The sequence below is a fragment of the Phaseolus vulgaris genome, chromosome 3, assembly GCF_000499845.2.
Source record: "Phaseolus vulgaris cultivar G19833 chromosome 3, P. vulgaris v2.0, whole genome shotgun sequence".
NCBI lineage: Eukaryota > Viridiplantae > Streptophyta > Magnoliopsida > Fabales > Fabaceae > Phaseolus > Phaseolus vulgaris.
In genome coordinates this window covers 2,956,308-3,100,486 of record NC_023757.2, presented here as the reverse complement: position 1 = coordinate 3,100,486, position 144,179 = coordinate 2,956,308, and the positions used below count along the sequence as shown (strand labels likewise).

Sequence of the window (144,179 nt, the reverse complement as noted above, 5' to 3'; positions counted from 1 at the left end):
ATGGTCTGCCACTACTCCAAAAAGTTACATTGCGGCACAATACGATCCACCTTTTACGCTTTTCGATAGAGTCAATGAGATATGGTTCTTGTATGAATGATCATACTCAAGATCCTGTGGAATAATCTAGACTAGACTAGAAAATTTCTCCTTCTTATCTTTTCAAATTAGTAATGATGTCATAGATGAATCTTGCATTGGTATATATGAATGAAAATATGGGTTTTGATGATACTTTTATAACAATTTTATGGATGTATAAACTTTAATTTTGTCCTACAATTAAAGTATTTTCACCATAGGTCCAGATAGATCAAGTAGATGTTTCGCAAAAATACGATACTTTTATTATGTTGTTTTTTTTATTAATAATAAAAAATAAAATAATTAAGATTCAGAAACTGGTATGTTGAACTCCATGCAAACCTGAAAGAATTTTTATCAAATAATGATGATCTGAATGGAGTAGAGTCCTCCATGTCTCTGTAGCTACATGAGCTCCATAACTAGTAACTAAATTTCATTAGATTAGAATATTCCTAAAGTGTTTTTTTTAATTTATTTGTTATTTATTGATGAAAAAAATAAATTCTACTCTTTAAATGTGCAATGTTATACATTGAAGTTGTAATTAACACTAACATAATTATAAGAAGCATAATTAACAACTTTAATTGTGGTGAAAATACATAAGATTGTAAAAATTGTAAAAACCTAAATATATTATAGCCCGCAATTGCAATTTAAAGCCAGTGAAAAAGATAAAAATGTCCTTGATGTATTATTTTTTTTATTGCAGATTTCTAGAACAAAAAAGCTCTTGTGGATATAATTTTCCATAATGGATTATTTTAGGACTTTTATTTCTAGAATAAAGGGTATTTTTAGAATTTTAAAATTATGTTTAAAAATATTGGATGTAAGAAGAACTATTTGGGTATCTGGGTCATATATAATTTTATGGATATCTCGGTCATATATAATTTTAATTCATGTGAGAAAAACTCATACTTCAAATTTTAAGAGTATTGTCAACTCTAAATAACATTTGAGTTTGAGTTGATAGAATCATTTACTTTTTGGTTTTATTTTGATTGATTAAAATGCAATATGGTTGTTTAAATTGACTAAAATTATCAAAGATTCTTCTTTAAAATGATTTTAACCTATTAAAAATATACTTTTATCTGGTTGAAAGTATGGGTGCAATACAAGAAAATCATGAAATAGAAACTAATTTTAGAGATAAAATATAATTAGTTGTTATAGTGATTAAATTAGAAACCATTTTAGAGACTAAAAAAATTGTTTTTAAATTAGTTTCTATTATTGTTAAATGGTTTCTAAATTGGTATCTAATTAGCTATCAAAGTTTTAACTACCAATTATTTAGATTCTAAATTTAGTAGCAAAAATCTTAGTAGCTAATTAGATAGCAATTTAGAAATCATTTAACAATAATAGAAACTAATTTAGAAACTATTTTTTTTTTTAGTTTCTAAAATGGTTTCTAATTTAGTTACTATAACAACTAATTTGTTATTTCATGATTTTCTTATAGCGGTAGATTCTTGTGCAAAATAGTGCAAAATAGTCAATACGGATATAAGTTTTTTTAAGTAAGATTATATTTTTACTTATTTTTAATCTGGAATAATTTCTTAGGTCAAAAACTATTTAACAAAGTCAACGTAAATTGTCTCCTAATTAGATTGAAAAACTTGAAAGAATTACGGTAGTCTCTACTCAAAAAAAGGAGAACTAGGTCTAGATGATTCAAATACAGAAGAATTTAACTCATCCATGCTTAAGAATAAATAAATAAGAAATTTAGAAGAAAAAAAAAATTTATGGAACCCGAATGTATAGAAAAAAGAATATTTTATTTAAGTATCAAACCATGGATATTTCATTAATTCATAAAAATAAACTTAAGATTGATAAACAAATATACTTAGAAAAAAAATACGTTTAGAAAGATTTTAATAAATAAGTTACAAGAAGAAGAGATAAAAAAAAATAAAAGAAAAACAGACAGAGAATTTTAATTTAACATTTTATCCACTAAAGGTCATAAAGTTGAGAATTCTAATTTGTTTAGATGCAAATAATATAAATAGTATGCATGGAAACACTATTTTATGATGTAAATAATATTTTATAATGGAAATAAATTACAAAATTATTTTCAAGTTTTGATTAAAAAATAAATGAGAAAGATACACAAATCAATAAATTAAAAAAAATAGTCAAAACATTTATTAGAATAATTAGTTTATATAATTTGTTGTTGGTTTAATATCTATAATGAGTGAGGATATAACTCGTTATTGATTTAACACTAATGAAAGTTCTTTCACCATAATAAGGATACATATGTAATCACGAGTGAAAATTATGGAAAAAATTTGGTTAGAAAAGAGTTAGTACTTAAAGAAGAAATGCAAAGAGGAAATGAAAAATATAAATATAGATAAAACTCTAAAGAAACCATAACAAGAGTTGTTTAATGCTTCAAGTGTTTTGAAAGAAGGCACATTTCTTCAAAGTGTTATCAAAGAAGAACAACGGTTTTAAAAGATCAAGACATTGGAAACCAGAATGATTTTCTTTCTTCACCTAGTGAAGAAGAAGTTCTAGATTATGGAGAACAAATTCCTTATTGGGAAGGAGAATTATTATTTGTTAAAAGACCACCTGAAAATCAACATCTTGAGCTTGAGCAAACTCAAAGAGAGAACATATTCCACACAAGGTATAAAGTTTTTGAAAACAATTGTTCAATGATTATGGATAGTGGTTCTTGTTGTAACTGTTGTAGTTTTAGGTTGGTAGACAAGATAACTTTAATTACTATTAGACATCTTAAACCTTACAAACTTCAATGGATAAAAGAGGATGAAAGAATATTAGTTAAAGAACAAGTAAATATACATATCTCCATAGGTCATTATAAAGAACGAGTATAACTATCAGACGCGGATTGGACATGCATAAAAGCTAAAGATGCTAAATGACTATAAATGATCGTTTAACAACTACCTTCGTTAAGAGTCTATAAAAAGAATTTAATCCATAAGAAGAATATATAGAGGCAAGGATATATGTTTCCAGAATGTTGTTCAAAGAGCACTCCTTTAAGCCAAGAAAGCAGAGTTTACACAATACCAAAAATGTTAATTAAATAATAGAGCAAACCTCATAACTTCAAAGCTTAAAGAAGATTAAAATACTAAGATCCAGATAAATCTCATGGAAAACACTTATAGTGTTATATAGCTACCCTAGGAGAGTGAATCCAACACTTGTAAACATTGAAATTTGCTATCCTCCCTAAAGAAAAAGATAACTTGAGTTAAGAGAGTAACATTACAATAAGTTTCAATTTTATCCTTTATAATATTAAAATATAATAAATTTAAAAATTATTTATTTAAAAATGAAAATTCACATTTTAAATTTTTTAAAGAAATTGAAACTTAAAAAATCAAATTTCTTACAATTTTACCCTTTAAATAAGTACCTTTTCTAAATTCAAATAATTCTTCCTAATAAAAAACCACCAACACAATAAAAAAATTGCATACAAAAATATTAAAAACTATATTTATTTTATAATTAATTTTAATAAAACTATTTTTATAATTTAATAATATATTTTTATTTTAATAATTATCTATAACAATGTATAAAAATGATTTTCTTTTACATATTTTGTTTTCTAATTTTATCCTTTATAATATTAAAATATAATACATTTAAAAATTATTTATTTTAATCAAAAGATAAATTATGTTTTCTTGTTACATAATAGAAATTTACTCAATTGTTATTATAATTTCATAAATAAATTCATTAACAAAAATTGTACTTTTTTAAAAAATTATTTATAAATAATAATTTTTGTTGTAAATTAGTGTTTTTTTTATAGAACATGTAATAAAAATATATAGTAAAATTTGTAATAATATTTTTAAATTTACTTCATATATTAGTTCAATAAAATTACAATTATCATAAATTTATAATATAATATCTATATAAAAATAGAACACGACAAACTTTTAAAGATATTTAAAAAATGCAAACACATAGGCATGCGTCCCTCTATTTCCGCCATTTGATGATAATAGTAATACTAATAATTTATTTTATATTAATATATATTAAAATGGAAATGTTAATTTAATAATTTATAATAATAATAATTCTCATAATAAATATAATAATAACATTATTACTAATTTATGATAATAGTAATATAATAATTTTATTTTATATTAATATATATTAAAATGAAAATATTAATTTAATAATAGTAATAATAACAATGATAATAATAATAAACATGATAATAAATAATTTTGCTAATAAATATAATAATATCATTAATAATTTTCTTGTTGTTATTATTATTATTAATTTTTATAATAGCAATACTAATAATTTTATTTTATATTAATATATATTAAAATATAAATAGTAATTTAATAATAATGATAATAATAGTTATGACAATAATAAAAATAAGTAACAAATAGTAAATAAGAAATTAATAAATTATTAATATATAAGTAATAAATAGTAAATAGTAAATAATTAATAAATAATAAATTTTAAATGATTTTTTTACGTTGTCTACTAAATTATAAATATTTTAGTAATTTAAAATAAAAAATAAATATGAGAATTGAGACTAGTACCAAATGAGTATGAGGATGGGATCTCATTCCCATATTCTGGTATTACTATACTCTTCACAATTCAAAAATTTTCTAACAAAAACTTTCATCTAAATAATATATATTTAAATAATACTTCCAGAACAACTTTATTTCTCATCCTAATCTCAATGTTATAGAAAATACTCTTAATTAATTTATAATAAATTAATGAGATTTCAGTTCTTACACACATTTAATGCATTTAAATTTAAATGTGTTGACTTTTAACAATAGGGAATGTCTTTGATTTTTTACCCTGATTGAATTCATTTAAATATGTTAACTTCTTGTAGTTTCTATTAAATTAAATATTATTACTCGTCAGTTTCCTTTTTACTATATATAAAAATATTCGTAACTCGTTAATTTTCTTTAACTGTCCAAACTTTAAAATATTTTTTTGTTTATCTATATAATTTATTAAAAAAATCAAGACACTATTAATTACTTTTTATAAATATTATTTCACTTTTTTTAATTTACATATAAAAATGAAAATAAATTGAAGTAAAAAAATAGTAAATATTTTATCAAGATACAAAATAATAGCATTTCTTCATTTCTCTAAAAAATAATGTAATAAATAATTCTTTTATGTATAGAAAGCTTAAAAATATGTGAAATTGTAACACTTTTCTATTAAATAAGAATCTCTTTTCATTCATAATCACATTTAATTCATTTAAATATGCTAACTTTTATAAGTTAAACATTTAATTCATTATTTAAATATTTTGACTTTTTGTGATTTTTATATGTAATTGAATCAAACATATTGAGTGTATATGAAACTATGTATAAAAAATTGATTATGTAATAAATGTTTTTGTGTATATATAGTTGTGATAGTTGTGTGGATATTACATTGAAGTAGTTGGAGAAAAAGTAATAGTGATTTGTGACAATGAGTGCTACCACTTTTTTCCAATTCCTAGTTCTTTCGAGCTTCATCTTAGCATCGTTCTTTGGTGTTGAAGGAAAAATTCCCGACGCATGCAAGAAGTACGAGTGCCCTAGCTACGAGGTGACAGAAGTGGGAAAGGACTATGAAATTCGTCGCTATGATTCACCCGTTTGGATCTCTAACTCCCGTCAAGACAAATCCTTAGTTACAGCTACCATAAAGGGTTTTGCAAGGTACCCTTTTTTTTTCTTTTATTAAGTTCATTTTTTATTTAAGTATCAACTGTGTTTATGATGCTAATTATTGTCACATTTTAAGTCTTTTTGAGTTTTTAATGTATTTTTGGATTAAAAGCAAGTATTTGTTTTAAATCCAAATTGAAGTGGTATGTCGGATCACTAGATAACCTATTCAAACATTATCATTAATGAGATTTTTTATTTTCATTTTGTATTTTATGAAAATCTCACATCGACTAGAGATTATGATATTTTTCTTATAAGCCTCACCTCATAAGCTGGTTTTATAAGATTGAGTTAAGTTTAAAGTTTACTTAACCACTTTTCTATGATTTTTTTCATCTAGTATGTACAAGATAAAATTATCCTAAAACATGTTGAAATTTTTTTTTCTCTTTAATATGGTTTATATGAAAGTTTTTTTTGGATTAAAAAATTCTGTATTATAAATTTGAAAGTATTTTTTTTTATTTTAAATTTTAAATTTTAAACTCTAAATTCAAAAATAATTTTTGAATTTGAAAGTGTATTTTAAGTTTCACAATTCGATCATCAATTTTTGTTAAAAAGATAATAAAATTTAGACTGTGCAATCAATAGTAAACTTTTAGAATCGAAAATCACTTCTGAATTATATAATTTAAAAATTATTTTGGATTAGATAATTAAAAAAAAAATCAAAGTTGTCTTCCAATTGTGTTCTTTGATTTTGGACATTCGCAACCTTCACCCATAATTTTCAGTTAAGCCTTCTTATAATAAGAGCAAACTAAGAATTTTAATTTATATGGAATTTTAATATTTATGGAGATGCATAAGGAAAACATGCAAAACCTAGCAAAGAATGGGTGAAAAAGAGAGAGTCAAGAATAGTTCAGTAAAAATATTTAATAATATATTACTTTTTTTTTCTTAAAAAATAAAAGAATTTTTTTAAAGTATTTATTATTTTTCTTTTTATTCTAGAAATACTTTTTTTTTAACATATTAATGAGCATTATTGAAATTTTAATTTAAGTATAAAAATACCTGTTTTACTTTATATGTATTTTAAATGTTAATAATCTATAGATTTATTTAGAACGAAAAGAAAAAAGAAGATTGTATGAAGAAAAGAAAAGAAAAGTTAAAACATGGAATTTTGCAATTATTTTATTCAATTTAAAAAAAAATTCTTACAGAATAACAGAGTATTTGATATGATTACATGATACTAATCAAATAGCAAATTAGTTAACCACGAATTCATCAATAACACTGTGCTCTAATATTATTATGTAAAAGAAACATTTAAACGTATATTTGATTGAATTGAATACATTATAAATGGACAATAAAATAAAATAAAAACAGTACTTAGTTGAATAACAGTTTTTGGAATTTACCAGGCTAGTGAATTATGTTCAAGGTGACAACAAGGATAAGAAGGAGATTAAGATGACAGCACCAGTAACTAGTGAAATTTTAAGTGGAAACTCCTCCATTGTTGTGAGCTTCTTTGTGCCAAAAGAGAATCAAAAGAACCCTATTCCTGCAGATGATCTAACTGTTCAAAGATGGCCAGCTTCATCTGTTGCAGTGAGACAATTTTATGGATCTGTGAAAGATTCTGATGTTTTGCCAGAAGTTGCTGCCTTGAAGGCTAGTCTTGCTGGAACCAAATGGGCTAATACTCCTTATAAGAGTTTCCTTGTTGCACAATACAATGCCCCTTTTGAGTTGTTCAACCTAGTCAATGAGATTTGGTTGTTGTATGAATAATTAATGACATGCTAAGTGGAATAAGATAGAGGAGATGAATTCACCATGATATGTTCTTAAATTAGTAATCAATATCATTCTTCAGCAATTCTTACAATAATACATAACTGTTTATGTTGAATACAAGTATTGAGAGTGAAAAAAAATCCATTAAGGTTGTTTTATTTTGTCTTGTTTCTGGTACATAAAAATTGGGATAAGGTGGACTTGATCATAAGGATGCAAAATTTCTGATTCTTAATTGATTAATTAATGTTCTTAGTTAGATAAATTGAAAGAGTTGTTACGTCTACATATTAAATATATTTTTTTAGAAAATGTCAATATATCAACTAACAAACTGTTGTGCTAAGAAGAATGGGTTAGGACAACTTCAAAGTGCCAACCCAATCCAATAAGTTGATGACAAACTCATAAATTGACCAACTTTGCCACTCATGTATATGAACTTATTATTCATGGACAAGTTATGATAATTTTATAAGAAAGTTACGCATAAATCAATTTTATGTTGAAAAGAAATGTTAACTTAAGAAAGGACAAATATTCAATAGAGCTTGTGTATGTTTTTTTGAAAAGTTTTCACAATTAAGCTTATTAGATGTTTTAAGGGATCATCTAAGGTTCTATAAAACAATTCACAAATGAAACGAGTAACCTAGGTATGCCTAATATCCAATGCCAACAACAAAATGTTTCAGTGTGATCAAAACTTGATTATTGGTATTCTTAAGTACTAAGTTTTACTAATTATTTCTGACATACAATGAGTACATAAAGTTACTCTGACTATTTGTTAATCTCCCCTAGAGATTAAGCGTACATATAATAAGTTGTTTATAAAAGGTTCACACTCAAATGAGTAGATATGAAATATAAAGAGTCCTTGCAGCACAGTGATAACTTCATAGCAATAAAGAATTTACAAATAGGACACTTTCTTTCTATATCGCCTAACATATGATTTTTCGAAGAACTAAGAAGTTATTGAATGAAAGAATGCTTTGTAATACCATGTGTATGTTCATTGGTTTAAGATTTGAAAAGTTAGCAAGCTTATATGCACGTTGCAACTTCTATTGATATGAGTCACACAAAAAATTCGTTGTGACACAATGCTTCTGCTTTACCTATTTTTTCTGTTTTATTATAGATTGTTTGAATTTTATGGTGACACTTCCATTGTAGTGCACCTTTTGTACATGTGTAGGATAAAATGTATGAATACAACTATCTTGTTGTATTTATCACAACAAAATGATTACACAATGCTCATGAGTAGGTTATGTGAATGTCAAGATCTACTTTGAAAATTGTGAGACAATAATTTCTGGGATATACGATCTTCCATGCATCCAATGTTGCTTCTTTTTATAGGGTCTTCCAATTACATGGTCTTTTAGTCTTGATACGAGCTTCTAACACCTTTAGACTAGTCAAATCTTCATGATTTTGCAACTAGCGCTTTTTGAAAGACTTGTTTAGTCTTTGTGATCTTACATCTAAGGCTTATTTGAAAGACTCATTTGATCTTCATAAGCTTGTGTTTAACACTTTAGGCAAGTGTGTATCATTAGTTTGAGTTTCTATGCGTCAAGCGACATGTTAGAATACGTTTGTTGCAAGAATTTGTGATATGCATATGATCATACAAGTTTGAGAATATTATTTTTGTAATACACTAGCAAAATTGTTGGATATACTAGTGTAAATGATAGATGTCGTTTAACAATCAAATTAAAAATATTCCAGCATAAACTATTTAACAAGGTGATAAATTGTCTAACGACAAAGAGATGATAATGTAGATAAAGTCAAATGACCCCAAATTGTCTCATAACGAATCTAATAGTAAATCCAGTGAAATTAGTATTCAAGCTTATCTGAATCAGTGAAAGTTAGCAATAACAATAAAGGAAAGAGGGTTGTGATTGTGCAATAGGAAAATATAAAAAATGATTGAAAAGAGTAGAGAACGTAGGTTGACTCTCAAGTTTATTCACTACGAATTTTTCATTGATTTTCGTAAGATTATCATCCTTTAATTCTCACACAAATGTCAAACTTAATCAACCAAGGGTCAATCAAATTCAACAAAACCTTATCAGCAAAACAAGTGTCTACTGGTGTATGCAGTATCGCCTGCTCTGAGAAATATTATATCGTCTACTATAACTAAAACACAAGATTAGCAGAAATAACAGTCAAGGCCAAAATAAACCATGTCAATCTCACATAACTACTCTTTTAATCAGTTATTTCACAACATATAAGAAATAGTATAATATGAAGACCGAAAACAAGTTACAAAAATAGACTAACGTCGTCTAGTTAGAGTTGTTAATGAAAAACATGTACACAACACATTACAAATACAAAATGATGTTGACGTCCAACAAATTTTAATCAATGAAAATAAAAAGAATTAAGTTCCTACAAGTTACAAATAAAAAAAATAGTGAGAATTCATTTGGCCGAAAGTCAAATTCTCACCTGTTAACAATAAAGGATTTACTTTGAGAAATAAAATACACAAAGTCAACTTGGGGAATTTTTGTCAAAATTCAAACTATTCACATAAAAAATTTGACTTCCTTCTATATTATTCTTCACATTTATATTTTTTGAACTAATTATTTTGGTGATCACGTCAAATCATTTAGAAGTTTTGTAAGATTAAAAGAAAAAAAATAATGAAAAAATTGTGTTTATATATCTATTTACCACAATTTTATGTCAACTATTTAGTATCATCATGCGTTTTACATTTTCTTTTCTATTTTACCCATAGTGAAGTTCGTTTTACAATTTATCTTTTAAACATTTTTCTATTTTGATTTCATATATCTCCAAATCAACTCGAGTATTTAAAGTATTTCGGAGATTCTGTCCAAATTCTCTTCTTGAATTAAAACTTCAATTCATAATAAGTTGGAAAATCTAAAGGTAAATTACTTGGTTCTTAAATGTAAATAACTATTTGCTTTCATATAAATCTAAACACAAAGAATTCATAAAGATGTATGAATTATAATTTTATATGTTTAATCTGGATATTAAAATCCTTTTAGATATAAATATAAAAACATTTCCTTTTAGTTTGTATGAATTTCCGAATCTCTTTAACTACTACACTTTCATTTACTTAAAATCTAAATAAAAAGAATTGGCAATTGTAATTTGTTTTAAATTGACATAAAAATACAAAATTTATTTTGGGTATATATATGCACCACGAGAATCATTAAATAGTAATCAAATTTAGAGAAAAAAATAATTATTCACACTATATTAACTAAATTAGATACTAAAAATTTTATTCATATCTAAAGTGGTTTCTATTATTAATAAAAAATTATAAAATGATTTTTAATTTTGTATCTAAATTAGTTACTTAAGTTTTAGTGACTAATATTTTAGATTTTAAATTGGTCTTTAAAAAACTAATAGAAACTAATTTTGGAATATGAAGTAGTAAGTAGCTAAAACCTCAGTAACTAATGTTAGATACCAATTTAAAAATTATTTTATGAATTTTTATTAATATTAGAAACTACTTTAATACCAATAGTTTTTTAGTTTATAAAATATCTCTAATCTAATCAAATACACTACAAGAAAATCATAAAATATAACTAATTTTTAGATACCAAAATAATTAGTTGCAATAGTAACTAAATTAGAGACCATTTAAAAAAAAGTTTCTAAATTAGTTTCTTAAATAGTTTCTAAATTTGTATCTAATTAGCAACCAATGTTTTAACTACCAATTATTTAGTTTCTAAATTTGGTAGCAAAAACTTTGGTTGCTAATTAGAAACCAATTTAGAAACTATTTAATAATAATATAAACTAATTTAGAAACCAATATTTTATTTATTTTTAAAATGGTCTCTAATTTAATTACTATTACAACTAATTATTTTGGTCTCTAAAGTAATTAATTATTTTGCTCTCTAAAATTAATTTTTATTTAATAATTTTCTTGTTGATATATATATATATATATATATATATATATATAAAATCAATAACAACTTTGAAAGACCAAAACTAATTTAAAAAACTTTTTTACTTTATTAATATTAAAAACTAACTTAAAATTTTGACCTGAAGGGCGGAAACGCGGTATAGTAGTTGAAGTGTGTGTTCTTTTACCCTTATATTTCAGTCAACGATGTCTATGTTTGAACCCATAAAAAGCAAAGTCAACGGTCAGAAACGTTGGCTAAAACACTTGTCTATATATGTATTCTGAATCTCTCTCCCTTTTCAATTTCCCTGTAACAGCTTCAGCTTGAACTGAACTCAACTCCTGAAATGAGAACTTCAAGCACAAAGTTCCAAGCCCTTAACGGTTCACGTCCTTCTTCACTGACCATCAACAAATATTCGCGTTTGATTCGCAAAAAGCCTTCTTCATCATCTTCCACATCTCATCTTGCACTCACCCAAGACCAAAATCCCATCATCATCTACACGAAATCGCCCAAGATAATTCACACCAAGCCTCGAGATTTCATGGCTCTGGTTCAGAGACTAACAGGCATGGCAAACTCCAACGAACTTCTCTTCGACGACGCCACGTCTTCTCAGAATTCTGGGTCTCTTACGTCTGATGGGTCCAACAAGCTGCAAGGGAATGATGAACAGCAAGGGGAAGAAGATCTTGGGGATGGTCAAAGCTTTGTTAAGGAAGAACCTTTTGTTCATTCTAACATGGAGTTTTCGGATTTGCCTATTTTCACGCCGAATTATGTGTATAAATTTGCAGGTTCGCCATTTGGGTTTCTGGGTACTTTGTTATCACCTTCTGGAATGGAATTCATGAAAGAATTGCCTGAATATTAATGGAATCGATTAGTTGAATTTGGATGCCTTGTTTTTCTACATGTACATGAGATGAATCTTCTTTTGCCTAATTGTGATTTGCAAGATCAATGTTGGTTGGTGTTTTAGTTTTTTTTTGTTTTTGTTTTAAATTATGATATGTTAATATAACAAGATAAAACGCCAAGAAATTTTTGTGTGAAATTGATTTATTTAAGCATTTTTCTTTTGTAGCACTTGCAAGCACAGCTAGAATTTTGTGGCTAGGGTTTGTCTAAGTTGTGAAAGACATTGGATTCCCTGTTATATTATGTAGCCACTTGTTTCTAGTATCTTTCTTGCTTATTATATAAAGGCGGCTATCTTAGTCTTGTGCAATTATTTTGCACTATTGATTGATAAAACAAAGGTAAGCTTTGTATTAGTATTTCTTATTATTATGTGATAATGTGAGTTGTTTCGTCCTATTTTTATCAGTAAAATATGGTTTGTATTAATATGTTTCTCTTAAATAGTACAGATTGAATTTATTGACTTGAATTGAATAAGAGGTGATTCTTTGAGGATCTACGTGCATAAGAAAATTAAAATTTTATTAAAAATAAAAAAAATATTAATGCATTTGTTAAAGAGAACAAAAAATTATAGAAGATAATTTTTTTTATTTTTTATTAAAGTCTTTCTTTTTGTATCATCAAATTTATTCCTACACCTCATCAATTTTAGAATTTAATTTTCATGACATAAAAGTCAATTTTGAAAAAAAAAATTCAGAAGAGAAAAAAAAAATTTCATAATAACATTTCTCTAACAACTATTCTATACCTTTCAAAAATCTGAAACAATTATTTTAGCTTTCAAAATTTCAATTTTTGAAATTGATGGGATGCAGGAAAAAATTTAATTAGATACAAGAAAAAATACTCTTTTTATTATGCGGATTAGTAGGTTGACCCACTCCATCCTATTTCTGACCCAGTGCGAGTTGTAAATTATGTGAGACAAACTTAAACAGGTAATGTTAATGGACATCTCATAAATTTAGTCGGTTAATTAATATGGAAGGTGCTAAAAAAATATTAATAAAAAAAATAAATGATAGTTGTTTCTCAAATAAGCATATAGGTATATTTAGCCAAATAAATCAAATAATAGAGTTCTAATATTACACTTTATTTCAGTTAAACTTTTTGGGATAAAGTTTATTTGATATAATTTTTTATTATATTGTTATCAAATCAAATAAATATCCTGTTTCATCGTTTTTAAACTAAGTAAATATCCAATTTTACACTCGAGAGGACGTGATCAGGTAGGTTGATGATTCCACAATGTCCATAAAAGTAGTAAAAATAAAGTTTATGGTTATAATAAGTAAAAGTATATTACTTTTAACTCAATAAATTAAGTTTTTGGTTTGTGTCTATGTTACTAACATGTAATAGACAAATAATGTCCTCATTTTATTTACTTGATTATGATTTTAGCTTTTAGAATTTGGAATAAATCCATTTCTAGCTTTATAAATTTAAAAAATATTATTTTTATTTCTAAAATTTGAAAAGCATGGTTTTGATTTCTTAAATATATACTCTTTAATGATTAAAAGTCATTTTGAAATATCACTTTAATATTGTTAAGATTGTACAATTTAAAATGTTACTAAGTTAAAGTTTTATAATAAATATAACTAAATATTAAATTAATTATTTGACAATTTTTATTTTTTTTATTATCTTCTAATAATTTGATAATATCGTTTAGATAAACAATGTTTACACTTGCACTTTTATTATAATGTTCCCTGATAAGAAAAATCAATACCAAACTACATATGTATTAATCCATCTAAAGATAAAATGAATAATTCCAACATTCAGTTATTTTCTATTTATAAAACCAAATATATGTGGTAAGACGTAGTGCTAAACTAAACATAATTAAAAAATAGCACCTTAATAGTATTGTTTAGATAAACTATGTTTACACTTATACTCACTAGTGGAAAAATATTTAATTAAAACTTTTCACGTTCAACTCACTAAAGTAGAAAGTGTTTTTAATAATGGTTAAAAAGGGATGGATATGAAATCATCGTTATAACAAATGTCGTTCTAAGATACATTCATTAATGATGGTTAAACTTACTGTTATTTAAAATTATTTTAACAATGGTTTTTATGAAATTCATCGCTCTAAATGATTTTATTAACGAGGATTTTAGAAAATTCATTGTCATACTCGAAAATAAGTTCAGCAAGAGATATAACGATGATTGGTAATATAATAGTTGTTTTGTTAGAAGTAACAAAAATGAAGATGATCTTAACAAGAACCGTAGTTATTTATGAGTATTTTTTAAAATAATTTTTGTTTTCCTAACTTGTATATATAGAAAACTCTTAAACATTATCAGTGCCACATATTTGCGAATTGTGTTGTTATAATATATTTATTGAATACAAAACAACAAAAAGTTCAATAAAAACAAAATTTCATTATAATATGTCATCTACCATAAGTTGTAAGGTGTTATATATGTTCACAAAATATGTTAACCATGTCCTTTTGACATACTCCATTGTTTCTAAGTCTAACGTTTGTGGGTCATTGAAAAGTTACAACATTTGAAAATTGTTTCGATTAGTCTGTAACTAATAAAAACTGTTACATTTTATTAGTGTATTGATATATTACCTGATCCCCCAACCTCTATCAATTAGCTTGCACAATGGTTGTCATCCGGTGTATGAAATAACAATTATACTCATAACTTTTAGTTGTCTTACTAAACTACAGGTCAAAATAAACATTATTAGATCAATTAATGATAGACATTCAAGTGAGTGAACAAATTTACTTTATATATCTTGAGGTGCATCCAGGTGAGCTTCTATTGATGGAGGACCATACAAAATGACACATATTACGCCTTTAACAAGGATCATGGCTAAAAGGTTAGAAGAAGAAGAATGAGCTCAGTAAAATTTCCTTTGATGGAGAATTAATTTTTTATTGTTCTTCCAATTTTCTAATCTTGTAAATTGTAAAGAGTAGTGCAGGATTTTATTTTTGGACCAATTTTTATGGGTCATGTATTGGACCTAGTAAAGTAAGATGAAAATAAGATTAAAGAGTCTATCTAGAATTATAATTGGGTCTCCTTACACTACTACATAAACAACTTATAACGACGGTTAAAAAAGTATATGAAGACGGGGTGTTATTATAAATCAATGGCTTTTAACGACATTTATGTAATTGTTGTAATAAAAAAAAATTACGAAACTTAATTTAGAATTGTCTTTAATATAGGAAAAAAAATTCTAAAACCACTTTTAACGACGGTTCTACAAAGGAACTGTCGTTAAAAACCATTCTAATCTCCCAACCTCTATTAATTCCATCTTGCACAATGGTTGTCATCTAGTGCATGAAATAACGATTATACTCATAACTTTTAGTTGTCTTACTAAACTACAAGTCAAAATAAACATTATTAGATCAATGAATGACAGACACTCAAGGAGTGAACAATTTTACTTTATATACTTTAAGGAACATTCAAGTGATCTTTTGTTGATGAAAGACCATACAGAAGAAAACATATTAGACCTTTAACAAGGGTCATGGCTAGAAGGTTAGAAGAAGAAGAATGAGCTCAAAAGACTTTCCTTTTATGGAGAATTAATTTTTGATTGTTCTTCCAATTTTTTAGTCTTGTAAATTGTAAAGAGTATTGTAGAATTTTATTTTTGAGCCAAATTTTATGGGTCATGTATTGAACCTAGTTGAATAAAATAAAAATAAGATTAAAGAGTCTATGTAGGGTTATAATTGGGCTTCTTACACTACTGCAAAAAAACAACTTATAACGGTGGTTAAAAATAGTATTTGAAGACAGTTTTATAATTGTCGTTAATAAAGGTGTCCTTATAAATCAATGGCTTTTACCAACAATTATAAAACCATCGTAATAAAAAATATTTACGACACTTAATTCAGAATTTTCTTTAATATAGGAAAAAAGGAAAAAATAATAATAATTATGTAGCCACTATTAATGACCTTTTTACCAGAAACCGGTGTTAAAAGTCATTCTGAAGAAGTTTGAAAGACGACATGAACCGTTGTTAAAAACGTATGATGGAGGTTTTTTAAGACGATTTGGTCAAATAACTGTTGTTGACTTTTTTAAAAAAAAAAGATTTGAATATTGCTATATATGCTTTTGTCCTTCATAATGATCAAATTTTCAGAAAAATCATGCACTGTAACGAAATTTTGGATACATATGATGGCAGAGGCCCTAGTCACACAACCACATAATAAGGAGGATGAAGACCTAGAAGTTGTTTATGGATTTATTCGCAAATATGGATCTAATGGCTTTTGTTTATTTTTGTAGGCTCAATCAAGAGGACAACTCTAGGATGAAGGAATGTACAAACATATCCAAGAAGACCTCCAACTCATCAAAACATAAACTAGAGCTTTGGTCAAAAGAACATAAGAAGACTGAGTTTTGGCTAACTAGTCAAAATTATTTTTTGGTCAAGCTTTAACTTAAATAAATTGCATAAAGTTTTTAGGATTTCATGGGCCATGTATTGGGTCTAGTAGCATAAAATAATTGGACCAAATATTTGGGCCAAGTAGCATAGATTTTTGGGCTTGTATTTGGACCAATAGAAAATTAAGTCTAGTTAAGGTTAAAAGTGACTAGTTAGGGTAACAATTGGGACTTTTTGAGCCCAATGTAACCCTAAAACGTATAGGGTATATTAAAGGACGAAAATTACCTTGGCATGGAGAACATGGATGTCCACATGAAAACCTAGGAGTGGAAAGGATTTAGCATGGAAGGTGTGAGCTAAACATGGAAAGCATGAGTCTACATCACACCTTGTCATTGGAGAGTTTTATTTTGAATTTTCAATTTTTGGCTCCAAAATGTTCAACCCTCACTCCTATAAATTGAGGTGCTTGACTCATGAATTAATAAGATCAATGTTATGAGTGTTATGCTGCCAAGTTGCTAACTCCTGCACTCTCTTATCTAAACCTCTCTAGGTTAGACACCTTTGGTCTTCTTCTTCACCTCTCCAAGTGATATGGCCCAACCAATCACTCTCCTTACTCCTCATGCACCTTCAAGGAATCCATAACTTCATTAGAGCCATCCTTGTTCCCTCAAGCTTTCGCCCAATCCATCAACAATTCAAGAAATCAATTCGAAATGAAGGCACACACCCATCAACATATAACATCATAATTTTAATATAAGTACAACAAAATGTTCAACAAGTAATTATGTATGAAAAAGTTCAACAAAAAAGCTTATAAACTCCAATCCATAGAACTGGTAAATTAAGAAAATATAAATCAAAATTGTTGAAGGTCGTACACCCCCAGAATCAGAATCAACATGTTTTATACATATAAATACTATCTAATTTATTATAAAATGAAATCAAAATTGTCGGAAGTCAAACACCCTCGGACTCAGCATCAACGTGTTCAATATATATAAATACTATCTAATTCATTATAAAATTAAATCAAAATTGTCGAAGGTCGAACACCCCCGGACTCAGCATCAGCGTGTTCAATATATACACATAATATCTTTTTTATTATAAAACTAAATAAAAATTGTCAAAGATCAGACACCCTAAAACTCAGAATGAACATGTTCAACTTATATGTATGCGTATTTATAATAAAATTTTAAATACAATAACAAACTATACATTAATTAGAACACTAACTTATTTTTACACTTTCGTGGCAAGAATGTGGCAAGGAGGAAAGCAAGAGCAGTAGCTTGCCGGAAACAGACGACAAGGGAACAACGTGCGGAAACGAGCGGCAGAAACACATGGCTACGACACGCAGTGCTTCGCGCTTGGCTGAGGAGCGGAGTGAGTAGTGGAAACGCATGACAACGACGTGCAAAAACAACGCTTGGCAGAGGAGCGAAGTAGTGGTAAGAAGCGACGCGTGGAGGTGAAGTGAGCGGAGTTGAGGAGCGACACGACTTGCATAGAGGAACGAGGCGCGATGGTGGAGGAGCGGCAATATGAACAACAATGCTCAGTGATGGAGAAACAAGTGAAGATAGAAGAAGAGTGAAGAAAGAGCGCACAAAGTGAAGAGTGAGAGTGAGGAGTGAAAGGGCACGGTATTTTATTTTCAATGTCACTTTCAACGACGGTTCATAGTAAAATCGTCGTTATATGTGTCTTAGAGGTGCTTTTAACAACAATTTGTCATAAATTCTTCTTTATTTGTGTTTCATTCACTTTTAACTATGGTCTGGCCAGGAACCGTTGTTAAAAAGTTCAAAAATTACAAAATTGTCACTGTCTTTTCTTTTACGAAAGGTTTGCAATAAATGTTGTTATTTGTGGTTGTGGCTTTGCTATTTTGTACTAGTGTTAGGCCCAATGCAACCCTAGGCCGTATAGGGTTGGAGAAGCATAAAAAAGTGATAGGGAGTGTCACTTATATGACATGGAAGGCGAGAACAATCAGCTAGACAAAGGCATGGATGACGTGACTAAGCCCGCTAGTCCGTATAAGCTCGCCCCGCATAACTCGCGGCCTGCGCGAGTCAGCAGCGGGGCGGGCTGGCCCGCTAGCCCGCAAAAAAAAAACAATAATTGACTTGATAGCAATGATCTAGTGGAGGAGTGACAACTTCGAGTAAAAGAAAATTAAGTTTTCACTCAAAACACAACGCAGGAGTGACAACTTTGAGTGAAAGAAAATTAAGTTTTCACTCAAAACACGACGCAATTACGTTGTTCCAAAAAACCTACACAACACACGACGCACTCTCCTTTACAACACCGCCTCTCGCTTCGCCTACGAGTCCGTGCGGCTTCGCCTATAACTGTTGTGTTACTGCTGCTCGTGTCGCTCCATTGCTGCACACCACTACTGCCTCCACTCCTCCTCTACGTTCCACAAAAAAAGGGCCCGTCCGCAAGCCCGCGGGCCATGAAAACCAACCCGCATTTTGTATGCGGGGCAGCCCAACCCGACCTGCATTTTGCGGGCCTTTGTGGGACGGACCGCTCCACTTCGCCACCCCTAACGGAAATGCATGGAGACTAATTCGGTCTCCATAACTAGTAAACAAAGCACAAGGTTCATCCCTTCCGGCTAAGTGCATTTCGTTACTTAGTTTCAAACTCTAGGAACACTATTTCATTTTTGTGTTCTATACATCATCCTTTGCATGCCCTGAACATAATTCACCAATTATATTGCAAATTTTTCACTTTTATTCGGTTCAAATACATAAATTGTTCTTAAACCATATGAAACTCACATAGTTAGGTGTTTTTCTTCATTATCGTATGCTTTTCATATTTTTTAGTCTTATTTCAAAATATAATCTGTTAATTCACATTAGTAGAGTTTAGTTTTTCTTTTTTAATTTGTTCCAATCATGTTCTAAGTCATGTGCATCCTAAATTTTTCATAAACTTCCAAAGTATACTAGTTTACATGTTTGACAAAATACATTGTTGTTGTTTACTACATGTTTGATAAAATGCTTCACCTAAAATGTTGTACTACTTTGAGTGCTTTTAATTTCTGACTTTGAGTTCTATAGCTTATTAGTATATCATCAATAAGCTTCTTAGAGTTATGATTCTTTTGTGTTTTGAATTGTTTGTTCAATTTTCATGACCTTTATTAGGTTTATTTTCTCACTAGAAGTTTGAGTGCTTATAACACTAGATTGGAAAAAATTATTATGAGCAATTGACGCAATATTTTTAAGTGAAAATTTAGATTTAAGCACTTCAATATGTGTTAAACACTGCATTGAAAAAATAGATTCAATTGTTCTGGGCATAAACATGAAGACAAATAATGTATAGAATGAATTAGTGGACACATATTTCATTAATTAGATTATATTGATTTGGCTTACTTACGTTTGATCAATTTGATCTTATTCGGAAATTGAAAGAATACTATATATATATACACTTTATTATTATAATTGCTAATTTTTATTGGTTGCAAATGAATTTTGAATGTTGTCTGACTGGATTCACAACTGGATTTGTTGGAGAACAACTTAAGATCAACTGATATTATATATACTATCATCTTTGTGTGTTAGACGATCTACACTAAAACTATTTTAATTTGATTAACCAATGTTTTTAAAAAAACAATGAAATAATAAAAATCAAAGAAAGAGAGGACACTAAATATGTAATTCCCACTAAAACAATGGATTTGTTGGAGAACAACTTAAGATCAACTGATATTATATATACTATCATCTTTGTGTGTTAGACAATCTACACTAAAACTATTTTAATTTGGTTAACCAATATTTTTAAAAAAACAGTGAAAATAATAAAAATCAAAGAAAGAGAGTACACTAAATATGTAATTCCCAAGTTTTAAGTTGTACAAAGTATCATTTATTAAACATTAGAATGTAAAGAAAAATAATAAATTAAATAATAAAAGAAAATTATAGATTATAAATTATAAATTATAAATTATAAATTATAAATTATAAATTATAAATTATAAATTCAAAAAATCTAATTATAAATTCAAAAAATCTAATTATAAATTTAAAATATATAATTATAACTTTAAAAGAAATATTTAGAATCTAAAAGAAAAAACAAAATATTAATACTAATATTAATTGTTCTAATGTAAAAGTTGAGGATGCTCTAGAACATTTATAAACAACGTGAACTTAATATTTAGTGAGACACTCTTCGGTTGCTTTTAAATCCTACTTACGTTTATCTAGGAACACCATTCCTCATGTTTGAAAGTTTGAAAAGTTAGCTTGTTGGGAATCTTCTTAGGTCAATTTTCCATTACATTAAATCATCATTAATAACAAGTCAAAGTAATGATTTTATGTACATATTTTAGCATACTTACAACACTTATATAATTATTAAATTTATTCTTGAATTAAATTATAACTAAAGCTTTGAAAAGCCAGCTAAGAAACGTTCATCATAAGGAAGTCGTAATCAACAATTTCCTGGAAACAAGATCGCTTATTTCCAACCACACGCTTCAGGTAATGTATGTACACAACAAAGAACTAATTTATTAATTTACAATTATAAACTTCAAATTGAATAATACAAATAAACAATTTCTCTTAAGAAAAAAATGGTGGGGCCTTTGATTTTTTTTTTTCATTTTATTATTATTATTATTAAATTTCCAGCACCCAAAAAGGAAATTCAATTATTCAAGTTAGTTGCTGCAACATTGATTGCTGCTCGTCCGAAACAACAATTGCGTCCGCATCCCACCAAGTATCCGCGTCAGATTCCGTCATGTTGCCTAACGGCGTGCTGACGTTTCTCATGTCCCCGACCGTCACGCCGTGACGTCCGTCATCTCTCACATAAACCTTCTGCACGCCGCCAGATTCCACGCGCAGAGTCTTGCCCATGGAGGGTCCCCACTCCGCAACCACCGACGGCTTCCGCCGCCGCAGGCGCGTGTCCCAAACCTCCACCGCAAGGTTCCCGCACGCGCCCTCCCCGGCCGAGACCAGCACCGCGGGCGACGCCGTGGAGTTCGCCGGGTCGTAAGTGGAAACGACGCCGTCCTCGTAATCATCGAAATCTAAGCCCAGCCCGAAGCCTATGCTGTCCCAGAGCTTCACGACGCTCTTGCTGTTGGCGAGTTCCGAGAGCGAGAAAATATCGCCGATGCTGCGACATCGTTTGTGCGTGCCGTTTTGGGTCTGGAAGTCGTCGTTTTGGTTGTGGTCGTTATCGGGCGTTCCTCTGAGTCGGAAATAGTCTTCCAAACGAATGAAGCTGGAAGACGCGGAGGGTTCGTCTTCGAGGTCGGAGGACAAGTAGGTTAAATCGTCGTCGTTTTCGTAGTCGTCGTCGTTGTCAGTGGAGGAGTAAACGTCGTCGTATTCATCGTTTGAGGGAAGAGAAGGGGCTTTGGTGCGGAATCGAAGGATGAAAATGGTGACTCTGTTGATTATGCTGCCGAAAGTAGCGACTAGGGCGAGAATCACTGCGCCCCATTTGCAGAAATTGTATGCTATGGATACGGAAGCGAGGGAAGTTGTGATCTGAGAAGGAAAGGATGGGTTTTGCAGAGAGTTGAGACCCACTTGAAGATCGTTGATTCTGTCTATCAACGGAACTTGCATGATTGCGATTTTGCAACACAGAAACAAAACAAACACTGAGATTTCAGAATCCTAGAGTGAAACTGCGGAAGAGAAGAGGGAAACTTTTGAGAAGATAACCGAGCCATTTATAGGAAAAAACCAGAAAGAAACTACTTATGCTGCGATGGGTTTAAAATAAGTAATTTAGCTTAAACATGTTTATTTTATAATGTTAAATGAAAATATCAAATTGAAGTTATTTATTTATTATTTTAAAATAATGACTTGAAATTTAAAAGATAAAAAAAATTAACATTCACACAATTTTATTAAAAAAAATATCATTTCAAATTTTATAATATATTTTTCATATAAATGAAACAAAAAATAATTAATTTTGTTCAAGTTGGAATTAACTATGCATAACAACCACGTCGTTCAAACGTGTAACATCATTTTATTTGAGGGAAATCAACCTTTAACGAATTTCTATAACTAGAAAAAAAAATTCATCGTTGCTTGGATATTTACCCAACAACAAATTGTCCGAGAATACTTTAATTTTAATAAATACGAAGTGGCATAAATAATGCATAGTTTTATTCTTTAAGTGTGTATTTAGATTTAATACCTAAACTGTATTGAAAGAGATAGTTTATTTAAATAGATTTAAACATCTTAAATATACTTTTAACTAACTAATAATGTAAAGTAAAATTATTTTGTCTGTCAATGTAAAGTTATATAACTCATTTTGAACATGTTATTTTTATTCAATTTATTACCGAGAAAAGTATTAACATTATATTTTTTTTATTGCATTCAATTGAAATCGAAGACGTAAATTCATGAGTGGGTTTGACTAGGTAAGAAGTGAAGTATATATATAATTTTTAAATAATAATAATAATAATAATAATAATAATGAATTTTATAAAAATAATATTGTTAGTTGGTTTGGGGAGAATAATTATGCCACGTAAGAAAAGGGAGAATGCTTTTTGGTGGTAGAAAAGATTGGGACGGTTGAGTCAGCAAATGGCCGAAACCGCGAAAGGTGGGTCCCACTCGCAGGAACAGGTCATGTCTGAGCTTAAAATTTGTGGTGGTTAGGTTTCACTTATGACGTTCCAGTGCAGTTTTGACACGTGGCGATAGGTCATTGCTCTATCAGTATTTTGTTTTATTTTTAATTTAAAGTGTTTTCGAGGTGGTCGGTTTTTGAGGTTCGTCGTGTTGTGCAGTTGTTGAGTGCTTGTTTTGCTGTCTTTCTATCATTTGTATGTGGTTATTGGTAGTCTCTTCAACTGACTCGAACCTCTATTTAAAATTGTCTTTTTAGATTATTTTTTTTTTGCAATTTTTTTTTAAATTTTTTTTTTATAGTAACATGGAGAAAAAAATAACGAGAAATAAATTAGAAAGAAATGAAAATTGAAAGTTGCAAACTTTTGGATTATATGATATGAATAACAAATGATAAAGAGATATAAACGCAGAGTTTTTTATATGTTTAATTTGATTGGATAGAACCACGAGTAAAGAAGATAAAATGAAAAGGATGTCCTAGATAAAGTGAATGATTCATAAATTTGAGTATAATTACATTTTTTTTTCTCGGAGAGAAATCCATATATTTTGTATTTGGCTCAATATTTTTTTTTTGTCTCTATTTATAATCGGTCAGGAACTCAACCACTTGATTACCATGAGAAAGTTATGCGACGACACGTAGTTAACTCATGATGACGATTCATGAGTTGATTAAGTTAGTATGGTTAATCCATAACTAAGGTTAGTTTAATACAATCCTAAACATGAACCAACCTTCTAATCCGGTCCACCAACGAAGGTCCATTAAGGTAATATAAATAGCACAAATTCCAAGAACCAGGTACGTCATTATCTACAGTACTCTGACACCCTAACTGATTTGAGTGTTGGAGTGCCTTCTGCAGGTATCTTTCCAACCTATGAGACCAGACGACTAAGGGGAGGACAGTGAAGCAGGTAGTTAGCAGTGACAGTGACCGACCAAATGGAGTGGAAGAGCAATCATTTTCTAGACTCCAACACCCGTTCGAGAAGAAATATGATTTGTATTGACATGATATTTATATTTAAATGAACATCTAAAAACACATAAATATTGGTTCATGATAAAGAAATAAGTGGAGGGATAAAAAAAAAATATTTGAAGAATCAATAAAAAATCAAAATAAATAATAGAGATTAGAAGCGAATAAATATTTGTTAAGAATTTATGGAATAAAAAAGTAGAAAGAAATGGAAAAGGAAAATGGGTGGTGTTATCCTAGATGACTGTGTATGGTGTAGATGAGTGTGTAAGAGAAGATTGGTGATAATCCAAATGAAGTGGAAGTAACGAAGCTTATAATGCTTATCTAAAGTTTGATGGGTGGTCCTTAAGAATACTCAACATTTGTTTGGGTGCAGCGTATCGGTGCGGGAAAACAGTTATACGTGGCGATGAGTAGATGAGTTAAGCCATTGCAACAAGTAAAAGATGGTGGTGTATCTATTAAGGTTTATTCTCATCTGCAAGTTAAGGTTCGTATTTTCAGTATCTTGTAGCGTACCGGTTGGTACGTGGTTAAGGTCACCCAAATTATTTCTTAAATATAGGTTACCATTCTAAGAAAGAGTTTAACTACAATAAATGGTAATCGTATATGTGTTTTACACACTATAAATATAGATATGTTTTTGAAGAAAAATATCTCTAAAATATTTTTTTTTTAAAAATGCATTATTTTTTTTAATAAAAGTTAATTTTAAAAAAATTAAAATGTAAAAAATTTGTTTGAGAACTTATGTAACACATACACGGAGATACATATAATTTCTAAAATATAGGATATGAAAACACGGATTTATAAATTATATAAATTGACAATAAATATTTATGTGTACAAGTATGTTTCAGATTGTTTGGAAGCAGAAAAATATATTTTATGACTGGTTCAAAAGAATTTGTTCCTTATTTTTATAATCGTAATAAAAATTTATACAATAAATTTAAATTTTTAGAAAATTATTGTATTTATCCTTTTTAAAATTGTGTTAGAATTTTTAGAAATCCAATAAATATTTTTTGAATTGAGCATTTCACCGTCCTACGAGTGAACACCGATACGTGTGTCCGACACGAACACGTCATTTTAGAAAAGTGTTTGAATCTTATAATTGAGAACTTTTATATCTTAATTTGTTTACAGAAATTAATTTAACTTTTTTTGAAAGTTATTATGGAGGACTTTGTTCAAAAGTTACTAGTTTTTATAATAGTTATTTTAAAGTTACGTTTTGAATAATTTTAACTATTTGCTATTGTAAAAAAATTATGCTGATTATATATAAAGTTATTTTAGAGAAGCATCATTTAGGATGTGGCTGTTTATAGTAAAATAAGAATGAATAATATTTTTCAAACTAAAAGTATATGAGAAATCTTGGGACTTTAACTAGAAGATTCCGTAAGTTTTGAAATATTCCGTGAGGTTTAAATAGGCACATAAATGATCTTAGGAATTAGGGTGTGTACTAGGGCATCATCTATCTATGTCAACTCTATATTATCATTCAGATGTATTTAATTCTCAATTGATCTCACCAATTAAAAGTTATTAGAATTGAAGAAAAAAATTGAAAATGGAGAAAAAGGAAATTAAGACAAAATAAGAATAGACATATGAAGCATGACAAGGAAAGATAAAAAAAAAATTAAAACAAGATTTAGGAAAAATGCACAAGAGAACAAACATAAAGAAATTAAAAGAGTGAAAATTGTAAGTCTTTTAGATATTATAAAATATCCTAAGAGAATCAAAGAATATTTTCTATAACACTAAGAGACACATCTCCACATCCAAAAAGGAGATTAAGATATATATAAAGAGTTTGTACTTTTTATTATGTCATCTTCAAGACTATATATATGTTTGTGTAACTTTAAGCACTCATACACAAAACTTACCAAAATATTGGGTACACAACCCTTTGAATTGTTTTTGAATGAATTATAAGAAAATGATGTTTTTGGATTTTTTTACAATGTTTAAGAATATCTCAAAGTATATAAGTTTTGTAAAATATTTCTTATACAAAAATAATCTTGAAAATTGTTTATAAAAATGATTCAGTTTTGACTTAATAAATTAAAAGTTATTATGGTGTGATTAGAGTTGAAGAAAAACTTGTTGAAAATGAAGAAAACAAATTAACAAAAAATAAGAATAAATATAATAAGTATGATAAGAAAAAATAAAAATAAAATAAAAAGAATATTCACGAAAGATTCACAAGATAAAAACTTAAAAGAGATGGAAAAAGAAATAAAGAGTAAAAATGGTAACTCTTTTAGATATTATTAATATCTTTAAGAGAACAAAAATACAGTAAAAATGGTAACTCTTTTAGATATTATTAATATCTTTAAGAGAACAAAAATACTTATTTTTGTTATTGTTGTGATGTAATGCATCTTACATAAATTTAAAGTGCATTGGATATTTGTTATGAAAAATCATATTCAAAAGTTAATTGGAAATTTGTTATGAAAGATATATTTTGTTCCTGTTATGAAAGATCATATTTTGTTCCTGTTATGAAAGATCATATTTTGTTCTTGTTAGGAAGATAAAACCTAGAAAACTATTGAATAACTTCGTCTTATTCCTTCTTTCGAGCAGGTTGCTAGGGTTCGTTGTGATCTTTCTCGCCTCGATGCTACTCCTTTGGTTCTCGGTCTCTCAATCTCAGGTGAATGCCAAATGGGAAAGGTACCTACAGAAGACACTCTGACGCTCAAGTCAGCAAAAGGGGTATTCAACACTCGGGGGTGTACAGTGATAATGATGTACCTTTGTTCTTGGAGTGTGTGCTATTTATATTATTTTAATGAGTTTACCTTATTGGGCCGAATTAGTGGAGTGGGTTACACTTAAAAGCGTATTACCTAATTCTTAATGGTAGTTTAGCTTTACTGACCTTGGTTTGAGCGTTAATGGATTAGGTGTGTCGGCCGCCCTGCATGACCGTGCAGGTCTCGGTCAGCTCGATCAAGGAGATCGAATCATGGTAATGACCGACCGTTACATATCCAAATTTAGTTGGATATTTGTTATGAAAGATCATATGCTAAAATAAAAAGGTTGGTTGATTATAAGTTTTCATATATTGTTTTTGGTTCAAAGTTTTAACAATACTTTGAGGTTGATCTTGAAGAATTTCTAAATCCTGTGAATGATATCAATAATGTCACTCTTCATAAAGTGAGATTTGCTAAAGTCAATGACAAATGGATGAGTAGAGTTGACACAAATTCTTCATCATTTTCAAAGGACACTACCGAGGTTGGTCTAAGTAATGTTGGAGAAGCTAATAACACTATGGATGTCATGCATGCCTTGATTCCTTATGTACCACCTATTAATCATGGTGTACCTCTCTCCAAATTTGAAAGGTTGATGTTGGATAGGCTGGACACAATGGCAAAAGCTCGTGGGGGTAGTAGGTGCTCCTCTGATAAATGCAAATCTTGTTTTCCAACTTCATCTTTTTCCCATTAGACACTCAATAAGGAAACTTCATATATCAACTTCATACGCGTCTTTATGTTCCTTGAACAATTTTTGAAAACATTACAAGTATCAGTAAACATAATAATCATCATAATAAAACATGGGTATCACTGAAACATTATCTTTTAGTACCTTCAAATTATCAAAACCTTCTATTATGATATTTTTCACTATAAATGCATTTTCAAATTGTTTCCAAGTTAACATAAAGTTTAAATGTTTGAAGTATAATAAGGTTTTAACCTGGATATATTTTCACAAAACATATTTCAAACAACTCTTTAATATGATAAATGTGTGTGCTTTGCTTTTCGAAAACTTTTTAGTTAAAATATTGTTTAAAAACTTTCTAATACAGTCTTAAACTTAATCATTAGAGCATAGTTGTATTCAAAATAATTAATAATCATCAAGGGAAGTATTTTTAGTTCACAAAATATTAAAGCATATAATATTTAAATTTTTCAATGTGCTCTGTTTTAAGTTTCCAATTACGAAAACTTTCCAAGCTCACTCAATCAATAATCTTATTTGAAAAATATATTTTATATGAATTAATATCATTAATTAGGGTTTGAAAACATTCACACAATATCAAAAAGTATTATAAAAATGTAAAAGATTAGGATAGACACTCTCTGATATAATAAATCGTCTAACGAGTAGAAGACGAGATGATTGTGTATCACGGGCAAGCTTTAATTGTAATCTAATGTATCCATAAACATTGTATTGATGAGCTTTCTTATGCTTTGGAAGTGTCTGCTTTGATATAATTTTGGAAACTGTCTGGCGAGATCGTCTAAAATGTTTATTTGCAATTGAATTGATTAGCTGGTCAAGTTTTCCACTTTGATTGTTCTCTTTATAACATATAAGCACTCCTGGATTTTTCATTACTAAGAGGAAGACTAGGTCGTCTATTGTGACCTTACTAAACTATTTAATGTTCATTTTCACTATGAGATAATCTAGTGAGTCTTGCTCTTTTTTCTTATTTATATCATATAGACCTAGACTCTAATATCTGTACATAAGTGGACTTCATTATAAATCATAACACATCTTATATCATATAAAATTTTGAGAAATAATTACCAAAAAGGAAATATATGATAAATAAGTTAGACTACTAGTAATAAGAAAAACATATAACACTTAAGATTTCATTCTATATTCTTAATAAAAAAAATTTCCACACAAAAACATTTTAAAAATAAGAATACTTAGAATGTAAGAATTTGAAAAATAAGATTCAAATTCTTATACTCGAAACATTTATGCTCATGTACAATTTTATTTTTTTTGACAAGGAACCATAAAAACTTATATATCATAAACATTATGGTACAAAACTAATATGTATCTGTCAAGGGGATCAAGTGAGACTTACCTCTTTTTTAGAAATATGAAACATTACAAATGAGTATAAATAATGAGATTGTGTTTTATTTCTTTTTTTTCTTCATAAATGAAATAGAATGTGAACATGTGAGAAATGATGAGAAAGAATTGATTTGTGTTTCACTATCAATAAAAGAATGAACTCAACACATCAAATTAAAAAAAATAATTAAATATAAATTAATTTTAGAGAATAAAATAATTAATTATTATTTGATTAAACTAGAGACCATTTTATAAACTAAAAAATTATTGGTATCTAAATTAGTTTATATTATTAATAAAAAAATAAAATATTTTTAAATTGGTATCTAATCATTAACTACCAAGGTTTTAACTACTTACTATTTTATATTCTAAATTGTAGAGACTAATTTAGAATCTAAAATATTAGTAACTAAAATCTTGGTAGCTAATTTAGATACTAATTTAAAAATCATTTTATAAATTTTTATTAATAATAGAAATCATTTTAGATATAAATAATGATTCAGTCTCTAAAATAGTATCTAATTTAGTTAATATAGTGACTAATTATTTTTTGTCTCTAAATTTGATTGTTATTTTGATTTTTTTTTTGTAGTGTGAGAAGAGAGAATAAGAAATATTATAATTTTATTCTCCTAAACATTTCATTAGTTATCTTATTTTTTATTATATTTAATTTTTTATTATATTTAATTTTATATTTTAATATTATGACGTGTATTATAAAATAAATTAGAAAACATAAATTTATACAAGTTGAGCATGAAATGATATACGAGGATAATATAAATTTTTACTTTAAACTTAAACACAAGGGTAAATCTCACACTCTCTCCTACCCATTATCATCCTAAATTGAAGTCTCATGTAGTATAAAAATGAAGAAATTAAGAAATAAATAGATAACAATGATCCACCAATATATTATCTAATTAGTATCATACATATAGTTGTAAATTGGCTATGATTAATTAATATAGACATTCCTAGTATTTTTCTCCTTCAAAATTTCCAAAGTAATATAAGAACTAATAATTTATCATTAGTATTAGTAAAAATTCCTTTGGGATCTCTATTCTCAAATTTCTCAAAAAAAATTATATTACTAAAATATTTTAGTACAAATAAAAAATAACTACAGGCTTAATATGAGACAGGTACTTGTATAAAAAAAATTATGTTTAGTAAAATTAATACGAAAGCAAGGTTTTAAGTTGACTGTGTATAAAAACTAGTTTAACAAAAGTAAATAAAAAGTTTAGTTGTGTTTGATTTAGTCAAAAGTTATTTGGCATTAAATTCATTGAATTATATTGTCTAATCCATTGTGTTCACTTCAGCAACATCTATTAGATTGAGTTTATCTTCATATGTAGGCTTAAAATAATTCAAATAATCATTAAAGTTTTATAAAACGTGCACACTTAAAAGTAAACGATAGTATATTTTATACGTTAGCAACGATAATGTCTAAGACAATCACAAAGAAACTGCATCACGCAAGTTATTTTCTTACATGGATGCTAGATAGAATAACTTTGGGTAAAATAAATAATAATAATTTTTCAATATATTTATTTATTTAAAAGTAGATAAATTATTTTATGAAAAATAAAATTATTTATTTTTAAATTAAATAGATTCGACAAATACATAAAAAGCTGATATCTATTAACTTTTTCTTTAAAAAATCATATGTTAAAAAACAAGTACAAAAAAAAAAATTCTATAATGCACACTATACATATAAAAATTCTCCTTATTATAAAATAATTTAAATGATCACAATTTTTTTTATAACACGCTACCGCACATTACGGATCATGCCACAAGCCAAAGGAATATTCTACCATGAATTCCATTGGAAAAAAATAATACTAAAATCACTTCCTCGAATGTCTTGTTTACCTAACCTAGATCACGTTTCGGAAAAAAGGTTTAAAAGAATATTATTTATAAAAATGTTAGAAATTTATCATTGATTAAACCTTATTTAAAGTCTATTTTTTAATCTAAATTTATTTCAAGGAGATTTGTTAAACTATGGTACTATTAAATTTATACTAGTATTGATTGTTCTTCTATTTTTATGCTCCAAATGTAGAGAATGTTGAAGTAGATTGGATATCTTCATGTAATAATGTAAACTTGACCTATATGATGAGTTAAACGTAAAAGTTGGGTTTCTAATAAAAATTAAAAAAAACTATTATTTTAAAATGAAAAGTAATTATTTTTTATTTTATCTTAATTTATTCGTATATAGTTATATATAAGTATTGTTTTCCTCTCTTTATTTCTTTTTCAGAATTGTGTTCAATGTCAATATTAAGAAAAAAATATTATATCTACACACTTCAATCATTTCACATACTTAATAAAATACAAATACTTTTACTTGTAAACGTGATTCATTTTAAATTATTTTATATTTTAAAATAAAAATTGTTATTTCATTAGTGTTTGATGGGAGAGTTTAGTAAAAGAGAATAGGTATTTAGTACAAGAATGATGTGTTGATGAAGATACTTCCATTACTATATATATAAGTGTATTAGAGAAGCAGGCTAAGTTTGAAACTTTGCATAGTTTTGAAGAGTAGAGAAGAATGGGTTGTTATAGAGTAGTTCAGCTAGTGGCCATAGTCTCATTGGTGGTTTTGCTTCCAAAAACCCATGCCTGGGGAGAAGAAGGACATGCCATTGTTTGTAAGATTGCTCAGGTGCATGTCCTTGTCAAGCTTTTTCTCTTAATTAACCTCACAAGTTAGGTTTGTTGTCATATCTTATGAGTTTTATTCTGCATAGACAAATACCCAAATATGTGTGCTCAAATATATATCTACACATTTTCTGGTAGTTGATGTGGTTGAACTTGCAAGTGTGACTCCAATTCACGTTCCTTTCTTATTATCTTTGATTTTGATTTTGAGCAGGCTCGGCTGAGCACTGCAGCTGCAGCAGCTGTGAAGAAACTGTTGCCAAAATCTGCCAACAATGACTTGGCAAGCAAGTGTTCGTGGGCTGATAGTTTGAGGGTGGTCTTCCCTTGGTCATCTGCTTTGCACTTTGCAAATACTCCTGACAACGCTTGCAACTACAAGAACACAAGTAACTTCCTTATTCTTCACTCTACTCATGTTCACTCCTTCTATCTATTGGAGATCTAAATTAATTAAAGATTATGATATTTCATAGTATAGTATATAAGTGGGTGAAAACTTCATCTTATAGGTCAGTTTTATGAAGTTAAATTAGATTTAAAGTTCATCTCAACCCTTATAAAAAAAAAAAACAAGTTTCCTTGCACCAGCTAAGAATCCACCAAACCTTACATGACAATACCCAAAATCACATATAAAAAACAAGATAAAGAGTCCTCAAATACATCAACCCAACAATGAATCACACCCTCAAAACAAGTACGAAATCCAACAGTTAAAGAAGATATTTACCAGCAGTCTGACCTCTTAATATGATACCAGAGTAATTTAAAACTTATCTAGAGACAATTTATTGAGTTTATTAGGTGAGATTTTAAGTTTTGAATAGTAAAAACGAATAACACATTATTTAGTTAATAAGAAAAACTTCTAAAAGTGATCACTTATTTTTTTCAGTGGATATTAAATTATTATGAATTTGAGAAAGTAAATTTGATGTAGTACTTACCTGCTCCTGAACATTCAGGGGACTGTGTAGACCAGAAAAGTGGAATTAAAGGGCGATGTGTTGTATCAGCTATCAGCAATTACACAAACCAGCTTCTGGAGTATGGCAGTGAGACCAAATCTAAATGTAAGTGTGAAACTAATGTTGTATATATCCACATGATTTTCGACCACGCTAACAATTTTGTTTTGTATCAGATAATCTCACTCAGTCTCTTCTATTCATTTCACATTTTATGGGAGACGTCCATCAGGTACATGCATATATATATATATATATACCTATTTATTCAAGTAATTAGATCACCCATATTCTTTGGTGTCGAATCTGAAGTTTCAACTCATAACACAATAATGAAAAAGAGAGAAAAAATTAATCAAGTTTTGACATATCTTTAAATGTATCTCCAACAATGAAACTATTAGTATTTAATATCCTTTATGAACAGCCTCTACATTGTGGGTATGCATCAGACAGAGGTGGCAATGACATCAATGTTCACTGGTACAGAAGAAAGCATAATCTTCACCATGTAGGTCAAGTTCTAATTTTCTTCAACCATACAACAATATCATCTGTTTCTGCTATTATATACTATTTATATACCATATACAGGTTTGGGATGTTAGCATTATTGAGACAGAAGTTGAAAGATTCTATGACGATATTGACGATTTAGTTAATGCAATTCAAAAGAACATTACGGTATTGTGTTGTTCTTCTATTGTCTTCAACCTAAGGATTTGTCTGTTCAAGTTTGTTTTTTTTAGTTTTTTTTTTCTAATGAACAGAGAGCATGGGCTGATGAAGTAGAAGAATGGGAGAACTGCAGAAACGATGCCATATCATGCCCAGCTATGTATGTTACTTCTTAGAATCCATTACTACTATCATCTATCAAACATATATTAAAGAATATTGCTTCTATCTAAAATAAATTCTTATTAGAAATTAAATTTAAGTTTAATTTATTTTAACGAAATCGATGTGATAATATGATCTTTGTTTTAATTTATATATACAGTAAAATATCTTATTTTTTGAGATTCACCCAAATATTACAAGAAAATAATCACATAACAACTAAATTTAGAAAAAATAATAATTAGTCACTATATTAATTAAATTATATATTCTTTTAGAGACTAAAAAAATTATTAATATCTAAAATGGTTTATATTATTAATAAAAATTTATAAGATGATTTCTAGATTGGTATCTAAAAGACTAAAAGAGACTAACTTAAAATATAAGTAATTGGTAGTTGAAATCTTTGCGGGTTAATGCGAGAGTTTTAACACTTTATTTTATTTTTATTTCTTTTTCTTTCAAACCATATTTGGTATTTACATAATTTGTAGGAATCACTTATTTGCTTTTCTTTTTTCGTTAAAATTTTGATAGCAAATTGTTTTAAAACTTGAACGAATGCTTATATGTTGTTAATTAACATGGTTAATGTTTTAGATATGCATCTGAAAGTGCGGAAGATGTGTGTGCATGGGCTTATGAAGGTGCCTCTGAAGGTTCAGTACTAGATGGTAAGCCATGGGAATTTTGATAATCATGAAAAAATTTCTTTTACCTTATTTTGTTCTAACTATACCATGAAAATGCATTCTGCAGATGAATACTTCTTATCTCGTTATCCGATAGTGAATTTGCGCTTAGCTCAAGGAGGAGTTCGATTGGCTGCAACTCTTAATCGTATTTTTGACTCACAGTCTTCAATGTCAATGTAATTTACTGAAAGATAGAATATGTCAACAATTTCTGTTATAAGAGAATAAATTGTAGCTCCGTTTCAACTAGTCTGTGTTTAAGATTTGAGGTAAGTTGCTGATAAAGAAAAGAAAAGAAGATGAGCAATTTGATATCATATCATAGTTTTTAAGAACCCTTGTGTAGATCCAACTCATCAAGATGATCTTTCATGTATCTAAGAACATGTGATCTATGTGGAAAAAAGAACACGATAACAAAAGCAAAAAAAAAAGCTAGAAAACATCAAAAGATGAATATTATTGAGAGAAAACTAAAAACATGTTACACAAAACCTAAGAGAATATATAGCAAAAAATGTAAAACATAAATAATAGGAAACTTCGCTTAAGCACAAGCAAGGAAAGTTGGAGAGCGATGAGTAAAACAAAATAACGAACAATGCGCTAAGCTAACTAACAAGGAACTGAGCAAATCATGTAAAGAGGATTTTTCTGATTTTTTCTGCTGAATTTTGAGAATTTTTAGAGTCCCATGATAGTGTACATGTTAAGCATTCCTAGCTTAGAACAAAGATTATGAAAAGTAGAAGGAAAAAAACTTTGGTTTAGATGTGAACTTGTTGGAGAGTGGAACATGTGGGTAGAAACTTGATAAGGTCTTGATGAAGTTTATCTACTACAATGTGGCAATAATTTTTTTTATATGTTTTGTGCATTCATGAAATGCTTGATTTGAAATAATTTGGGTGGCGGACTTATTATCATAATACAAAAGATATGGTTGTGTGTGGTAAACTTGAAGATCTTGTATGGGATAAATGAGTCCTTGAACTTCATAAGTGGTGGAAGAAAGAGCTCTATACTCAACTTCTGAAGAACTTCTCGAGATAGTTGATTGTTTCTTTGACTTCCAAGATATATGAGAATGATTGAGATAAACTATGTACCCACTGGCAAAACGACAATCATAACTGAAGGCTTTGAACTAAATTTCACTGTTAGTGGCAAGAAAGATTCACACTACTATAAAAATGTCTTTAAACAATAATTTTTAAAGGTCTTAGACGACGATTTTAAAGTCTATGCACAGTTCGTCTATAGTTTTTAATTAAAGACAACGACCACACAACTATAGGTGACCCTAAAATGTTTTCTTTAATCTTGATCTTATTTTTTTTCTTTGTTATTGTTGAAAACCCAACAATTGGTATCGTCTGTGGGGACAAGAAAAGAAATTCAAGAAGATAAAGAAGTAACCACAAAGTTTAATGTCAAGAACGTTTCGAGAGAGAACGACTTCGGATTGTGGAAACTTAAGAGTGTGGACAGAGGTTGTGGTAAAGGACCAAAGGTTGTGGGGGAGCTCAAGAGCTTTAACAGTGACACACAACAGGGTAGCAAAGACAACACGAACATTACTTTCGAACTTGAGAACTCAGTCATTCGACACTGAAAATGGAGAACAACTCATCAAGAAAGCACAAAAAGTACAAAAAACAACATAAAAAACAATAAGGAAGACACATTACAAGGAATGAGAGCAATGACAACAAGGAGAGGTCACAATGAAGACAACAATGAGAGCATCAAAGAAGAAAGCACGAAGACGAAAAGGCTTGTAGTGGAAAATAAAAAAAGATACAGAAAACGATTATGACTTAATAATAGTAGTTTATATGGTAGAGACAGGTATGTGCAACAGTTGTCTAAAAAATCGTAGTCTATAGTGATCATTATAGGCGACAATTGTCCATCAAATTGTAGTCTATAAACTTTATTTTCAAATAAACAATGATTATATTTAGAACCGTAGTCTATATGTTGATATTATTTTCAAAATTGTCATCACATTTTTGTAGACAATGCTCCTGCTTAAATTGGTTTCTATACATGTCGTAAAACTCTCTTTTTGCACTAATGTCATTGAGACTCAATTCCTCATATAACACTATTTACATTTTTATTTCCCCATCTAGCATCTTTTTGTTTTTATTTTCCTATCTAGCACCCTTTTGTTTTTATTTCCCTATCTAGCTCCATTTCAAAAGTAAAAAGGAAAATTGTTGGAGATCCCACATCGACTAGAGATTAGAGCCTTTCATTGTATATAAGTGGGTGCAAACCTCAACCTCATGAGTCGGTTTTATGGGGTTGAGTTAGGCTTAAAGTCCACTTCGTAATATGGTATCAGAGCCATTTTGAGCCTATCCTAGCGAGTGTTTGTGTTGGACCTATCGTGCCACCCGATATCGGGCCACTATCGGACCACCCATAATATATAATCCCACGCACGAGTTGGTAGTCTCGGCGTGAGGGGGGTGTGTTGGAGATCCCACATCGACTAGAGATTAGAGCCTTTCATTGTATATAAGTGGGTGCAAACCTCAACCTCATGAGCCGGTTTTATGGGGTTGAGTTAGACTTAAAGTCCACTTCGTAATAATATTACAGTAAACATTTAAAATAGAAAATTAAATATATTAACACCCCCCTCAAGCTGGGGACTAGATATTTGTCAGGCCAGTGACAGATTTGCGTGTGGTAGGACATGTTGCCCAGTCAGAGTCACTAAAACCACAAAGGTGAAGTGAACTAGTGTGAGAAAAATATAGTCCTTCACCAGGGGTGCCCTTGAGGTAACGCAAAAGACGTGAGAAGGCGATGTCTGGTCGCGTGTTGGTTAAGTAAATTAGACATCCAAGGAGTCTTCTGTATTGAGAAGTGACATCAGCATCGAGAGGTGAGCCTTGGCCGGGAGAGAGACGGGAGGTGTGAGTCATAGGAGTGGCCACAGGTGCAGAGTCAAGCATGCCAGTTTCTTGAAGGAGATCAAGAGTATACTTGCGTTGACTTAAATGAAGACCAGTACTGTTGTGAGCAATTTCCAGTCCCAAAAAGTAAGTGAGATTACCTAAATTTTTTATCTTGAAGTGATGGTGAAGGGATGCAGTAATTGTATTGATTTCCTCCGTGTCATCACCAGTTAAGAGCAAGTCATCAACATAAACAAGAATAACAATGAGTTTATCATTATTATATTTAAGAAAAAGAGAGTGATCAGCAACAGAAATAGAGTAATTATTTGATAAAAGAAAAGTAGAAAGTTTGGCGTACCATTGGCGACTAGCTTGACGAAGGCCATACAAAGACCGTTGAAGCTTGCAAACATGCTGGGGAGAAGGAAGAGAGAGGCCAGGTGGGGGGGTCATGTATATCTCTTCATGGAGATCACCATGAAGAAATGCATTATTGACATCAAGTTGTTTTAAAATCCAATTTTTGGTAGTGGCAATGGCAAGCAAAAGGCGGAGGGTAGTGAGTTTAGCAACAGGTGCAAAAGTGTCTAAGAAATCAAGTCCTTCAAGTTGAGTAAACCCTTTGGCAACAACTCTAGCTTTGTGGCGCTCAACAGTGCCATCAGAATGGTATTTGATTTTATATATACCCATTTACAACCAATAGTTTTCTTTCCTGGAGGGAGAGGGGTAAGTTGCCAAGTATTGTTAGTAGCAAGAGCTTGAAGCTCATCTTGCATGGCAGATTGCCAAGAAGCATGTTTGGAGGCTTCATTATATGTCCGAGGTTCAGGATGAGAATTGATAGAGGTAATAACATTTCTAAAATTGGAAGATAAGGAATTGTAAGACAAGTAATTATGAATAGGATATCTACTACTTACAGTGTTGGTTGCAGTGTGGAAATCTGCAAGATAGGCAGGTTGTCGGTGAGGACGAGCTGATCTTCTTGGAAATTGGGGTGAGATGCTTCCTGGAGATGCAGGCGGTGATAATTCTGATGGAGGTGCAATGTTGGATGCAGGAGCAGAGGCACTATTTGTTGGAAGATCATAGGATAATGAGGCTGGTGGAGGAACAATATTGGGTGCAGGAGTAGAGGCACATGGCTCGACAGAAGGTGCAGTATCAGAAAAAAAAAATCAAAAGCAGAATTATATGCATTAGAAATAAGGAGAGATAAAGTGTTAGGGTCCTTAGGCAAGCCACTGTCCAATTTATATGGAAAGTGGTTTTCATGAAAGATTACATGTCTTGATATCTCTATGCTATGAAACTTTAAATTTAAGATAATATAACCTTTTGTATTTTGCGGGAAGCCAAGAAAAATACCTTTGATAGATCTATCATCTAATTTTTTCCTATGTGCAGTAATGGTACTAGCATAACAGAGACAACCAAACACTTTTAGAAAGGAAATGTCATATGGTTTTCCAAACAACTTTTCATGAGGAATGATGTTATCAAGTAATGGAGTAGGAATAGCATTTATTAAGAAAACAACATGATTTACAGCAAATTCCCAAAAAATAGGAGGAAGATTTGCTTGAAAAAGTAAAGCCCGGGTTACATTTAGTATGTGTTGATGTTTACGTTCTACAATGCCATTTTGTTGTGGTGTTTCAACACAAGATTTTTTATATATAATTCCCTTTGAAGCATAAAAATTTGACATAACAAACTTAACACCATTGTCAGTACGAATCGTTTTGATATTAGTTTTGAAATGATTTTGAACGAAAACAGTGAAGTTAATGATGTGTTGACGCACTTCAGATTTGTTATGCAGCAGAATAACCCAAGTATAACGCGAGTAATCATCAACAATAGTCAAGAAATAATGAAAACCTTGCATAAAAATTATGGAACATGGTCCCCAAATATCAAAGTGTACAAGATAAAAAATAGCAGAGGTAATAGTATTACTTAAATTGAAAGGAAGTTTTCTCTGTTTTGCACGACTACAAGTGTCACATACATGATGAGTATCAACAGTAATAAAAGAGTATTGTTTGCTTAAGACATGTAATCTTTCATGTGAAGGGTGTCCTAGTCTATAATGCCATAGTGTTTTGTCTGTGATATTACAATTAATAAAAGGAGCAAAACAATGTGGTTTAGAATGACTAGAAGCAGGCAAGGTAGTGACAAGGTACAAGCCAGCGGTGGCTTTAACTGTACCAATCCTCTCTTGAGTGAGATTGTCTTGTATAATGCAGTGGGTTGAAGTGAAAGTTAAAGTGCATTTAAGTTGGTGTGTGAGTTTAGAAACAAATATTAAGTTCAATTGAAAATGAGGCACGTATAACACATCAGACAAATAAAACTGATCAGAAAAACGTACTAAACCAGAATATGTGGCATAAACAGTTTGGCCATTTGGAAGACTAATTAAGACAGGTTAATTTTAGTATAAGTAGTAAAAACGTTCAAATTGTGACAAACATGATCAGTGGCACCAGAATTAATAATCCAAGATTCTTTTATAGAAGATAGTGAAGAGAGAAACTTACATGTTGAAGAATGCTCAGTATTGGGGATTTCATTCGTAGAGATGGTGCCGACTTGATTAATTTGAGTGTGAAGGGCAGGATCCTCAAGGTTTTGCTGACGCAAAATGTTGGTAAGGAATTGGCACTGTTGTGATGTAAGTTGAATCCCCTTTACATCCTGTTCTTTAGGAAAAAGCTCAGAAAAAGTGTCAGTAGTAATCATATTATTGGCTTGGGATGTCCAATTGGTGAATTTGTAGCCAGGAGGGAACTCATGCTTTTTATAACAGGTGTCAACAGTGTGGCCAAGACGATTACAAAAAGTGCAGACTTTTCTAGTAAAAGAAAACTTTGAGGTTTTAACATTACCAGAAGGAAAACCCACTTTGCGAAAACAAACAGCCTTAGTATGACCATATTTACCACAAAAATTGCAAGTAATAGTGTGACTACTATTAAGACTATGAAGACTAGGGTTTTCATTAAACATTGCCTAAAAGATTTTTAAAACCAATCAAGATTTTGAAAGAGAATAGAAAAAAAAAAAAACCAAGAACAGTAAAGAGGGAAATAAAAATCAGAGAGAAGCGCAGCAGAACTCTTCATTCGAAGAGCTCTGATACCATATTACAGTAAATGAAGATAAATATTCCTTGTCTGATGTGATGCTTTAATGTAGCGTACGTAATCGCACGTAATTGTAATGAAGAAAGAGAGGTTTTGATGAACCCTAATTGTAGAGAAAAATAAATATAAAAGAAACTTTTATTCACTTGTATATTAGAGAGTAAAATACATGGTGTATAAGCTGAAACAGAAAAGGAAAGTTGGGTCAAACAAACAAAGCCCAATAATTTAAAATAGAAAATTAAATATATTAACAAAAATATTTTTGAATGCATTAAAAAAATATTTTTTTAATGTTTAAAATAGTTATTAATGAATAAAGAAATAAGTTTTTACAAAATAAAATTAAAAAAGTAATAAATGAAAAATGTTTAGTTTAATTTTTTTTAAACTAGAAACTGAAAATTGGACTGCCCATTTTTTGAGATTATGAAAGTATAGGTTAAGCTCACGCTTCTTTGTGTGACAAACTTGTAGGCTAAGCCTACACTTCTTTAAACAAATAATATAAAATATATTTTGAAGGCTAAGACCACACTTATTTGTGGCCAACATGAAGGCTTAACACTCACTAATTTAAAAATTGTGTGGTAGTCTAAGTCCACACTCCTTTAAAAATGTGTGACACTCACATGAGCTAAGCCCACGCTTCTTTAAAAATTGTGGTGTGTGACACTCACGTAGGCTAAACCTACACTTCTTTAAAAATGTGTGGTCACCTCAAAGGTTAAGTGCACGCTCCTTTAAATAAATATCATTTTGTGTGGACAACACATAGACTAAATCCACGCTAGTTTAAAAATTGCATCACCTCCTTGTAGGCTTGACCTACGCAGAAAAGACATCAATGCGTCGTTCTCACCCACCAATATTTTTACGTCAAACACATTAACTTCGAAATTTCTATTAACACTAAGTCTATGACAGTTACACTATTGCGTCTGTTTTTGACCCATCCTAATAAACATATTTTTTTGTAGTGTTGGTGTCAACTAGGAGTGGGTATGAGACCAGAAAATACTTGGTGGCAAGATGGAAATATCTCTTCCAAACACTACAAGTTGAGGAAGCTGATTGAGAATGGCAATTATGAGAAATTAGACGTAAGCAATCCTATGGAACTGTTCAAAAAGGTTCCTAAGAATGTTTGCTTGTGCAGATATAATTTCCAGCAAACACAAAGGTGTCATTGGTTTTCAAAGGGTCGTTTGCATACACTAGCCTTGCATCTTCACCTCTGAACTCCCTCTGAGACACCCTTAACCCTTCCGAATATGCACTCTTTGAGCCATACCTAACAAATATGGATTTGGATCCTGAACCACTCAAACTCACTTCAAGAATAGAGTTTCCAGCAAGCACAAAGGTCTCATTGGTTTTCAAAGGGTCATTATGTACACTAACCTTACATCCTCATCTATGTTCCTTTTGAGACACGCATTGTCCTTCAGAATCTGCACCCTTTTGAGACATACCTAACACGTATGGATTTAGCCCAAACTCAAAAGAGTTGTTGGTGTTGTTGATGGTGTCATGATCACAAGTGGTCTCTTAGAACCCATGATTCATAAGTCGCAGACATTGAAAACACGTTAAGGCTTGGAGAAACAACAAAGCAACATTAGAAAATTTGAGGAACTAAGTACATAATCTTGTGGTTGTGCATCACTGCTGCTTCTCTTATTTTCTCTTCCTTTTATGCTTTTTCTAATTTCCAATTCCCAACACTAGCATCCTATAACTCTTACTTGACAAAACTTGAATGATGATTATAGCAAATAATAATAATGTTGACAGTAGTCAATGAAAAAGAACATGTATATCTAATAATGAGTACAAGACAAGTATTGAACCAGTCTACAAGACCAATTTATATTTTCCCTTTGCTTCCAGTTAAAGATATTGATACGAGGACAGAGCAGGGACCTATGTTTATTAGTAATACCATTAAAGAAGGCACATGCACATGTGTCAAAGAGACATAACAATTCTACTACAAAATCAAGTGTATCTTATGCAATCTAGGTAGTAAACATTTATTCCTTTAACCCTTAGAATTTCATATGCTCAAATCGTGGAGAGACTACTATGAATTTTAGTACCAAATATTAAAATTTAACATTATCTAAATATTTAAATATTGATTCGTCTCTCTAACATAAGAAAGACGAACCCGTTCTCTTAAAATTTGGATTTTAAATAATAATTTCTGGTATGGTTGGCTCATGATTCATCAGTGTTGTACCTCCCAGAGAATCCCCTTGAAAGACCCAAAAGTTGTAATATGAAAATCGGTTCTAATTCATTGATTTAATTCTAATCCCAATGAATAACTTTATCAGTAGAAATTAATGTTAAGTGAAATTGCTTCCTTTACCAAATCGATGAATGAAGCCTTCAAAGTCAAATGAAATAAAGTTGCAGATTATCATACGTCACGGGAAAGGATAGACATCAACTACTTATTCTCTTGTTATTGTCTTCAATTTTGTTTTTTTGCATTCCGGTAAGTGAAACTGAAGTTTGTGTGTAAGTGACACATAGTTGGAGTGTATTAATGTTATTTGGGTGAGTTTTACCATGATGCGATTTGTTAAGTTTTTGGTGCATGTTATTGCAGAAAATTTTAATTAACTCAAAAGTAATTTTTTTTTTTTCAGATTGTATGGGATTGACCAGTAAGTGTTGAAGAGGAAGGAATCCAAATTTTGAAAGAAGCCTTAGCAGATTCTGATGAGGGTGTTGGAGAAGGTAGTGGTGGTAAAAGTGAGTGGGACGACTTACTTTACCAGCACAAACTTTCTGAGAAGAAAGTTGTAGATAACGAATTAAAAATTGATCATTTGGATAAATAAATTAAAGAGGTCCAACAAATGCTTGTTAAAGAAAACGAGTGGTCAGTTGGATTTGTGCGTGGAGCCAACCCAACCTCTCATGGGGCAACTTGTGCTGGTCCAACCTCATGCAGTTTGGATATTTCCAAAATTTATAAAACATTTTTTGCATTCAAGTTTGACATGAAACGGTAAGTACATATAATTGTAGTAAGTACATATAATTGTAGCCATTACTTCATTTGTTGTTATTGCTTGATTATTGAGTTGATGTTAAATGTTGATGTAGTGTCATTGTGGATATACAAAACAACACGTTGATGAGGCTGAATTTGCAATCATTAAGGTCGCGGTCAAGAGTTGACAACATGGTAAAAATCTACATATTGTAGTAGTTGTTCTATTTACTTGTAATATTTACTTAGTTATGTTGAATGTGTTTGTAGGTTATGCTATTTGTAACTGGCTTCTTAAATATGAATCAAATTGTTCATTTTGGAGTGGTGAATCGCTTTTCATTCAATCCGTTTTTTGCGGTTAGTGTTCATTTAAATTCATTTTTATTTCTTTTAAGTTTTCGTTAATACTAATAATAGAGTTTGTTGTTGCAAACTAATGGGGGACAAAATTCATGGTCCAGTTCAGATTATATGTCATTTTATGAGAATGCTTTATTCTCATATAAGGGAATATCTTATTTATAGTTTGGTGATTGCAAACTGATTCCATGATATATTATTTAGAAGGAACTCCTACGCTTTCGTCAAGAGATGCTATTTTCGTGGGTGCTGCATGAGTCTAACGTTGAACGACAAGCCGTATTGACAGATTTGGAAGTAGATTGTCGTTGATTTTTATTGGACTTATTTTGAATGTAATTGTACACTTTCAATTGTAACAAAAAAATGTTAGTTATTATGAGCTGATATGAACAACGTAGATACTTTTATTTCATGATTGGAAGCATTCTCAATTTCATTTAACTTATTTAGTTCAAGTATTGTTTTATATCATATTTTGGGCAGAAATTTGTCATTGGAGCACAAGAATGTGAAGGTCTTTGTTAATAAATTAACTGATACTGTTTTCTTTTGGGGACCTATGTGTTAATAAGTGTAACTAAGGACCTATGTGTTAATAAGTGGGGACCCATGAATAACTTTAAGTATGGTCATTGTGTTCAATTATTCTTTTTTGGATTCCTGGAAGTGTAAGTGAATGATGTGTGTAACTGACACATAGTAGGTCAGTCTTAGCATGATGTGGTGGTCGTAGGAAACCTTATACTGTGAGTGGAGACCTATGTGTTAATAAGTGGTGACCCAAGAACAACTTTTTGCATGGTCATTGTTTTCAATTTTTTTTTTTTTTGAATTCCTGGAAGTGGAACTGAATGTTGTGTGTAAGTGAGACATAGTTGGAGTGTATGAATGTTAATTGGGTGGGTTTTACGATGATGTGGTGGTCATAGAAACCCTTATACTGTAAGTGGGGACCCATGTGTTAATAAGTGGGGACCCATGAATAACTTTCTGCATGGTCATTGTTTTCAATTTTGTTTTTGTATTTCTGGAAGTGGAACTGAATTTTGTGTGTAAGTGAGACATAGTTGGAGTGTATGAATGTTAATTGGGTGGGTTTTACGATGATGTGGTGGTCATAGAAACCCTTATACTGTAAGTGGGGACCCATGTGTTAATAAGTGGGGACCCGTGAATAACTTCCTGCATGGTCATGGTTTTCAATTTTGTTTTTGTATTCCTGGAAGTGGAATTGAATGTTGTGTGTATGTGAGACATAGTTGGAGTGTATGAATGTTAATTGTGTGGGTTTTACGATGATGTGGTGGTCATAGAAACCCTTATACTGTAAGTGGGGACCCATGTCTTAATAAGTGGGGACCCGTGAATAACTTTCTGCATGGTCATTGTTTTCAATTTTGTTTTTGTATTCTTGGAAGTGGAACTGAATTTTGTGTGTAAATGAAACATAGTTGGAGTGTATGAATTTTAATTGGGTGGGTTTTATGATGATGTGGTGGTCATAGAAACCCTTATACTGTAAGTGGGGACACATGTGTTAATAAGTGGGGACTCGTGAATAACTTTCTGCATGATCATTGTTTTCAATTTTGTTTCTGTATTCCTGGAAGTGGAACTGAATGTTGTGTGTAAGTGAAACATAGTTGGAGTGTATGAATGTTAATTGGGTGGGTTTTACGATTATGTGGTGGTCATAGAAACCCTTATACTAAAAGTGGGGACCCATGTGTTATAAGTGAGGACCCGTGAATAACTTTTTGCATGGCTTTCATGTTGTTTTTTCTCACTGCAACTGCATGCATGCAGTGCAGGGGAGGGGATTACAATAATTTTATGACCAACCTAATTCTCATTCAATTCAACGAATTTGAATGCAACAAATTTAAAATGATTGTATTTTGAAGACATCATGGTTATCATTTTGTTCAATACCCAAGGTACAGCCAAATGGTGCAAGAATGATTTTTATATAACCATCTATTCAAACAAAGAAGACATGAAATTGATTTGTAACTTAAAAGTACAACAAATATTATCAATACATATAGTGAGGAGTTGTGATGCACCAAAAATGATAAAGGTTCTCTTCTATGTCATATAAAACACTTCCTTCATTACAACCTGCAACCAAAGAATGAATTTAACTTATATGAACAAATTGGTATCTATAGAACATTTGTTAGGTTTAAGGTCACAAACCTAAACAACTCTGATGCATTTGATTCTTGAGATACAGAAAAATCCTAAATAAAAAAATCAAACCCTAAAAATCAAAATGCCAGAAAAACACAAATACAGATACTTACCTTCCTCCTTCCTCGCACACCTTTTGCGCACCTTTCGCACACCACCGAATCCTATCGCAGACAACGCACACCACCGCTCATTCGCACTACAACGTGGTTGTCGTTCCTCGCCGTCATCAACGTCGCTGGCTGCCGTCACCGTCCAACTACGTCTCCACCGTCAACGTTTCACACATATTTGAGAAATTTGAAATTGAAAGCCTTTTCAGAATCAATTATCACTCTGCCCTTTTCAAAATATCGGTACTCTTAGTATAAAGATAAATAAATTTTTTTATTCACTTCTTCTTATCTCTTCTCATATCTTGATTTTTTATAAAAAAATAAGATTTTACAACTTATTATATATGAAAATTATATATTTTATTGTCATCCTAAAAAGAAAGGTTGGTAAAGAAAATATTGTTGTTGATTCATGTAACATATACTATTTTTTTTCCTATTGTGCAATGGATCAAATCTTCACAAAAAAAAATTAATCCAAACACTTTGTTTTGAAGATATGCCTGAATTTAACAAGAGTTTGGAAGGTGTTACCTGATCGCCGTTGTTCCTTAGAAGAAAGTCCCTTTGGGGTGAAGAGAGGAGGGACACAACATCGTGGGTGTTATCTGCAGATGCTGCCATCTTACTTAGCAAAAGCACAATCACAGAATGAGAACAGAACAAAACACACCAGAATAAGCGTGGACAGAAGAACTCGACCAAATGAATTCTCAGTTCTCTTCATCTTTTACTTCCAGAACAACAAAATCATATTCTTTAGTCAGCAGCACATAAAAAACATGTTTTTTACTCATTTTTTTACTGGTGTTGTTGTTGTTTTTTTTTTTTTATCGGCATTTACTGGTGTTGTTGGTTTATATATAAAAAAAAGAAACCAAATTTTTTCCTTATATCTATATTTTTTGAAAAATCAGTTTTAATTTTTTAAAAATTTTAAACACTACATTTCTTTTTTCAACCGCAGTATTTATAAAAATAGTTTTTTTATTTAAATGTGTGTGACAGTATTTACAAGAAAATTAATTATATTCAACTTTCTTCAACGATAATTTTTTTTTAATTTTATAATTATTATTTTTTACTTAGCAAAACACATCACACTTTTTATTTAATTCACAAGGATATTATTGAAATTATATAAAATTACCAAGTCACAAAGAAGGTACTGAGGTTTTGGAAGAATTTGCATTAAAAAGTAGTAGGGTCCATATTCTCGACGACTGAGCAAGGTAAGACGTGCTTCTGTTACGTCTTAATCTAAAATTCTCTTGACTTAAAATCCAGATTTCGGATTTTTCCCGAACGTTATAAAGTAAATAGTCAATGTATAAACGGTGCAATTAAATTGCACCGTTATTTATTTGTAATTTTTCATATAAGATTAAATTATTGATTTTTCAAAATGATTATATTAGATAATTTTTTTCGGTTGTTAAAAGATATATATTAATTTAATATATTGGAATAAAAGAAATAAACTATTTACTGATTGCATTAAGTAACTTAAATGATTTTATAATAATTATCCAATTACAAACTATTATCTATTTCAAGTTTAATGATTTTATAATAATCACATTAAAAATTATACTAACAATAACCTTTATTCATTGATTTAACCATTAACTTCACGAGAAAGAATTAAGATGTTAGGGAAAGTTACATATGGGAAGTGCTCTCTCCTTTGCCTCCAAATGGCTCCTTATTTAAGGAAGTCTTATATCTCTTTCTTCTATGCTTCCACAATTTAGTTTATGCACCTTTTTCTATTGTTTTAGTAAGAAAAGAAAAATTAAGAACTAAAATTAAATTTTCTTTTAATATTTTCTTAAAAGTTGTGTCTTCTTATTTTTAACAAAATGTTTTTTTCATTAACTTGGGTGTTATCATCTTTTTCCTTTAATTTATGAGTGTTGTAATTTCTTCCGTTTAGAAAATTGTATTCTTTTTTATAATTAATTTTATTTTTCATTTATTATCTCTTATTTTAATTGTAAGTTAACAATTTGTCATTAATTATCACAGTCCCTACATTGATTATATTATTCATACATATAAGAATAATATATAAACAAAAATAAAATTAGAATAATATATAAACAAAATTTTGAGTGTGCTCTGTAATTACAATTAATATGATCTTTCAGATAATTTGTTTTCTTAATACTATATATAAAATGCAGTGGTATGAAACTACGTGTTTATGTAAATTTTGTGAATAATTTTTTTCATTAAAATTGCATAATCGGTTTTGTTAAACATTTTGATGTAAAATAATGAGAATAAAATGAGATAAAGAAGTTTAACATGATTAATTTATCTTTATTGAAATTGAAAATGAGAAATATTTTGATAAAAGACAATTGTGTAGATATAATTGAAGGAAACTTAGCAAACATTAAGGATGAAAGATGAAATAATGGATTTTTCCATTATGATGGACTCCAATGTTGAACGAGATGAAGATGTAATTGCTCTAAGAATAAAACTTTGTAATGTTTATTATTGTGTATCATACATGCCAATTAAATACACAGGGACAAACCTGATGGGTTTGAGAAAAATAAGAGAAAAACAAAAGCTAAAACGGTGCAAACGTTAAACCTCTTTCAAGCTTGTGGATGGATACATAAAACACTAAGCTTGAAGATAAAACCATGAAATTTTTCCTTGTCAAGAGTCTTCGTAAGGAGATCAACCGACTGATTTTTCGTGCTGATAGGAAGCAAGTGGAAAAGGCCTTGTTGGAGCTTTTCTCTCACTACATGGCAATCAATATCAAGGTGCTTAGTTCTCTCGTGAAAGTTATGGTTTAGTGCGATATGGCATGTTGATTGACGGTTACATAAGAGACTTGCAATCATGTTGATGAGTGTATTAAGGTCTTCAAGCAAGTATGTGAGTCATTGGACCTCACAACATGTATTCACGAGCGTTCTATACTCCGCTTCAGATGAAAATCTTGAAACAATATTTTGTTTTTTTGTTTCCATGAAATCAGTGAGTCTCAAAGGAAAATGCAGTATTTGGTGGTTGAGCGACGAGTTGAAAAGGCTTTGATTTGAATATCATTATTTTTTAGATAAAACATACCTTGTGCAAGTAACCTTTTTATGTATCTGAGGATTCTTTGAGCTACTTGATGGTGTAGTTTCGAAGGTGCCTCGAAAAATTAGCTAAGGAACTGCACATGAAAACTTATACCGATCTGGTGTTAACTAAGTACAACAGTCTTCCAGTGATTCTACAATATGCAGTTTTATCATGCACCGGTGTGTTCTGAATAAAAAGATTCTCATTTTTATTGGTCATGGGTGTGCTAGCAAGTTTGGTGCTCAACATACCTACATCAAACAAAATCTCGAGAGCATACTTTCTTTGAGAAAAGTGGATACCATTTTTGGTCCTAGCAATTTCTAAGCCTGAGAAAAACTTCAATTGACAAAGATATTTTATTTTGAAAATTGAGTTTAAAGAACTCTTAACTTTGTTAATATTGTTTATGTCATTTCCAACAATCAAAATATCATATATGTATATATAAAAAGGGCTATAAAAGATGCTTCTGTTTTTCTAATGAAAAGAGAGTTATCAACCTTTGATTGAGTAAAGTTAATGGTGTAGAAAAAGGTTGTGAGTTTGTCATACCATTGTTTACTTGCCTGCTTTAACCCATACAAAGATTTGGTTAAGCGACAAACTTGATGAGGCTTCTCAGTGTTTATTCCGAGTTGCAATTCCATGTATACTTCTTCTTATAAATCTCCATTCAGGAATGCATTGTTTACATCAAGTTGTTCTAGGTGACAATAGAAAACAACAACAACAACAAGAATGACTCTAACAGTAGTGAGCCTTGCCATGGGTGAATACGTCTCCATGTAATTATACCCCTTTACCACAAGCCTCGCTTTGTATCTCTCGATCTCTCCATTTGCCCTTCGTTTAATCTTATACACCCACTTGCAGTCAATAGCAGTTTTGTTTGGAGGTAGGTCTGTGACTTCCCATGTCTTGTTGGTCTCAAGTGCTCTTATTTCTTCCTTCATAACCTTCGTCCACTTAGGAAAGAGTTTTGCTTCTTCATAGTATTTTTGGTTCATTTTGTGAAGAAATAGACAAGGTATATTTCAGTTGTTTTCTAGAGAGACCTTGGTAAGATAAGACTGAGCTAAGGGGATATCGTTGATGAGCATATATTTATTCACACTCATTAGCCTTATTCATAGATTATTGGACTATAATAATAAATAAGTCCATTGTTTTAATTAATATTCTTATAATTGGGTTTATTTGGGCCTTAACTATTATTATTGCTAATTTTGTGTTTTTAGAGTAAATTATCCAGAGGAAGCATCTACCTTTGTGAATGGGCCAAATATGCAAAAGTCCAAGTTGCTTCTTGAACCAAAACAGGAAACAAATTCTGAGGAGAAGAAAGAGAAAATAAAATCTACAATATCTCAAAAACAGAATTGGAAGCAAATCTTCTGCAAAATACAAGAATTTTGGAAAGATGGAAACTTGGAAACGGTTAACAAAATATAAACTACAATATTCTCTCAAGATCCTTGGAGCAAAAAGCCTATAAAAGGACACAAGCATCAAGGAGAAGAGAGAGAGCTTCATAGGATTTTCTTAGTTTATTTTCTTCTTAGTAATTCTTTTGTTTTACCTCCGCATGGAAGGCTAAACCTTTTTTGTTGATTCCTTTGTAATTTCCCATTGTTTTCTGAGGTTTTGTTCAATAAAAGTTTCGATTTTTAATTCTCTATAGTAGTTGTTTTTATTGTCTAATCTCTTGGAAAACTGGTTTTTGTGAGAGGTTGTACTTGAACGCATGATTGAGAGTCTTCCTTATCTTAAACTTTGGTTTCTTAGTTAGTTCGCATTGTTCTAATTAATTTCTTGGGCGCATGATTCAAGGGAGAGGAGGTAAGCATTCCCATGGAGTATACGCATGGAACAAAGTGGGTATTGATTAAACCAGTAGACGCATGTTTTACTGGTGAGTTTCAGTTGAATCAGATCGGCGCATGTTCAATCTGGTTTAGCTCTGTTGGAGGATTGAGAAAAGATTAATCTTTAGAGAACCTGTGAAGAATTCAATGGTGGAAGAACTTGAGATCACCTGCTTTTTATTTGCTATTTTAACCTCTTTTATATTTTCTGCACAACTATCTCAAACTCCCTTTTTATCTTTATTGTTATTGCTAACTTTTATTGTTTGCAGATAAATTCTAAACCCTGATTAACTGAATCACTATTGGATTCATTGAAAGACGACTTGGGGTCATCTGGCCACAATTATACTATCATCTCTCTAGTGTTAGAGAAGTCTACACTAGAATCATATTAATTTGACAACAAAATGATAGTTATCAATCGTACCTCTTTATTCTCTTCAAGACTTTCATCAGTTGGAGTCGCCATGATTTGATGATGGTAGTCTTGTAAAAAAGTTGGTGTTCTTTTGACTCTAGTGGACCAACTTGGTTTTTCTGTTTCGTCATGTTCTTCAATCTCTTTTTGTACTGGAACATCCTCAAAATGATCCATGCATTCATTATCTTCTTGTGCGATTATCTGATCATCCTTCCCCTCCAAATTGCAGAAGAATGTTTCATAAAATACTACATTTTTTTATACAAAAATCTCCCTAGTACGAATGTCCAAGACCACATAGCCTTTGGTTCCTTGTTTGTAGCCTAGAAAAATACATTTTTAAGCTCTTGGATCGAGCTTATGTTTGTTCCGTTCAAGAGTGGAAGCAAAGCAAAGACATCCAAAAACATTCATATAAGAAGTACCAGGTATGCGGTTATGCAACAATTCATATGGGCAATTATTATGGATGATAGGGGAAGGCAAATGATTAATCAGATGCACATAATGCATGATAGCGTACGACCAAAAAACTTTGGGAACTTTAGCTTGAAAAATAAGATAACGAGCAACGTTAAGGATGTGTTGGTGTTTACCCTCAATCATGAAATTTTGTTCGGGAGTTTCATTGCAAAATGTTTGATGCATTATACCATGTGAATCATAGAACTCTTGCCAATAGAATTCTTTTCCATTATCAGTTTACCTTTATGCATTCGTTGAATTGGTTCTTAACAAGAATGAATTTTTTTTGCAAAAAATCTCTAACATCACTTTTATTTTTCATTAAATGTATCTATTATAATCATCAACCACAGTCAAAAGGTACTTGTGCCCATGTATAGAAATTAAATTAAAAGGACTCTAGATATCTATATGTATGAGATCAAAAACATGTTCACTACTGGACTTGCTAAGCAAAAAAGGAAGCTTTTTGTTGTTTAGCTAAATGGCATGAGCATAAACATTCATACTATCAAAATGTATATTGCAATATTTTTTGTTCAAAATTTCCAAAAATTTGTTTGAAGGGTGACCCATACTACAATGTCAAATATCACGATTCTCCACAGGTTAAAAAACAATATTGTCATATAGAGAGCAAACCATGTTACCTTCCTTCCCAGCGCATAGTAGAGTCTAGCTTGACCAATTATCTTCAAGGAATGCTTCTCCTGTATCTGGAAAATATTATGAGTTAAGTTGGCACTTCAAGAATGTAGTTAGTCCTTGTACAAATATAATATTCAAAGTAAAATCAGGTATAAACAAAACATTATGCAAAGTTATATTTTTTGACAGAACTACGATTCCAACATAAGAGGCAATAATAGTGCAACTATTTGGAAGTTTAACTTTCACATGGTTTATTTTATAGAAATTTACAAAAGATGAAATAAAACAAGTCACGTGATTAGTGGCACCCGTATCAAGTATCTAGTGGTCATTACCTTCTTTACCTGCATTGCTACTAGTTCTTGAGCCATCTAACATAGTGTTATTGATTAAGTTTTTTCTATTATTGGAGACTTGCATCATAGCTATAAGTTGTTGTAGTTTATCTGATCCAAAAGTTCTAATAATCTGCTCACTCAGAGTCTCATCGTGCACAACTTTGTTCTTCTTGATTTCGTTTTCCTCTTCTTTCTCAAAAGCATTTGTAGTATACTCTTTTTTTTGTTTCGTCCATGGTGAAAAGCCATATTTGTATAACATTCATCAATGGTATGGTTCATCTTGTTGCAGTAAGAACATTGTTTTCCAAAAAAATTACTTCTCCCTCCCTCTTCCATAACTTCGCCATCCATAGTTGACACCATTGGGTTTATTGCTAAATTTTTGTTGGTTCGCATTGTTGATAGCACCTTTGCATCTACTCCTATATTCTCACTGAGGTGTCTTTCTTATTGAAGGACCAAAGAGAAGACGCGATTAACACCCGACAACGTTCAGTCAACAAGATTTGTGTCTTAACAGTGTTATAAGTTTTTGCAAGACACTTTAAGAAGCATATGACGCATCAGAATCTCAGTGGTTTCCCATGATCTTGATCAGGCCGCATCTAGACTTTGCCTCACAAACACAAACAGACAAAGGTCGTAAAGAATCAAGCTCCTCCAATAAGATATTGGAGTCAATGTAGTAATTTGCAACATTTCTTTCACCTTATTTAATGGAGTTGATTTCTTGTACAAGTTCTGAGACACGAAGATGATTGCTTTTAGAAAATCTCTCCTTAAGATCTTCCTAAAGTTATGTAGCATTATCAATGTATGTTGTACTGTGCACTATTTCTGTTGAGAGACTACATGTGATCCATGAGATCACCATAACGTTGCACCTTTCCCACGCTTCATACTGACTTTCATTTCTCAATGGTTCAGGTATCTTCCCAATAACGAATTTAAATTTATTTTTGGAGACTAACACATGCTTCATCGCTCTACTGGAAGAGTGATAGTTGGACCCATCAAGATGCAACGTGACAAGAACCATTGTTGGGTTCTCACCTGGGTGTAGGTAGTAGACACTTGCTGGATTTAATTGATCAGTCTTGATTTCTTTTTTGGATTCTTGTTGTGCGGTAGCCATGAGATAAAATATAAGAAAGACAAAAGAAAGAAAAGAAGGAAAAAAAAGAAGAATGACCGACGATTAGGGCGAGAAAAAGAGATCGGTGATTATGATAGCGAAGTAGAGCAGGTCATGCCCGCCCTACAGAATTAGAGAAAACTAAAACTAGTGCATTTATGGAGTGTGGGTAGGAGTGCATGTAAGAATATTATGTGGCACCTCACGATTATTTATCTTATTAATTTATCAATTACCATATTTATCCTATTATATTATTGGTAATTACTTGATGGATGTAATTACTCTTACCATAAATAATTAGGGTTTCCCCTTAGGTGTATTATAAATAGAGATTACCAGACAACTAAAGAGACACCCTCATATTCCAACATCACACGACCGAAACTCATTCCCTAAAGGGGAACCCGATCAAGATCATGTCTTCGTCCCTCAGCCATACGATCACGGGTCTACCAGGTATTATTTAATCATTATTCATGTTTCATTATATGATTGAGGAATCCTAATCCAATAGTGCATTTATGGAGTGTGGGTGGTGGGTGGGTGGTGCATGCATTGAGTGTGATTTTTTGTCAAAATAATTTATAGATTAGTAAAATAACTTAGTAATTAATTTATTACTACTACCCAATACATTTTAAACAATTTTGTTCAGACAGTTTATTAAGGAAATAATGATTATCAAATTATACACAATAATACAATTATTGTACGTACTTATTGTACGCAATTAATTTGATAATAATAGACATGATTAGTGGATTATTACATAATTAGAAACACTGCAGATTTGTTTGCGAAAAACATAAAAGAGTAATCTTACTCATTGTCAAAATCCTATTGATGAGCCATTGGAGATGCAATAGGTCTCCATTATTTGGCCATATACGTGAGCAAGAGGAAGAAAGAAGAAATACACATCCACTTCATAATCTCTCTTCCATTCCTGAGACTGAGAGCTTCGTCAACAACACCTAACAAGTTAAAACAAGTGCACATACAACCTGGCTAAATTTACCATGGAAGCAAGTGACCAATTTATTTATAACTAGAAAATTACTTATACATGAATGATAGAAAAAAATGTTTTACAGTAAAAAAAAATATAATATTATATACAAGGTGTCAAGAGAAATTAATTTTAATATGCATCACAAGATAAAGATATAGTTACCATCCAAGAAATCAACTTAAAGAAACCTTTAATATGAATCTATAACAGTGGTACAACAAGTAGTATGAGAAGATAAAATAATGCAGATACTCTTAGACATTATGTAGAAAGCCTTCAATGTGAAAAGATAAGCACATAGGCCCTTGATAAAGTCTAGAAAATAATGAAAGTCTGAAGAATAATTATGTACTAAATTACTAATACAAAATCAAACTACGTAGTTTACAGAGAAAGCAGCGCATCTATTGCAATTTGTTGTCCCATACTTCATCCAAAGTCCAAAAAGAAGCCTTCTAGTTAAATATGCATCCACTCCATAACTTCCCTTCCATTTCTGAGGCTGCGAGAGTTTGTCCAAACAGAAAACATAAAAGAATAACTAGCTCCGGGCAATATCTCTAAGCCTTTTTTCGAGCGTCTCCTTGCGCTCATCAGTATCTTTTGCCTTTTCAAAGAGCTATTGCAAGTTCTTGTCTTCTAATATTTAGTAATGCTTCATTCTCTTTAGTTTCTCTCTGCCACAAAAGGTTCAACATCATATATTAATAATCTCACATGAAAGAAAGAAGTGAAAGTGGAGTATTGACATGTGAGAGCTTGACCATCTACTCTGCGTGCATGGCCTTCTCCGCTGCGATATTTGCTAGCTCCTCCATGATCTTGTTGTTGGAGATCCCACATCGACTAGAGATTAGAGCCTTTCATTGTATATAAGTGGGTGCAAACCTCAACCCTATGAGCCGGTTTTATGAGGTTGAGTTAGGCTTAAAGTCCACTTCGTAATATGGTATCAGAGCCATCTTGAGTCTATCCTAGCGAGTATTTGTTGGGCTTATCAGGCCACCCGCTATCGGGCCGCTATCGGACCACCCATAATATATAGTCCCACGCACGAGTTGGCAGTCTCGGCGTGAGGGGGGGTGTTGGAGATCCCACATCGACTAGAGATTAGAGCCTTTCATTGTATATAAGTGGGTGCAACCCTCAACCTCATGAGCTGGTTTTATGGGGTTGAGTTAGGCTTAAAGTCCACTTCGTAACATGGTATCAGAGCCATTTCGAGCCTATCCTAGCGAGTGTTTGTGTTGGGCCTATCGTGCCACCCGCTATCGGGCCGCTATCGGACCACCCATAATATATAGTCCCACGCACGAGTTGGTAGTCTCAGCGTGAGGGGGATGTGTTGGAGATCCCACATCGACTAGAGATTAGAGCCTTTCATTGTATATAAGTGGGTCCTATGAGCCGGTTTTATGGGGTTGAGTTAGGCTTAAAGTCCACTTCGTAATACTTGTCCCTCTCCTCTTTGAACTTGGTATTCATCTCTGCGGAGTTTGAACAATTCATTTTTTCTAGAAAAGAGAAAACTAAAACTAGTGAATTTATTTATAAGCAAAAAGATACCTTCATGCAACTAAAACTAGTGAATATATTTATAAACAACATGATACCTTCATGCAGTTTTTCGTTAATATCGGTAGGTGGTGCATGCATTTGTTGGGGTGTGATAGGTGGGGCATGTTGGTTGAAGTGTTAGTAGGTGGTGCATGCATAATGTTAATAGGAACAAAATAAGTATATTGACTCAATCATTTTAGCCTCAAAATAAAGACCTATGTATTAATTATGAAATTATACGCAATTATACACAATTATGTGTACGTAATTTATTTATTACTACTACCCAAGACACTTTAAACAATTTCGCTTATACAGTTTATTAAGGAAATAATGATTATTAAATTATACATAATTATTGTACATAATTAGATAATGATAGACATGATTAGTGGATCATTACATAATTAGAAACACTGTAGATATGTTTGCGCAAAACATATAAGAGTAATCTTACTCCTTGCCAAAATATGAGCCCTTGGAGATGCAATAGGTCTCCATTATTTGTCATATACGTGAGGAAGAGGAAGGAAGAAGAAGTACACATTCACACCATAACCTCCCTTTCATTTATGAGGTTGAGAGTTTCATCAACAACACCTAACAAGTTAAAACAAGTGTACATACAACATGGCTAAATTTACCCTGGGAACAAGTGACCAATTTATTTATAACTAGTAAATTACTTACACATGAATGATAGAAAATAAATGTTTTACATCAAAATAGATAATATTATATATAAGGTGTCAAGAGAAATTAATTTTAATATGCATCACAAGATATAGATATAGTTACCATCCAAGAAATCAACTTAAAGAAACCTTTTATATTATTCTATAACAGTGGTACAACAAGTAGTATGAGAGAAAATAAAATAATGTTGATCCTCTTGGGTATGATGTAGAAAGCCTTCAATGTGAAGACATAAGCACAAAACTAAAGGTGAAAAGATTTCTATTAGAACTAAAATCACATTACACATAGACCCTTGATAAAGTCTAGAAAATAATGAAAGTCTGAAGAATAGTTATGTACTAAATTACTAATACAAAATCAGACTACGTAGTTTACAATCCGGAACTGGATGTAGCTCAAGGTTGAGTGAACCAGTATAAAATTGGCTGTGTAAATCTCTCTCTAACTTCTTATAACTGTTTGTTTTAATTCTGCTTTTGCTGCTGATATAAACAATCGATTAAAACGTATTTTCAAACGGTTTAAATTTTGTAAACAGTTTTTGAATCATTGTTTGATTGCTTTCCTTTATTGCTTATTTGTGGTTGTTTGATAAAGGTTCTTTCTTATTCAATCTTTGCGAAAATCTTTGATAAACAATTCACCCCCCTCTTGTTTAAGCCATCAATTCTTACAATTGGCATCAAGAGCTAGGTTCTTGGAAAATATTCAAGTTTTTGTTTCTGTTTTTTTGAAAACTGTTTTTAATGGGTAGTAAGTTTTCTTTTGGGGAAGGTTCCTCTCTAAACAAACCACCTCTGTTCTGTGGTGAAAATTATAAGCTTTGGTGTATAAGAATGAACTTCTTTGTTGATTCATTAGATAAAGAAATCTGGAATGTTATTTCAAACAATGCTTTCATACATATGTCTAAAAATAATTCTACATCATCTAAAACTGAATGAGACCACCTTGATTGTATAGGTAAGAACATAATTGTCTCTGCCCTTGATTCTGATGAACTTTTCAAGGTTTCATAATGTATCTGAGCCAAATAAATATGGGATACTCTTGAGAAATATCACAAGAACCCAAGGAATGCTGGCTGGACAAGGATGAGCCCTATGTTGAATCATCTTCTTCAAAATTCAAGATGGAAGTCTGTCTTATGGCAAAAGAAAAATCTGGATCAAACCAAGTAAGTACATCTTCTTCCAATAATTGTGAAAATTATTTTCAACTTCTTAATGCTTTCCAAGAAACTCATGAAGAAGCTAAAAGATTAACCCTTTCAAATAATCGGTTGAAAAGTGAAAACAACTGGTTGAAAGAGAAAATCAAAGTTCTGGAAAAAGATTTAAGTAATTCAAATGCTGATTTTGAAAATCTTGAAATGATTTATCAAAACTCCTCTTGTAAATGTGATTCTAGTATTTGCAAAATTTGTGAATCTCTTCAAAAGAAAGTTTTGTATCATGTGAAAATTGTAGACACGATTTCAAAAGGCAAATCAAATCTTGAAAATGCTTTAGCATCTCAAAAGTGTGTTTTTGGGAAATCTGGTTTGGGTTTTAACCCACAAAGCAAAAATAGTAGTTGTTCAAAACCTTTTTCAACCATCACAAAAAATCAATCGGTTAAAAGATCGAATCAATCGGTTGTTTGTTGTTTCTACTGTATGAGAAATGACCAATCTGTTAAATTCTGTAAAATTAGAAAATTTTCTGTTTCCAAAGGTATCCTAAGAATCCTAAAGTTCCTTGGAATCAAATTAACATTCATGGATCCAAATTTATAAGGAAACCGGATCCTGATTTTGAATTTTGCAGGATTGCTTGGTGAGAAAATAACATTTATAGTATCTAGACAATGACTACTCCAGCATATGACTGGAGAGGCATCCAAATTTATTAACATCAATATCAAACAGAAAGGGCATGTGAACTATGGAAAATATGTTTTAAATAATGCATTAAAAATATTCTACCGAATGCGGTGGAAAAACATTCATAGACTAAATTCATAAACAACTTGTTATTGTCTCATTGGTTGGGACCACAACCTTTTTCAAAATTGGATAATTACTCTTTAAAATATTAGTTTCTAAAGTTAAGAAAAAAAATAAAAATCAAATAATTTATGAGACGACTTTGTAGACTTGACAAGATAAGTATGGACAAATAGACAAAAGAACACGTTCAATCAAAAGTGAAAAAAAGTTATGTGAGTATATATATATATATTACTCTTTAAACTTTAGAATTACTTTTTTAATTTTTTAAAATCAAAGTAAAATAATCTTCTGGTTGAAATATAAACATGTGCTGATCTCAAATACACTAATATTGTTTGAAGTATTATTTGCTTTAAAATTTAATAAGTATTATTTGCTTTAAAATTTAATAAGTATTATTTATTTTTAAAAGAGGGCATAATTAGAAGAAGAAAAAAATATTCCTAAGTGAGGATGGAATAAAATGTTGTGTATTAGTCACGTTGACTGAATGTTTTACTTAGTCGGTGTTGTCACTTACCATATTTTAATGGGAATAACTTCATGAACAAGAATACAGAAAAGTGGTGACTTTATCCTTTCCATTTTTTGCACAAAGTTGATAATACATTTAGCTTTTTGATGAATTTTTGTGTTAAATATGAAAGAAAGGTTATGTGGAAAGGAGGTGTCCGAATTAGAAATCTGCAAAAAGCTAATATATTATTGGCTCAAGGCTTTTTCCTAAAGTTAAATAGTGTTCATAATCTCCTCAGAAAAAAAACAAAAAAAACGCTCACCGTGGGGCTCGAACCCACGACCACAAGGTTAAGAGCCTTGTGCTCTACCAACTGAACTAGGCGGGCTTATGAATATTTTGTAAACTTTAAAGATGTACACAATATTCATCCTTACTCAGTTACTCCTTCAAAAATTGAAATAATTCATAATTTTTTTAAAATTAATGTTAAAAGGTTAAATATTAAATTATGTATAAAACCCACATAATAGAAACTATTATGTGATATGAGTGGAGTGTATTAACTTGTAAATATTTTCTTAGTGTTTATTTCTGTTGGATTATCAATACATGGTACTAGAATTAATGATTTGTATTAGTGACAGATTTGGATGAGTAGAAATGTAAATTTGAAGTGTGAGTGAAGAAAAACTTAGTACTTTAATATTTTACTTTGAGCATGATTTAAAATTATTTATGTTATTCACTCATAATGCATTAGTAAACATTCTCCTCTTTATATATCCATGAGGAAAATATGACAAATGTAAAAGAAAATTCCTTGCCTCTCTGTGTATTAACATTTATACATCACAATAATTGGGTTTTAATAGCCTGGTTATTTGCATTTTTACCATCATTGAAGTAGGTTTTTTCTTCCTGCACCCTTACGTTTTTCTTCCTGCACCCCTACGTTTTTCTTCTTGCACTTCCACAATTTTAAAAATGTCAAAACTGGCCTTGACCTTTTCTTTGAAAAAGGGTACCGTGGTGGAGTGTGCTACGAATTCATCAATCCATAAGTGAATTATGTTGTTTTCCAGATGAGGAGGTGTTCCGAAAGAAATTTTTTAATAAATTGTTGATTTTTGGATGCTGAATCCAGAAACCTAATTAATGTTACAGATTGATGGATATGAAAGATTTACAAATTCCCCAATCCGAAAGATTTATGGATTCCCCAATCTGGAAGATTTACGGATTCTCCAATTTGGAAGATTTATGCATTTCCAAATCTAGAATGTGAAAAAATAAATGTGGATTCCTGATTCTGTAAAATTACCGAACTGCGTTGTCTGGAATACTAGATATAAACTGTGGAAACGATAATCCAAGACACTACCGTCCACCACTAAAAGAAACACCTTCCTGTACTAAGAGATGGAGCAACGCCGCCGCTGTTCAGAGAGAAATGAAATCTGTGTGTGCAGTCTGTGGACAAAGGAAGAAGAAAGAGTAGTGTGGGTCTTAAGTGCATTTTGGGGTTTTTTAAAAAATAATAGGTTTATTTTTGTCTTTGCATAATATTATGGGAGTGCAAAAGTAAAAATTACGGGTGCAGGAAGAAACAACCATTGAAGTAAAGTGAACAACACCCATATAAATTAAACTACACCAAGGAGGGATGACAATGTGGACTGACTCGTTTTGCATAGGTCTGTCCCGTATTTGGTCTGTCCCGCGTAATAAACGTGGGCTAATTTCTCTGCCTCGCCCCGTATAAGGACCAACTCGTGGGTCTGCGAGGCAACCTGCATATAGTGTTTTTTTTTTGTTTTAGAAATTCAATAAAAATGTTTGTTATTGAAAAATTGAATATAAAGAAATTCAATCAAATATATTTGTTACCTTTTGCATTGCTAATGTTTTGTTAAATTAGAATTAATGGTTCAACTAACATGGTCATTCATACAAAATAAAATAGGATTATACTCTCACAATAAATAGGGAGAAAGAAATGATGGTTCAATTAGTATTAGTTCAGTTCTATTTGAAAAAATATTATTGGTTTGTTTCTCTTTCTATACTTTGATTGTATTTAAACATAGGTGTTTGACTCCACAATTAATTTATTGTCAACCATATGTACTACCAATTCATGTTTTCAGTTGTTCAATTGTGTAAATTAAAATGAATGATTCAACCAATATGGTCAACGTACAAAATAAATGTCATCCTACAAAATAAATGGCATTTACAAAATAAATGATCATTGTACAAAATAAAATATAATCCTACCCTCGCAATAAATAAAGTGAAAGAAATGATGTTTCAACTAGTTCAGTATAATTTGAAAAAAAAAACAACATTAGTCATTTGTTTCTCTTTATATTTTGAATGTATTCAAACATATGTGCTTGACATAACTACTCCACAATTAATTTATTATCAATCATTTATTATGTAATACCAAATTCTTCTGCATCATAAGGAGTCTATTCCAATCAGATTTTGTTTTAATTTTGGTTGACAATGACAGAGCAGCACACAATGTATAGAACGATTAGCCTGTGCGGATTACGGGTTATGCAAGTCGAACTTAAGCGGATATTATTGAGCTGACCCTGTGTTTTTTGCTAACAGATTGTGGATCGGCCTGCGTGACCGCCCGTATTGTCATCCCTAACGATAGTTCAAAAACAATAGTTCAAAGGAAAAACTACATTTGTGTGGTATACCAAAGCTCAATTTTTACAACTCAATTTTTGGTGTAAAAAGGAAAAGTCACATGAAGAAAAATATTATCTTATGCATTTTTTCCAGATGATATGAGGAACCAAATTTAAGTCCCCTCTCAACTGTTGTTCTTTTTTTTAACCTAAATATTTAGTTCTTATGAAATGAATGAGTTATAATTTTAATCCCTCTAAATTTTTTTCTTTACTTTTGTGTCCAAATTTAAAAATTTATATTTTTGATAATAGTAAGTGTTTCTCACTCTATAAGAATAATGCATTCTCATATTTGCAAGGGAAGATAAGAAAGTTTATATAGTTGGGATTTTGAATAAGATGGTTTTTTTCTTTCATTTTATTATGACCTTAGTTAATTGCTTATAAATTGAACAAAAGGTCAAGCAAGCACTCTAAGCACAGTATTGTAATATAATATCAACACGTGATACTTCAAAAAAAAAATTAAATCTTTAAAATAAATATTTTCCTATTTTAAAATTAATATTAAGAACTAAAATAGTGATTTAAATTATTTTAAAGATGAAATTCAAAGAAAAATCTTGTACATTTACTAAAATAAAAATACACACATTTTATAAATAAAATAAAGAAAATTTGTAGAAATCAGAGCTATCTAATTTATTACTACTAAAAACATATTTTCCTTAAACATTTTCTGATGAAAACAACTTAGTTTCTGACAGACACAGCAACAGGAAGTTGGAGAAGAAAGGATGAACATCTCAATACAGGATACTTATAAACAAAGTAAAGCAGAAATCACATCAGCATCTAAGCAACTATGATCACATGAATTCAGCTGTATGAAGCTATTATAGGAAATACTTTGTACTTTTCTACTAGCTAATCTCACAGAATCACCTAGCAACAAATATTGGAATATTGGAATTGTAAAAATCATTACCTACTTCAAAACCTTGCGGAAGGAATGAAACGAAGAAGTTCCCTTCATGAACTTCATTAATTGCTCCACATTCTACTCCTTCACTGAGTTCAAAAAATCTTTATTTGTGTTCTGTTTCAAAAATACATTCTTCATGATTTTGGATATTTTCTACTATGCTCGATATTTTTTTTTAAGTCGGTTCTTAATGCATTTGGAATCTGGATATTCATTCAATTTGAAGAAAAAGTTTGGTGTCTTTTGAAATTGTTCAATCCCACTGTTCATCGAAGACTCCAACGAATTGAAAACTAGCCACCTCAAGGGCCATAATTATAACGTAATTTTGAGAAAATATTTGGGGACGTACGAGGCAAAACACAACGCAATCGTGAGAGATGGACAGAGCAACCAAACATGCACACTAAAGCTATAAATTAGACTACGACAAAAAATCCAATGCAAATATAAGTGAAATCACAGTCTAGTTATAATGCGAACAGAGTAATACTTGTTCAAAGCAATTTCACGAGAAATGCTATTCTTAATTTCGACTCATGGGAAAAACCCAATGTAAAATTCCAGAAGCATTTCAAACATACTGTAGAGCATTAGTCTTTCCTTAGGTCCATGTATTCACGAAGACCACTGGATTTCAACCTTGTCTCCCTGTAAAAACATTCACATTAAGTTGCAAGTTCATTGCAGCCAAATGGTAATTATGTATGTCAGACAAACTTACCGTGTATATGTCTCTCTCAGTTGCAGATGCAAAAACGCTTTTGACCAGATCAACTGCTTCTGCTTCAGACAGTGGAGTAACAGCATCCTGAAAGAAATAATATTTTTAATTAGGTGTCAGTCCATAAAACTTGAAGAATCAAATATTTCAAGCAAAGCACCAATTTCAGAATGTTACCACGGCAGGTAACAGGAGTGGGCTAGGAGACTTCAGCTGGTTATCAAGAGATGGCATAATAAGTGTGGATCCAGAACCCTGAGAACTATATCCAACCCTCTCATAGGAACCAACGGCATCATATGTGAAAACACATCCCTTTGTCAAGGCCACCCAAAACATTGAATGCATAATAGGGAAAGAAGCGTTTGTAGTAAAGTGTGTTTGAGAGAAGCTGAGCCATTGCAGGGCAGCTCATTTGTTTGTTGTGTTGATGCTGATAAGTCTGCATTCAGAGTCAAAAGATGATATCACATCAGTCCACCAAAGGCTTCCAAGCATTTTGTCATGGTAAACTGAAGGTACATAACAAATTAGGGTCTAATACAGCAGTTTCCCTAGTTTTACAACATAAAAGGGTAGCCCAGAGCCCAGACTCTCCTCTAGTGGGGTCTGGAGAGGGGGGAATATAAATGCAAAATGTAAAGGTATAAAACTTGAGGCAAAGTCAAGACCCATTCTTTATGGTACACATCAATATTAAGTTGTCACTACTAGGGCAGAAAATCATTATGTATGTATTCCCTAACTCAGATCAAGCAAGCATATGTACATTATACCTTCCCCTTTTCCTCTGACTTATAATGCTTGTGATTTCTTTATGCAAATCCATGAAGATCCTTCCTTTCATTGGACACAAATCCAACCCTAAAACTATTACTTTATACAAATCTACAAGTCATTTTCAGTACTAATCTTCTAAATATCCCTTCAGATGTGCTTCCTTATCAATAATTTCAAACACCTATATGCTGGAAAATATTGTAATTATAATAATAAAAAGAGGGTCCAAATATCCACAGTTCTTTCCATCATGGTTATTGAGGGGCCTACTATTACTAAAATGCATTGAAATTTTGATCATGTAGCTAACATAACAGTGTCTAACTCTGGAATGTTTTAGAATTTAATAGAAATGGGAAAGAGGGAAGCCAATAAACACTTTAGTGACTGGACATAATTGGATACGTATAATAAACTGTGAGATGGCTCATAAGTAACTCTAACTTCAAAGTATTAGATGATACCATTGACCCTAAAATTCAAATGGCAAGCTGCTAAGTACCTTACGATCTAATCAAGAAAATTTAGTAATTTTAGGTTTCAACCTAATTTAAATCTACGAGCACAGTATATGCATACAGACAGACTAAAATTGATAAGTACTTAAAATATTGTATTTTCATCTACTAAATTTTGATTTGTGCGGTTGTTGTTCCACTGAGGATACATGCAAATGCATGTCATGTAGAGTGGTTAAATATTTGGCCGTGGGTGGATTTGGTGTTCACAGTCTGCTTCCTGTTGTCGGCATTTATTACATGTTCTAGATGGTGGCAATTAATGATTGATGTTTACAGCTTACAACTAAATCTAAAACAAAAAAACAACTAATCCGATAATATACGTAGGAAAAAAAACTAGAAGCTTTATTAGTGTTAGTCTGGGATAACTCAAGTTTAACAAAATAATCACATTTTTCAAAACACCGATTGGAAGGAAAGCTGATAAAATTCAATGATTATATAATCTAAACCTAAGTATGATTAAATCAATCCATTACACCATGAAAAATATCAACATATACCTTCAACACCTTACTTCCACAAATAATAACATATTATTGACATTCACAAGCGTTAGTAACACTATTCAGTTGTTTCAATCGTTGAGTTTTGGCTCACCAAATGCCTGGCAGACAAAACGTTCTGCAAGGCTTTCACATCAGCTTGAAAACCAGAAGAAGCCATCACACACTTCTCCGCCCTGTCGCGAAACAATAGAAATCTTAGTTCACATCCTTAAACAGCACAAACAAACAAAGTCCCTTGTGCAATGCTAAGATCAAGAAAATCAAATAAGCGATAATAAAACCCAATCGAATTTCAGGACAAAAAAGTAATTATTTAGGGCGAAAATTAATTGAAGGGGGAAATCATACAATTGGGAGATTTTGGAGTAATCCCTAGTGAGGATGTTGTAACCGGTGGACATCCTGGTATCTGCTGCGATAACACCTCCAGCAATTGCAACACATGATCTATGCAAAGTGAAAATAACAAATCAACTTATGAAAAATTGAAAATACTCATTAGAGAATCCTTACCCTCCATTGTTATCGTATGGAGACCAATTAGCGTGTTGCTTCGTCATGGTGAGTGAACGGAAAATGGAGAACACAGAGAACGGAGAGGAGAATGAATTAGGGCGTCGAGTGAAAAAGAAAGGTTTTTTTGTTTCACTTGCCTTAAGGTGTCTTTGTTTCCATGGGGAGGAGGGAGGAAATATTTTTTTGTGTTTGTTTCAAGGGTTTTGAGGGTGGAGGAGTGGATGGGGAGAGGGTGAGTGATTTTTTCCATTCTTCACAAAATGAAGAGTTTTGTGAGGAGTTAGGTAGATGATTGTATTTTACCAAAATAGCCTTAAACATGCATTTTATTACAATATCAAAATTAAATATTACATAAATTTATTTATAATTTCAAAAATATTTAATTATACTATTAATAACAACATACAATTATAAATAATAAAAATAAAAAAATAATTTTTTTATAATATTAACAAAATATATATAGTTATATAAAATAATAAATGAATATAATAATAAATATTATTTTCATAAATTTTAATATATTTAATAATTTTATTTCAATTTAACACAAAAATATTTTCTATTATATTTTTAAATTTTTTATTATAAAATATAAGTAATTATGAATATTATATATTAACAAAATTAATTAATTCAAACCTACACACACAAAATCATAATTCATTATTAAAATATTTTTTAATAACAAAGACAAATTTGTAAACTTACAATAAACCATCCTCACAAATCCACTCTATCATTCCTCAATCCAAACAACCTCACATATTCTCACACATCCTCTCTAATCCTCACAAATCCACTTCCTCCCTTCATCACAAATCTCCACCTTGATCCAAAGAGGCCTTAGTCTCTCTTGTTTTTTTTTAAGACTATGCACTTCAGATCTGTGTCTTTGCCAACACGAAATGCTTTTTTACAAGTATTTTGATTTTCGCACTTTCACAATGTAAATATTTATTTTGTATTTTTTTTTTTACTTTTATCATGATAGTAATTTAAACTATTATATAGATTATTTTCAATCATTAATAATTTCAAAAAATATTAAAACTAAATATTAAAGTTTAAAATAATAATTAAAAAATAAAATATATTCATAAAAATATTTTCAAAATTACTATTGAAGATAAATTCTTAAATATATTTTTCTAAAAAGTGTTTGCCTTCAAAACGATTATATCTTGGACTAAGGTTTTTTGTCTATTCATTTTTTTCTAAATAAAAAAATAAAAAACCTCGTTCATTTATATTTTGATTTGAAATGAAATTCCTAAAATAATTACAAAGTTGATGAAAAAAATTTATCTTAAAACCAGTTTTCTCCCCAATCAAAATATAAAAGGACTGTTTTTTTTTTAATTTAGAAAATTAGAAAAAAATAATAGACAAAAATACATAAAAAAAAAAGCATTAGAGAAGACCTATTAATAAGAATATATTTTCATATACAAATTAATAAAAATATAGTTACAGTGAAAATAAAATAAATGTTAATATATAACCATCATCAATATTTATAAGATTTAATATGTAAGTATTTTATCAATATATTTTATTTTTATTATTAATGAAAACACATTCATCTATCACATCATTATTTATAGTTATATTGTTGATATGAATTTATAAATTATATATATTTTTAAAAGTTAATAAATATAAAAATTTATAATTTATTTTAACAAATATATACAAAAATATATATATATATATATGATAATCATAAAAATTACATGAGAAAACCAAACACATTCATCTATCATGTATTTCTTATTTTTTTATTTCACAAAATGAAATAAACATGTATCAATCACAAAATAAATAAACATTGTATCTACATCTACATGTATTTCTTATTTCTTATTTTTATTATTGTTATATATATTTATTAAAATAAACTACAAACTATAAATTTTATATTTATTTATTTTTAGAAATATATAAACTAAAAAATTATATTAACAATACAAGTCTATGAATAAGTAATATGTTTATTTAAAAATAAAAATGCAGAAAAACACACACAAAAATAAACCATAAGTAATAATTTATAAATCATTGTTTAGTTAAAGGTCTTTTCACTTTTAAGTTATTTTGTATAGACTAAGGATTTGAGAAATTAGACTTAAAGGTTTAACTAAACAGACATTTATTACAGAGTAAAAAAAATATTCACAACTTATATAAAGTACATAAACTTTTATTATATAATTACATAAATCTCTCCAAATTATATAAGTCTTATAATTTAAATTAAATATTAAAATTATTTTTATATAATATAAAAAATTTAGATTTGAGTCTTAAGTTTATATATGAAGAAAGTTGAAAGAATCACCAAACAATATTGAAAAACATTGTCCAATCTTATTTGTTTGAAAGGAAATATCTCATTTCTTCAATAATTTCTTTGAAAAAAAAATTCTTAAATCAAGACAACAATTATCAACTAATATAAATAACAACTTGATAATAAGAACATTTAAATGTAATAACTTTTAATTGCTATATCTACAAAAAATTAAAAAATGAATTATATATAATTAAAAATAAATTGAAATTTAATATATTTAAATTTTCTTAAAATGATCAAATTCTTTATCCATATAACTTTTAATATGTTACTTCAATTTCAAACCTTGTTTATATTCTTTATTGGGAGTTCAAACAATTTTATTTGTACAAAATTATGCTAAATAAAATACTTTTATGTTGTGTAATAAAAAATCAAAAGTCATTTTAATGGCTTTAATTACCACAGACACTGTATCAAAAGTGTATTCTCGAAAAAAAAAATCAAATTTTTAGATGGTAACAATTTATAAGTTTTAACTTTGTGAAATAATTAATTCTGAAAATGGTAACTATTCAATTGTCAAGTCATTCAAATAATATTTAAAACCCACCCTTTAAAACAATATTCAAAATTTAAATTTTATTAGTTAATACATAAAATATAATTAATAAAGTTTCATGTAATTATACCTTTAACTAGGAAATAACCTTGATATTATTTACACGTAAAAGTGGAAAATATTTAAAATTCTAAATAAATCAATATTAATAAATTTTATAATTCTTAATCCATTAGATATTTGAAAAAACTCAATTTTAGAATACAAATTTGTATGATTAGCGATTATTTGCGTATAAGTAATTAATATTTAAAAGTACAATTTTTAAATAATTAATATTAATAAAAAGAATTTTAAATTTTCCTATTTTGTAAACATTTAAAAGGTTCAACTAACAAAAGGGATTTTTAAGATTGTTCATTAAGCATTTTATACATGTATAAGAAAAATAATTAATTCTAAAAAATAGAAAACTTAAATTAAATAATATTAATAAAATAAAATTTTAATAATTAAACACTTCAAAAGATTTATCTGAAAAATATAAATTTTATTATATTATGCCTCACTAATATCCTTTATATGCATAAGGAATGTAATCAATATTTTAAAAAATAAATTACTCTTTACAACTATTATGAAATAATATTTTAATTAATAAAGGGATACTACAAAATATGACTCAATCATTGGAAAAAAATAAGATATATGACATAAGAGAATGAACATGACAACACTCAAAGTTGCAAATCCTCATAAAGTAATGAAGGAAGAACATAATTTAATCAAAACACTATGGATTACATGTAGTCACATTGAAGAAGGAGAACAACAAAATTATACTATGTTTAAGAAAAGTTAATCTGATACCACTCTTTTTTGAAAAATGCAGCCTAATGATAAGACTAATAGGCAAAAAATAGTGTAGACTAAAAAAAAGAAGCTATCAAGAAAATTGATCATCTAAAATCAGGAGAAGTGTATTCCAGCTTTGTTGAACAGAGAAAGCAGGTATAAGAATTCCTGCAATGTGAGCTTGGAAGACCTCTTTTCTTCAAAATCTCCTTCCTTGAGAACACCCAAAACCTTGTTCTTGAATTCAGATTGCACATCATCCGCTTCCCCATCCTCAACTTCCATTTCGTTATCATCTGCTTCATCATCATCCATCTCCATACCTTGATCCTCACCAAAACTAGCGAAGTCCATTTTGGTATCTGCTTCCTTCAGTGAATCTTTCTGTCCAAGTTCCAGCGCCCGCACAGTTCTGTAGTTCTTTTCAAGCAAGGAGATTACACTCTTCTGCCTAAATATTGAACCAAGTGTTTTGTTCTTCCTGTTGAAACAAATCCGCAAAAAGCCATCCCATTCCTTTTGCTTAACTTCAATGCGAGGTTTCCTGGGCTCAATTCGCACTACAGAGGAATCAACCTTGGGAGGGGGCCTGAAGTTGTTTCTTCCAACTTTGAGGAGGTGGGAAACTCGAGCATGGAGTTGAGTGTTCACCGTAAGACGACAATACAGTTTATCATCAGGCTGAGCAACCAGTCTCATGGCAAACTCTCTCTGGAACATTATGATTGCAGCCCTAAATACAGGCTGGTGATTCAGTAACTTGAATGTCAGAGGAGAAGATATTTGGTACGGAATGTTTGCAACACATATGTCAAAATAAGGAAGTTCCGTCTTCAGCACATCACCTTGGATAACCTGAAACCATGAAAATAAATAAAACATTATACAAAAACATGTTAATCCAAACAGATTCTGTGTTCACCATGCATCATATAACTCATTGAAAATAAGCACTTCAATATACATAATAAATTGTTCTGATAAGCTATTAAAAACCTCATTCAAACATGCTACCCCAGAGAAAAAGGTTCGGTTTTTTGGGGTCACATACCGCAATGGTCTCCAGTAACTTCTTGTGTTTCTGGTTATTTTAAATTTTTATAGAAAAAATTGACAATTCGCACGAAATAATTTTTTTGAAAAGGGGAAAACTTAGGAATGAAAACTGAAACAGAGAGTGAATCATACAGTGAGGCGATTGGAGTGAGCAGTGCCCTGGAACCGTCGCTGGAGCTCGAGAACCATGCGGGGATCGATTTCGACGGCGATGACCTTCTTGGCGGCTTCTAGAAGCTTCTTTGTAAGGTTTCCTGTGCCGGGACCGATCTCGAGAACGACGTCAGTGGGTTTTAAGCCGGATTTCTGCACGATGGAGTCGACAAGCAAAGGATTCTTGAGGATGTGCTGCCCCTTCGATTTGTGGAAGGAGATTCCTCCTTGGTACGGCATGTGCTGCGGCGGCGCCGCCTTCTCCTTCTTCGCTTTCCCTCCCGCCATTGAAAGAGCTCACGCGCGCAGTTAGGGCCGGCCGGTGGAAAAACAAGAAAAAAGTGGTTTTTATTCCTTAAAAAAAATTATGATTTGAAGAGATTTGTGAAGAAAATAGATTTTTTTTTTTAAATATCAAAAGTCATTCTAATGACTTTAATTACTGCAGATACTGTATTAAAAGTGTATTCACAAAAGGTTATTTAATCTTCTTCCATGTTTTAAACAAACAGTGAAAAAAATTCAAATTTAACAATTTATAAATTTTAATTTTGTGAAATAATTAATTCTGAAAATGGTAACTATTCAATTGTCAAGTCATTCAAATAATATTTAAAACCCACCTTTAAAACTATATTCAAAATTTTAGTATATTCGGTCTGTTTTACTTATCACATAGCAGTTTTAAAAATTTTAGAGTTTAGGATTTTAAAAATATCTTATATTTAATAATTTTTTAAAACGTGAGTGGTTATTTTCTAGATTTCTTTTTTTTTTCTCTTAATTGAAACAGATTGTTTAGCAAATTTTTAAAACTTCCAAATTTGATTTTATGAGTTTCATTTCTCTCTTTTTCTCTCTTAATTTAAACAGATTGTGAGATATTTTACAAATTTATTTTTCTTAATTTTTATTTTTAGCAAATTTTTAAAACTTTCAAATTTGATTTTATGGGTTTAATTTCTCTCTTTTATCTCTTGATCGAAAGAGATTGTGAGATATTTTATAAATTTGTTTTTATTTTATTCTTATTAATATTTTATTTTTATCAAATTTTTAAAACTTCCAAATTAGATTTTATGGGTTTCTTTTTCTATTTTTTTTCTTTTAATTGAAACAGATTGTGAGATATTTTACAAATTTATTTTTATTAATATTTTACTTTGTCATTATTTTTTTATTTTATAATTTTAAAAAGTTAAAAAGTTAAAAATTCCATTTTTATTATTTTCATTTTATCTTAATATATTAGTATATTCTATCATTTTCACTTATGTCAAATGTGAGTTTTGAAAATTTATGAAATTTAGCAAATTTTTAAAAATGTGAGCGGTTACTTATAAATTTGATTTTCTGGATTTTATTTCTCTTTTTCTTTCTTAGTTGAAATCGATTATGAGATATTTTACAAAATTATTTTTATTTTATTCTTATTAATATTTTATTTTTAGTAAATTTTTAAAATTTCCAAATTTGACTTTATGGGTTTCTTTTCTCTCTTTTTTTTTCTCTTAATTGAAACAGATTGTGAGATATTTTATAAATTTATTTTTATTTTATTCTTATTAATGTTTTGTTTTTAACAAATTTTAAAACTTCCTCTCTTTTATGAGTTGAAATTACATGAAGTTACCTTTAATAATCTTTAATATGTGATATGTAAAAACTTTAGCATATAATAACTATATGATAAGAGGTTTTTATAATAGAAGCACTTTTAAACATAACAATGTTAGAATGTTCATTAAAATATAATGCATTTGATTAAGTTTACTTAATTGTATTTATAATCATCAAAACTTTCTACTAAAAAAATATCTAGTGTTTCTAAACTGTATTAGATCGTTAAAATATTAGTTGAGTTGTTTCAATATTACTACATATTTTATAACGATGAACTGAAGAGTAACAAAGACAATCTTCTTTTAAAACTTCTCAAAGACATCTTATTGCCCATTTTTTATAATCCTTAAAAAGTTTATGTAAAGTATGTGTGGAAGGTTAAAAAAAAATATCTACCATTACGTGGTAAATGAAAAACCTCCTCAATTCAATCATATAATTCTTCGATGCAATTTTGTGAAAGATAGTATATATATTTGCTACCAAATCATGACTTTAGCACCCAACATCTTAAAAGAGGAAAATATTTCTTCTAAAGGACAAGTTAACCAAATAAATAAAAGTTAAACAAAAATTTATTTCTTTAAAAGAGAACGTCTTTAGATTAATTAAAGAAAAGAAAAAAAAAATCTCCTAAGAATTAGTAAAAAATCCCATGATAAATTTGGACACATCTTGAAGAAAGAAATACAAGGTGAATAGATAAAAGTAAGTTGAGAAAAGAGAAATAAATAATCAACAATGTTGAGTTATTTAGTTGTGTAGAAATACAGAACCAAAGTATTTTTTTAATTATGTAATTTGACAAATTTAATAAGAGATAAACTATTTAAATAATACAATACTAATCACCCACTTACTTTATGTCCAAACATGTGTTGTGAAATAATATTTTTTTTTTGTATTCTCTTGAGCAAACAATAAAATATAATCCAGTTCCTTTTGACTAACCAGTGTCTACAATAATTCTAAGAAAAAGAAAAGCGTATCAGTGTATGATCACACTCACATGGCAAAAGGGAACAGTTTTTATTTGCAGACAGAGAAAATCAAGATTTATAATAATTTCTATGCTTTGGTCCTCACAATACCTTATATGTTATAATATTTCTCATGCTTTGCTCGTGACAATATCTTATAGGTACATGTGGACCTAAAGCACATAAATATTTCTGGCACACATATACCTCTTGCCATTTTAAAAGGAAAAAAGGGTAAAACTTGGCAAGCACTGTATGATGAGTAGATACAATGAAACCAAATTCAATGAATATTAATTGGGTTGCTAACATTTATGGATTCAAGTACAAAACTTTGCGTTCTTCAAAGCTCACAAGCTGGTACTACAAATTTTTCTTTTTCTTTTTCCATTTCTTACCCATATCGACTAATCATTCTTCTGCCTCCAATAAAGTTCATATTATTAAAGAAATGAAACTATCAAAAGATATAGACGTGTGAATGAAAAAGACATTTTCGTAGTGAAGTGTTTAATTTTAGGTTGTTTAGAAGTTGAGATTGAGAGTAGTTTATAAACTTTTCTTCTGATAACTTATTGAAACGTCTTTTAAAAATAAAACTATGATAAAACACTAACTTTTAAAATAACAATATCTTAAATATAATGTAATGATTAATCCTAACAATACTACTCGGTACTCGAAACAGACACAATAATGTATAAATCAAATTTTATTTTTTTAATTTAAAGTTGATTTATTTAATATGATATTAGATTTTATGCTAATGAAAGTTTATTTAAATTATTATATCATTCGTTGTAAATCCTTTTCAAAATACTACAAAAATCTAGTCTCTCACATGAGCTAAAAATATCTATTTATATGTTTTAAAGTTTAATTTTTATTGTCAGATAATGATTACATACATCCCAAAATATAAGAAAATTTTGGAATTTAATCTCTCATTCATCTACATGGTGAATGTTAGTTGTGTTGTGCTTAATCAGATTCACTTGAAGAAGATAATCAGACTTTCATAAAATCTATCAGTGTTCAAAGGTAATTTAACCTGACATAGTTAATTATTAATAAATATCATTTATATTTCTAAGTGCCAGCTAAATAATTTTCATCCACACCCCTTTACTCTTGTAATTTAACAATTATAAACGAATTACTTATTAGATTAGTTAAACTATAAGAAAATGAAATGTAAAGCTTATGACTCTCTTAAATTATACTTATATTAACTCGATTTTTAATCAAATTCTGTGTTTCGATTATTGAAAAGAAGATATTATCATTATTTTTCCAAAATCATCAATATTATAGTCTTATATGGCTCAATAATCGAAATTAAAAATATTTTATATATTTTTTCTTCCTCCAACTCATCATAATATTTTTTTTAAAATAAACTCATGAAAAAAAAATGTTATCTCTCCAAGGGTTGGAAGAATTATTATATATAAGTTGTATGGTTTGAGGGATGGAGCAGGGAAGTATGGGGAGTTATAGAATTGAGATAGTGGTGATAGTGTCATTGATGGTTTTGGTTCCCAATGCAAAAGGGTGGGGAAAAGATGGTCATGCCATTGTTTGCAAGATTGGTCAGGTATCTATCTATAGCTATTACGAAGTGAAATTTAAGTCTAACTCAATTCCATAAAACCAGTTTATGTGTTGAGGTTGAGGTTTGTACTTACTTATATACAATGAAAGGCTATAATCTCTAGTCGATGTGTGATCTCCAACAGTAGCTTTCTTCTCTTTCTCTTCTCTCTTTACGTTGTCTTCCAACTTTCCAATTTGATATTTTCAGGGTCGCCTGAGCAGTGCAGCTGCAGAAGCTGTGAGCAAATTGCTGCCTAGATCTGCAGAAAATGAGTTGGCTAGTCAGTGTTCATGGCCAGATGATGTGAGGAAGGTCATTCCTTGGTCTTCTGCCTTGCACTTTGCTGATACTGCTGACTCCGTTTGCAGTTACGATCACACCAGTAAGTTGCTTTCAATATTTTGTTCAAAAAGGGTAGCAAATAACCTCAGTTTCCCTCAATCTGTCACTCATCTACTAAAAATAGGTAGATTGGATTCGTTAAGGTTATATGGATGAGAGAATAATATGTCACTTTCTAATTTTTTTTTCAACTTTTTTTTAATTATTTTGTTTTAAATATTAATTTGAGTGTAGTTATTAATATCATTTTGGAAGACAATAAAAACAAGGAAAAGATAATAAAATTAACTTCAATTTTTAATAAAAAAAAATTTAATGTTTAACAAAATAATTTAAATATAAATAATATTTTAATAAATAAAATTATATATAAAAAAAATAATGTAATAAAGTTTTATATAAAATATTTACTACTATCAATTTTAATTATGAAAATATAAGATTTTTCTTTAGAGTGTTAAAAATAAAGAAGAATTCACTGAAAGATTAGTTCGTTTGTTCCCGTTATGATTTGTGTGAATTGACAAATTAGACGGACAAATCAATAGAGTGTTATTAAAAATGATTAATTTTTTTATTTTTTATTACTTAATATTTTTTTAAATTAAGTATCTAATAAAGTAAAAGCTTCAATTTTATAAAACAATATTATTTACAGTTATTTATATATTATAAATTAATGAGCACAACATGAAATATGTTATGTTTGATAATTATATATGTTGGAATAATGTTTAAGAGTGTTTGAACATTCAGGAGATTGTGTAGATCAAAGAACAGGAGTTAAAAACCGATGTGTTGTGGCAGCCATTTCCAACTACACCAACCAGCTTCTCCAATACGGAACTTACACTCAATCTAATTGTAAACCCTTCTTCTTTCAAACTAATCTTATATATTCTCTTCTTTTTACGCTAACAATTTTTCCTTCATTATCTTATCTATCAGATAACCTCACTGAAGCTCTTCTCTTCCTTTCACATTTTATTGGAGACATCCATCAGGTATATTTTTATTTATATATGCATTCCACACTTGTTTTAAATCAACTTCTTTCACCCATGAAAGAAGAAAAAACTTAATTTCTTCCTTAGTTAACAAATTTTTATTTTTTAGTTAGACATAAGATTATCTTATTACCTTTTAAAAAAAAATTGTCTCACATCGAATCGAATAGAGATAATAAAATTTGATAGTATATAGGTTGATGTAAATTTTATCTTTTAAATCAATTTTGTAAAATTAAATTAAATTAAGTTTATTTTTATTTGATGCTGTGACACAAGTTGAGAGTTCAGATTTTTACCAACTTCTTATTGAGGAAAAGTAGTTATGTAATTAATTTGATAATGATAGAATCTCATGATTAATAATGAATTATATACTTTATATATTTTCTGAGTAATGTAAATATACACAAAATAATAAGAACTTGTCACTAATGCAAAAAGACAAAACAATGACGTCTTATTAAGTGCGATTTTACTAACAGACACACTCGTAAAAAAACGTGATGACATTTTTTAAATTAAGTTAATTTACAAATGCGACTATTTGTAACAGCTGCACTCGTAATCAAGCATGTGTTCTGATTTACAAGTGCGACCCTTATAAAACAAGCATTTTGATTTACAAGTGTTGTTATATATTATTTTCTTATAACTTCTTCAATAATATCAATTATATAAAATGTATAATGACATTTTATTCACCATTATATGCAGCCTCTACACTGTGGGTTTGTGTCAGATCTGGGTGGCAATACAATAAATGTTCTTTGGTACAACACAACCCAAAAACTTCATCGTGTCAGTAAAATTCTTAGCTTCCTTCACCATATATACACCAACCTCATTTGTTAACACTCCACTAATCGTATATCATGTGCAGGTTTGGGATGATAACATAATTGAAACAGAATTCGAAAGATTTGATGAGGATTTTGACGGCTTGGTTGATGCAATTCAAAAGAATATTACGGTATTGAATTCAGCATCTGTTTTGGTCCCTTCAATCTAATGATTATGATTTTTTGTTGTTGTTGTTGAAGTTTTATGTTTTCTTCACTCTCACTTTTTTTTAACAAATAGAAAGTATGGGCTAATGAAGTAGAAGATTAGGAGCACTGCAGTAATAATGACATATCATGCCCAGCTTTGTACGTATGCTTCCATTTTTATTTTTTTTGTATTTTGTTAAAGCTTTTGTTACAAATATTTTATAAAAAATTGCAAGAATAAATAACCTTTTTATGAATAATTTCATGTAGATTTTTAAAAATTTACAAAAATATTTATGGAAAAATTAAAAAAAAAATGAAAATTTGTAGTAATATATAGTTGGTTAACATGAGTGAGTTTTTCAGATATGCATCTGAAAGTGCGGAAGATTCCTGTAAATGGGCCTATAAAGATGCCACTGAAGGTTCAGTATTAGATGGTACGCCTTCTTCCCGCACCTTCTTATTTTTTTCTTCACCTCCATGGGGTAGTGAAACTACTATTTAACCCTTTATAACTAAAACCTTCTATAGTTTAAATATATCATTTTAAATCGCAAATATCTTTCAAATTTTAAAATTTAAAATACAAAATTGTATTTTAAATTTTAGAATATATTTTCAAAGTTTGAAAATATGAAATCTAAAATTTGGAGTAAAAAAAATCTAAAAATTTGAAATATAAAATTTATTTCAAAATCTAAAATTCAAAATACAATTTTGTATTTTCAAATTCTAAAGTTGGAAAAGTCTACGATGATGTAATTCATAAATAGAAAAAAAAAACTTACACCTTTTGCCAAAAATGGTAGTTTTGGAAATAAAAACTTTATGGAGGTACAAAGAAAAAAAATCATGTAGATGAAGGTAGAAATTGTCTTTTGATAGTTATGAAACATTTTCTTTTATATTACTTTTTTTTTCTAACTATTATTTTTTATCAGCAATTTTTGTTTGTAACTATACCATGAAAATGCATTGTGCAGATGAATACTTCTTATCTCGTTATCCGATAGTGAATTTGCGGTTAGCTCAAGGAGGAGTTCGATTGGCTGCAACTCTTAATCGTATCTTTAACACAAAGTATGCAGCGGTTATTTAGTGTGATTGGATCATGCTCATCTTAACTGTAAAACATTTTATCGTTATTTTTAACGGTGAATCAAATCTTAATAATAAAATATTATCTCTATATTCCTTGGATATGTTTCTACTGGTAATATTGGATACAACATATTTTAATATTGGATCCCAAATATAAGAAAGCTAAAGTCATTTGTTACGAGTGTAAGAAGCTTGTACATTTTAGATTTAAATGTTTAGAGGCTAGTAAAATTTAGGAAAAGCAAAGACTAGTGTGTTGATTCACTCTCCAAGAACTAAATAGTCATTGAAAACAATTAAGTATAAAATATGATCAAACACTATAAAAATATATTATAAGACTATAAAAATATATTATGTAATTTGAAAGTGTTTTATTTGACAGACAATACAACATTATGCAATTTTTATCAAAGTCTGAGAATATACACATAAAAACAAATGGAATGCACATCAAATGTCAAGTTATACACATATGTTAAGCAAATCTCTTACTTAAAATAAATATTCATGTGATTACTCTATGTTTATAGGGAATGTTCGTCTACCAAAGAAAATCTTTTAAAATCATATATTAAAGATCTCTTGATACATAAACTAAATTTGTTTCCTTTATCAACTTCCTGACACAAAGATTTTTAACTTTGATCCAGCTATCTCCCATGTACATAATGCGCGACAAACATGGATTTGTTCAAAAGTCTATATTACCTAGGGAGATAAGCATTATCAGTTACCAAAGACGTTGTGAAAGATAACAGAGCAATAAAAGCAACAAGGAATATTTTGTTATCAGTTATCACTTTTTCTAATTGATTAAAATAAGAATATTTTGTATTAACTTTAATGGATTAAAATTATTAATTAATTATATGATAAATACTTTAATGGATCAATTTTTTTTGATAAAATAAATTTCAAAATTATATAATTGAGTTTTCTCAAGTCACTTTTTCAATCAATTAAAAAGTGAAAGTTTCCTGATAAATATTTTACACTACTGAAAAAAAGAAAAAAATTTAGTAGATTAAAATATAGTTTTTATCAATTAAAAATACTGAAATTATTATATGTTTTTATAACATGTTTTAATTGATTAAAAAAATTTAAAAGAATATTCTCTAGTAATTTTAATGGACCAAATTCTTTTTAATGGATTAAATTTAAAAAATATAAAGCATTTAAGAAGAACTGTATAGTTGGAAAAAACATGTCCCTTCAAGATTATTGGTCAAAGAATCATTTTAATGATGCTTTGATTCTTTCCTTTTCATTTATTTTCTAAGAATGTGTCTCGTTGCTAAATTCTTGGGTATATAAATTCCTGATCGCGATAGTCAAACATTTTGAAAAGATTAACAAACATTTTCAACGGAAGTGAATTAACCAACGAAGTTGAACACATTCAATGAAGACGAATGTTGTTCCAATCATGTAACTACACAAATTTGAAGAATGCAATCCGCATAAAACAAAATAAAGGCTATATTAGCAGCTAAAAAACCACCTTCTGATCTGTTTGAGCATTCATTTGATCAGGAAATTTCCTTCTGCAACATTTCTATTCTTCACTATGTTCACATTGTGCTTATAATTGAACAAACTTGGCAATAATTTCCCACAGGGCATTTTGTCAAACACCTGAAGAAACCAAGGATACAGAGGCATGGAAAAATGCTTCAAGCCTGTAATTCCTTCCCCTCTTTCACTCAGGCCATACAAGGTGTACAGATTTAGAAAAACAAGAAAAATGAAAACACATTTGTTCTTTTTTCAGCATCATGACTTTAATATTCTTATAGTTTAAAACTTTATTGGTGGATCCCTTACAGAGCCTCGTTACCTCCTTCCCACTCACAAGCTAAAATAAAGGCCTTCACTTAAATAATTGAATGCTCTATTGCCCAATAAGCTATAGTCATCATCAGGTAACTGAATTAAGAATCCTCAACTCGAATAAACTTGACCAATTTAGACTTTATGTCCGATGGAATTCGTATAGGACGATAGTTTTTGTCAAGCCACACCGCAGTGGCCTTGGCTTCCAAAATTGGCTGCCACCAATTCACCAAATATCAACAAATATTCACAAAGATGGAAAAAAAAAACTAAATGATAAGTGGTGGAGACAGACCTCTTGGTTTGGCAGCTTATAGATGAAGTGATCAAAGTATAAACGAGCAGCCGAAGAGCCAGAAATCCTAACCCTTACAATAAATTTGTCTCCACTCTGGTTGCATGTTCTTAAAAGGAGAACAAATATTAGTAAATAGAACTAGCTTATACGAACATCATATCCCCTTTTTAGTTTACTAAAAAAGTGTATTACGAGGTAATTTACACTACATCCCAAAAAATGTATATCTTAACATGCAGAAATAGCAACCAAAATTGGGGAGGCTTACTCTTAGAGGTGCAAGGAATTTGAGCGATAGTTCTGACAATGCCAATGCATCACCAGTGCGAGCCACGGCATCACAATTAATACCAGTGTTTTCCAAGAGTTCATGACGACCTAACAAATATGTATGGCATGTGATCAGTTTACACATCTAAAATAGAAAGTAGCCTTTTAATTGCCAGTTGCCACACATGAACAAGAATAATTTAACATGTTTGCTGATCATCCAACTCAATACATTTCTATTCAGTATCATGTCAATTGTCAATCCCCTGATTATAGCAATTATACTGGCTCAAATATACCAAAACAAAGATCAACAAAAGAGAGGAAACATTTCCAAGCATATACACAAATTGTAAGAAAAACTATATATACAACTTGGAGAAACAAATAGAACTACCAGTGTGATGAACCATTAGATTGCATCTAAATTAGAACAGAAAGGCTTTGATGTAACCATACAAAATCTTAAGGTCCCTTTTTTATGTGAAAAGGTACAAAATATGGTGAAACTTTAGTATTTCTAAACAAATATCCTGCAAATTAGACTCAGTTGCATACTGCAAATATCCTTGCAATCAAAATAAATCCTCGAGTCAGGCTCCATAGCTTATCTCTTCCCAAATGATGAATTAAATGCTTGGACAGGGAAGTTCCAAGAAAATATATGTTCGACCAGCATGCTTGGAATGACTAATTTCTATTCAGTACTTTTTCTCCCTTTGTCATTCTTGTAGTCCAAGAAACACCCAAAATCCCTATTCTTGAGTTAGTAATACCAAACACACATGCCGGATTATCTGGTTTTTGTCCAAGAAATAGTTCAGTGTCCTGGCTCTATTTTCTGTATTATTCTTTCTTATTCTCAAATAAACTAACAAATGTTCATTTGCATATATAAACGTTCATTTCCTACAAACTGTGACTTTTTTTCTTTATAAGAGTTCACCTACTTTATCTTGCATACTAACAGTGAGAATCTTTCTTTCAACAAGATGCTAATCTAAGGAATATACTTCAATGAAACTACACATGTAACTTCTATTAGTTTTACCAGGAAACTGTATATGTTCTGATTCCTTTTGGACTTGCTCTTTTGTCCCACTTTGCAACCAAGTTCAGAACTTGTCCATTAAAATTCCTTTATAATATTGCTATCATAATCAATACATTTTTATAAGAAAAAGGGAAGAAAGAACATTTTTTTACCACATCCTTGTGCTATTCTGATTTTGTTGTTTTACCTCATGATTTTTTCAAACACTAAAATATATCAACTCTAGACTGCGATGTAAATTCAAGATCATATTGTAAAGAAATTAAAAAAAAATGTAATTTTGTAGCATAAAAAGGACCAAGATCTCAAAATATGCACGGTTAGAAAGAAAAGAAGAGGATGGAGAAACTAAAACTCATGGATTATGAACATATGAAGAGTACAAAACTGTAATACATGGTCAAATAGATAAGGTTCTATAAATAAAGGAGAACCTATAAGCTTTTAGGTCGTAGATGGCTTTGTTGAGCTTGCAAACCTGTTTTGGATCTGAACAAGTAAATCCTGGAGGTTGTTACATGAACACAATTTCATCTAAGTCACCATAAGGCGTTGATATCAATTTGGTGAATTGGCCATTTGGAAGAGATAGCATGAAAAAGCACTATGCGAACGGTGGTTGGTTTAATGATAGGGTTGAATGTCTCAGTGTAGTGAAAGCCAGCTATATGATGGAATCCTTTTGCAACCACCCATGCTTTGTGGTGTTGAAAGGTTCCATCTTCATTGAATTTATTTCGAAACACCCATTTGTAGCCAACAAGACTAGCACCAGGGGGGAGGTCAATAGGAGTCCACATATTATTTTTAACAAGAGCGTCATATTTAGATTGCATGGCACTGAACCATGCTGGATCTACGGCTTCTTTAAGAGTATTAGGTTCAATAAAAGAAGCAGAAAAAGTGAAAGCTTTTGGTTTGAAGATACTGCCTTAACTCGGGTAACCATGCGATGAGTATTATGAACCAATGTTGTAGAAAAAACAGTGTCCGCTGCAGATATAGGAGAGTTATATGGAATAGGATTGTCATGCACAGATTTAGATAAGGGTGAACTATTATTAGAAATATTTGGAGTTGTATTTTGAGTGTTAGCCTTAGGTTGTATAACAATTATAGGAATATCATGTGCAAGGTCTAAAAGTCTGGGTAAAGCATGTTGTACAAAAGGATTATCAGAAAGAGTGTAAGGAAAAAAGTTGTTCATTTAATTTTACATGACGTGAAATATATGTTTTACCAGATGGAGAAAGACAAATATAACCTTTGGTTTTAGCACGGTAACCTAAAAACAAGCAAAGGGAAGAAAGGAAATCAAATTTATGCTTATTATATGGACATAGTAACAGATAATATGCACAACCAAAAACTTTCATAAAGTTATAATCAGGTTGTTTGTTAAACAAAGCTTCATAAGGTGAGCATCCATGAAAACATCAGTAGGTAAGGTATTTATAAAATGAACAGCAGTAGCAAAAGCTTCACCCTAGAATTTTGTTTGTTGATGTGTGTGAGCGCGGCAAACCGATGTCAAATGCCATGACTATTAAGATATGAAGCAAGACTTAAAAATTCTTTAGCATTATCAATTTGAATTGATCGTAATGTGTGATCAGTTTGAGTTTCAGCAAAATTTTCTAAAAGAACAAAAACTGAAGAAAACTGTGATTTGGAATGAAGAAGATAGAGCCATGTAAATTTGGAATATGCATCTAAAATAGCCACAGAGTATTTAGTGGCAGTCGTACTAGAAATAGGTGCAGGTTCCCATATATCTATGTATAGAAGTTCTAAAGTAGGAGAGTAAACAATAGTTGATTTATGAAAAGATAGCTGTTGTAATTTCGCTTTAACACAAGTATCACAAAACATATGAATGTTAATTATGTTGTAAGGTATTTTACAAGTGCTTAAGACTTTCTTATCCGTTTGTGTTGAAGCATGGCCAAGACGTGAGTGCAAAAGTTGAAAAGAAGATGTCACATATGCAAGAGTAGTGTTATTAGCAGTAAACACACAAGATTGAGGAAAATGTGGAAAACATAGAGACCATCTTTGGGTATGCCTTTAAGAATTATCTCCTTTGTATCCTAGTTTTTGACATAACAAGAAGTTAAAGTAAAATTCAAAGAATACATTATCTTTAACAAACTTAAAACACTCATGAGATTCTTGGTAATATACGACACATGCAAAAGTTGATGTAAAAAGAACTATGCATTCATGTGTGGAATATTACATGTAGCATAACCAATATGATGAATCTTCATACCTACATCGTTACCTAGTTTGACAGAATCATTGCCAGTATACGTATTCTTTCTAGAGAATTTGTCAATATCATTCATTATGTGATGGAGACACTACTATCAAGATACCATAGAGGATCATTGATGGTTGAAGGAGTTCCAAAGAGCAGGTGTATTATTACCATTTTTTGCAGATAGAAAGTAGGAATGATTAGCAGAGACACTGGACTGATTATCATTATCATACTTGTGCCAGCAAGTAACTGTCGTGTGTCCTATCTTGCCACAAATTTGGCATTGCATTTTTTGATTTTGCCTTGTAGGGAGAACACTTCAAGAACTTCTGTTAGGATTCTTTGATCCTGAAAATTTGTGACTTTTAGTTGGAGCAAAGTTTCTGTTCTGAGTAAAATTACCTCTGTTGAAAGAACCGCTGAACTTTTTTTATGATTGTGATTGTTGTGTGATGGCCAAGGACTAGAGACAAGATTAGCTTGAAGATGATTTTGCTCAGCAGTTTTGTTTTTGTCTAACCATTCTTCTTGGGACAAGAGCAAGGCTTCTATTTCTTCAACTGTGTAAGGATAAATGTGTGATAGGACAACAGTGACAAAACTGCCGTATTCTTCTGTTAATCCATCCAAGATTGCTTCTACATTATCATCAGTTGAAATAGGAGAGCCAATAGCAGCCAACGTGTCAACAGTCTTCTTTATACCAAGATAAGTGTTGATTGTTTGGTCCTTCTTTGGTGTGCACAACTCGATCTTAAGTTTCTTGACCCTTGCTCTTGTTTGAGAAGCATAGTAGACATGCAATTTTGTCCATATTTGGAAGGAAGAAGTAAAACCCTTGCATTTTGGTGACAATAGATGTGGTCATGGAAGCAAGGAGCTAAGATATCAAGAACTGATCTTCTTGTTCACAGTTTTAGATAATCTTGATTGAGGGCATTGCTAAGAGCATCCTGGTAAATTTGATAGGTATATCTTGACCTTCCAAGAACTTTGTGAGTTTGAGATCTTTAACTGTGGCTAACACTTGTTGTTTCCAGATAAGGTAGTTGTAATCATCTAATTTGAGAGATATTGGGGTATTGAATGAGTGAGGAAGAAAGAATGAGGCAGCAGAAAATTTTTCAGAGTTCATTGTGGAAGCCATGGTAGAAGCTATGCGGTTCTTGATACCATGTTAGAAAGAAAAGAAGAGACTGGAGGAACTGAAACACATTGATTATGAACATATGAAGAGTACAAAACTGTGATACATGGTCAGGATAGCTAAGGTTCTATAAATAGAGGAGAACCTAACAGAATAACTGATATAAGTAAATGATAAACTGTATATCAGTTTATCTTATATCATGCACCTTTAATACACCAAGAAAAGCAGACAATAACTGTACTTAAACCCACCAACTTATCATATCACTATTGTCCACTATACTCCCGTCAAACACATTTGGAGCTGTAAACACTTCAGAACTAACATCTACTTCCCTATATCGTTTACAAGATATATATATATATATATATATATATATATAGACAAGATTTTCTTTCTATAACATTAAGGGTACGTGTGGACAGAGGAAAATAAAATAAAATTAATTTTGCTATAGATTAAAATTAGTTTACATTTAATATAATTTGTCAAAACCCTCTCGTGTAGTTTTTTTAAATTATTATTTCTGTTTATGCGTCCGGATAAATTACTTTCTTTGTTATTTCTCTAAGTACTTTTGGAGAAACTTGTTGATAGACCCCTAATTCATGTATCGACAAGAGTTCACAGTGCCGAAAATTTTTAAATAGCCGCGCATGAGATCTCACCGTGCTGGCAATAACTTGCATAAACTGCATTGTTGACCACACCGTACTGATCCAACTCATAATCACGCACTTTCAGTTCGACATCGCAGAATCCACTCATTCTGTTATATCATAAGCAATAGTAAGGTTATAAATTGCAGGAAGATATTAGTAGATATATACTCTGAGATTGAATAAACTAATCACAATTTAAAAGAGAAGCTCGAATGAAAATTGCTCATAAAAGTAAAAGGATAGAAAATGAACGCAATTCCATGCGGGATCCGTCAAATGCACAAAATGAAGCCCCGAATTGGAGTTCAGAACTTGAACGCACAGGTAAGAGTTTAAAGAGAAAAAGAAGGGATATGTGAGGAAATTGCAAGTACCCTTTGCCGCCTCTGAGATCGAAGAGTGGTGCAGAGGCGCTGGAGCTCACCGGCAAAACTGATCGGAGTGGCGGCGGATTGAACCGCCGGCGGAGAAAAGGAAAAGGAAATCGGCGTTCGAGACGAAACGACGTGGCGTTGAGGAATAATGTGGAGGGCAATAACACGGTAGAAGCGTGGCTGGAGAACATTGTTTTCGAGAGCAACGGGATTATGAGGAGTGAGCGTTATAACCCATGCTACTGCTTTTATACTTTTCTGTTCATCGTGTTTTCTCAACGCTGGATTTTAGGTTAGTGGCAGAAGAACGTAATTTTTCATACAACATGCTAAGATTAAAGCCTTGAAATGAAAATGAAAATGAAAAGAAATATATTTGCATTGAGAAAGCGGAAAACGCGATATAATAAGATATTGAAAGCGAAGTAATTTGAATAACAATGTTATAAATATAAAGAAGAAATAAAACTTGCAAAAACAAATTCTTTTTTCAAAGATAACTACATTTTTTAACACAAGAAAAGATTAAAAAAAGAGAAAGATGGTTAAGAAGAAGGTTAAGTGATAAAATGATCAAGTCATTCTTCACCCTTACATTTATAAGTGGAATTTAAAATTTATACATAATGATGTATTAAGAGATAAGTTGGACTTTGTAGATCCATTTTTTCTGACTGTTATGTTCTTTGGTCTAAGCTTGGGATCTTTAGTAAACTTTATCTTTTCCCTTTTTTCGAAAGATAATTTTGCAAAATTATTTTTACACTCTTTTTCACTAGTAACTTGTATTAATTCAAGAAATTTGATTGGATTAAGGATTAGGAAAATACATATTTGTTGTCTATTATAATTATTACTATCAGCACATCTTTTTTCTTAAGAGAGAAATTAGAGAAATTTTGATCTTGATGGGACTTTTAATCTTAATTTTTTTTTATGAAAATCTTTTATCACTCATATTTCGAAAATAAACCTTTGTGAAATATTTTATTCTTTCATAAATAAAAGTCTCTTGTACATAAAATTCAATTTTACTTCCTCCAATGCTCTATTTTAAGTTTCTTTACTTTACTTTTCTACCATTTACATTCCTTTGTAATTTACTTTTCCTGCACTTTATAGTTTTCGCAATTGAAGTTTCAATTATTTACTTTCAGCAATTTATGTTTAACGTTTTAGCTCTTTTTCTTTCTCACTTTCTCTATGTAAAACCATTATACGGTCTAGTTAACGATTGGTAACTAAACGGTTTAATATACGTAGATCTTTTTAAAAAAAAATATTTTACTTTCTACACAACTCATTTTACTTTCTGCATAACAATTGTTAGACAGTCTAGCAAGCAATTGCAGACTAGACGGTCTAACAATTGTAATTCTTTATTTTTGTTTCATTTCCTTGTCTTTATTTTATGTTACAATTTAATTTCATGTTTTTAATATTTGTCATTAACATTCTAGTCTTTACCTTCTCAAGTGTTGCTAGATGGTCCATTAGATGATAGTTTATACGCTTTGTTTTCAATTCATTTACTTTCCAATTTCAATTTCCATTTTTCCCATTTGTTAATTTGTAAAAGAAAGAACATACATAATGATTCTTGCACGTCATGCTGTCTCTAAACGTGAATTGCGCGTAAACTAATAAAGAATACACTTAAACAATGTTTCTCATTTATGAGTTGAAAAATTACTTAAACGGTTATTTTTTAGACTATTCAAGTTTGAGTAGATATTACAAGACTAAACTATCTAATGAGACTATCCACAACATACAGTAAAAGCTGTCTATAAATGCAAAGTTTAATATAGTTAAATAGTGTAAAAACCTTTTAAATAAGATTTTACTAAATCAATCTTTACTTTTTTTTATTTTATTATGTGATTATCTTTCTCTTTTTATACATTTGACTTATTAACATTTATGTAACTTAATATTTTCATTTAGAAATACAATATGATTTGAATAAAATCCAGTTTAGAGTTATGTGTGAGTCTATTTTATTCCACACTGACAACAGTAACTTTGACTACTAAATTCGCCCAAACTAACTTAACACATGGTTCACAAAGATTAGTGGTCTCAATTATCTGCAAAATTTGTAGTAGGAGCTCGAAAAGGGCAGCTACAAAAGTCAAGCGAGTGGAGTCACGCACACCCGTGTTTTGGGTCCTCCCCTGTGGAACACCCCTCTTTCGCCCAAGTTTCTCGAGTCTTGGTAAGTCAAGTCAACAACCGTAGTGAACACTCACAACACAACACATTGTTCTGCTGCTAACGGTACTATATTATGAACACAAACCAGGATCCACACAGAACACCATAAAACTAAACAACCAACAGTCTTGTCTCAAGGGCCACGCCATGTTAGGCTTCCATTTTCTTGTCTCTTGTTTCATGTTTCTTGTCTTGAGTGCAGCAGCTCAGGGGGAACAGCACCAAGAGTGCTTTGATTCTCCTGTTCAACCATGTGGGTATCTGGGGGAAATCACCTTCCCCTTCACAACAAGTTCCGATCCAAAATGTAGTGGGTTCCGAATAAGGGGCTGTGACGACGACACTGTTGATAAAGAAATCTCACTCACAGACCAAAATTGGTATAAAATTGTTACCATATTTCATTCTCCCGACCTCAATAACCTTTCAATCATCATCCGTTACCCTGATTTTGACACACCAAAGCAGCTTCAAAAGCCTTTCGAGATAGAAGAAAAGCATTTCAAGATCGGCAACAACATTAGCTTCTTCGGATGCCTGCGGAACTCCTATGACAACGATGTCGTAAGCTCTTCAAACATGTTCCTTTACAGACACTGTCCTTACCACGACATGTACTACAATTCTACCCTGCGTCTCGACTATCCCTTGCCCTTCAATCCATTCACATGCTTGCTTTTTCAGCTTCCTCAATTTGGATCTTTTTGCGCTTGCCCTTCGTGTACATTTCTGTTTTCTTTTCTCGAAATTAAATTAAACATACCCGAAGACTGCAAACGCTGTCAGCGTCCCCAATGTGAGTTTGAGTTTGTGGAGGGACAAGGCCTCAAATGTTACCGACACGATCATCATGCACCACCTCCTCCTCTTTCCTCGCCTTCTCCGGTTAGTTCACCTGCAACGGGCAAGGCTAAGAAAATAGGTACTGTATTTAACTTTCTTTACTTGCCATATATTATAGGAAAATCATTTTTTTTTTACTTACATCACCTATATTTCACTAAATATTAATATTTTAATATTTTTAATTTTAAAAATTATTTTAATATTTTATATTTAACCTATATTTTAATAAGGATATTTTTTATTATAAATATCAATATTTTATTATAAATATAGAGTGCAACAAGATGTCAAAATATTGTTACTCTTTTTTATATCACCCTAAACATAAATCTTGCATGTACCACATTGAAAAAGAAAACATAGACACCGTTATAATATATATATATATATATATATATATATATATATATATATAATTATGGCAAAAATTGCAACTCATAATATTCTCTTAAAATATTTCAATTGTGTCTAAATCAATCATGGAATTGAGAAAAGTTGAATATTAGTAGGGAAGAAGACTCATAGATAGATTATTTTAAGATTTAATCTTAAAAGTAGTGTAATTTCATTATGTGGGTTGACTTACTTTTTTTATTGTTTAATCTTTCTATTGAATAATGTTCATAGATTAAAATGTTTTTGTTCGAAGGAAAATACAATGTGTTAAGGAGTCTCTCACTTGTAGGGAAGATTGTCACTAATATAGATTTAAGTCTAAGTCTTACTAGTTGAAATGAGAAAAGTTAAGTTGAATATATCTTGTGAAGAATCATACACTCCATTCCATTATGATTTTTTTTATTGAAAATCGTGTTAATTTTTTTATTTAAGTTTGACAAAGATTTTTCATTGTTGTTGATTTTTTTTCATAAATCTTCTTTGAAAATCCAACAAGTCATCTTTATAAACCAACTTGTTATAATTTTACCGTCTATGAAATTGTGGAGTATTTAATTATTCATAATATTTTCTATTTGGTGTTTTTTAAATAAAATTATTTTCACCTGTATTAACTAAAATAATTTTAGTATAAAATAAAAAAAACTGTATTATTTCAGCTAATAATAATTATTTAAGTCCTCAACATAAAAACAATAATTTATTTTTTACATTTTTACTTAAAAATATATTTACTTTTTTATATTTTTAAAATTAAATTAGTTTAGTACAAATGTGACACATGCTTCGATGTGTTTACATTAGTAATAAAAATATTTAGATAAATGTTTAATCAGAAAGAGGTGTATGTTTATTCTTTTTACTCATTGAAAATTTATTGAAGAAATGTCTAAGATGGGGGTGAAAAGGGATTCCTCTCCCTTCTTCTTCTTCTTCTTCTTCTTCTGCAGGTTTATACGTTGGAATACCAATCTCGATTGCAGTTTTTGCCTTGGTGGTGGTTATTGTTTTGGTTTTGAAAGGAAGAAAGAAAGATTCAGGCCTGGAAAAGAAATCAAGAAGTGGTTATTCTTCTTCCTTGAGAAATAGAACGTCCATGGAAAGTGGAGGTGTCTACTTTGGGATCCCTGTCTTCTCCTTCGACGACCTCCGAGAGGCAACCAACAACTTTGATCATGCAAGGAAGCTTGGAGAAGGAGGCTTTGGAACTGTTTACTTTGGTAAGGAACTCCACATTATCATTGTAAAATTGAAAAGATGAATTTTTGTGAGGTTGAATAACTTCTGGTTTTGAACAAGCAGGAATACTTGGAGATGGTCGAGAAGTTGCAGTGAAGCGGCTGTTCGAGCGCAACTACAGGCCAGTGGACTCATTCACCAACGAAATTCAGATCCTCACTCGTCTGCGACACAAAAACCTGGTCTCCCTCTACGGCTGCACTTCGCGTCACAGCCGCGACTTACTCCTCGTGTACGAGCACATCCCAAACGGCACACTCAGTTCTCATCTCCATGCTGATCAAGGAAACTCACACCTTTTGCCATGGCATTTGAGAATGAAAATCGCAGTGCAAACCGCGAGTGCATTGGCTTATCTCCACGCTTCCGACATCATCCACCGGGATGTGAAAACCAGCAACATTCTCCTCGACAATGAGTTCGATGCTAAGGTTACGGATTTTGGTCTTTCGAAACTGTTCCCTGATGATGTCACTCACATTTCCACTGCTCCAAGGGGGACCCCGGGTTATGTTGATCCGGATTATCGCCTGTGCCACCAGCTCACAACAAAGAGTGATGTGTATAGCTTTGGGGTTGTGCTTGTTGAGCTGATATCATCTCTCAAACCAGTTGACATGAACAGGAACAGAGAAGACATTAAGTTGGCAAATCTTGCCATTAGGAAGATTCAAATGGGGACATTTTTTGAGATGGTTGATCCTTCCCTTGGTTTTGAGTCAGATGAGAAACTGAAAGTGATGATAGGTTCGGTTGCAGAGTTGGCTTTTCAGTGTCTGCAGGAGGAGAAGGAATTGAGACCCTCTATGGGGGAAGTGTTGGAGGTGCTGGAGAGAATTCACAGTGGCAGGGATGAGGCAGGGAATCTGGAGGGGATTGTGGTTCATGGTGCTACCAGGGCTTCTCAAAGCTATGCTCACCCACCTCTTCCTAACTCTCTTGTGATCCCACAACAGGCCCTTTGGAAAACAAACTGATAACAGGGATGATAAGGTTACTGCAAAAGATATCAGAGGCTAAGTCTTTCAGTTCTATTGGCTCATACTTGATACTGTGTGCAGATTTCAAATCCTCTTCGCAGAATCAACAAGTGTGTCAATGATACTTTCTTTTTGAAGTTTGATGATTTGGATACTTACAAAAACAGACCTTGGCTCTAACATATTAGATAGAATATATATATAAAACATCATGGTAGTTTGGTAGTTGAATGTAAGAATAATGACAGAAACTTGAGACATCACCTTAAACTCGATTCGGCATCAATGACTTGCGAACATACTCATAAAGACTAAAACTCTTACGAATGGTCACTGAGATAAATGAGACTCTAATATCATTGTTAAGTTATTCAAAGGAAGATTGAACACCAATAAATTATGAACAGATTCATAAAAAATTAGAACATTACCCTCATTTCAAAACTTTTAAGTCAATAAATTCATAGTTTATTCTACTTATATATGTCGTAGTTGAATAGTGAATTGTAAGTGAATCAAAGAGCTTATATTTCTCATCATGAATAATTTAGTATAGTGAATCATAAGATTCATAAACACTTAAAAAATATAATATTATATTTTAAAATATAGCATAAAACATATAAAAATATAATTTTATATATATATGACTTTATTCATATAAACAATTAACTTTTAGTACATGCATATGCATTCAATTCTGTTATTCATAAAATTATTTTTTTTAACAAATATATTGAAAATACCTTTCAATATGTATAATCTAAAATGCATTAATACATTTTAGATTGTAAACTTTGGATGACATTTCTGATTCTAAAAAAAGCATACCAAATTGTGCAATCTATAACTATTATTACATTCTACATTGCATACATTAAGACATTTCAGATTGTATATTTCAAAAGATATTCTCAGAATTTGGAAATAAATACTAGAATATGCAATCTGATGTATTTTTTCAAGGAAAAAAATTTCATTTCATCCCTTTATAGGGGGTTTAGGTTTAAAAACATCGGGTGCAGAAATGCAATCCCCATTGTTCATGATGATTTTTCAATTGGCCTTAAGAGACCAAACTGCATTTATTTCTGTATTTAGTAGATGTACTGGAGGCTTTCGCGTTAGTCTAGCTAAAGACTTGATCTTGAGTTTCATCCAAGTCACAGTCTGTGTTTTTCTTTTTTTGATTGATGCATAGATCTGATGGTTTGTATTAGGATGATCTTATGAGATGTTCACTTAGTATGTCAGGTGACTTTCTCTAGGTTAAATTAGGAGTGTTTTGTATAGCCATACTTGGAAGTATGTCTACTGGGTGTTATTAAGATTGTCATTATATATAAGAGTTGAACCACCCCTAAAGTGACTCTTATTTATTTATTATTACAGATAAAAAAAGAAGACCAAATTACATCTCTTGTCTTCGGTTGTTGCTCTCTTATTGTCATCCCTCCCTTGCAGTTGTTGTCACCCTTATGTGTTGTGTCATGTTAAGGAATAAAGTATTTTGAATTGTATAATTCAAAAGTCATTTTTTTTTCATAGAAAACTTTTTAAATTCTGAATTAAAAGTTAAAAAAACTTTTAAATTGAACAATTATATGTTTTGCTCATAAAATTAGGAGTAATTTTAATTTTGGTTCTCCAAATTTAAAAAAAAGCCCTTTCTATTTTCTCAAAATTTAAAATATATTGTGTTACTTCCTAAACACTAAATTTGAGAGACTAACAATAATTTTAAACCCCAAACCTTAAATCACTAAATATTTAACCCTAAAATACTCATTTTAGTCCCTCATATTTAAGTTTAGGAATTAAGACCTTTTTTTTTTCAATTTTGAGGGAATAATACATGGTTTTTTTTATTTTGTTTAGATTTTGGACCAAAAGCACAATTACCCCCAAATTTCAAGGGCAAAACACACTATCAAATGCTTAAAGTGTTAACTAAGGTTTTTATATTCCAAAATTGAATTGAATTGCATTCAAATTAGTCCCTTCAAAAACTTTTCTATGTTTTTCATTCCTTACATTTAATAAATGTTAAACATAATAGTTCGATGATTACATCATATTAAGCAATGTCAACACCAAAATGTTATTATTGCGTGGTAAAAAGAGATGGAATAACACAAAAACCTTAAATGTAAGTAAATGGCACGTATATTTCTCCATTCTATTATGATTGAGAACATGACCTTCTTCTCCTTTATTTGTATGGTAATTTTGATAAAATTAAGCAATTGAGAATCCGGACAAAAAAGGAATGAGATCCACTAAGTTAGAAATTAAATGTAAGAAACATAACTGTGAGAATGAATCAATGTCTTGTTAGGTGCTCTTTGTTTCCGAGAGGAATTGAAGAAGGTTTCGTGTTAGACTGAGATGGATCAGTGGCACTGGGTTTGTCTTTGTTGAGTTGATTGGAGTTAGAAGAGGCTTGTGGATAGCCCTTATCCTGGGGTACAACTCCCTCCAAAAACCTGCGTATCATCTCATAACTAGTGAATGTAATAACAGCAGATGGAGTTGTTCTTAAGAGATTCGTTGCACAACCACGATAAAACCCTGGAATCCCTTCCTTTTCAAACACCTTCCTAGTGCAGTCAATAACCCCTGCATATCTGATCACATTATTTTTTGCCTGCCCTTGCTCTTGCAACCTCGATCGTATTACCTGAAAATATCAGAGTTACCCTTTTTCTTTTTAATCATAAATTTTCATTCATGAGAAAAAGTTGTAGAAATTTACCTCATGTGGGTAAGTCATTACAGAGGCAAACACTTTTGAAATTGATGATGCAATGGCAACACTCCCAGGACTTAGCTTATCAACAGTTGTGTTATCTAAAATATTGGAAAGTTTCGTTTGATGAGCAACAGTACAAAAATAAACAGAAAGTTTCATTGGAAAGTCACTTAAATCCATCCCTACCTTTTTCTGCCATGTATGACTTCATCTTTTCATATGCTGGAAACTGAATTGCAACATGACTTATGCCAGCCAATGAAGGAATAATGCCACTGTTTCACATTAACACAAAATACACAATGTCAACTAAATACACAGAAACAGACTAAAGCTGTCATGCTTTCAGTTCACTATATCATTTTTTTCCCCTTGAAAATGATTTGATACTGCGCAGCAGTTATGACATGAAGCCTGTTTGCTTATATCTATGGACTTACTCAACTTGGCATTATATATATAAACATGGGTGGGGATCAACTAAAAAAGATGTATGATTTTGTAAATTACTCCACTTCAGAACTTCAAATAGAATTTTTTTCTCAATGATCCAACCGTTAACATTAATATAAAGATCTTGCTACCAAATATATGAACATGATCCAGTTATTGATATTTTTGTTTTTACATCTCTTTCATGCAGGACTGCCTATTTCTAGTAAGATTTATCTTAAGATGCTTGGCATTATGTAATAAGCCCATATCATCAAACTTGAAACTAGGACAAAGAAAACTGACCTATATAGGCCTCTAATGCCTTCCTCACGTGTAATCCTTGTCAGAGCAGAAAGAACACTCTTGTAAGGAACAACATCAGTCCTCATTCCTTGTGTCTAATGGGTATCAAGATAAAATGAATTAGTGTCCAATGTTAACAAAAACAATGTATCTTATGAATAGATTAAACAAACAACTAATGTTTTAAGAGTAAACTTCATCAAAACTTACTTGAAGTCTTGTCTTAACAACCCATAATGGATTTGTAGAAATGGCTGTTGCTGCACCCGCAGAAGCAGCAGCTATCATATTTTCAATTGTTGTGAGTTCCTGGCAACCATCTGATAGATTATTTCCAATAAAAAACATCAATAAAAATATAGTCGATCCATCAAATTTAAATATTAGATCTGAAGAACTCATACTTCCAAAAGTTACTTTTCGAAAAATTTAGTTTTTAAATATTAGATTTGAAGAACTCATACTTCAGAAAATTATATTTTGACAATTTTAGTATTATACTCCTGAAGCCTTAAAGAGAAGAACATAAATGTGCAAAAGGTACTGAGCATTGGGATAATATATACCGTGTGAACGAAGCAGGCCCTTTACTTGCTCATAACTTGTGAAGTAAACCTACAATAGACTTTATATTATTTGAAAATATATGAACTATGAAAAGAAAGCATCATATGATTAAACAGTAAAATAAAGATAATCCAACTTCTAATATAAAAAGTATGACTAATCAATGCTTTGAAAAAGGATCCTCATGGACATAGTAGATGCACCACTAGGGGGGACAAGATTAAACATTCCTCCAACAATAAGGCAAAGAGGCAGCCATTTTAGATGATTGTTGCTAGTTATAGAGTTTCCTATAACGGCCTCAATTTAAGATGTCATAGAAGTAGTGGAAATATGAAGTCATGTATCACAGGGAGGATTATGGGACAAATAAAAATTAAGGTCAAGATTATCCTCAGTTATACATAAGATCAAGCCCTGACACAATGGTAAAGTTGCACATTGGTGATGGGTTGGTCATAGGTTTGAATCTGGAAGCAATCTCTTTGCATATGCAATGATAAAGCTGCATACATGACCCTCTCTCATACTGCCTTGTGGGAAACCTTTTGAGAATTCAAGTTAGTTTTTCTATAAACAAGATGCATGTAACTCCAAAATTTGGGCTTACTAATTATTCTCATTTATTTTTACCAATAGTTTGTGTTTATGACATCCGAAGATGGGAGGTCAATAATGCTTAAACAAGCAAAAACGGAAGTACATATGAGGCTCTGCTTCACAAAGCCTTGCATCTTTAACTACAACAGCCATTAGTTAGAGGCAACAGGAAAAGAAACTCACTGCCCAGTTTGGAAGTAACGCTAGTATTGTTGGTGAAAGGCCACGGTACATTCCCCTGAAGCCTTCTTTCTTTACTATATTTTGCAAGCTTGTCACAATAACATTACCTAGGAGAACAACAAAAGTTTTACTAAAAAATTAATCACCAAACAAGTTCTGGACATAATTCATTCATAGAACTATATGTCATTGTCACTTTGAATTGAACTAAGATCACCCAATTTAGACTACATGTTGATGACACAATCACAAACACTAAACACTCAGAAGGAGAACTTCTAAAAAGCCCTAGCGAAATCTTCTCAAGGACATATTGAACTAATAAACTTATGTCAATTATCAATGATGGAAAACTTCTCAATCTTAACAAAAAATCAACGTCAACCCCAGCAGCATTGTGAGAGACATACTAAATTTGCGACAAAATTATGAGATATGATGGAAAAGCTATAAATTGGAGCAAATCTGATAGCATAAAATGTGGAACCAGACATGCAATAAGTCAATGTTTCAAATTTCAGACCACACCATGAGTGCAGTTGCAACATCTTAATTGCATCAAAATCGTCTCATGAGACTGCAATACAGAACACTGGACACAATTTAAAACCCTGCATTAAGCAATCAACAAAAAAAAATACCTTTCTGCCCGTGAGGAAGCCCATGGACTTGTAGTCTAGTCTTGATCACATCCAACGGGCACACAAATGTAGCCGCTATTGCCCCTGCACAATGCAATTGTGTCGTTAATCCATGAATAATGAATGTCACGCTGTCAAACAGGCCATTCTGGAAAAGAAGATTAGATAGAGTGACCAAAATAGCAACTGAGAATCAAAATTCACAAAATTGACACAGACCCAATAAAAAAGATCCCATAATAGGAAAAGGGTCGAAGCCAAAGAAGAAAAGTTAATTACCAGCAGAGGCACCAGCAGCAGCGTTGCACATTAAAGCCCTAATGTTGAGACTACCATTAGAAGTTTCCTCATTGCAACTCATATTAGAATCCCACAACGCAATTTATCAAAGTCGAAGGCGAGTAGTTCCTTAGTTTGTAGAAGAAGTGAAGGGAATTATTTTCATGGCAGATCTTAAAAACTCGTGTCTTTATATACAATTTTCCAAGTTTCAAGAGCTGAGAGGAGGAAAAAAAATAAAGGGTGTGATTTGGGGGTTAACTTGAGCGAAGGGTTTTGTTTTATGCGGCGAATTGGTCTAACGAAGGGGCTGAAACGTGTTCTTCGGGAATGGGAAACAGCCAAGCAAAATCAACAAAGGGTCTGGTCTCAAGAGTTGAAAGTTGAAAGAGAATGAGAATTCTTTGGGTTATTTCCACTCTTTTTCCCTCTCGTTGAATCGTTTCTTCTCTCTTTGGGTCTTTTGGGGCGTTCAATCTCTCTTCAGTTTCTCAGTTAATTCACTTTATGTTTAAAAAACTTGAAGCAGGGTTCCAAGGCTCAGCAAAAGCGAAACGGTGGAGAACCCACGAAGGACAAGATCTTCTGATCTTCTTGGTGAGAAAAAAAAGGATCTTCTTGGTTCTTGATTCTTGGTTTTAGTGGCTGCAATTGATGGGTATTGAAGAAAGAAACAGGGCGTGTTTGGTTATGTTTCTTATATTCGCAGAGACATAAAGGAAAAAGGCTTACTCCAAACGCGATGGATAGCCCTGAGAAAACTCGTTCTGTCAGATTGTAGTGATATGGATTAGTTGCCACCGCCGCCGCAATTAATGTTTATGTTAAGGTAAAACTATTAGTATCATTCTTTGTCGAACACAAACACGTCTCCAAAGGTGGCACACATTGCATCAAAATTGCAATAAGAAAAGATTACCCATGTAACACTTTCAAACATGGGTCAGATTTTGGTGTTTGAGAAACAAATTCTGGTCTCTGTTTTCCATCCACGTGGCCAAAATGGAATTCTGGTTTTTCTATTTTTTTTAACAGAAAAAAGAGTAATCATTATATTAATTAAAATTATTAATCTATAACATTATATAAAAAAAATTATCTCCATACACATAACATGTTTTAATTTTATCTTTAATTATGTTTTAAAATTAAAAAGAACAATGAAAATAAACTGTCTAAACTATAATTTTACTTCAGTAGAGTGTTTTTATGTCTTTAAGATCGATCTAGTGTAATAGATTAATAATTGTCAAAAAGGTATTGAAACTTTAAATTAATCGTAACTGAAACTTCAAGTTAATCAAGATTAATACATTGACATCATTCAATATTTATGTCACATTATTATATATAATAGGGTTGGTCTGATTCTTTAAAATCTAATTTACATAAATCTAAATAAATGGATTAGATTTCCATATCATTTTAATTAGGTGAAATTTGTTTAGAATATTTCAAATCCATTTAAAGAGATTAAATGTAGATTAAATCTATTTTGTAAATTAAATTAAATTCACTTTGTAATTAAATAAAATTTACTTTGTAAATTAGATTATGTTCATTTTAATTCGATTAGATTTGGACTTAGACCGAATCGGATCGATCTGAACTCGACCCGACTCGACATGACATGAACACCAATCAACTCGATATAAGTTCGAGCCGACTCGATTCGACATCGGCTTAAACTCTCTTGACTCGACATTGATTCGGATCGACTCAACTCATCATCGTTCAGACAGACTCGACTCGATATCAGCACAGGTCATGAGTATTTTTTAGGTGTCCCTTAAACAATTAGTTTAAGGTTATTTATAAGAGAAGAATTTTTTTATCTTAATGCAACCCCTTTTATTCCAATGAAGGAACTTGGTCTCGAGAGTAGTATAAGTATAGTAAGTTTTATGTATATAGGATTTTGTTATATGTTATACTCTTTTTAGAATAAATTATTATAAGAAAATAATTAAATATAAAAAAAATTTGATATTAAAAAATAATTAATTATTATATTAATTAAATTATATATTATTTTAGAGATTATAAGAATTATTAATATCTAAAATAATTTCTATTATAAATAAATTTTTTAAACTATTTTATATTTTAATAATTTTTAATTTTTAAAATAATTTTTAATTTTTAAAATAATTTTTAATTTAGTTCATAGTTGTTAATTATATTTTACTTTTAAAATTGATTTTATTTTTAATAATTTTCTATATTGCAGTACATGAAAGTGAAGTCGATGACCTAACATTCAAATATCGATTTGAATACCGAGATGAAAGACTTAACTGGACAACAATAATTCTAAGTCCATATCAACCTATGTAAAACTTTCTCGACAATCCAATTTTCAGTTTTAAGTCATAAATAATTTTCCAATTATATAACAGACAATCATTTTTAATAGTTATAGATACTACAATCTAGTTTTGATTATTTCTTACACAACCAAATCCTCGACTTAAATTGGTTTTCGTTGACTATTTTTTATTTTTTTAGAAAAAAAAAAATTTTCCAATTATTTCTAATTTAATAAAATCTGATGGTAACTCCAAAATCATTTATATTTTTCTTTATTTTTTTCAGTGTTAGCTACTGCGACTTCAATAGCAGAAATATAGTATAACTATTTTATCTTTTCATCGAAATCTATTAAAGAAATTAAGAGAACACCAAAATATTAATTTCATGTACAAATGTTTAAAAATAGTAAATATAATAAAATAGTGTAACTTATATAACTTTTGATAAAATAAAATATATTTTCTCTCAAACTTAATATGTTATTTTATTATTTTCTTCGTCTTTTGTAAAAGTTTTTTGAAGCTCTAGAAAATAATTTGAGAAGTTAATGGCTTTTTTTATAATCATAAACGAAAAGTTAAAATAATATTTATTTCTTAAATAATGAATAAATAGTCTGCCCTTTTATACAAATATATATTTTTATAACTTTTCTCTATTCAAATATTGAAATGGTCAATATTCTAAAGCCTAAATAAGTTTGTTAACTCATCTTTAGCCAACAAAACCATATTATTTATTCTTTTAATTTATAAAATTACAAAAAATAGAGTCATCTTCTTCTTCCTTCCTCCCATCGACGGCACTGTATTCAGAGTCAAGCTTTGCTGTTAGCCATGGCAAGTCCTTTTTCTTCCTTTCTGTCTATTTATTCCATTTTTTATTAATTTATTTTAGTTGGTTTGCCAAATGGATTTCCAAATAACTAAAAAAGTATCAAGATTTAGTACTCATGAATCGTTATGTAGAGGGATAGGAGTGATTTTGATAAATAAAAATATAACATATAACTCTCGATTTAAAATGTAACATTCAATTTATTGTGCCAATAATGTTTAAGAGATGAAATGCATGTGCAGTTTAAACAAGAAAATATCCACATTTGATCATGTATCTGATATTACTACATAACGATTGATAAGATGATCATGTTCAGTTTCTTAATTAATAGTGATTAAGGCTTTAATCAGAAACTACATTTGATTAAAATAGAATAAACGTGTGTTGATTATATGCTTCTGATTGGATATTGTTTTTATTTACTTTTCAAAGCTTTTACATGGAGTTGTGATGCAAGTTTATTTCATTATCTGTAGTTAATTGGTTTATATTAGGTAGAAAACTAAATTTCCATAGTGATTCATTGTATTTACTGGAATGAAAAGAAGCTATGTGTTGGTTCTTTGCCAAGTTACTTTTATTTGCAAAAAAGTTTTGTATCCAGTGTTTCCCCCATCTTGATAAAAAGTTCTTGTTCTTCATACATATAAGATGATACCTTGTCAAATTTTATAGAAAATAAAGTATAATGTCTTTATAGAAAATAAAGTATAATGTCTTTGTGTTAGAGATTCACGTCGATTAGAAATTAGAGTATTTCATTGTATATAAGTGAGTGCAAACTTTATCTTATAAGTTGGTTTTATGAGGTTGAATTAGATTTATAGTCTACTTTTTAATATGGTATCATACCCATTTAAAATTTATCTTAACGAATATTTGTTGGATTTATCAAGTCAACGGTTAGGGTTACTATGATATTAGGTCTTTTTCTGGGTTATTTAGCTTAACAGGGTAAGTGACCTGTTTTGTTGCTGAGAAATGTTTAGTTGGACTACTAATAATTTTTTTCAATAAAAGAAGTATTTACATAAGTTCCATATTTAATACAAAGTTTAAGACTAATGCCCTTAAGTGTATGCAGATCATGTCAAATGGAGATTGTTCAAAGATTTCTTAACTAAATCTTCAAAGAGATCATACCCATGGTGATTTTGGAGGTTGTTGGAGTTGGTGGTTAATCTCTACTAGTGGAAATTCAGCCCAAAAAAACAGGTTTGTGTTTCTATTTCTAGGACAATTATTTGATAATTACACATGCAATTAGAGAGAAAGTATCAAAGAGAATCCAAATTAACGTAAGGAAAAGTATTGAAGCATTTTCATTTGAAGAAACTTTTCTCTATTCATTTTAATGGATTGTTACCTTATTGCACTAACTAAACCCTAAAACAAGATGAGATTGTTTATTTCTTCATTTTTTTTTTGCTAGATTATGAGCATGTTTTCATTTTATTTTTATCAATATATATCTGCAATAACTACTATTGTTAGATACTGAGCATAACTTTATCTAAGAAAAAAATGTAATCACATTTACATTACATTTCTATTTGTAGTTAGGTATACCTTATTACCAATAGTTGCATTTCTATTTATTTCTCTGTTTCAATCAATATTTTTTGTTCTTTAGTTTCAATTATTTTGTTATAGCTTTTAAACAAATGTTTAAAGAAGTGAACTGAAGAAAACACAGTGACGTGATAATTATAAAAGTATGCAAGATTAGGATGTTATATTTTTTTACTTGTTTGGTTACAAATCATAAGTAAACTTTTATTTTGTCTTGTCACACTCTAAACCTTAATTATTGATGAATAAATTGGAGGGAATTACTTCCTACACCATATAATTGCATCTGATTGTCTAATTTCATATAAAACGACGAAAATGTCCTTAAACAAAATAGCAGTTCATATAAAAATACATTTTGGATATTTTTTTCCAAAATATGTTTTTAGAGGATTTTTTCTTAAACAAATTTTTTGTGTTGCAGAATTGTTTTTTCAAGGATTATAATTTTTGAATTCTATTCCGAATTTTCATACTAACCTACCTAAATATCTTAAGTCATTAAATCTAGAACCATACAAGTGATGTGTCCAACTTAAGCATAAACAATAACACTGGTAACTCTGAATTGTGAGTAGGTCAATTTCTCTCATCAATCTTAACTTGTATAGAATCGTGATGTTTGACCTTTATACATATGCGTACCACATAAAGTTATTAAAGATTGATGATAATGCACTATACACATGCAACATAGGAAGTTATTTGGGCGAGTTTTGGTGATGGAGGAGGAAATTATAGCAAAAGTTATTACTTATAACAAATAGACACAACAAAAGAGTGGACAAATTCAAAAAATTCAACAAAGGGAGAACAATCTCTAAAAAATGAAACAAAGAAAAGTTTAGGAACCTAGAAGATAGTGAAAATAAATAAATAATGAACAATCTTAAAGGATGAAAATGGGAAAGAGACTGCACAAAGAATTGAATTGTTTTTTTAGAATTATGAGTTAGTTACTCTAAAGTTGCAAGAAGAATATAGTGTGAAGCACAAGGATTTAGACCATATTTACATGAATACCATTTCGAAGCATAAATGCAAAAGTTAGAGAAATACTTACTACAATATGTTTTATAAGTTGATTTTTATAAGAAAATGATTAAATAGAAACTAATTTTAGAAATCAAAATAATTAGTTATTATTTAATTAAATTAGAGATTATTTTATAAATTAAAAAATAATTAGTATCTAAAATAATTTTTGTTATTAATAAAAAATTATAATTTTTTTTTCTAAATTGGTATCTAACCATTAGCTACTTACTATTTTATATTCTAAATTAGTCTATATTTTTAGAGACTAATTTGTAATCTAAAATATTAGTAGTTAAAACCTTGGTAGCTAATTTAAAAACCAATTTAGATAATTTAAAAACCATTATAGAAATTTTTATTAATAATAGAACTACTTAATATATCAAAAAAATTTAATCTCTAAAATAGTATCTAATTTAGTTAATATAGTAACTAATTATTTTTTATCTCTAAACTTAGTTACTATGTAATGATTTTCTTGTAGTGAAATATAACTCGGATTTAGAGCTATATTGAGGAAAAAAACATATTGAGACTCCTAAACCCAATAAGAGAGATTATCATAAGAGAGATTATCATAGGCAAATGAGTGAGGTAGGGATCCATATCCCCATGCTTATTCTTGATGGTAGTAGAAGGACCGTTTCTTCATAAATTTTTGTATTTCCAAAAATACTCCTCTATAATATTTTAGATTATGTAATCTAAAAGTCTTTTTTTAAATTTGTAATTAGCTTTCGGATTACATAATCCGGAAGCTTTTTTTCAGATGCATGATTAACTTTCGGATTATGTAATCCGTAAGCTTTTTTTCAGATGCATGATTAATTTTCGGATTATGTAATCCGGAAGTCTTTTTTCAAATTCGTGTCCTAATTACATAATCTGAAAGTCATTCTATGGGGATGACACAAGAAGGATAAAAAAGTATTTTCACGTTATGTATGAGGGTGACAAAAGAATCTTTGGAGGTTAAGAAAGAAACGGCATAGTAGAAGGTCTATCGAAACAAACTTATGGATATTGCTCTACTTTAGTTTGCAGATGATAACTATTCTTTGGAGAGTCCTCAATGCAAAATGTTTGATTATTGATTGTAAATATTGAGATGCTTTGAATTAGTGTCGGGATGTTGAGTAAGCTTATGCAATTGTAAAATAGCAGGAATGAGGATCAAAGAAAGCGAAATACAAATATTTGCAACTATGCTCACAGTGATTTTTTTTCTTTCATCTCTCTTTGTTTGTTGTATTTTCAATAGTGAAGTTCTCACACAGAGCCCTGTTATGAACCTTTTACACTTAAATAAGTGAGACAAATGGTATTACACATTTGGTCATATTCTTTACATAGGAGGAGGAAAGCTTGAAAACTGAACATCAGCATCATTTTCAATTCTTTAGCTTTGGAAATAACAATGTTAACATCGTCGAAAAGTCTGCAATGTGTTGGGTTCTCAAAAAATATACTATGAACTAACTAATCAAAGTCATGATTAAGAAAAATGAAGTCCTGTCAATTATGTAGCATGTTCCTTATAATAAGGGCTATAATAATTAAATTAAGGTACAAAAGATAATGATGGTAAAATATGCATTTCATTGTTTCTATGTTCCAATTACAAGTGTGTTGGTATTTATCTATTTGATTTTAGTAAAAAATTTATCCCCTTCTGCAGGTCTCCAAGACACAAGCAAATAAGGGATTTTATCTGCACAAGTTAAGAAAAGAAAAGAAAAAGAGAGAGAGAGAGAGAGAGGGTTCTTATGATTTATATATAGTCTCCAAAGTCACCACTCCATGTGATAGCTCCTAGTTTCCCCTTGCATAAATTGGAACCAAACAAGGTGTAGATAAAGTACCTTAATCTCTCTATATCAGTAACTATTATGTTACATAACTTTCTGTCTCTTTCTTCAACTCACATTTCCAACTATCCATCTCATATTTTAGACCAATTTTACCTTTGGTGATCTTTTATGTCTTTAAGAGTTTCTATTGGTTTATGACTATTTACATATTTTGATTAAAAGTAAAGTACGATTATAATATTTTTATTCTCACAACATGACTTTGAAGTATTCGACCTTTGTCTTACACCAATGTATACCAAACGTCTTTTCTATAATCATTTTTATAGGGTAATTTGAATAGCCATTTTCTACCTTTTAGCCTTTCTTCACAAAAACAACCTTCAATCTCTAGGGAAGTTTTAAAAAATGAAGAACTCAAATAACCAAAACTCATTAAATTCTATTTCAAAGAATTTTCGTTTGCAACTTGTTCGTTTCCCTCCCAATCTCCTCCTTTTTGCTATCGGTGTGACCATTGGAATCATCATTAGTTTCTTTCTTAGAAGTTGTAATAGTTTACAGGCCACTCAATTCTCACACTCTTCAACCAAAAATGAATCATCACCAATGCCATTTCCAATTGAAAAACAAAAAGTGTGTAATTCTAGCCTTGATAAAGAAGGGTTAAAAGTGTTTATCCACTCTTCCAATATTAAGCATGATGTGGAAATGTTTAATCAACTTTCCAATGTTGAGGAGCATGATATGGAAGAGTTCATTCAACCTTCTAACTTTGTGCAATATGGTATGAAGGAGTTTATTTTTCCTTCTAATGTTGTGCATGATATGAGTGATGAAGAACTATTTTGGAGAGCTTCAATGACCCCTAAGATTCATGAATACCCCTTTGATCGAGTTCCTAAGGTGGCCTTCATGTTTTTGGTAAGGGGTTTTGTGCCTTTATCTCTTTTTTGGGAAAAGTTCTTCGTAGGGCATGAAGGGTACTATTCTATTTATGTGCATTCTAGTCCTCTTTACAATGATTCAGATCCAGAGAGTTCAGTGTTTCATGGAAGGAGAATTCCCAGCGAGGTTAGTTTTTCTTTATTCAATTATTAATTTACATTTACAAGTACCTTCCTTTGAATGAAATATATTATTAAGAAATGAGTTTTAAGTTTAACTCAACCTCATAAAATTAGAGGTGAGATTTGCACCCACTTATATACTATGAAAACTCTAATCTCTAGTAGGTAGGATCTCCAATAATTAGTTTTGTTATTTTTATTTTATTTTTAATTTAAAATATTATTATATTATTAAAAGAAGCTGTCAAGTAGTTTTCTGTTTGGAGTGTGAAAGAAAAGTTTTCCTAAAATTTCAAACATTCATAATACTCCCTACAATTGATGTACACATCAAATTTAACAACCCTAATGCTTGATAATATTCTGAGGCCACCTCAAGCTTTAACAGTAATGCCACTGCCACTGCCACAACATCTGAAGCATGATTATAGTTGCTCGAATGTTCCTGTAATTTTGGCTTGCAATCGGGGAAATAATATATAACAAACATGAGAGAATAAAAGTTGTAAAATGAACCATTTGTTGGGAAAAACGGGTAATTTTCCCACTAAAACAAAACTCTAACAGAGCTACCCGACAAATAATATTGAATAAATAAAGCGGAATAATAAAAGAGATAAAGAGGAAAGAACACACCCGAAAATTGTTAACGGAGTTCGGCCTGTTTAGCCTAATCTCCGAGCACAGCAAAAACAGCTCACTTTTATTACTATGAGAGAAGATATTACAAATTGGGATATATAACAGTGAAGGAGGGGATGTTAATATATAACCCTCAAACCTCCTTCCCAAACAATGAACCCACCGATGTGGGACTTGGGATTAAGCCAAAATCAACAAATCTCCACCTTGGCTTAATTTCAAGTCCCACCTAAAACAAATCTTCTCACAACATAACAAAAAACAAACTTTACAGTGCTTCAAATTTGCGCCTCCGGGCGCCAACTTCAAATGTGCAAAATATTAACCAAGTCTAAACAATATTCAAACTTGGCCCTTGTAACCACCTTGCCTTGTAGCAAACATCTTCTTTATTAGAAAATTCTTCTTTCTTTGCAAATACCCATTTGCACCCAATTGCCTTCTTACCTTTTGGTAATTGTGCCAACTTCCACGTCTTGTTCTTCTTCAAAGACTGCATCTCCTCTTCCATCGCACCCGCCCAATTACCACTTTCTGAACTCAGAATGGCTTTTGGGTAAGTGGATGGAATGTCATCAACAACTGGAAGTGCATAGGCAACCATATCCATGAAACGAGCAGGCTTCTGAATATCTCGTCTTTGTCTTCTAACTGCAATTGGCGCTGATTGTTGTTGAGATTCTTGGGTAGGAACCTCTTCCTCATCTGACTCTTCTTCTGCCATAGGAGAGTCACTTGTGGTATTTCGTGTTGGGATCACCACTGTCGGCTCAAACTCCACCTGCTTCCGAACACACTCCACCTGTTGTGGAGTACTATCAGCTCCTTCTGGATTTACCTTCTTTAACATGGCAGATTCATCAAAGGTAACATCCCTGCTGATAATCGTCTTCTTTGCCTCTAGACACCACAAACGGTATCCCTTCACTCCAGGACTAAAGCCCATAAAAAGAGCCTTCTTTGCCCGTGGATCCAACTTTGATTCAATCACATGATAATATGCAATAGAACCAAAAACATGCAAAGAATCATAATCAGTTGCAGGTTTTCCAGACCATACCTCTAACGGGGTTTTGCCATCTATAGCAGATGATGGCAAACGATTGACGAGATGTTGAGCGTATGTCACAGCCTCAGCCCAAAACTCTCTGCCTAACTCAGCATTAGACAACATACAACGAACTTTCTCCACAAGTATCTTGTTCATACGCTCCGACACCCCATTCTGCTGTGGTGTTTTTCTAACAGTGAAGTGCCGAACTATGCCACAATCTTGACATACCTTCAGGAACGGATCACTCTTGTATTCTCCTCCATTGTCTGTTCGGAGAACCTTAATCTTCCTTCCTGTCTGGTTTTCAACTTCAGCTTTCCACTTAAGGAAAATTTCAAGCACATCATTTTTGTTCTTCATAGTAAACACCCAAACTCTCCTGGAAAAATCATCCACAAAAGTGACAAAATAATGCCTACCTCCGATTGACGGAGTCTTGGCAGGTCCCCACACATCTGAATGCACATAATCCAGAATACCCTTGGTATTGTGAATTGCAGTGCCAAACTTCACTCTTCGTTGCTTTCCCAGAACACAATGCTCACAAAATTCAAGTTTGCAAGCCTTCGTACCTTTCAACAATCCTTGCTTGGTAACAGAATGGATCGGTTAGCTTCCGGTCCATCTTCATTTAGGTTAAATAATGGATTAATCGTTTGAAACTATTATATACACACTCGTCAAGTTCGTCTAACCCACTAACATGTTAGATAAGAGGTGGTCACCTTGGTAGTATACCCTTCTTTATTGATTTATTGGTGATGTTTTTAGAATTAAAATGGATGGTGGTCAATATTTTATAAATTTTATTTATATTAATTTTTTTTATATATATTATTTGATTTATTGGAGTTTTTTTTTTATTTTTTTTATTAGTCATTGAACATGATAAAAATATTAAAGTTTGGTTCAATTTTATTGTTATTTTTTACTTTTTTATTTTTTAAAAATTAATATCAATTACTATAACGTTAACCAAATAAATAGGTTTAAAATAAAAGGAAAATACAAAAAAGAAAGAGATTTTTTTTAAGAAAAAAAATTGAAAAATGACATGTCAACCCATCAACGTGTCAATCCATTCTATGATGGTGCAAATATTCTATTTGTCGAGGTCAGTAGTGAGTCGAGGTAAAACGGACCAAAGTGATCTATTTGTCACCATTATGTATAAGATGAGAATGAGTTGGAGATAAACTAAGAGAAAAAAAAAATGAGGAATGTTGACTCTTTGATAGAGAAGGATTGTAAAAGAAAAAGAAAACTTAAAATTATGGATATCACAATATAAATTGCTAATCATAAATTTAAGAAATATTTTTTATCTTTATTTATTAAATTTAAAATTATAATATAATTTATGTATTCAATAGTATTTGTTTCTTATAAATTTTAGAGATATAAGATAAGTATTTCTTGTAGGCATTGTACATATACTAGTGTAGTGTTTGATAAAACTAAATGCTAAACTAATTAGTAGAAGTTTAATAAATTACTAGTAAGATTAGGTTTTCACTTATTCGAATACCATAACTTTATTACATACATATGAGAATGAAACCTTACATTGATATTATTTAAGAAAATAAATGAATACATTAGTAAAATCAGAGTTCCACCTACATAAACTAGAATCATACTTTTTGATCATGGTGAAAAAGTATGAAATTTGAAAGATTAAAATCACACATTACCCTTTTGAAAAAGAAAGTGATTTGAAATGAAGGATGAAAAGTGTTAGCAGCTTGATCTAACATATCATCCAATGCAGGAAGTGGAATGGGGGAAGTTCAGCATGATCGAAGCAGAGCGTAGGCTTCTGGCGAATGCGCTTCTGGATTTCTCAAACGAACGCTTTGTTCTGATGTCAGAGTCATGCATTCCTCTCTTCAACTTCTCAACAATCTACTCATACCTGATGAACTCCACCCAGAGCCACGTGATGGCTTACGATGCAGACAGTGCAGCTGGGCGTGGACGTTACAGCATCCACATGTCCCCTGTCATCACCCTCCAACAATGGAGAAAAGGCTCTCAGTGGTTTGAAATGGACAGAGAGCTTGCAGTGGAAGTGGTCTCAGACAGAACCTACTTCCCAGTTTTTCAGGTGCTGTGCAAAGGATCATGCTATGCTGATGAACATTACTTGCCAACGTTTGTTAGCATCAGATTCTGGGAGAAGAACTCGAACAGGAGTTTGACTTGGGTTGATTGGTCAAAGGGTGGTCGCCACCCGACGGAATACGTGAGACCAGAGATTACTGTGGAGTTCTTGGAGAATTTGAGGAACCAGAAATGTGAGTATTATGGAAAGTTTGGAAACCACACAAATGCTTGTTTTCTCTTTGCAAGGAAATTCTTGCCCTCTTCCTTGACCAGGCTCATGAGGTTTGCCACACGGGTCATGTATATATAAATCAACTCTATTCAAATTAAGAAGTTTTTTTAAGTTCTTTAATTTAAGTTCTTTAGAACCTAAACCTTAAACATGTTACACGTTACGTTTATACTCAATTGCTATTACATACTCTACTCTAAATGATGTATGGACCCTAAGGAATACTTGAGATTACTCAATAAATAGAGGAGAAAGGGAATGTGAAATAGATCACAAAAGGACTCTGTGAGGTTATGAGATATTATTTCAGGTAGGCTGCAATTTTTTTAAGTAATGTTTATGTATAATGGTTATTCGTTTAACTGGAGCAGGAGTGATATACAGTGAAGGAACCAATTAAATATATGGTTTGCAGGGAGGAAAACATGAGACACATATATGGAAGGAAAGTATAGATAATATTGACTCAAATATATATTTGTATTTTGTATCAATGATTAACCTAAAAGGAGAGTAAACTGGTTTAATAAACTCTGAGTCTGGCTAAATGTAATAGAAAGACACTATGTGATATGTATAATAGACACTTTAACAAAATATGTATTTTTTGTTGGGGTGTTGTTAGGATGAATTCCTTTATGATGTTTATTTTAGTATTTAATATTGAGACACCTAAAAAAAAAAAAGGTGCAAAAGCAAATTTACTTCAAAAATAATATGCAAAAAGGTGCAAAAGCAAATTTACTTCAAAAATAATATGCAAATACGTTTCTTTTATCTTATCTTGCAAGTGTTTTTGTCTTACAGACTCATTCTCGAGGACAACAACGTTGGTCGCCATAATTTCCGGAACCAAACAGAAATTAAGGTACTTTTATTTTTCAACTTTTAACCATTTTTTACCATTGATATATTTTTTAAGACTTAAATAAATTTTATGTCTTTGATGTAATGCATGATTGAATTTTACTGTGGGTATATTCAATGTTTTTGTTTAACATTAAGTGTATAATATATAAAACGTTTTTTTTTTGTTATTTACATTTTTGTTATTGCTTGTGTTTCTTTTAAATTGAGATGTGTCGTTTAAAAAATAAACGAGTTGAAGGAATAAAAATATAAGTTATAACTAGGTATCATTTTTTAAAATTTAATTCATTTTGGCTTAAAACAAAATCTAAAATACAACAAAAATACCAATTACGATTACCTTCTTTTGCATACATCAAACAAATGACAATCATATGCAAAATGATAGAATCACAAAATATGATATTTTTTTTAATAATAAAGTATAAAATATCTAAGATGTAAATGCTTGATAAATATCTATTTGATATAAGAAAACACCACAAACAATTTATGAATTTCTTGAGAAGTGTAAATATGTAAAGTAAATGTCTAAAAATCTAGAAAAATACTGCAAAAATAGTAAAAATAAACAATTTATGATAAATGGAGGAGTTTTGGAGATAGTAATCTCCCAGTATTGACAATAGATTTTACTCCTTGTTAAATTTTATCTTTATTATGTCTTAGATTTGAATTTCAATCAAAATTATGAATATCTAAAGTTTTTCCTATCAATTTTTTTGTATTTTAAACTTTGTGACTATTCTCTTAAATATAAAGTCTTAAATATAAAGACTTTACTATCAAATATATATGAAAAGAAGTTATAAAGAAATTGTTTAAGTTCCATTGATCCAGAAATGGAATCCTGAGGACTGGTTTTCACATAGTGGAGGGTTTAACAAGACTAGCTACATATGAACCATCACTTTTTAAGAAAGAAAAAAAAAAGTTATAAAAAAATTGGATCAACAATCGATTTCAAGAACCTACTTTAGATTTAATAATTTATTTTAATTTATATAGTTAAATATTAATTAATTATTTTAATATCTAAAATTAGTTTTTATTTAATAATTTTTTTTATAAGAATTTAAATTTCACATATATAAAGAGTATAAGAGAAAAATTTAATTTAAACCATAATATTAACTCTGAAAAATAATAAAATTAATAAAGAGAACTTTTGAGAAATTATTTAAAACTATTCATAGCATCCACATCATTAATTTAGTATTGATTCCCTGACATAAAACTTAGCTTACATTGAATCAGACGGAATAAAAATAAAAGTTTCAGACATTTTTAAAAACAAAATAATACCCAAATATAATAATAATAATAATAATAATAATAGTTTTAGAAAAAATTCATAAAAATAATCAATGATGTTTTAATTTACAGACACCATAGCTCATTGAGTAGCCCTTGCTTCAGGCACGGAGAGTGACTCAGAGAGCGAGTCCAACCCTTCATCACACGGCGACATCTGGACCCCACGCAACTCCTCGATCATCTTCACCACGTGGCTCATCGTGGGCCGTTGATGAGGTTCGGTCGCAGTGCACGCTATAGCTATCTGCAGCAGCGCCACCATCTCCTCCTCATTGTCCTTATAGCTCATCAATTCTAGATCGAACACCTCCGCCGTCCACTCCTCCCTCACCACCGACCGGACCCACCTGGGAAGGTCCACCGCCGCCTCGTGTCCGCCGCCCACGGCGGAAGGGCACTTCCCCGTCAGCATCTCTATCAATAGCACGCCAAAGGAGTACACGTCAGACATCTGGGTCTGCTTGCGACCGTCCGATACCTCTGGCGCGAGGTAGCCGTTGGATCTGAAAGTGGAGGCGGTGGCGAAGATGGAGAGACCGAAATCCGCGACTCGCGGATTGCCCGCCACGTCAATAAGAACATTGGTGGCTTTGATGTTACCGTGGGTGAGTTTATGTTTGTGAATGAATGCCACGCCACGTGCCGCTCCAGCTGCAATCTTCAACCTCATTGTCCACTCCAGTGGGGTCCTTCCTGGGCCTCGATTACCTGTCGTACCACACTCATTTCCTTATTACCACCCCCACGTAATATTTATGATTTTCCTTCTATAACTTTTTCTCTCATTAAAAAACTAAATAATTTCATAATTTTTTTAATTATTATAAACGATGCCAATTTTTATTTAAATCTGTAAAATCTTATTTTCTGATTTTTTTTCTGGAACAATGCATTATTAACATTACATTTCAACTTCATAATTTTTCTTTTAACAAAAAAATAAATAAATTGAAAAGGATACTTTAGGAGTATACTAAATTTTATACAAGTAATAAAATTCTCCCTACCTAACTCCTATTTCACAAGCATTACAAGCTTCAAGATTGTTTAAGTTCACCTGTATTCATTTGAGTTCTGATTTAATATTTTATTTAGTTAGTGTATAACGAATTAATTAGTGTTATATAATATTAATAATAAAAATAATCATTATAATAAAGAACAAAATTAAATATTTTCTTATAGAAATTAAAATCAAAATTCACTCTTGTACATCACTAAAAAATACAAACTTACACTAATTCTTCCTGTCTTTTCTTAAAGTTTTATATATATTTTTTTTTAAAATTCACAGCAATTTATTTTAAACAGATAAATAGACAAGTATATTTAAACAAATAAAAAATAGTATAAAGGTGAAAAATGAGAGTGTAGTCTCTCAAATTTTAACGAGGATTAGTGTCAAGTTAGAAGAATAAAACATCAGAAAAAAATCGAGAAAATGTAAAACAAAATAGTAATGTAATTTGCTTAAAAAAGAGTATGGAATCATATTTTCAAACATTAGTTTAATTCTTGAAAAATAAATAAATTTTTACTTGAATTTTTCTTTTTATTTAGTTATTTGTGTGTCTGTAGTATTTTAATATTTAGTAAAAAAAATTAATAGATTTAGTACATTTCAATTAATAAAATAGAATAAGAAGTTTGGGAGGGGTTATTTTTAACAGTATATTTATTTAAATCTGACCATTGTCTTGGCTATCTATCATATTATCTACTGTCCAGTCTTCAAATTTTATGAAATTTTAACTGTAATTTTATTTTCTCAAATGAATAGGTATTTATAAGTTTTAGATGAAAGAAGATGAATTAAAAGTTAAAACTTAAAAATTTAAACAATAAAAATATTATACATAATCTAAATGTAATAGAAGAAAATGCCATTAAGTATCTTAATTTTATATTATATGTGACTTTTCCCATTTAATATTAAGATGCTATAAAGCAAGGTTATGTCACTTTTGTAAAAGGGTTCAAATGGTTATAATTGGCCTCCTTTGCTTTTTTCAGTGTCATTCTCTGCGTTGAGTGGGCAAAGATGAAAGCAAAAGGTTGTTTTGGAAAAGAACAAAAAGCAAAGAAGAAAATAGATGAACTATTCTCTGTTCTTTTTCCTACTTTTATAAGAAAAGAATCTAACACAGAACTGTGGATGGAATGGAAGGAAGAAAGAAGGACATGGTGATCTTTTGATGCAAACAAAGATGCATGACCAACATGGTCCAACATGATCAATGTGGGACCCTACCCTAAAAACAAAAAATATAACTAGTTTGATTAGGGTACCCTACATGCATGCTGTCTTACTCATTACACCATCATGGATGAATAATTTGCACTTTGGTGGTCACATTTTACTCTTATACTATTTCTTCACGTGTAGTCTTTCTTTGGATTAAACACTGGAAATTAGGTTAAAGAGTAAAAAAATAAGATAGTAGAGAAAAGGGTTAGCAGTTGATAGAAGTCGTGTCACGCTAAGTTGGTACGACTTTAGTAAGATATGATAAAGTTGTGTTAAATTAGAACGATTTGTGCATTATGAAATGGTGGAATAGAAAAGACTCGCTTAAATTTATATATATTTTTTAAACAGATTCTATTTAGGTAAAAAGAAAAAAAAAATAACCCATGATAAAAAACCCTAGATTTGAAGTAGATTTAAGAATTGGAATGAATGAACGTTTAATAATAATAATAGTAAGAGTGAAAAAGAAAAGACATTAGTTACCGTGGAGAAGGAAAGAGAAGCTAGCGTTGCACATGTAATCAGAGACGAGAAACTTGTCATCTTTGGTGAAACAGTAAGCTCTCAAACTAACGACGTTACAGTGTCTCAACCTTCCGAGCACTTCCATTCGTTGCTGGAACTCTCTCTTCCCTCCGACGCTAACCTCCTTCAGCCTCTTCACCGCCACCACGGTTCCGTCATCAAGCACCGCTTTGTAGGCACTCCCAAACGCACCCTTCCCCAACATCTCCGCCGACGCACGCAGCAGCTCCTCCAACTCAAACCTCCTCACCCCTTCCAAAAACACCATTCCATCATCCACCATCTTCCAACTCCTCCTCCTCTCTTTTCCCTCCTTCCTCAACTCTGCAGCAGCTGAGTAGTTCCTCCAGAAATAGCAGTACAGAAGCAGCGACACCAGACCCAGGACCACCACGTCCCCCACCACAATACCGATCAAGACCAACACCCCCATTATCCTCTCCCGCCGCCGGGGCCTGCCGGAATCACTGTCGCTTCTTGGCTTCAACGGGGAAGCCAGGGCCGGGATCACTGCTTCTCCTTTGCTTTTGCTTTTGTTTTTGCTTTTGGCTTTGCATTCTCGCAAGGGAGCTCCGCAGAGGGAGGGGTTGTTAGAGAACGCGGATCCAGGGAAAGCCGAGAGCGATTCGGGTATTTGACCCGATAGGAGGTTGTTTGAGACGTTAAAGTCATGGAGGTGAGAGAGGTTGATGTTGCTGGGAATGCGGCCCTGGAGGCGGTTGGAGTCGAGCTGGAGGGTGAGGAGGTGGGTCCAGCGGCTGAGCGTGGCGGGAATTTCGCCGGAGAGGCTGTTGTGAGAGAGATTGAGGCGGTAGAGGGAGGTGAGGGCGGCGGGGAAGTGGCCGGAGAAGTTGTTGTGGGAGAGAAAGAGAAGGCGGAGGGTGGTGAGGTTGGCGAGAGAGGTGACGGGGCCGTTGAAACGGTTGCGTTTTAGGCTGAGGATGCGAAGTTGGGTGAGGGAGGTTAAGGGGTGGATGGAGCCGGTGAGGTTAAGGTCTTCGAGGACAAGGCGAGAGACACGGTTGCGAAGACAAGAGACACCGTACCAGGTGCAGGGGTTTGAGGTTGTGGAGTTCCACTGGGAGAGTGTGTCGGAAGGGTCGGAAGAGGCTTTGAAGGACATTAGAGGGTGGAAGTCAGGGTTGGTGGAGTGAGAGAGGAGAGAGAGGAGAGAGAGGTGAAGCAATAGAAGGAAGAGGAATGGTGAAGCCATTGCCGTTTGGTGCAGGCAGTGATGAAAGCGCTGTGGTTGGTTGGTTTAGTATTATTGTGAGCAGAGATGGAAACTAAACAAAATATTACTTCAACAACTACTACCTTTATTATTTTACAATCACCTTGTAATAATAAAATATTTAATTCAAATACAAATTAAAGTATTTGAGAATAAAATAAACAAAATAATTGTAATTTGGTTGTATAAAAGTGTAATTGTAGTTTGGTTATATGAGAAATGAAGGTATATATTGATCTAGTAAAACTGTATTTTAACAACTCACATTTTCTGTTGTTTTTATTTAATACCTCCATATATTAATAAAATATTAAATTAAATTATTGAATAAAATATTAATAAAAATGATTATAAGATGGTAGCATGATAGATGTTAAAGTATCATATGTCATTCTCCGATCATGAGTACAAAAGTAAATAGAGAAATGGATAATGATGTATTGAGAATCTAAATTTTTATACAACTTTATAACTCTTAATATTATTATTTTAATATTTTTTTACATCATTTAATTACAAATTTTATTTTTTATATAATATATTTATTTTTAAACCTATCACATCAAAAAATTATATACAACTTCAATAATTATTAAATTATCATTTTCCTAGAGAAATTAACACAAAAGTAAATAACAAATGAAATGTTCGATAAAATTTTCTCAAATAACATTACTTTCACTTTTATTTTCTCAACTAATACACTTTTATTTTTATTTCCTATCTAGTACCTTTTTATTTTTATTTTCCTATCTAGCACCCTTTTATTTTTATTTTTCTATCTAACACCGTTTCAAAAGTAAAAAAAAATGAATAAATTAAAAAGAATTGATAATTTTAATTTTAGATGCACTAAAAAAAACAAATGTATTGGTTGTGAAAAAATATTTTTAATATTTAAAATAGTTAGAAATATAATTATTGAAGAAAGAAATGAGTTTTTACAAACAAAAATAAAAATTAATAAATTAAAAATGTTTAGTTTAATTTTTTTTATAAGAATGAAGAAAATAAAAAAATAAACCCTAGAACAACATTAAAGTTTAATCTATAAACATAAAATTAATATTTATTTTTATTATTATTGATGATGTAATCATGTTAATTTCAAGTAAAAAATACAGGACATAATTATAAAAAAATCAAAGTCAATATTAATTAGTAATAGACACACAAATAATATTGAAGTGTTTGTCCTAAATACAAAATCCTAAAAAAAACTAATGTAAATACTACACTTAATGCTTGAAAATGAGAAGAAAAAAAATGTAAAAATAAATAAATATAACAACAATTTATAAAAACAAAAACAAAAATAATAATAACTAAAAACAGAAAAGATATAAAATAAATTACTTACGAATTTATCCGTATGTAATTGTGTGTAGACTTACATACGAATAAATTCGTACGTAATAGTGGGCAAATTACATACAGATAAATTCGTATGTAATAGTGGGCAGACTTACATACGGATAAATCCGTATGTAATAGTGGACAAACTTACATACGGATAAATCTGTATGTAACAATGTGTAGAATTACATACGAATAAATCCCTATGTAACTGTGTATAATGGGTCATCTATGGGCTTAGGCATACATTCCATTCTCGTGGTCAACTTAAACATCACATCTTAGTGACTCCTGCTAGGCCTAAAAAAATCAACATATATAATATTTATTTATTAAGAAGTGGACTTTTTAAAACTTGATATGATCTTATGAAACTAACTTATTAGGTGAGTTTTGCACCACTTATATACTATGAAACATTACTAGAAAATCATTAAATAAAAATCAATTTTAGATACAAAAAATAATCAATATTAGAAACTAAATAATTGGTAGTTAAAACCTTTGTAACTAATTAGATACCAATTTAGAAACTATTTATTTATCAATATTAGAAACTAATAAATTTTTTTAGTCTCTAATTTAGTCATTATAGTAACTAATTATTTTTTATTTCTAAAATTAATTTCTATTTAATGATTTCCTTATAATGATTGCATTCAAGTTTCAATCTACTTCTTCTTGCTTGTTCGCCCCTCCCTTCATCCATCCAAATATAGTGTTTTTTTGAACTCTATAAATAAAACCTCTGATTCACTCTTTCACACATCTAATATACTTTCATAAATCAATTTTAGAACGTTCATTTGAGATCTTTTTAAGCTATGTTAAAGTAGTGATTTCAATATGGTAAAAGGTTGTGTTGTGGTGTAGAAATACTCTTGTGTTGCTTTTGGTGTGATTGTTGACTTATTCCTCCCTTGAATTCGTCAATCTAGACCAACCTCCATGCAAATCCTTTGTGAGTTTGATCTTGCCATCTAGAACAAAGTGGTGAATATGAAGAATGGAAGGATCATGTTGATTTATTCGACCTTCAAATGATGCTTAGGGTGTAAATGCAAGAATGCCACAGAAGCTATAATAACATCAAGCTTTATCAACATTGTTCCTCAGGCAGAGTGTTTGCATATGGATCTATGCATCCAAGCATTACTAAGAAGACGAAGTTCTTTCACAAGTTTGATTGCCAACACACCTGCATGCCTTTCTCGATGTATAAAGGGAAGGAGAAGGCAAGAGGTTATGAAAATGAAGAAATCCCTCCCTGTCTTGCACAAAACTTCCCTATCAACTCAACATGCTTGGAAATGCTCAATCTATTTGATACAAAGCCAAACATTGGTCAATTAGTGATCTCTGGCAGATTTAATGCTTCTATGCATCGTCTGCTCATACCTTCAAAATGTCTCCTAAAGAGAAGTCTTTTGCTCATAGCCACATGTTGGCAAGCATCCCCTTTGTGAATCTGTTGTTTCCTCCATCACAAGCTCAATTATGCATAATGAAGAACTTGTAATTTTATGCTATTCAGACTCTACACACTTTCACCGTGGTCCTTCCCTCATGTTCATTCATTTTCTTTCCTGTAATAACAAGGCAAATGTCTATTCTCCTTAGTGAGAACTTACTTCTGAAGGCCATCTTAGAGAAAACGAGTGTAATGCTTCAACCAACACTAGAAGCTTACTTCTGAAGGCCATCTTAGAGAAAACTAGTGTAATGCTTCAACCAACACTAGAAGCTTGTGATCAAGCCTTTCGGGAAATCACCAAGTGAATAGCTATCACATTTCTACCAGGCCTCAGACCTAAGTCGCTGCTACCATTAACCTCTACAGGTTCAATGGTGCTAGTAGTGTCTACCCCTTATTGATGCTACTTAAAAAAGGAAGGAGAGAATTAGTAAGAAAGAGATTTCAAGGAGGAGAGACCTAGTTAGAGGGGAGTGTTTGAAGAAGTGTTGAAGATCTCCCAAAAGGAGGAATATCAAGCTAAGGGGGAGTAGAGCAAGAAGATCAGAGTTCGCAAGCTTAGGGGAGCTTTTAGTTTCCAGAATATTTTGTGTTGTTTTATTCTTTTGCTAAACTATAATAAACTTGATATGTAGTTTGAGTTCTTCATATTGGTTGAAAGTGATTCAATAGTGATTTGTCATCTAAATCCTCGGCCATGAAAATGTATATGACGTTATGAAATGGAATGATAATATTGTATTAATAATATGTGTATATGAAAATAGTTATTTGAGATTTGTTCGAGATATCATATATATAAATGGATGTAAACTTCATCAATAAATCAATTTTATAATATTGAATTATGTTTAAAGGTCACTTTGAGCGATGATATCAAAGCTTATCAATGTCTATCATAATGACATTAATTAGACATATCATGCCACCAATTATCGGACCTCGCTCTATTCCATTCATGATGTTCATGTAAGGAAATGTATTGGAGATCTCTTACCTTGACTAAAGAGATATTCAAATTATGATATAATTGGATTCAAACCTTATTTTACTAAGCTATTTTTCTGAAGTTGAATTAGTTTTATAGTATAAGAGAATTGTTGTTCATTACATTAACACATCCTAATGTATTGTGTAATGGTGTGATTGTAATTTGTACAACACGTGACTTTGCGGGAGAAGAAACAAGATTAAGAGAATCTTATTATTCGTCCTAGTATTTTTGTGTGTATATATATATATATATATATATATATATATATATATATATATATATATATATATATATATTTGTTATCCGACTTTTAAGAAGTTTTGGGCCATTACAAATTACACTTTTAGGCCTCTCAACCATCAATAATAAGGGACCAAAAGTTCAATTAAGTCATATCAGCATATTTGTTAGGCAACACATCAGCTACCACATTATCATTCAAAGTGACATCAACAAAATGTGTTAAATGGAAGATTGATGAAAGGACTAAAATCATACAAATTTGATACTTTGAATACTGAACTTGTGCAATTTTAACCTTGAATTGCCAAAAGTAAAAGAGTAATATATTGACAATCATACTTTTTTATACAACCACATTACAACTCTCAATATTATTATTTTAATTTTTTTATATCATTTAATTACAAATTTATTCTTTATTATATATATTTATATCTAAATCAATCACATCTCACAACTCTCATAGTTGTCAAACTATCATTTCTCAAAGTAAAATTAAGCCAATTAGAAGAGATTCTAATAAAACAAGAAACGTTTATGGGAGAATGTAATGCTTTCTATATAGACAGTGTGCATTAAATATATAAAGGAAATTACAGATTTTCTAAACAACAAAACAAAAGACAACTTATTGGTAAAATATGATACTTGATAATTTTTGTGCAGATAAATTCTCACAAATTTAACATATTATATTATTATACACCTCTAAATTTTCTCGGTGATGTAGGTAAAGGGTCCTAACAAGTGCATACATAAAGGTGCATTAGGCCCATGTTGCTGAGTGGCATAACAAAATTGCAATTGTCTATTCAAGACAATTGGTGGGTTGAGGAAGGAACTATGGGGATAAGCAGTTGAGAACAAAGCTGACCACGAGGACCCGAGAATGGTGCTCGCTGAAGATGCGGTGGTGTTTGTTTGTTAACAAGATTTGTGTTTGATCCATATTTTCATTCTATAAAGCTCATCTTCATGTTTCATTGCTCAATTATGATCTTTCTTACTTTTCTTCAGCAACATTGTCATGTGATTGGTATCCTCATTCCCTGTTTGTATTCTACCCATAAGCCACTGCAGTGCCTCAGCCGCAGCATCTTTTTCTGCATTCTTCTTGTTGCTATATGGTTGGCCCATTATCTGCACTCCATTAAACTCAACTGTAGCCCGAAACTCATTATTCTTCAATTGCTTAGTGGTGTAGAAGGGTGCACCATATCCAGCTCGTGTCAGCAATGTTTGAAGCTGACCTTTAGTATTATCACCCCCGGGTCCACTGTCTGTTCTTGAAACCAATGCTTGTTGCACTGCCATCATTGATGGTTTAAGGAGCTGGCAACTAAATACAAATCTTCCTTCACATTTGTCAGTGCAAATCAGCAACCGTATAGCAAATAAGAGCTCATGGAATGAGTGTATGCTCATCTGCGGGAATTGTAACTGCAAAAAATAATTTTAAATAGAAATTACAATCATTGCAGGTTGGTCCAACAAAAACCACCAAAAGAAGATGTTGCCACAGCGGCTGCCTTTTGAAGAAGTAGATATTTAATTAGGGTTTTATTTTTAATACCTCTTTCATTTTTTATATCAAATTTCAAGAAAATGTAGCTTAGGTAAAATGTCTATTTCTAAAATAAAATCAGTATAATTAATGATACTATTGCAATATAGGTTACCTCCGATAGGGTTTGAGACTTCCTATTCAAAGCATTCAAGTGTCGAATTACTCTCCCTCTAAGATTTATCTTGGGTTTTTCTTTTTTACATTCAAGACCGGGGGAATACATCAGTGCAGCTAGCTAGTCAAGAACTTTGTAGTGAAGCTCTCGATAAAATGAGAAAACAGTGACAGAGAAGTCACACTTGCAATGCCAGAAGTTTTTCCCTTCTCTTCTAGTTTCACATGGTATAGAACTTGATCACAATTTTATTATAACATGTAGATTTAACGTTTTTGTTTTTCATGACCGCTATGGTGGTGTTGGCGGTAGTACTAATGGTTTGTGGATGTGAAGAAAAATCAATTTTTTAGACTTTACTGAAGCAGGACAGGTTCCTGCTTGTTATAGGGTTCGGTATTACGGTATTATTTTAAAAATGACTTTCTCTTCTACCTTCAATGTTTTCTTTTTCCTCTTACAGTTGCATGACTCGAATATTAAGGTAAAGTTGGCAGAGGAATGAAACCAATTTGCACCTACTTTACTATGAATGAGTTTGTCAAGATCTTTCCTTATACTCTGGTACATGTCAGCAACAGCAGGTTTCACAAAAAACTCCAAATATCCTCCCGACATTTTCAAGTGACCATCCTGCAAGAAAGAAAGGAATTTCCGTAAATCAGCATAGGTTTAAAAACTAGAGGATAATTTGAAATCTTAACATTTTATAGACGATTAGACTAAACATGAGAACCATTAAAAGAATCAGAAGGAACTTACAGTATCACCTTTTGAGATGCTCCCACCAAAAAGAAGTACCACAGAATCAGGCACAGCTGTTGAGTCACGGAGAAATACAGAGTTCACTTTTATCTTCTCATTAAAAACTAGCCATGGATATGGAATTATAGTTTCCCGGGCATTCACTGAATTCTAGTAAAATAAAACAAACATTGAATCAGGATCAAAACAACAAACAAAACTCAAAAGATAGCACATAAAACTTAAGTATTTATTCAGTTTTAATGCCAGAAGTAAATTATAATGATTTGAATGGACTAACCGAATGTAGGAGCACTTTGCCATCCTCCATTGTTTTCAGAGAAAATGAATTATCCTTATGCTGCAAATGAAATTGCACCATACGCATGACAAAAGTATGGACTAAATACAGTATAGACACCAGAAAATCTACAATAAACATATAACATTTATGAAGTGTTGAAGAACATACCACAACCGAGCAGATTCCAGGATATAGGCCATAGCAAATAGCTGCTCGAATGAGATACATATCATAGCTCCATGCATTGCAACTGGTCATGTTTCTATCAACTAATCCAATATCTTTGAGCAGGGATAAGAATTCCACACGAAGGGCATCAATAACTTTCATGGATTGTGGAGAAAGAAAATTTTTCCAGCAGTAATCATGCTCAGCATTGTCTATCTCGGCATCCTTCCAGCTATCATAGGCCCTCACAATGGCAAGATGATCACTGTAATCATGGGAAAACTGAGACTTTGCTGCCTGTGCAAGCTGCAAGAAATAAATTTGATAAATCAAATAACAAGGGCTCAAAATTCAGAGTATGTTTATCAAGTATGATCTTCATCAAGTCTGATAAATCAAATAACAAAGGGTCATCAAGTATGATCTTCATCCAGAGTCCTTCATACACATTTGAGCAAGGGCTCAAAATTCAGCCTTTGCACTAATGCGGGATATTCTATCCTGTTTTTTGCTTCTCCAAGTCACTAGACTTTCTCCTAGAAACATATAGTACCCAGATTTTTATTTACTGTCAGTAACAAGACCTGCATAGTTTGCATCACTATATATCTTCAGGGTCAAAATATCTTTTTCCTGAAGAATATCCCCCTTTCCTAGGCTTGAATTCAATTCAAGTATTGGAGATTTTTGTCAATTACTTGCATGTGTCTTTCTCTTGGATCATGCATAAACTAACTTACCACACTATTTGCATGAGCAATGTTTGGTCTGGTGTGTGATATTTAAATAAGTTCTCTTATCAATCTTTGATATTGGATTTTTTTCTACAGGAGATCTCTCTTCACTTCGAATTCTATGATTCTACTCAATAGGAACTTGAGGTTCTACAACCCAGCTTACCTGTTTTTCAGAAGATCAAGTACACATTTTCTTTGGGATAAGAAAATCCCCCCTTTTGGAATATAAGCAACATCTATTTTTAAGAAATACTTAAGTTTTACCAGGTCTTTCATTTTAAAGTTGGCCACCACTTTTTCCTTTAAAGCCAATTTCTCCATTTCATCATTGCCATAATCATGTCATGTCATTCACACTTCTTCTAAAGCTCCATGAAGAAAGACATTCTTCACATCTAATTAGTGTAATTCTCATCCAAAATACATAAAAAAAACAACATTTGCAAGACCTTGTCTTTTTTATCTGACAGTAAATATCACCAGACAACTTACATCATTTCAACACCCAAATCTAAAAATTCTAGGTCATTAAAATAGAAAAAAACTTACATCTTTTTTATCCAAAGGTGTTAGAAAAGGATCTCTAACACTAAGGCCAGCAACAATAGTTAATATAGGATCCAGGCAATTGAAGATAACACCAAATATCAACATCTTGCCAAGTTTGGGTTCCATTGGAAGCACTGTCAACTGGCGCCCTGACAATTGATAAACCAACTGAAACTATAATTTAAAGGAAAATAATTAGTTAGCAGATTTTTCATGCCTGATAATGGCCAACCAACCTAGAATAGTCAGATTCTCATTCTTATCCAGAGCTCCAATTGTTTTTAAATATTGAATTGCATTTTGTACCTATGAAAAAGAAGGGGAAACTACAGTGAGACACAAATTAAATACCAGTAATAAAAAACAAATAAATAAGTGAATATATTTCAAATATAACAAAAATACTGTGCTAAAAACAAATAAATAAGTGAATATATTTCAAATATAACAAAAATACTGTGCAAGAATTAGAGATAAAATTATAACACAAAATTAGAGCATTGAGTATATCATTACCGCAAGTATCTCGGGAGCCTGTAAAGCCCTAGACAAGAACTCAGATATACTTCCTAGTTTCAAACTTTTGATTTGCAGACAGAGAGATTGCAAGGGCATCCTCAAAATTTCAGGTAACTGATGCTCTTTGAAAGAATCATATACACATCTAGGATAGAGATGATAACATTCTCCAGGTTGAACACGACCAGCTCTTCCTTTTCTCTAGAAAAACAAAACGTTAAGTGGTGGTAGGACAGAATAAAATCTTTGAAAGGTCAAATGGTTAATTAGTAGGTAATTGCAGTTTTGAACCATGACCATTTGTTTGATTGCAGTTTTCTCATTAAAACATAAAAACCGGCACATTGCAAACCAAATATGATGATGACAATTTCCACCTAATCTGTAAGACTTAACAGTTATAGATCATATCGAGATAGCACTAGCAAATTATTCAATCCCAAAGCATAAGCTAAATATCACATAATTGTCGGAGAAAAAATATAGCTCAGCCTAAAAATTATCATTCAGATTATTGGTTCCAAAAGAACAAAAATCAAGGCTTAAATGTTTTTAATCACTCAAATTTGGGTCATTATTTTTTAGAATTGAAAATTCGTTTTTTATGTCCCTAAATTTCAGAATGTGTTTTTTGTCCTTTGGAAGTAACAACGTAATACTCGTTACTGGCGTGGCTATTAACATGCACGTCAAGAATGACACATAACAAAAATAATAATGTTAAAATTCACTTTATTAAATTTTGGCTAAATTTAATCCCTAAAATTTGAGTCATCTATCATTTTAGAAGTGGTTTTTATGTCCCTCAAATTTAAAAGTGATATTTTAGTTCTGCTAAGTTTAAACATGATTTTTTAGTTGTCTAATTTAAAAATAACTCACAAAGTTGTCATTAAAAAGTCTACATGCGTGGCTAACAATTTTAGAGAAACAATTGGTCACAATTTTAAACCTCCAATATCTAAATTATCAGATCATGTTTTAAGATAAGTTTGCGTATAATTTAAAACCCCCCCAACATCTAGTAAAGCAAAATGAAACAACTGTATACACAATTCTAGTCACAGGTAACCTTACTTTAATCTCAAAATAAAACTTTAGTGAAAACTTCATAAATGACAATGTGACAGAGTAATAAAGAAAGAAGATAAAAGAAAAACTACATTGTAATAGTAATACCAAACATCCAAGCAACAATAATTAGGAGAGGGGAAGAACGAGAAATAGAAGGGGAGAATTAAAGTGAGAGATATTTCAAAAACCATTTCGAATCATATTTCTCAAATTGTTCTAGTTACTCCAACAATAACGTCAATTTTGAAAACCAAAAAGTTAGAAGACTTAAAAAAACAATTTGAATTTTAGGGACTCCAAGAATCATTTAATTTGGAGGACTAGAAAATGACTTTCAAATTTGAGGGACTAAAATTATTTTAAATTTGAAAGACTGAAAATCACTTTCATCTTCGGGAAACTAAAATAAAATTTTACCCATATTTTAAGGACTAAAGGGATATTTTAGCCAAAGTTTTTAAGTGAATTCTAGGTCATTATTAGTTATGTCGTTAGCCTTTCTCTGTATTTGAATCTTATTCTAAAGTGGATTTTTTGTCTAACTTCACCTCAAAAAACTTTAGTTTAGTTATATCTTTAGTTGATATGAGATCACTAACAAATCTTTCCATACAAGTCTCTAACTAAATATTATACCCGCAATCCTGTAAACAAAAGTTATTCAAAACCAAAATTGTAATAGAAAAACCTGATGTACAGGTAGTCAAACATTAACCATATAATCATGTAACACAAATGTCATGTTTTCTGGTTCCTCCCCCATTCCAAAAAAAGAACTTCGACCAGCCCATATAGCTTTATGACTAAGCTAATGCAACAATTCCTACAAATATAAAACTCAGACAACTAAACTTATAAGAAAAAGTTTCCAAAAGTTTCTATTAAAAGTTAATTGAAATAAATGAACCCAGTATTATATATCAGACATCAGGAATAAAAAATGCTTTCAAGTTTCAAGTAATATAGAACATGTTAAATATAATGATTACTAACAATGACATAAAATTATAATATAAGCTTACTTGTTGAACTGAAACCTTAGAGATCCAAGTGGGAAGCAAACAACGTGTGTTATTCAGTGCATCATATGAAGATTCTTTTGCCTTCCCACAGTCGATGACAAAAACAATATCATTGATTGTGATACTCGTTTCAGCAATATTTGTTGCTAGCACTATTTTCCGTACTCCATCTTTAGGTTCTTCAAACATTAACCTCTGGGTATTCAATATATATAATGTTGTAAATAAGGATTATGGGATAGAAATATCCTAATATCTCCATAGTAATAAGGAAAAATATCCCTAAAATCTACACAATCATTTCAACAGATTTTTATTTCGTTTTTTAAGAGTGTGATTATTACAAATAGAGGAGTTGAGAATCTAATCATCATGATTGTGATTAATAGAATATTTCTTTTCTCTCTCTCATTGTTCAAGTTATAGTTTATCAAGAAATTACTTGTAAGCATGAGGGTAAACTACATAAGTACAAGTTTTTTCCTTTATTATCAGCACTATGCACACAATAATTTCTGTTATTAAATAAATATGATGCTTGGGGACAAAATCATTACGCTTATTTTCTTCAATGACAAAATTATATGTATTACGGCAGCAGAATGCCTAATAAATCTTGTATGCTGATGCTACAGCATTCTTTTCCTTTGATTAAAAAAGTGCCAAATAAATAATAATGCAGAAAATAAGTACAATTAGTGAGTAAACACTAGCAGTGTACAAAGACAAGCCATTACCTGCTCCAAACTGTCCATTGAGCCATGGCACATCAGCAACAAAACTCGGTTTGGATCACTCAAGACAGGATGTGTTAGGAGCTTCTCCTTCAGAGCATTTATATCATCCCATCCAATCATGAAAACCAAAATGGAACCTGGTCTTTCATCCTCACATATATTGCACAGAATATACTCTATGTGGTTAAAACCGATACAGTCAGGATTCCAACAAGATAAAGACTCCCTTGTTTGCAGACTGTAATAATTGAAATCAGCAGCTCTTAATACATCCTGATCATATTTTTCAGAAAGAACTTAATAAATACATGGCAAGGTTTGAGAACTGTATCTTTAGAATTTTTAAGTACCTCCACAGAAGAAGATAATTGGCTTTTCCTCTTTCTTGGCACCTGTTTGTCCATTTTCCAAATCCTTTCTTGACCATAGTCATCAAATTGATTTTCAGGAGTCAATCTGTAGCCCGACATTTCCAGAATATCCTCCAAAAAATGAGTTCTGACAGGATATGTAAAACCCTAAACCATCCCCGACCAATAAGAATGGGAAACTTTTAGTTTTTAGTCCAAAATAGTAATGTCGGTTGCATCAAATAAAAATAAAGTAGTACCTCCGGTCACATCAAATAATATTGCTCAGTTTAATAGAATTCAGAGAAAATAGAGAAATAAGACTAGGCTAAATCTGTAAATGATTTCACAAAATAGAGTACAGAGCAATAAGCTTTATATAGGTGTACAGTGTACACTGAGTGACTCAATGCTGAGTCACCATCTAACTGCCAAAACAAACTAACTTGTAACAGTATGTTATACTCTACTGCAATGTGTAAGCTGTCTTTGACAGCTCTCACTAGTTAGATAGAGCTCGTTACTAGTTTCCCTGCATAAATACTTTAATGTAACTGATCTATGCAACCAACTGATTTATTCATCAAAGCATGTAAATTTTCTCTCAAAATTCTCTCTGAACTATGTTACAGATTAGATGGAAGTGAAATTACAATTTAGTGTAAATGCACTGTCTCTAATAATGGAAACTTATCAAACACTGACTTTGTCACATGGTGCCAGAATTATAAGAGAGGGATTAGATGAAAATACTTGCATTCTGATCAAGAGTTGGAATGTGTTGAACCAATAGACTTGTGTTCAAAAATTTATCTCTGAAAAAGGAAATGTTGATCATGTCTACTTTTTAAATGAAGAATGGGATTGTCAGACAGGGAAACAATGCTAAGTTGTCACAAAGCAGGAGAGGCTTTGCAAAAGATACTTGTAGTTACATAAGAAGAGTTGGGATACCCCTTTTGTATCCCTCTTAATTTAATTTCATTATTTGCTGATAAAAAAAAAAGTTACGTAAGAAGAGACTGTGTTGGAGATCTCACATCAACTAGAGATGAAGACCCTTCATAGTATATAAATGAGTGAAAACCTCACCTTAAAGTCCACTTCTTAATATGATATCAGAGTTATTTAGAATTTATCATAACGAGAGTTTGTTGGACTTATCATGTCACCCGCTATTGGTCACTATCGGACCACCCATGAATATATAGTTCCACGCACGAATTTGAGGGTCTCGGCATGAGGGAAAGGTGTTGGAGATCCCACATCGACTAGAGACAATGACATTTTGAGTTAAGTTTAAAGTCCACTTCTTAATATCAATATTGATAATCTTTTGTTGTCGATCTTGAATGATGTTACTTTTCGGTCAAATAATCCAATTGATGTTAACCAAAATTCTTTTAAGTTCGACTACAATTATATAGGATGACATTGATCAAGATTATTTTAGAATGTTGACGGTTGGAGTTTTTTTACCGACTTTTTTATCAATATCAGTTGAAAATTTTCCCAATTGACATCGGTAAAAAATAATCCTAATTAATGTTGACTGAAAGTTTTCAAATTAACATTAGAAAAGAAATCATGGTAAATTATTGACAAAAAAACATCTTTGATGATAAAAAAAATCACTGCAAACATCGACAAAAAAATAATCACGACAACAACAATAGTCTCCCTAACATTGGTCGATAAAAGTCAACTAATATCGCATAATAAATAATAGTAGTCTACAAAAAAAAATCTAACAACTTAAATCAACCGAAAAGTAGTAATCCCAGTAGTGCCTCAGTCTTAGTCAAGCTAATAGCACCGTATGGGAAAAACATGAATTTGAAGATTTTCAAATTCATACTTTTAGGTAGAATTTAAAATTATCTAATTTTAAGAAATCCAATTACTCTAATGAAATTCTAGAATTTCAATTTCTTTTAAAATTCCTAATCCAAACAAAATATTGTCACAAAGCATTTGAAATACTCTAAAAAATTAATTACCCTCTTAAATTTCCCATCCCAATATAAGAGCGTGGAGAAGGAGATCGTGTCCCAACACCAAAGTGCATTGTTAGATATTTTTAGATATTATTGTCATCTTATAATGATATCTAGAGCATAGGGTTAGGGCACAATTTTTTTTCTAGTGAAACCATTTTTCACCGGAGTTTTCCAGTCGCCGCCCCACCGCCTCCTCGCAGTCGAAGTTGGAGTCGCCATCATTGTCGCCGCCTTCGTCGATGTTGTCGCCAATTGGCCAACGACTAGATCTAGTCTTGTCATATATGGCTTCTTCCACTCCCACTATGCTTGATCCATCTATTTATACTAATTATGTCAATGTTCATCTATGCAAAGGGCGTCATAAGTGTGATCATTGTGTCAAAATTAGCCACAAAAGTGACAAGTGTTATGCCTTACATGGTCGTCCTCCTAGATCTGTTGTAGTTGCCTAAATTGCTCTTGTGCAACCTTCTACTGTGGACTCTACTTCATTTGATACCCCAAGCTAGCATACTACTTTTAATGAATTTCTTAAATGGTATGAGGATTTTCATAACTTTTGTTGGCCTCACTCACTCTAATTCTATTGGTCATTGGGTTCTCTAGCTGCCACAAATCAAATTACTAGTAATAAATATTTTCTCTTTTTGCCTACCTTTGGTTATTTACCATTTGTTACCATGACCAATGGCTCTAAGGTCTCATCCCAGGGTGTTGGTACTATTCATCTCCTTCCTTCCTTGTCTATTGATAATGATTTTTATGTTCTTGGGTCTCCCTTCAACTTATTATCCATTAGTAGTCTAACTCGTTCGCTTGATTGTGTTATTTTTACCAAAGATTTTGTTTGTTTACAAGACCAGAGTTAGGCTACACTTTTAGTTGCAATAAAAAAGGATGTTGAATGTCATCAGTAAAAATATTTTGGGCCTTTCATAAAGGACAATCTGTCTTAAAGGATCTGAATATCTCCAAGACATCTTGTTCAACTAATTGCCATAAAAAAACACATTACTGGAAGTCAAGTTTTTTCCGTTAAGATTTATTTTTAGTGGGGATAGCATTGGCTTACTTCTACAAATGATCATGGTATCCTTAACCAAAGAGTCATAACGCAACGGAAGCATACAAAGACAACTAGTTCAGTAATTCTTCTGATTGATTTTTGTAGTGGTGATTGATAACCTTCGCAAGTTGAAAGGATCTAGATCAACTCAAGAGGTGTTGGAGGAGAGAAACTCCATGGTTTTTGAAGAATTAATGGTGGAAGCATGCAACCATGCAGAAACCTATTTTGTTTTTATTAGTTTCAACGTACCATACAATTATATTAACCAACATCAAAGGAGGTCATAGTATGACCGTCATACAACTTCAATGTCCCCCATCAAATAAAAAAAATAAAACAAAAACAAAAATTCATAAATCCATGCAACACAACAGTAGACTTCTTACTTGGTTTAAAATGTGCCTCCAAATGCTAGCTGGAAAGTGAAAATTCTCAGTTTGGTTCAGTTTAAGAGTGACCCCAACGCTTGCGGATTCCAAACCTCTAGTGGTCGTGGCAATTTCTGTGTTTATGTGAGTTATGGTGTGGAGTTTATTGTGTAAGGATGTTTGATGCATGCAGCCAAGAGTGAAGTCACGGGACGTACAAAATCATTGAAAAGAGGCTATGGTGTAAGACTGGATGGACAAGAGGTAGAGATTTGATGTATCATCACTTTAAATTTTATTTAAAATGTTTTTTAATTTTCTTATGACTGTGCTAACATAAAATAATGCATAAGTTCTTACTTGGGCACTACTCTTTGTCTTTTTGTGAACCAAATATTGTAATGCCAAATTTGATTAAAAAGTGCACCGTGCAACCCTGGTGCAATTTTTCATTTGTGATGAATAAGACAAAAGACACAACATGCACATAAATTCACATATTCATGAAGGGACAAAATGGTCATCTCACTCCCATACACTATTTTTCCACGCAAATCTTCTCAACCCTCACTTTCTTTCCTCACAAATCAGTTCTAATCACCCTAAACAAACTGCTACAATACAGTGTGTTTCTCAGCCCACAAATCACCCTAAACAAACATAGCATTAAGCTCCTCTCCTCTCTCTTCAACAGGCTCTTCGTCATCCTTATTTATATAGTAGGAGTGGTAGAAAAGGAAGGAACAGGACAAATAGAAGCTTGTGTCCTCTATTAATATTTTTTGGCTACCTCTTCTTTGTCATTAGCTTAAATGCAATAATGAGACGACTAAAGGTTCTCTTGTGTTTCTGGTTGTACGGGTGCTTTTAGAGGTAATCATGCTTCCATTTTGGGTTGTTTCTCTTCAAATATTGGTGTTCATAATGTTTATATGCTGAAGTGCTAGGTGTGATTCTAGCTATGGAAGTTGCTATCTCCAAAGGTTGGACTAATCTTTGAATTGAGTGTGATTCTCAACTTGTTATTCAAGCTTGGACTAATACTTCTATTATTCTTTGGGATCTTCGTAGTAGATGGTTGAATTGTTTTGTAAATAGTAATACTGTGTATTCATTTTTCACATATTTTTAAAGAGAGTAATCATTATGTTGAAAAACTTCTTGAGTTGGACACTAGATCTCATGTTATACTTGGGACAATTTTCTAGTATCAGCCTTCATTTGTCCTGAGTTTTTCAGGGATAGATTTGATTTGCCCTTTATAGGGTTAGGGATTAGTGGGTCAAGTTTGACAACATAAACAAGCTGTCATTCATTTTATTTAACATACCGGAATCTTCATAGTTGAAGCACTATTAAAATATGAAGAGAAGAGCTCGGCATCAAGGGTAGCACTCATTAAAATCAGTTTCAGTTCTGGTTTGCAAGCTAGAAGATCTTTAAGGACAACAAGCAGAAAATCTGTCACAAAGAAAAAAATAAATTGCAATAGCATTTATCATAAAAAATCTTCCAAAAACCCAAAAATATACAATCAAGTTCAGAAATATACCTTCATTAATCCCACGCTCATGAATTTCGTCAACAATAATATGAGTTATGCCTTTTAAGTTTTTATCATCTAGTAATCTTCTTAATAAGATGCCTGTGGTGCAAAAGAGAACATGGGTATCTCTCCCTCGCATGCCTTCAAGTCTAACTTTATATCCAACCTTTCACAAAAGAAGTCAAAGAAAGGATAGATGGAAACTCTAAATTCCAACATACTAAATAAAGAAAATGATTACATTGAAACAGTTATTAAAAGTAATTGTCTTTGTAAAACTCACGGTTTCACCCAATTTCTCTCCTCTTTCAGAGGCAACTCTTTCAGAAACAGAAATTGCTGCAATGCGTCTTGGTTGTGTGCAAATAATATTACACACAGCTCCACGAAGTAATTCTATCTCAGATTCTAGGATAAACTGTGGAACTTGTGTTGTCTTTCCACAACCTGTTTCACCCGAAATGATAAGTACCTGAAAAGTATGTAAATAATAATTAAAATTGTATTTGAGAAGCCAAGTATTAAAAAGATTCAAATTAATACTACAAAGCACGTTCTACTTTTCAATGATATAATTATCAAGTTAGATGGAATATGTGACTCGTTGAAGCATCTTGAGGTATACATCTAACATTCACTCAACAACTTTATAAAGATTGTTTAACACACTGACCATAAGAAAACAGATTTCAACAAAGAAAAACGTTAGAAGTAATGTAAACATTAGAAATAACACAGACATTTGCAAAGGATAAATGTTTACTTACATATAAATGAATAAGACGATAAATAAATATTTGTTTAGTATATATATTATACTACAATTAAAATTCGTAAGACTATCTAACTTTTAGTCTTTTATCATTTCAATTAGATTTAGTTTGGTCCTTATCTTTTAAAAAGTTCAATTAGTCTTTGACAATGTTAAAGCAGTATTATCAATATTGGAAAACGGAAAATATCAGGGATCCCGCAAATCCTTTATAAAGTTATAACGGAAACCATAACATGTTATAATGGATGCATTGCGATCAAAAGAAATTTAATATATACATATAGATAATTTTAAAAAATACAAAAATATAACTGTAATACAATTTATTTGAGGGTTTTGCTGCAGCTTTTTAAATTATTAGGGTTCCACACACACCACTCTAAGTCATGGGTATTGGCTGCTGTGTATAGGATATTATAATATTTCAATTGCACGGGTATGGTATGGCCCAATTCATTTTAGGGTTTTGTTCCATCTTTTTTCAAATTATCGGGGTTCCACACACACCACTCTAAGCCATGGGTACTGGCTGCTGTGTATAGGATATTATAACATTTCAATTGCACTGGGTACGGCATTGCCCAATTCATTTCAGGGTTTTATTGCATCTTTTTTAAATTATTAGGGTTTCACACACACCACTTTAAGTCATAAGGCCGCCACACTCTAAGTCATGGAGTCGTCACATAGCTAATCAAACATGGAGCTTAGGATTTCTGCCACGTCGCCGCACACACCATCATCACATTTTGCATTGCCTCCTATTCTCCTCCTTTTTCGCTATCTCCGTTTACCGCTAGCATAATGATACTTTCATTAGTACGAGTGTTGTTAATAATTTTAACATAATAGAGGTTAAAAACTGTTGTTTTGTAGACTACTTTGGCATGCATAATTAACATAGTGACAGTTTTTAACCGCAATTGTAATATTTAAAAATTAAAAGACCCTCTATCCCTTTTACTTTCCTTTTTCCATCAATCTTGTAACCATCTTCCTTTTCTTCAAAATCATCAATTCCTTTACCATGTTATCCCCACTAACATTTTCTTAGAGATTCCATATATGACTAGTGATATAACTAAATTATAATATATAAATGGGTGTAAACCTCACCTTACAAGTTGGTTTTGTGAGGTTAAGTTAGGCATAAAATCTAGTTTCTAAGATGGCATTAGAGTTTACCCTATTGAAGTTTGTTGGGTCTATGGTACCACCCACTATCAAATCACTCACAAATATCAAGTCCCATACTCAAGATCTCTAGTCCTTGATGTGAATGGGTGTGTTGGAGATCTCACATCGACTAGAGATATAGTCAAACTATAGTCTATAAGTGGGTGCAAACCTCACCTTAGAAGTTGGTTTTGTGAGGTTGAGTTAGGCTTAATATTCTCAATAATAACATGAGAAATTTTAGGACGAGAAATGGAAGAAAATAAGGAAGCATTAACAAAAATGTGATTGAAAGCACCTAAGTCAATTATCCATGGACATTCGAGAGATGCAACCTTTTGACAAACTAGTGAAAGGTTGTGCTTGGCTAGCGAACTTCAAATCGAAGAAACAAGGGTCAAAAAAAGGACAAACAGCGAACCTTGTAGACGCTTAGTTGTTTTGTTGACAGGAAGGTGGCACGTGACCTTCACGCGCCGAGCTGCAGCGATGGAGCTGACACGCTACGGATGGCGGAGAATTAGGGGACGTGACCAAATGGGTTGGACGTTGCATGGCAAGACGCATTTGATGGTCGTTGGAGAAAAAAGTAGCCGACAGCAGCAATCGACAACAAAATGCAATGTATTCATTGTATCTCAATGAGATTAACCAAATTAAGTGTTCGTTGTACAAAAACAAAGACTAGGGAGAGACAACGGCGAACAACCACAAAACTAGCAGATTGGGATCGACCCGCATTGATACCAACTTAAGACTGAAAATATGATAAAAAGAGCTTAGGTGATTGATTATCTCTCAACTATTCTTTGTTATTCATAGAGGAAAATTACATCAAGAACACCAAAAGGTACAAGAAAAAGGCTATATCTAGGTACTTAATGCTAATAAGTGAACAACTCATAGGTAAAACATATAGCATCTTTCCAATAGAACTACTTTCTACCTATATTTAATACCTATTATAACAATTACTAATATTAAACAATCACAAATATTAAATTATTACTAATTTATCATAGTTCTATAAATTTTAATAGATTAAAATATAATTAAATATATTTTTAAATTGTAATTTCTTACTATAAAAAATAAGCATAGTAAATTGTAAAGGAAATTAGTTACATGGTTAACAACTACTAATAAAATATGATAATTGAATAAAATATTCTTAAAAATAATTATTAATAATTTATTACATTATTATATTTTATTTATTTATTAAAATAAATTACAATGACACTCTTAAAATTGAGTAACAATGAGACATCTATTAGGTAGGGGTGGAAGAGGGTGGTGTACGGAAATGGAGGTTGCAAATTAGAAGGGAGGGGGTGCAAGTAATTGAGTGGTGGTGGTGGTGGTGGTAATGAGAGGTGAGAGGTGAACATTGCATGGTTTGGCATCTTTTAATTTGGCTTCGATAAGCTTGGCTAGGCCAATGGCATGAGAAATGGAGATTGGGCATTGTATGACGAGTTCACATATGATATCCAAAATGAGCCTAGAAGGAAACAATTTAGGATGGCATCGTGGGTATACCCAAGACTCTTTTGCAAAAATTTCAAACGATGCCTAGAAATCAGCCATTGAGTCGTACTAGTGAAGTTTGAAGAGTGATGCTAGGTGGTTTTTGTAAGACAAACCAAATATGAATTTATATTACCCTAGTGAAGGAATTACATTGACTAAATTGACACAACACTCACATGTAAAAGGAAGCCATGTGGATACATTGGTCAAGGGAAACTTAGTAGAGGGAAAAGAACTAATCTACTAGAAATAACTAGTCTAAGGGTTTAGTATTATCAAAGGTGGCCAGTTGCAGTTTAGGGGCTCATAGTGATGCAAGGTTGGGATGGGAAAGTTGGTTGGTAAAGGGTATTAGGGAATTCTGGGAGGGTTGGGTTATATGACAGGGTAGGATTAGGGATAGGAGACAAAGAGGGTTAGGAGAAGACACTGGAAGTCATGGTTTGGCCAAAACCAAAGGAATAAGGCATACCATAAGAGGGGTTAACAATAGTAAGGGGTTGGGTGGTGTGGCTCAACAAGAGACTGAGATAACCCAAATTTGAAAGGTGTCAGGCTTGAAGAGGAGATGGGATTTGTGCTAATAGTGGAAATATTAGGGATATAGAAGAGACCTAATCTATGACAGCATTCATGCTACCACAGATATTGTCATGTGGTGCATCCATTGATTGTTATTAATGATTGATGACGAGTATCTTGAGTCTCCATGTGAGCTTGCATAGCGTAAAGCAACTCATGGATGGCTTTGAGAGAGTTATTGGTGTCTATGGAAGGGTTTTGTGGAGGCATGTGTACAATTGATGAAAGCACCAATGTGTTAGGTTAAAGCTACCACTACTCTAAAATAACAGAAGACAATAAAAGAATAGAAAACTTCATTTCTCATTGCCCTGTTTTCCGGTGAAGGTAGTGTATAAGGCAGGATTGCAGTAAAATCCCACAAAAGGTCCACAAGCAATAATAAACATAAAATAATAAAAACTAAATGTGATTGTGCATCCATTTTGACCTTCAGGTTTGGCATTTGTTGGACCTTATAACACTCATAATAAAAGAAAATAAGGTAAAAAAAATCTGTACACACAAAAACAGATTTAAAAATCAAATACAAACAAATTAGCATGATGAAAGTAAGAGGGGCTTCCAATATCTATAAGGTGTAGTTAGTCACTAAGCATTAACAAAATATATTATTTCAACAAACCTGATTCCTTGATATGGCTGATAATATGGCTTCCTTCTCTTTATAAGCAGGTAGACTGCTACGAAATTCCAGAATTTTTCTTCCATCTGGAGATTCCTGAAATGGAAAGATAAGACATTAAAATTAAAACTTTTTCTCTTGTACAACTTGTACAGATAATGGTAAAGGACAGTTAACTGAAGCATACACAAACAGTACTTTTGTTTCCTGGATAAAATACAGAAATTAATGACCGCCACCAAGGCATTTTTTTTAACTCATTACAACCAAAATTAAGCTCAACCTTGGGCGCAAGATTCCTAGCAATTACAGGTTGCCTCAAAGAGAAAGTAAACTAGAATCGGATAAGCACAAATTTTATAAATTCTAATAAAGAAATAGAATTGCCCAAAAGCTTAGACTCAACCTCAATGAAAACTAGCAACCAGACTTCAAATATGCTACTCCACAACCGATTTGATAAAAAAAAATTCATAGCTACCATTACATAGTTATGATTAAGACTTCTGTTGAAAAATAAAATTAATTTGTTATGTTGGATCTCCATTCCATCCTATTGTTCTTGTCAACTACTAAGAATATTATATTTTGACTTTCTAACCAGGTTTTGATAAATTAAAAATTTGACTTAACTGCACTTTTAGTCTCTTTAAGTATCACAATTACATGATTTTGGTCCTGCATATTCAAATTATGCAAATTGGCTCTTTCAAGCATTGTTCTGTAATAGTGCGATTTCAGTCTTTCCTTTGTCATTCTATTAAGTATTAACTGATTTTGATGATGTGATAAGGATGTTGGCATGTTTCCTAACACAATGTTGTCATGCCTTAATTTCAATCTTGGTTCCTAAACAGTTATGATACTGGAGGGACCAAAAGTGTAATTCAGCTGTCAGCATATATGTTAGCCAACATGTCAACTGCCATGTCATCATCTAGTGCTACTTCAGAAAATTCTGTAAAATACTTAACGAAAAACTGATGGAGAGACCAAAATTGCACAATTGTGATAATTGGAGGGCCTAATTTGTTCAAGTAGAACCTAGGAGACCAAAATTGTACAATTATGATACGATATCTAAGGGACTAAAATGCAATTAGGCCTAAAAATTTTAATAACCTTGTTTCAACACCACATAAAAATTTTGATCATCTCCTAAGACATTTTATCCCATCTTCAAAAAACGACATCATACCTCTCCATGGACCTTCTTTTATCATATATCCTAGCACTACAACAAATGGCAATAATACCAACCCCACAACATGGAGCAAATGCACATAGAAATCTTAAAACTATCATGGGAAGAGCTCTATTTATTTTATCCACTTACAACCCAGAAAGACACTTTTAAACATCTTACAAGGAATGCAGAAGATTAGGGACAAGGTTTGTATAACCATCGTACACAAACAGACTTAGAAGCTGCCAAAAAAATGCTTAAAATCTGAATTATGAAGAAAACATAAAGAAATAAAATAAAATATGAATATAAAGTCTATCTGGAAAGGAGAATAAGGCCACAATTTTGTATTCAGTGAAGATGACCTGCCAAACTCTTTGCTGATCACGCATTTCTGAACTTCTCTGACAGAGAATTCTCTCCACTACAGCCCTACTGGATGATAGTGACTGAGGTGGCTCAAAAAACCCTTCATCTGTACCAATACTACCGCTGTCGCGTGGTCTAGCACACCACAAATCTGAAAAGCTTTCCTTCCTTCTTGACTTTTGGGTTAGGTATTCTTGAAGATATCCATCAACTTGCCTTAACACAGTAGTAGGTAGGTTCACCTGCCAATTCATGAAGCTTTACTAAAGTGTCTCAAAGACAGAGCTCGTAAGTTTTCCAGTGAAATAAAATTAGCAGTACGAAACTTTATCTAAACCAATCAATGCTTATCATCCACAAAATGATTCAGAAAAGTCAACAGCACATGACGTAACAAGTCAACATACCTCCCTAAGGGGACGTTTATCGTCCAAATCATATCTGTAATTTGGAAGAGGGACTTTGCTGACAACAACAACCTTCGCATACATATGGCTGCCATATATAAATGCAGTTAAGAATTATAACTCTGAGAATTCAGGGTAAGACTTCTAAGAGAGAAAAATAACAAGAAAAAAATGACGATGACTTAAAATTCTAACTTCTGAATAGGCTAATAATTTCAATTAAACAAAAGCTCGTTACCATGAGAATAGGAATAGGAAAAATACCTATACAACCCCATGTTGCTGGCCAAAGCCTCTATTCGCTGAAAATCACGGCGATCCTTTTTCTCCCTTGAGATCAACTCTTGCTTACTCTGATCATTCAAAAGCATGCTTAATTTCTGCTTCCAATCCTCGCTGAGTAAATCACTCTGAAAAGCAAATTATTAATACAAAACCACACGAACGTTGAATGCAACTTTACAAGCACACTCTGAGCAAGCCAACTACAGATGAAAGAGCATTGCATTGGAAGTAATCTTACTGGTAGTGAAGAAGTTCCAAATTCAGCATCGCAATTTACCTCGTTGTCGGCATCGGCAACATGAACGGGAAGAGGCGAATCCATGGCGAGAAATGGAATGCGAAGGGACATGCACTGCAAGGAAAGCCCCAGTTTGAGAAAATAAATTAACGGTTAGTGAAAATAAAAAACAATTTCTATCTACATTCTACTAAATCCACCACCCCATTTTAGGACGTTGGTCTCTGCTGAAAATCTGTACTTTGATGGATCACATCACTGTTTTGGTAGATATTTCTGGGCCCGTGCTTTCTGCACATGATGATTTTTCACCTACATCACGTTAATTTTTGAAATTTTAATATAATTTAAAATTCATAATTAGAAAATACATTTTAGAGAAAAATAATTGAAATAGATTTTTGTGTTCCAAAAATGAAATTCCATACAATTGAAAAAAATAAAATTTTATTCCGTAAAATTAATTTTGGAATAAAAAAATACAATCTGAAAACAAATTTTGAAAACCAAAATTCAAAAATTTCAGAAAACCGATTCCCGAAATTTTAGATAACGTTTTATATTCAAATCATTCTTAAAATGTTTTAGGAAATTATGTTTTGATGAAATAAATCGTGAGTAAAGTCTGATTGTATTTAACATTTAAAACTTAATATAGACTTAGAAAGTTTTTGAAAAATATATTAACAGTGAAAACTCTAGAATAGAAGGTTAATTTGATGAAATAATGCTTATAACACTTAGACATGTAAAAGAATTTAAAGTCAAAGTTTTCTTTTAGAGCATTTAATTGAAAAATGAAGGAGTTATAGTATGTGATTTGCTTAGTTGGTGAGAAAAATTGTCAAGCCTTAATGATTGAAGCTTTATAGATATAGAAAGATTTCAAAAATAGAACAAATGCTCAAGACACATTGCGATCTTTAGATCACAAGATTCCTTTTAAAACATCTAATATGAAAAGGAGAAAAGATTATGGAAATGTGTAAAACTTCAACATTCAATTATCTATAGATAAAGAAATATTTCAAAGTTCAAATATGAGATAATTAGTCGAAGACGCAAAGATTTCATCAAATGTGAAGTTGTCTTATAAAGCATATAATAACACGAAGAAAATACAACAATGCAAATTCGAATATACGAGTTAAGAGGATTAAAAGCATCAATGTTCGTATTTGTACACAGATAGAAATATTTCAAATTACTACACACGTTTAAGACACACAAGAAATGATTCAGTGTAAAAGTTTCCAAATGGAGCGTCTAACAAATATATGGTAAAGTGCATATTGCAAGCTATATAAAGATCTTGAAGACAAAGATGAAGAACACAAAAGTGATATACAAGAATAATATCAAGTGAAATAAAAGTTTGTCTGTGAAAAAAGAAAGTTGTGCCTTGTATAGATTGTGTTTGCTACATAAAAGTGTTTAGTGAGTTGGGTTATGAACTAAATCTGGTAAATCCTTCACCCTATGAACTTACATTATTTTCTATTTTGAGAGTGTTTTTTCATACTTTGAGATGTCTTAATCTTAGGGAGAGCTTATGACTAGTTTACCTGGAGAGGTTTATGTGTTACTGGAGAGGTGTTGAAACTCGGTGTACCTGAAAATTGAATAATATTTTTACCTACAGAGATGTATAATATTTGTCCTGAAGAGGTTTGAAATTCGTTTAGTGAAAAGTTCTTAAGTACTTTGCTTAAAGGGATTGGACGTAACCTAAGGGATAGGGTGAACCAGCATAAATATGTGTTATACTTCTTTTGCCTGTTAAATGCTATTTTTATTTTGTTATTAGACTCGTTAATTGAGTTCAAACTTCATTCAATACCTTCTAGAGTCCGTTGTCCCTACACTTTAAACAAAAAAGTCACTCTTGGCTTGAGAGACAAACAATGTCTTTATGATCAAAAGATCACATTTTTTATTTACTAGATATGGTAGTGTCTTTTGATGTATGCAATGATTTATGCTCTCTCTACCAGTTTGTTGTGATGAACATAGATAGTATTTTTACAAAGCATTTAGGGTATAGATAAAAATATCATTTTCAACACTTGCAAAATAATGGTTATTTTTGTTATTCTTTTCAAATGATGTCTTTATAATTAAAGTTTTGTTTTGCATCTATTTTTTTTTCTATATATGTATGTAAATATATAAGAATATTTTATCAAAATTTTGCTACAAAATATTTTAATGAAGATAACTAATTTTTTAACTATCATACTGAAATCTCTTCTTTATATTATTTTTCTATTAACAA

The 144,179-nt window shown here is 31.1% G+C and overlaps 12 protein-coding genes, 1 non-coding gene and 1 pseudogene across 19 annotated transcripts in view; 6 read left to right on the top strand and 8 right to left on the bottom strand.

Moving 5' to 3' along the window:
* LOC137808824 (uncharacterized) overlaps positions 1-100 on the top strand; it is an 897-nt gene extending 797 nt beyond the window's left edge. The window contains exon 2 of the mRNA XM_068610104.1: positions 1-100. This exon is cut by the window's left edge and continues 200 nt beyond it. Within this exon, the coding sequence (XP_068466205.1) occupies positions 1-100 (100 nt within the window).
* A 5,494-nt stretch (positions 101-5,594) lies between these two features.
* LOC137805754 (uncharacterized) lies at positions 5,595-7,710 on the top strand. Its single transcript, XM_068605679.1, has 2 exons — positions 5,595-5,861; positions 7,256-7,710. The coding sequence occupies exons 1-2, from the start codon at positions 5,629-5,631 to the stop codon at positions 7,626-7,628; spliced, it is 606 nt and encodes a 201-aa protein (XP_068461780.1). The 5' UTR covers positions 5,595-5,628; the 3' UTR covers positions 7,629-7,710.
* A 4,180-nt stretch (positions 7,711-11,890) lies between these two features.
* Positions 11,891-12,506, top strand: LOC137806278 (VQ motif-containing protein 8, chloroplastic-like). Its single transcript, XM_068606292.1, has one exon. The coding sequence runs from the start codon at positions 11,949-11,951 to the stop codon at positions 12,477-12,479; it is 531 nt and encodes a 176-aa protein (XP_068462393.1). The 5' UTR covers positions 11,891-11,948; the 3' UTR covers positions 12,480-12,506.
* A 9,047-nt stretch (positions 12,507-21,553) lies between these two features.
* LOC137806279 (uncharacterized) lies at positions 21,554-22,919 on the bottom strand. The gene has a single exon (XM_068606294.1). It carries the CDS (start codon positions 22,648-22,650, stop codon positions 21,721-21,723), a length of 930 nt encoding a protein of 309 aa, XP_068462395.1. The 5' UTR covers positions 22,651-22,919; the 3' UTR covers positions 21,554-21,720.
* Positions 22,920-32,087: 9,168 nt separating this feature from the next.
* On the top strand, positions 32,088-79,662 carry LOC137806277 (endonuclease 2-like). 2 transcript variants are annotated; one of them, XM_068606290.1, is made up of 9 exons: positions 32,088-32,328; positions 32,542-32,716; positions 33,296-33,403; positions 33,475-33,530; positions 33,726-33,809; positions 33,893-33,982; positions 34,069-34,136; positions 34,745-34,818; positions 34,904-35,088. In XM_068606290.1, exons 1-9 carry the CDS (start codon positions 32,215-32,217, stop codon positions 35,017-35,019), a joined length of 885 nt encoding a protein of 294 aa, XP_068462391.1. In that variant the 5' UTR covers positions 32,088-32,214; the 3' UTR covers positions 35,020-35,088. The 2 variants fall into 2 exon arrangements, with proteins under 2 accessions (XP_068462391.1, XP_068462392.1); XM_068606291.1 differs by lacking the exon at positions 34,904-35,088 and adding an exon at positions 79,446-79,662 and having other exon boundaries at positions 32,140-32,328.
* TRNAK-CUU (transfer RNA lysine (anticodon CUU)) lies at positions 60,620-60,692 on the bottom strand. Its single transcript has one exon. It is a non-coding gene; the product is annotated as a tRNA-Lys (tRNA).
* On the bottom strand, positions 64,363-67,187 carry LOC137806274 (proteasome subunit beta type-1-like; annotated as a pseudogene).
* On the bottom strand, positions 70,598-72,293 carry LOC137806273 (ribosomal RNA small subunit methyltransferase-like). Its single transcript, XM_068606288.1, has 2 exons — positions 71,898-72,293; positions 70,598-71,564 (listed from the first exon to the last, which is right to left on the bottom strand). The coding sequence occupies exons 1-2, from the start codon at positions 72,204-72,206 to the stop codon at positions 70,824-70,826; spliced, it is 1,050 nt and encodes a 349-aa protein (XP_068462389.1). The 5' UTR covers positions 72,207-72,293; the 3' UTR covers positions 70,598-70,823.
* Positions 79,663-81,093: 1,431 nt separating the features above from the next.
* Positions 81,094-87,810, bottom strand: LOC137806275 (acyl-acyl carrier protein thioesterase TE3, chloroplastic-like). The gene is made up of 5 exons (XM_068606289.1): positions 87,474-87,810; positions 87,106-87,206; positions 81,969-82,078; positions 81,698-81,793; positions 81,094-81,617 (listed from the first exon to the last, which is right to left on the bottom strand). Exons 1-5 carry the CDS (start codon positions 87,662-87,664, stop codon positions 81,501-81,503), a joined length of 615 nt encoding a protein of 204 aa, XP_068462390.1. The 5' UTR covers positions 87,665-87,810; the 3' UTR covers positions 81,094-81,500.
* Positions 87,811-89,607: 1,797 nt separating this feature from the next.
* Positions 89,608-93,427, top strand: LOC137806272 (LEAF RUST 10 DISEASE-RESISTANCE LOCUS RECEPTOR-LIKE PROTEIN KINASE-like 1.1). Of its 2 annotated transcripts, none has more exons than XM_068606286.1 (3): positions 89,608-90,612; positions 91,844-92,155; positions 92,238-93,427. In XM_068606286.1, exons 1-3 carry the CDS (start codon positions 89,838-89,840, stop codon positions 93,149-93,151), a joined length of 2,001 nt encoding a protein of 666 aa, XP_068462387.1. In that variant the 5' UTR covers positions 89,608-89,837; the 3' UTR covers positions 93,152-93,427. The 2 variants fall into 2 exon arrangements, with proteins under 2 accessions (XP_068462387.1, XP_068462388.1); XM_068606287.1 differs by having other exon boundaries at positions 89,611-90,612; positions 91,886-92,155.
* A 1,870-nt stretch (positions 93,428-95,297) lies between these two features.
* Positions 95,298-99,854, bottom strand: LOC137806271 (nicotinamide adenine dinucleotide transporter 1, chloroplastic-like). Its single transcript, XM_068606285.1, has 9 exons — positions 98,915-99,854; positions 98,636-98,719; positions 97,995-98,101; positions 97,211-97,259; positions 96,855-96,964; positions 96,645-96,739; positions 96,093-96,181; positions 95,910-96,004; positions 95,298-95,834 (listed from the first exon to the last, which is right to left on the bottom strand). The coding sequence occupies exons 1-9, from the start codon at positions 98,994-98,996 to the stop codon at positions 95,478-95,480; spliced, it is 1,068 nt and encodes a 355-aa protein (XP_068462386.1). The 5' UTR covers positions 98,997-99,854; the 3' UTR covers positions 95,298-95,477.
* Positions 99,855-103,150: 3,296 nt separating this feature from the next.
* LOC137806270 (glycosyltransferase BC10-like) lies at positions 103,151-111,995 on the top strand. The gene is made up of 3 exons (XM_068606284.1): positions 103,151-103,282; positions 106,356-107,562; positions 111,026-111,995. Exons 2-3 carry the CDS (start codon positions 106,897-106,899, stop codon positions 111,668-111,670), a joined length of 1,311 nt encoding a protein of 436 aa, XP_068462385.1. The 5' UTR covers positions 103,151-103,282; positions 106,356-106,896; the 3' UTR covers positions 111,671-111,995.
* A 1,643-nt stretch (positions 111,996-113,638) lies between these two features.
* On the bottom strand, positions 113,639-117,847 carry LOC137806269 (probable leucine-rich repeat receptor-like protein kinase At1g68400). The gene is made up of 2 exons (XM_068606283.1): positions 116,514-117,847; positions 113,639-114,487 (listed from the first exon to the last, which is right to left on the bottom strand). The coding sequence occupies exons 1-2, from the start codon at positions 117,766-117,768 to the stop codon at positions 113,859-113,861; spliced, it is 1,884 nt and encodes a 627-aa protein (XP_068462384.1). The 5' UTR covers positions 117,769-117,847; the 3' UTR covers positions 113,639-113,858.
* Positions 117,848-122,456: 4,609 nt separating this feature from the next.
* Positions 122,457-142,233, bottom strand: LOC137806267 (DExH-box ATP-dependent RNA helicase DExH5, mitochondrial-like). 5 transcript variants are annotated; one of them, XM_068606280.1, is made up of 20 exons: positions 142,108-142,170; positions 141,944-142,018; positions 141,646-141,791; positions 141,382-141,469; positions 140,971-141,216; positions 139,420-139,515; positions 135,012-135,200; positions 134,735-134,894; positions 134,513-134,643; positions 129,743-129,910; positions 129,393-129,665; positions 128,656-128,850; positions 126,557-126,760; positions 126,277-126,346; positions 126,041-126,189; positions 124,755-125,060; positions 124,584-124,643; positions 124,301-124,453; positions 124,061-124,171; positions 122,457-123,296 (listed from the first exon to the last, which is right to left on the bottom strand). In XM_068606280.1, exons 2-20 carry the CDS (start codon positions 142,013-142,015, stop codon positions 122,844-122,846), a joined length of 3,270 nt encoding a protein of 1,089 aa, XP_068462381.1. In that variant the 5' UTR covers positions 142,016-142,018; positions 142,108-142,170; the 3' UTR covers positions 122,457-122,843. The 5 variants fall into 5 exon arrangements, with proteins under 5 accessions (XP_068462381.1, XP_068462379.1, XP_068462380.1 ...); XM_068606278.1 differs by having other exon boundaries at positions 141,905-142,018; positions 142,108-142,125; XM_068606279.1 differs by having other exon boundaries at positions 141,944-142,233.
* Between the last annotated feature and the right edge of the window lie 1,946 nt (positions 142,234-144,179).

Excerpts from the sequence above, each read along its gene's own strand:
- LOC137806277 (XM_068606291.1), top strand. The coding sequence starts at position 32,215 with ATGGGTTGTTATAGAGTAGTTCAGCTAGTGGCCATAGTCTCATTGGTG. Across the intron at positions 33,404-33,474 it reads CAGTGAGACCAAATCTAAAT|ATAATCTCACTCAGTCTCTT; the intron begins GTAAGTGTGAAA and ends GTTTTGTATCAG. Across the intron at positions 33,983-34,068 it reads CAATTCAAAAGAACATTACG|AGAGCATGGGCTGATGAAGT; the intron begins GTATTGTGTTGT and ends TCTAATGAACAG.
- LOC137805754 (XM_068605679.1), top strand. The coding sequence starts at position 5,629 with ATGAGTGCTACCACTTTTTTCCAATTCCTAGTTCTTTCGAGCTTCATC. Across the intron at positions 5,862-7,255 it reads ACCATAAAGGGTTTTGCAAG|GCTAGTGAATTATGTTCAAG; the intron begins GTACCCTTTTTT and ends GGAATTTACCAG.
- LOC137806267 (XM_068606278.1), bottom strand. The coding sequence starts at position 142,015 with ATGTCCCTTCGCATTCCATTTCTCGCCATGGATTCGCCTCTTCCCGTT. Across the intron at positions 128,851-129,392 it reads CAATGGACAGTTTGGAGCAG|AGGTTAATGTTTGAAGAACC; the intron begins GTAATGGCTTGT and ends TTGAATACCCAG. Across the intron at positions 124,454-124,583 it reads GCAAAGTGCTCCTACATTCG|AATTCAGTGAATGCCCGGGA; the intron begins GTTAGTCCATTC and ends TTATTTTACTAG.
- LOC137806269 (XM_068606283.1), bottom strand. The coding sequence starts at position 117,768 with ATGGCTTCACCATTCCTCTTCCTTCTATTGCTTCACCTCTCTCTCCTC. Across the intron at positions 114,488-116,513 it reads CTTCTCTTTCCTTCTCCACG|GTAATCGAGGCCCAGGAAGG; the intron begins GTAACTAATGTC and ends GTGGTACGACAG.
- LOC137806272 (XM_068606286.1), top strand. The coding sequence starts at position 89,838 with ATGTTAGGCTTCCATTTTCTTGTCTCTTGTTTCATGTTTCTTGTCTTG. Across the intron at positions 90,613-91,843 it reads GGGCAAGGCTAAGAAAATAG|GGATTCCTCTCCCTTCTTCT; the intron begins GTACTGTATTTA and ends GGGGGTGAAAAG. Across the intron at positions 92,156-92,237 it reads CTTTGGAACTGTTTACTTTG|GAATACTTGGAGATGGTCGA; the intron begins GTAAGGAACTCC and ends TTGAACAAGCAG.
- LOC137806273 (XM_068606288.1), bottom strand. The coding sequence starts at position 72,206 with ATGGCGGGAGGGAAAGCGAAGAAGGAGAAGGCGGCGCCGCCGCAGCAC. Across the intron at positions 71,565-71,897 it reads CTCACTCCAATCGCCTCACT|GTTATCCAAGGTGATGTGCT; the intron begins GTATGATTCACT and ends TCATGGTTTCAG.
- LOC137806271 (XM_068606285.1), bottom strand. The coding sequence starts at position 98,996 with ATGAGTTGCAATGAGGAAACTTCTAATGGTAGTCTCAACATTAGGGCT. Across the intron at positions 96,740-96,854 it reads TTGTTAAGACAAGACTTCAA|ACACAAGGAATGAGGACTGA; the intron begins GTAAGTTTTGAT and ends GATACCCATTAG. Across the intron at positions 96,005-96,092 it reads GTCATACATGGCAGAAAAAG|ATAACACAACTGTTGATAAG; the intron begins GTAGGGATGGAT and ends CCAATATTTTAG.
- LOC137806270 (XM_068606284.1), top strand. The coding sequence starts at position 106,897 with ATGAAGAACTCAAATAACCAAAACTCATTAAATTCTATTTCAAAGAAT. Across the intron at positions 107,563-111,025 it reads GAAGGAGAATTCCCAGCGAG|GAAGTGGAATGGGGGAAGTT; the intron begins GTTAGTTTTTCT and ends CATCCAATGCAG.
- LOC137806275 (XM_068606289.1), bottom strand. The coding sequence starts at position 87,664 with ATGTTCTCCAGCCACGCTTCTACCGTGTTATTGCCCTCCACATTATTC. Across the intron at positions 87,207-87,473 it reads GATCTCAGAGGCGGCAAAGG|AATGAGTGGATTCTGCGATG; the intron begins GTACTTGCAATT and ends ATGATATAACAG. Across the intron at positions 81,794-81,968 it reads AATTCCTTGCACCTCTAAGA|AGTGGAGACAAATTTATTGT; the intron begins GTAAGCCTCCCC and ends ACATGCAACCAG.
- LOC137806279 (XM_068606294.1), bottom strand. The coding sequence starts at position 22,650 with ATGCAAGTTCCGTTGATAGACAGAATCAACGATCTTCAAGTGGGTCTC.
- LOC137806278 (XM_068606292.1), top strand. The coding sequence starts at position 11,949 with ATGAGAACTTCAAGCACAAAGTTCCAAGCCCTTAACGGTTCACGTCCT.